Here is a 130,936-nt window from a genome sequence, read left to right as displayed (position 1 = left end):
AGGGTGAGTATGTATTTTAAGATGAATGCATTTGAACATATTTATAAGCGGAAGGAGCAGACAACATAGAGAGGAAGCAGTGAGAGGATTCTTAAAATTAGTGAATTCACTCATTCATCCAATTATTTTTATTTATTTATTTTTTTTTTTAATTTTTTTTTTTTCAACGTTTATTTATTTTTGGGACAGAGAGAGACAGAGCATGAACGGGGGAGGGGCAGAGAGAGAGGGAGACACAGAATCGGAAACAGGCTCCAGGCTCTGAGCCATCAGCCCAGAGCCCGACGCGGGGCTTGAACTCACGGACCGCGAGATCGTGACCTGGCTGAAGTCGGATGCTTAACCGACTGCGCCATCCAGGCGCCCCCCTCATCCAATTATTTTTTTAACAATGTATCCATTCATCAAGTGCTTATCAGGGGTCTGTTTTAAAATACCACCTTCTTACATGCAAACATTTGTTGAATGAATAAATAATTTTGCTATAATTGATGGGTGCCACCTTAATAAGGTGATTCTTTAAAATTATCTTAATGTTTATTTTATTTGTAAGAGAAAGAAAGAGAGACAGAGTGCGAGCAAGGGAGGGGCAGAGAAAGAGGGAGACACAGCATCTGAAACAGATTCTCGAACCCACGAACCATGAGACCATGACCTGAGTTGAAGTTGGATGCTTAACCAATTGAGCCACCCAGGCGCCACCTTCATAAGGTGATTTATATTGCAAACAGCATGTACTACAAATGTTTAATTAAAGCTTCATTGTATGAAATGAAATGAAATGAAATGAAATGAAATGAAATGAAATGAAATGAAATGAAGTGAAGTGAAGTGAAATGAAGTGAAGTGAAATGACATGGAGTGAAGTGAAGCAAAGTGAAGCGAAGTGAAGTGAAGTGAAATAAAATAAAATAAAATAAAATAAAATAAAATAAAATAAAATAAAATAAAATAAAGTAAAATAAAATACTACCTTTTTAAAAACTAGTCACTGAGTCAACAGTGTCACCCTTACTCTACCATGTATATTCCTTTCACTATCAGGGTTGTTGTTTTTGCTTTAGTTTTTGTTTTTAACTCAAATCCATTTTCAAATTCTGTTTCCTTTCTATATGTACTGCTGCCAGTCCATTAGTTTTTTAACACTTCATGCCTGTTTTGTATGTCTTTTTGTAAAAGAATAAAAATCATCTTGTGGTGTACGTTTTTTCTTCCTCTGGCTTTGCTCACCTGGAGGTAAATGTTAGACTCACATTTTAGTTTAAAAAAAAGAGAAAAAGAAAGAATGAAAGTATCCTTTTGGTTGTATTCCCCACTCATTATGTGGGGGAACTTGTCAAACCCCAGGTCTCTCCAGGTCTCTCCACTGGGCAGGAAAGGAACCTGCCACTGAGACCATCAAGGCATGCCACATACCCTCCGTGGGACCCCCTCGTTCTCACTCCTGCCGCTACTGCTAATGGCTCTGTGATTCCCGGGATGCCTCTGAAAAGTTCTGCTGAGCCTTGCTGGGCAGCTGCTGGCAGAATCTTCTATGTTGTTCTACAGGATTGCTGTGTGTCACTGAACTACTCTGAAGCTGCTTCAGTGCAAAGTGGAGAAAACCTTCTGCCTTTGAACCACATTTTGTTAGCTTCACTCCTCTTGTTCCTCATCCTTCTTCTGTCTCGGCAGATAATTTCTTTTTTTTATTTTTTTTATTTTTTTTATTTATTTTTTTTTTAATTTTTTTTTCCAACGTTTTTATTTTTTTTTTTTAATTTTTTTTTTTCAACGTTTATTTATTTTTGGGACAGAGAGAGACAGAGCATGAACGGAGGAGGGGCAGAGTGAGAGGGAGACACAGAATCGGAAACAGTCTCCAGGCTCCGAGCCATCAGCCCAGAGCCTGACGCGGGGCTCGAACTCACGGACCGTGAGATCGTGACCTGGCTGAAGTCGGACGCTTAACCGACTGCGCCACCCAGGCGCCCCCCAACGTTTTTATTTATTTTTGGGACAGAGAGAGACAGAGCATGAACGGGGGAGGGGCAGAGAGAGAGGGAGACACAGAATCGGAAACAGGCTCCAGTCTCCGAGCCATCAGCCCAGAGCCTGACGCGGGGCTCGAACTCACGGACCGCGAGATCGTGACCTGGCTGAAGTCGGACGCTTAACCGACTGCGCCACCTAGGCGCCCCATCGGCAGATAATTTCTATATAAACAATCCTCTCACCCTTTGGACAAGAAAAGGAAACCAAGTTTCCCTTGCCATGTGGTGTCTAGCCAGACTCAAAGACCTGGCTTCCGAAAGATGTGGCAACTTCACGAAAGGGGAGCATGGCAGCCAGGGTTCCCCTAATTAACCACAGGGGACATGGAGTTGCTTTCTCTGGGACCAGAGAGAACCTTTCTGAAGAGAGCCCTTCTCCCACTGGACAATCCCCTGAGACGCCCGGGGCTGTGCTTGCAGTCATAACTCTCCTGTTTGTAGACTGCACAACCATGGAGATGAGGACATTCATCAGACAGAGGTGGCCCCTGGGTTCTGGAAGAGGTGGCTTTGGGATGAGGGGTGGGCTCTGTACTTTGGTGTGTGCATGGGTGGCATTTGGGGCTGTGTGTTGGGGAATTTTATTTTTTCTGTTCATTTTCAGTGCAGACCTGTGGAAGCTTGGTCTAGGCTTAGCAGCATGAGTGAGGTAGGGGGAAAGGCCCATAGCTCAGGGATGAGGGGGTTGGTGGATTTCCCAGGACTACCAATGGTCATAACAAACATCATTGAATTTTGTCTGGGCCACTAGCTGTATGACTCTCTTAGCCTCCATGATTTCTGGGTTAACTTCTGATGCAGGAAGCTTGCGTTTTATTTAGTGGAATCAGAAAATGCCCTCAAGATAAAGCAATGCCGTGGCAGCCAGAGGAGCCTAGTCGTTGAGATTCTAAAAGGGAGCTCCACTCTTCCAGAAAATACACAAGTCCAATTAGATATGATTGGAAGGCTGAATATTGCCTTCCTATATGCATCTCCTTTCCTAAAGACTCAAGTTTCTGAAGACCTGCCAACTTTCCTCTTTTCCACGTTTCGATTTCCTAATTCCAAAATGTACTGGCCACAGAGCAAAATGTTAGTTTCCCTATTGATCTCCCCGCTGCCTCTGAAAGAAGAATCCAGAACATTATAACAGTGTTAACTTCTGTCATGAGGAGTTTATACAGGGAATAACAGAACTGAGAGATCTTGGGATGTCAAAATGATTTAAAAGTCTCATGTACATTCACATTATTTATCATGCTAAGAAGTTTAGGCTTTATTCGGCAGCCTCTACGATTCACCTCCACGTCTGTTTTCAGACACAGTATTGACAGCTTTGCATTGAAGAAAGATTATTCCAGAATCTGAGTGGACGGTAAATTGGGACAAATCAAGTCTGAAAACAATGAGTCTAGATAAGAGTAATTCAGGCAAGACACCATCAGAGCCTACATTACTTTTGCTTGTAAACTTCTGTTTTTTCTTAAGTAGACGTTTTCTTAAAGAAAATCAAAGGGAAATTTTGCCTTTCGTATTTCTCCTGTTTCAACATAGGTTTAATATTCTGCTGTATTTACAAAAAGGAAGAACGAAAAAAATTAAAAAACATTTGGCTGCCATACACCATGCTGACTCTCCGTTTGTTTAAATCCTCTGGAATTCTGCTTTCAGAATAATTTTATTTTTTGTATCTATTGTCAGCTCACAATTGCCTTGACTCTTTGGGATTGATATCAGTTGTTTTCTCCTTCGAGGTATTTATTTTAATTTAAAAGTTTTGAGATATGACTGGCACTTAACATCGTATAAGTTCAAGGTGTGCGTGCCGGCGTGATGCATTTGTAGACTGCGGTGTGATTCCCGCCGCAGCTCGATTAACATCGCTCCCCCGTCATGCGACTGTGGAGTCCCCATCTCTGACAATTTCACCCCGAGGTGGTTTAATACAGCGAAGGCACGTCTCAGAGTTCCGCCACACATACAAGCATTTAAGGGCAAACAGGCGCAGAAAACATTATCACACCTGTTCTTCGAAGTTCATGGAAGTCCCAACTTTATTCTTTTTTTTTCCTTTTTATTATTGAAATATAATCGACATCCAGTCTTAGGTTAGTTTGGGATGTGCGACATCGTGATCTGACACCTGTATGCGTCACGCAGCGTTCACCGCGGTATCTGCAGCTACCTCCTGTCGCCATACACTGTCATTACGACACTGATTGTATTCCCTATGCTCTACTTGTCTTTCCCATGACTTATTTGATAACTGCGTGTTAGTGCCTCTTAATGCCCTTCATGCAAATCTCTGTACGTCAGGCTCTCTGATTATGAGAAGAAAGAAAAAATCAAAGACAAAATTAATCAGACAAAATAAAGACAAAATTATCAGAATTCTCTCTGGCAGAAAAGCTAACCTGGTGAGATCAGGTGATGGACCATCTGTTAAGGGAAGGGCACAGAAATGTATGTGTCACGGTCCTATTGTTATCCCCTCCCCTCCAGCCTCAGAGGCTGCTTGGCTTGTTGTGTTATTTTATCATTTCAGATGAGGGGGTAGGTATATTTCCAGCCAATCTACATATCTTGGTCACCTGTTTTTTTTGCTACCCCCCCCTCCAATTCTAACATTCCGTATGCCATGGATTCTCAACGGGGGCGATTTTAATCCCTCTTCTCCACTGCAGGGACACTTGGCAATGTCTAGAGACATCTTGGTGATCATGACTGGGGGAGGGGTCCATGCCACTGACACCCAGGAGGTAGAGGTCGGCGTTGCTGCCAATCGTCCTACAATGGACAGGGAAGCTTCCAGCCTTTCACCTCCAGCAAAGAACTATCTGGTCCGAAATGTCAGTTGAGGAGATCTGCTCTATGCTAATTAATGAACCCTATAGTGTGGATACAGACATGGATATTTGACGCTCTTACAAAACCTGTGCAGTGTGGACTGCCGATTAGTCTTCTTTTAAAAACATTTTTTTAATGTTTATTTTTCAGAAAGAGAGAGAGAGAGTGAGGGGCGGGGGGGGGGGGGGGCAGAGAGAGAGAGGGAGGCACAGAATCTGAAGCAGGCTCCAGGCTCTGAGCTGTCAGCACAGAGCCCGACGTGGGGCTCAAACCCACAACCCCTGAGATCGTGACATGAGCTGAAGTCAGACGCTCAACTGACTGAGCCACCCAGGTGCCCCTAAGATACCCACTTTAAATGATCTTATTCTTACCCACAGAGGGGATCATTCTGTCACAACTCATTTTGTGTCTCCAACGTTTCATCTCCAGACAATAAAGATGTCTACCGACTTAAGTTGTTTCTAATTTACTAGTATAACAAATACTACAATGAGTCTTCGTATACAATATTTTACTCTTCAGCATATCTTCCTCGTGCTATTTGGGTGAAACGGAGGCTCTAAACAGTCTCAAGAGTCTCAATAAAAATTGCCAAAATGCCATTGAGAAGAGTCTGTACCAACTTAAGTGTCCGAACAGCAAAATCACTTGCCTAGTTAACAGAATAGTTGGTCACATATGGTGTCATAATTACTGCTAAGTATTTGCAAATTAGACAGGATCGCCTTATAGCTTGAAGAGCCACTCACAGACACACATCGGCACTGACTTCGTGACGTCTCTGTCATCTTGTCACCATCAACCCCATTGTGCTTATGGTTCACATTGTCTGAAAAATTCCAGAGTAGGTAGGTACTCTTGGAAGCTTGAAGGTTAAGTAGATGACCTACATAGGTTTGGGACCAAAACAAAAAATGTACACATCATGTAAACACATGTATGTGTCCATTTTTAAAATTAACAGCACTATATTAAAATGCTCTGTGTTGTGTCAGGCTATATTAAAATTTCACACCAGTCTCACCTCAGTGTCTTTTTTCCTTACTGTTTTTCTGCCCCGGCTTGTTTCTCCCTGCCTCTCTCTCTGCCGTGGAATTTATACTCACCATTACAAAGGCCACACACATTCTATCCCCTAGGATAAAGGTCTCTGCCTTCTCCCCAAACGACACTAGTAATTTCAGGGACTGAGGTAAATGTCTCTAGAAAAGTAAGTGTTGGCCCAGCTGCTGTGGGAAACAGATCAAGGACACAGGGTAATTGTCAGGGGTTTCATGAAGAGAAGGAAGGCAGTCAGCAGCTGGGGGAAGAAGAGAGACGTGTCAAGAATGGAAATGTCAGTAGCATAGGACACAAGAAGCAGATCTCAGTCACCTCCATCCAGGTAGCTGGATAAATTCTCGGTCCCATTTGGGGGTGCCGACCTGGAAGAAGAAGAGCTTACCTTAACCCCTCAACCCTTGGAAATACAAATCCTTTCCTATATTATTGTGAGCTTTTTGAAACTCAAGAAAAAAGTTTTCTGTGTGAAGAAAATTGTACAGAAGTTTCTCTGGTTATAAAATCAAACTACATTTATTTGAAGTAAGTATTTAAGAATCTAGTTCTTTGATATTTGAATTACTGCTTAAAAATCTTAGTATTCCAGGGGCGCCTGGGTGGCTCAGTCAGATAAGCATCCGACTTCGGCTCAGGTCATGATCTCTTGGTTTGTGGGTTCAGGCCCCGCGTCAGGCTCTGTGCTGAGAGCTCAGAGCCTGAAGCCTGCTTCAGATCTGTGTCTCCCTTTCGCTCTGCACTCCCCCCCCCCCAACTTGCTCTCTGTCTCTCTCTCTCAAAAATAAACATTAAAAAACATTTTTAAAAATCTTAGCATTCTATTTATAAATCTAATAGATTTTATCCCTCACTATTAAAGATGTTTGACAACTATTTCATCTGATTGATAAGCTTGGCGATTAAATCCTTTTAAACATTTCAATGATATACATTATTTTGTTTTTAAGAACCTCAATATTCTAACTTAAATAACAAAGCCTCTACAGTTTCTAAAAATAACCTTTATAATAAAGAAATAAAAAATATGGCTACTGCGATATCCTTTTTTAAAAATGTTTATTTACTTTTGAGAGAGACACAGAGAGAGAGAGCATGAAGGGGGGGTGGGGGGATAGAGAAAGAGGGAGACACAGAATCCGAAGCAGACTCCAGGCTTTGAGCTGTCAGCACAGAGCCAGACGCGGGGCTCAAATCTGTGAACCTGGAGCTTAACTGACTGAACCACCTAGGCACCCCTAATCCTAAATTCTTTTAAGTGTTTCCATCCTGTGATAAATATGGTGAGATCCCAATTTTAAATAACAAGCGTAATGTTTTGAATTTTATTAACTATAAATTTTACCTCAATAGAGTTGATTTTTAAAAAGTATAAATTACTTACTCTATTACAAATTTAAAATTCGAATTAGAAGTTAGATTTGGTATTCTAATAGGTCAAACTGTTTTAAATAATGCAAATACACAAAATACTAAATGCATAGACTTTTCTTAGGGCAAAAGAGAAATAATAGTTTTGATTCTATTACCTGTTTCTACAGTTGGCTCTAAAATCTTCCTGGGCTTAAAAGATGCTAACCCACTACAGAAATTATTATATGACCCATTTCTTTATTCCTGCAACAATTATTTACTGAGGCTACTATGCCAAGAACTGTTTCAGGTGCTTGGGATACAGTGGAGAACAATTTCCTGCCTTTATATAGCTAACACTGTGGTGAGGGGAGATGTTTTTTAAAATACATATTAATAGTAAACCAGAAAATTGGCAAATTATATGAAACTATGTCCTGTGGGAAAAAGAAAAGAAAATGTTGCAGGACAAGAGGATCTGGTATGGGTAAGGAGATCATAATTTTAAGCAGAGTGGTCACGTTGGACCTCATTTAGTAGGTCACATTTGGACAAGGATTTGGACAAGAAGTTAGTCGTATGGTTATGTGGAGGGAGAATAATCCAGGCAGCAGGTAAACCTGGTGAGAGAGCCCCAAGGTGGGCAAGCACTGGCCTGTTCAAGGGTTCAAGGGGACCACTGTGGTTGGAATGGAGTAGAGGTGGAGGGAGACCACTGCAGGGAGAGTGCAGGGAAATAAAAAAAGATGGAACCTCTAGGGCCTCAAAGGCTATTGTATGTATTTATAATTTCCTAATTTATTCTGAGAATGGGGGCCAGGGAGAGTTTGGAACACAGGAGAGTTATCCTGATTTAGAATTAAAAAAAAAAACAAAAAACATGGCTGCTTCCTGTTGAGAAGACAATGAAGGGAGATACAGAGAAAGCTGGAGTCCTGGGGAGGATATTGCTACAATCCTGTGAGAGATGATGGTGGCCTAGGTCAAGATGGCAGCAATGGAGGTGAAGAAATGTGGCTGAATTCTAGATATAATTTGACAACAGAGCTAACAGAGTTTTCTGATGGATTGAAAATGAAGTGGGAAAGGGAAGAGTCAAGGATGACCAACTGGGATGGCAGAGATGCCATTAACTGAAACCAGAGGGGATGTTGGGAGGAGAGAAATCATAAGTTTAGTTTAAGCATAAGTGGACTTTTGAAAATCTACTAAAAACACTGGGCAGGTGGGCCTTCACACTTGGGAGTGAAGGTCAGGATGAAGACATATGTGGCCATCATTAGCGTATATCATGTATCTAACGCCGTGAGACTGAAGGAAACCACCCAGGGTATGAGTTTTGGGGCACTCCACTGTTACAGATTTGGGGGAAATAGGGACAATCAGAAAATGTGACTCAGAAAGAGTGCCCAATAGGAAGAAAAAAACAAGTGTCCCCAAAGCCAAATGAACAAGATAAAGGAGGAAGAAGTGATTGGCTTTGCCAAATCCTGCAATAGTCAAGTAAAATGAAGATTGAAAATTGGCCATGGACGTAGTCACCTGGAGGCCACTCTTGAACTCAATGAGAGAAGCATGCATGAAATGTTGCAGGGAACAACCCGAACTGAGTAATGCCATAGAAAAGAATCAAAGAGAAATTGGAAACTTCAAGTACAGATCATTCTTTCATGGAGTTTAACTGCTGATGAAAGCAGAGAAGTAAGGTATTAAGGAACAAGTGGGATCACGGAAATATTTTAACTGAGATTCACAATAAAGAACGTATTTTAAGTCACAATATAAGATCCACATACATACATATTCATTTCCATATTTGTAACAAAAACACTTTATAAAACAGTACTTACACTTACTCCATTCAGTGTTTCTTGTCTTTTGTATTCTTTTTTTTCTCCTTATTCTATTCCATTAACATTGGAACTGATTTCACCACCCATTAACGGGTCGCAACCCTTAGTATGAAAACAAGAAGAACTTTAACGTAAGGAGTCTTTAAATCTAATTACACTTGTTTATGTGTGTGTTTCTGTTTATTTGTTTTAATTTTATTTGGTTAACATAGAGTGCAATACTGGTTTCAGGAGTAGAATTGAATGATTCATCACTTACATACAACACTCAGTGCTCATCACAAGTGCCCTCCTTCATGCCCACCACCCATCTAGCCCATCCCCCCTCTTTCCTCTATCAACCCTCCATTTGTTCCCTATCATTAAGAGTCTCTTGTGGTATGCTTCCTTCTCTCCTCTTCCCTCCCTTTCCCATATGTTCATCTGTTTTGTTTCTTAAATTCCATATATTGATGAAATCATATGGTATTTGTCTTTCTCTGATTTACTTATTTCACTTAGCATAATACATTCTAGCTCCATCCACATCATTGCAAATGGCACGATTTCATTATTTTTGATGGTTTAGTAATATTCCTTTGTGTATACACCACATCTTCGTTACTCATTCACCAGTGGATGCATATTTGGACTCTCTCCATAATTTGGCTACTGTTGATAATGCTGCTATACACACTGGGGTGCGCCTGCCCCTTCAAATCTGTATTTTTGTATCTTTTGGGTAAATACCTAATAGTGCAATTGCTGGGTCGTAGGGTAGTTCTCTTTTTAGTTTTTTGAGGAACCTGCATACTGTTCTCCAGAGTGGCTGCATCAGTTTGCATTCCCACCAACAGTGCAAGAAGGCTCCCCTTTCTCTGCATTTTCATCAACACCTGCAAAGCACATTTAATCTACACAGTTAATGCAATCCCTATCAAAATACCACTGGCATTTCACAGAGCTAGAACAAACAATCCTAAAACTGATATAGAGCCACAAAAGACCCCGAATAGCCAAAGCAATCCTGAAAAGGAAAAACAAAACTGGAGAAATCATTTTTGATTTTGAACTGGAGTTCAAGCTATATTACAAAGCTGCAGTCATCAAAACAGTATGGTATTGGCACAAAAACAGACACATAGATCAATGGAACAGAATAGAAAACCCAGAAATGGACCCACAACTATATGGTCAACTGATCTTTGAAAAATCAGGGAAGAGTATCTAATGGGAAAAAAAGATAGTCTTTTCAGCAAATGGTATTGGGGAAACTGGACAGCAACATGCAGAAGAATGGAAGTGGACCACTTTCTTTCACCATAAACAAAAGTAAATTCAAAATGGATGAAAGACTAAATGTGAGACAGGAAACCATCAAAATCTGAGAGGAGAACTCAGGCAACTCTAATTACCTTTGTATACATATTTCACAGGTTGTTTCTATGTTTACTTTTGTATTTAATTATAGTTTCTAATTTATTTATGAGTATTGCATGTTATTAAAAGCCACGTTGTACCTTAAAAAATGATAGTTTAAATGTGATGAAGAAAATATACACTCTCCAACAGTACTGATGCGATGTCAAAATGGCACAGTCTTTTCTAGAGTGATTTAACAAAATGTGTTGAAAGAATTAATAAACATCGACATCTATTCAGAAGTAATGCCAGAGAAGTCTTCTTTGATGAAGTATCATTTAAATTGACACTTGAAGACTGAGAAGGAATAGGCAAGGAAAGTGCATAAGGGAAATCATTTGTGCAAATGCCCTGAGGTGATTAAACAGCTGAGTGCACTATAGGAACCAAATGCAGATGTGCAGATGGGACAGAGGAAGAGTCACGAAATGAAGGCTAGAGGCAAAATATGCAGAACCTTGGAGGTCACGTTGTAAGATACTGGAACGTATCTCAATTGCCAAGTGAGGACCCTGGAAAGATTTAAGTAAGCAATTACATTCTTAGAATCACATTTCTATTGTATTGATAGGCGATCAGAGTGGAGCCAAGGTACAGGTGGAAAGGTTGGTTTAAGAAACCGTATCAATTGTCTTTCACTACAGAAAGGAAACATCCCCAAAATTAGTGACTTAAGACAGAAACTATTTGTCTGTTAATTTATGGGTTGACAATTTGGCCTGGAATCAAATAGGTGGTTCTTCTTGTCCTGGTTCACTCACGTATCCAGGGTCAGCGGCTGGCCAGGAACCCCGGGCTGAACAGGCTGGCATTAGCTAAGACAGTTGTACTCTCTTCCCTGTTTTCTTTCACCTTCCACAGGCTAGTGTGTGTTGTTCATGCAGTGGCTGGTAAAAAACTTCTTATGACATTGCCTATCACATAGTCAACAATGCTACTGCCATGGAAATTGTGTGTTGGGGAAATGCAACAGACCTTGAAAAATGCGACTACTCTTTCAGAGAGTAAAGAGGGGGGAAAAATCCCTAATCCAGTTGAAAGAAATTCTTCATTAAAATGTGGCTTCAGGAGTGACATCACCAAGATGATGACATAGGTTGTCCCTGACTTCACTCCTCTACACAAGAACAAATAACAACTATTCAAAAATAGGACACCCCTGAGAGAACCCTAGAGTTCAGGGGTGGGTCTGAAGCAGCCCTTCACCACAAAGACCGTGACCGACTGCGGTCGAAGGGGAAGAGAAGTGTCTATAAATTGACCCATCGCCCTTCCTTGCAGGCCAGCACATGGAGCAGTTTCCCTGAGCCTCAGGTTCCTCTAGTGGGAAAGGAGAACCAGAAGGGGGTGGCACACAACCATCAAAAGAAGCCATCAACAAAGTGAAAAGACAACCTATGGAATGAGAAAAAAACATTCGCAAACCATATATCTGTAAAGGTGTTAATATCCAAAATCTGTAAAGAATTCATTCAACTAAAAAGCAAAAACTCAACCCAATTAAAAAATGGATAAAGGACCTAAGTAGATATTTCTCCAAAGAAGATAGATGGAAGGGCAACAGGTACATGAAAGGGGGCTCAACATCACTAGTCATTGGGAAAATGCAAACCAAAACCAATGAAATATCACCTCACACCTGGTAGAATGATCATCTCCAGAAAGACCAGAGATACCAAGTGCGGGTGAAGATGTGGAGAAGAGGGAACCCCCCCGCACTGCTGAACCGTTGGTGGGAACGCAAACTGGTGCAGCCACTCTGGAAAACAATATGGAGGGTCCTCAAAAAATTAAAAATGCAACTACCATATGTTCCAACATCTCCATTTCTGAGAATATACCCAAAGGAAATGAAAACACCAACTCGAAAAGATATTTGCACTCTCATGATCATGGAAGCATTATTTACAGTAACCAAGACATGGAAACAACTTAAGTATTCATCAGTGGATGAGTGGATAAAGAAAATGTGATATATATATATATGTATATCACAACCTATGTCATATATATATATCACATTTATAATATATATATACACACACATATATACATATATATATAAGAAATGTCTTATATATGCATATATATAGTGGAATATTACTTAGTCATGAAGAAGGAAATCCTATCACTTGCCACACATGGATGTAACTTAAGGACATTATGCTAAATGATATAAGCCAAACCTAGAAAGACAAGTACCATATGATCTCACTTATATGTGGAAACTTAAAAAGAAAAAACATCTCAGAAAAGAGATCAGACTCTGGTAGAGGGGGAGGGGAGGGGAGAGGTAACTGGAGGAAAGTGGTGAAAAGGTACAAACCTCCAGTTATGACATAGATAAGTCCTAGGCATATAATGTACAGCATGATAACTAGAGCTAACACTGCTCTATGGTATATAGAAAAGTTCTTAAGAGGGGAAATTCTAAGACCTCTCATCACAAGGAGAAAATTTTCTTCCTTTTTTTCTTCTTTTCTTTGCATTGTATCTACATGGGAAGATGGATGTTAGCTGGACATTTCACAGCAGATGTAAATCAAACTGTCATGCTGTGCCTGAAACTTATACAGCAATGGATGTCAATTTTTTCTCAATAAAACTGGAAAAAAATATGTATTTATATAATCTATTAATTCTGAGCAAATCTATCAAAGAAGGCTCATATTTTAAAAAGACTCTTGGAGTTCCTCTTACTCAGGAGAACTAATGAGAAAAGATCAGAGGAGGAGGTCCCACTAATTAATCTGTGGGGAGATGGGGTGGATGTTTTTTCTCTGGTTATCGGGGGGAATCTCCGGGAGAGAAATCTTCCCAAGAGTATTTTAGAAACAGGTTACAACAGTCCACCTGATGAACTGAAGGGACTTCAGCCGCATAAACCCAGGAAAGGACCTCCTTCGTCTATGCCAGAGGGTAAGAGAAAAAAGGCATGTGGGTCCAAGGTGCGGGCTTGTCCTGAGTCAAGGAGAAAGCGAATTGCCTAGTGGGTAGAAGAAAAGGACCCTTAGCCTGTGCTCCTTATGTTGACTTCACTAGCAAAATCTGGGGACATATCTGAGATTGCATGAGTGGCAGAAAGCAATTGGGCTCAGGCAGGAGGAGATACATTTATAGGATTTAAAATTGGTGGTGATGGGGATGCCAGGGTGTTTCAGTCAGTTAAACTTTGGGCGTTGGATTCCACTCAGGTCATGATCTCATGATTTTTGAGTTTGAGCCCCACATCGGGCTCTGCACTTACAGTGTGGATCCTGATTGGGATTCTCTCGCTCTCCCTCTCTCTCTTCCCCACCCCCGTCTCTGCCCCTCCCCCTGCTCATATTTGCTCTCTCTCTTGCTCTCCGTCCCTCAAAAAAGAAAAAAATGGCGATGATGTTATATGTCTGGGGCATGATGGCTGAATAAGACTTTTCCCCTAGTAATGATATTGTTCCTCTCTTTGCACACCCTCAGATTTTTTCAACATTAATTCTGATCCAGGAGGACACCATTTTACATACTGGTCTCTGTTCCCAGTCAGAGGACTATAAAACCAAATAAGGTCATGAACAAAGAGTGCAGACATACCTGAGTTTCAGATTCCTGAAAATCTTGTATCAGGGAAGTGAGTCAGACTGAACACAGTCTGGGCCCCCCCACCCCCTGACTAATGTTTTCTACCCACCTTCCTTTCGCCTGGTGGGATTAGAAGTTTTAGGGACCCTGAGATGGAGAAGATACAGCGTGGACTAAGCCAGCTAAGTCCACTCCTCTCCCTTGTCCCCTGCAGAGGCATCAGTAGAGGTGCCTGAAGAGGACCTTGGTCCAAGGCTGCAGATACAGACGTAGGGGTACGCTTGCTGGGCTGACTGGAAACACACAAAGGGCATGACCGGCCAGAGGAGCCACAGTCCTCACTGCCATCTCCTTAGAGTCTGTGGTGCACAGGCCAGGACCAAGTCTGGTGTCAATGGGGCGGCTTGCCCTGGGCGTCCTGCCTGGGAAAGCCTTTGCAATCGCCTGCAGTTAGGGCTGGAAATCATACAGGTTTTCTGCCAGGGGCCAGACTCCTCAGTGCATATGTAATTTTGAGGCCGAGACGAGAGTGGTAAAGATCTGTTCCCTTATTCTTATCCCTATGCCTTGGACTTTTAAGTCCTTTGTTTGAAACGTTTGCATAACTTAAATCTTTTCCGTTTCTCAAGCAAAGCTGATTCCATCCGCTCGGGTCTTGGGCCAGCCTAACCTTTCTGGGACTTTCAGTTCAGCCCTGTTCTTCCAACCTTTCTGGGTTTCTCCAAGCCCCTCCACTTACCTCTTCTAAGCTTCTCAGAGTCCAGAGGACCGAGAAGGGCAAGTCTGTTCCAATGGACTTCCCCGGGCTCATACCATTCTTCTTCTCTATTTGGCCTTGGCTTTATCAGGAGTGACGAGTCAAAGTTACTGCTGATGATTTCCCTACAGATGTGGGTCACTGCAATGGTCCATCCCCCCGGGACTGAGATTTTCTTAGGCAAAAAATACTTTCTTGTAAACTTTTCTGGCCTCTGCCTGTTGGCCAGCTCCAAGGCTAGTTCCATATTTTCAGGTAGAGGGGATGGTCATTAGAGGACCATCCCTATTTCTCAGTGTCAGTTTCTGTCTTAGTTCATCCAGCCTGCTGTGACAGATGTGTCACAGACTGGAAGGCTTAAACAACACACATTTCTATCGAGCACCTCTGCAGCCTGGAAGACTGAGGCCCAGGTCAGGAAGATTTGGGGTCTGGTTTGTAGATGACTGCTCCTCTCTGAATCTTCACATGGCAGCTGACAGAGAGAAGCTACTTTTCTCGAGACTCTTAGAAGGGTACTAATGCCTCTTGTGCTCATGACCTCATCTAATCCTTATTACGTCCCCAAAGTCCCTCTCCTAACACCATCACATTGGGAGGTAGTTCCAACGTGTGAATCCGAGCGGCAGAGAGCAAAAACATTCGTCCCACAATAGTCTTAGCAATGGAATCATACCACGTGTAGCCTTTGACTTCTTTCCTTTAACACAGTGCGTTTGAGATGAATCCACATTGTGTGTCTGTCATTCATTTTCATGGCTGAATAGTATTATACGGGTGTACCAGGTTCGTTTATCCCTTTACCAGTTGGAGGTCATTTGGGTTGTTTACAGTTTTATAAATAAAGCCACTATCAATATTTGTTTATAGGTTTTGGTGTGGCCATAGACTTTCTTTGGGCTAAATACTTAGGAGCGGGGATGCTAGATGACATACATCCGTGTTTGATTTTACAAGATACTGCTAAACTCTCTTCCACAGTGGCTGCAGCATTCTGTGTTCCCAGCAGCACCTGCAGGAAAAGATAATTACTCCACACCCTCCCAGCACTTGGCATCACCAGCTGTTTTGTTAAAAAAAATAAGTTAATTGTTCTTATAAATGTGTGACGGTGATGTATCTCATTGCGGTTTAAGAGTTTTGAGTTTTCCTGTTTTCTGGAAATGTCTTTAGGCAGATGCATGTCTCACAAATACTTTCTCCCAGGGTGGCTTTTTTTTTTTTTTTTCATTCCTGAGGGCCATCAATTTTGATGAGGTTCAGTTTGTCAGTTTCTTCTTTTACATATTGAGCTTTTGATGTTAGAGCATCCACACTTTTGTTGTGCCAAAGGTCATAAGGATGTTCTCTTCCATTTTCTGGGAGATACTTTATGGTTTTGGTTTTATATTTAGATCTGTGATCCATGTTGTGTTCATTCTTGGGTATGATGCAAGATTTATTTTAGCACACGTATGTCCAATTTTCCCAGTGCCATTTGCCCAAAATACCTTCTTTTCTCTGTTAAATTCTTGACCATAATGTGAGTGTCTATTTTTGTACGCTCCTTGGCTCCATTGATCTGGGTGTCTGTTCTCCTGACAATATTACATTGTCTTGATTTCTTTAGCATTACAGTGAGTCTGGAAATGTATATCAGCAGTTCTGAGTCCTCCAAATTTGTTCTCTTTTATCAAGATGTTTTGCTTTGTCCCTTGATTTTTCATTTAGAGTTTAGAATTGGCTTCTTGATATCTATTTTAAAAACCCACCTGAGTTTTAACGGAGGTTACATTGAATGAATGTATACGTTATATTACATATACAATCATTGTATGTATGTATACATTCTATATGCATATTCATAGGCCAGATGTTCTATAATGGCATATGTTCTATAAATGGCAGAAAAATGAATGGCAATTAATATCTTTAGAATATTATAATCCTCTTATTTTATGAAAATGTGAGGGATTTGCATGTATAAGAATAGTAAACATTTCCTAATTCTCTGTGGGCACTTGATTTTCCAGAATTTGCCGAAGTGATATTTGTCAGATTTAGTCTATATAAATAAAGCAGTTCTTAAAAGAACATTTTCAAGATATATACTTAGTTTTGTAATGAGATCTCTGAAAAATCTCAGAATGAGCCAAGTATTTTCCATTGGCTCCATCTATGTTTCAAATGCTTCATTTTAATTTGGAATTTCAAATGGTATTTTTTAATAAAGTTGTAAGCTTTACATTGATTCTGCTTATAAGTAATTTTTCAAGTAGTGTTAATTCAGGGGAAATATTCTGCTGCCTTCCTAGGGAATATTGGCATACAGCATAATCAAGTGTCCTAATTTCATTGTATGAGGAGTTTGTTTGTTTAACTTATTATTTTTGTGTGAGAGAGAGAGAGCAGAGGAGAAGGGTAGGGGGAGAAAGAGAGAGAATCTTAAAGCACTCTCCATGCTCAGCACAGAGGCTGGATTGGGGTTTGATCTCACAAGCCTGGGATAATGACCCAAGTTGAAATCAAGAGTCAGACGCTCAACTGACTGAGCCACTCAGGCACCCTGTGAGGAGTTCATTTTTAAAAGGCTCTAGGGGCGCCTGGGTGGCTCAGTCGGTTAAGCGTCCGACTTCAGCCCAGGTCACGATCTCACGGTCCGTGAGTTCGAGCCCTGCGTCAGGCTCTGGGCTGATGGCTCAGAGCCTGGAGCCTGCTTCCGATTCTGTGTCTCCCTCTCTCTCTGCCCCTCCCCCGTTCATGCTCTGTCTCTCTCTGTCTCAAAAATAAATAAACGTTAAAAAAATTTTTTTTAAAAATAAAAGGCTCTACACGATCTCAAAAGAGAACTTATCTTTCAAATTCCTTTGTGTTCTCAATATTTCTCTTTGGCTCATTTTCGATTCAGGTTTCTGAATTGCTGGGGAATAGTACCCAGTACACTTGATGAGATTCCTTGAACTACTTTTAGAGATCTCTTCATACTTCATGCAATTTCAAGGGACCCAAATTGTGCTAGAATGTCACATTTTGGCTCTCACCTTCTAATTCCTTGATGGTCTTTGTCAGACTATAAACAATCCATGCAGGGAGACTTAGCTAGCTCAGAAACACTCTCTGCTTCTTTTTAATATCTCTGGTGGACTGACATTTAGAAGCGTGATGGAAAGATTTCAAGAACAGATTTCTCAAGAGACAACTCCCTGTTCACAGAATGGGCCCTCTTTGTTCTTCCAGAACCCTCTAAAGCTCAGTTTCTGGAATTTCTCTTCCCTCTGTGCTGGCCAGTTTCCACTAGCTTTATCTCTTCCGCTGCTGGGAATAGGTTCCTACCATAGCTTCACCTTGAAATGTTTCCCTAAAAACCTCACCCTTTCTCTAACTACACTCAGAATTCCTCTGTGGTCTGATAAAGGAACTGAATACCGAAAACTGGGGATTTTCCAGAAAATGCAGACTACAACTTGACAATAACTGTGTAGACAGGAAAATAACTAAAAGTCTTGATCGTCTAATCTATAGCCAAGAAACATTAGAGAATGTATCCAGTATGTGATTCAAAATGATTTTGGGAATTTGTATAAAAAGTGATTATTAGTAGTCCCCCTAATATCTTACTTTGCTTTAGTTAGCATAGCTTATAAAGATGAAATTATACAATCTTACTTATTTTTATTTGTCTCCTTCACTGGAATATAAGCTCCATGAAAATGGAGTGTTTTCTTCACTACTGAATTCAACAAGCCTACTGTTGTGTTTGGCACATAGTAGATACTAAATGGACATGTTTCATTAACCCAAGAATGATAGGGATAAATCATCTACCTAAAGCATTTCTTCCTTTGAATCTTATTTGAAACAAGAGATCTAACTCTTTATATTTCATCTAGGGAGTGAGCTGTGTCTTTCTACCCAAAACACTTAAGGCTGTTGAGACCATGGTAAGAAATAACCAAACTTTGACAGTGACGGAGTTTCTCTTCTCTGGATTCCCCCAGTTTGAAGATGGCAGCCTCCTCTTCTTCATTCCTTTGTTCATCATCTACATCTTCATTGTGATTGGAAATCTCATTGTATTTTTTGCAGTCAGGATGGACACCCATCTCCACAACCCCATGTACAATTTCATCAGCATCTTCTCCTTCCTGGAGATCTGGTACACGACAGCCACCATCCCCAAGATGCTCTCCAACCTCATCTGCGAGAAGAAGACCATCTCCATTACTGGCTGCCTCCTGCAGATGTACTTCTTCCATTCACTGGGAAATTCCGAGGGGATTTTGTTGACCACCATGGCCATTGACAGGTACATGGCCATCTGCAACCCTCTCCGCTACCCGACCATTATGACCCCCCAGCTGTGTGCTCAGCTCTCTGCAGGCTCCTGCCTCTTTGGCTTTCTTGTGTTGCTCCCAGAGATTGTTTGGATTTCCACCCTGCCTTTCTGCGGGCCCAACCAAATCCATCAGCTATTTTGTGACTTTGAACCTGTACTGCGCTTGGCTTGTACAGACACGTCCGTGATCCTGCTTGAAGATGTGATCCATGCTGCGGCCATCATCTTCTCTGTCCTGGTTATCGCTGTCTCTCATGTCAGAATCATCACTGTGACCCTGAGGATCCCGTCCGCCGAAGGCCGCCGGAAGGCCTTCTCGACCTGTGCGTCTCATCTTGGTGTCTTTCTGATGTTCTATGGCAGCGTGTCCCTCATGTACCTGCGCTTCTCCACCACTTTCCCACCAACTTTGGACACAGTCATTGCACTGATGTTTGCCGTTCTTGCTCCCTTTTTCAACCCTATCATCTATAGCTTGAGAAACAAGGACATGAAGATTGCGATTAAGAAGCTTCTCTGGGGGCGCCTGGGTGGCGCAGTCGGTTAAGCGTCCGACTTCAGCCAGGTCACGATCTCGCGGTCCGTGAGTTCGAGCCCCGCGTCGGGCTCTGGGCTGATGGCTCAGAGCCTGGAGCCTGTTTCCGATTCTGTGTCTCCCTCTCTCTCTGCCCCTCCCCCGTTCATGCTCTGTCTCTCTCTGTCCCAAAAATAAATAAACGTTGAAAAAAAAAAAATTTAAAAAAAAAAAAAAAAAAGAAGCTTCTCTGCCTTCAGAAGGTGTTTAATGCACCTGCAAGTTGATGTTACCTCATAGGCACCTCTCACTTTGGATGTTACTCTAAGATACTAAACCACAAAACTAGCATATAACTCATTCGTTGTCACGCTGATAGTTTCTATTTATTCCATTTCTTCCCATGTTTGTTCTATTTATACATGTCTAATGTATCACAGACTACCTGTTCAGACATGTGTAGGTGGATAGATAATAGGGAGGAAATATGATGTTTAAGCCACTAAAATATATGCTGTAAACATTAATTTTATTTCTATTACATAAGTATTATTCTTATTATTCCGTAAGCATTAGTAACAACTGCAGATTATAAGATACAGTGGTTAAGAGCATAAGATCTATAGAAGAGAGGCTCATATTTTACTGGACTACATACAAGCTTTGTGACCTTAAACATGAAGTACGTCTGAGAGGTGTTGGATACATCTGTTGCCTTGACTGTGGTGCTTATATGTGGTGTTTGCATATGTTCACACTCATCTATTGCACATGTTAAATATTTTCTTTGTATACAAAGTATACCTCAATAAAGTTGTTAAAAATAAAATAGACCATTTCATGCCATGGTAAACCATTAGAAAGGACATTTTTTTCCCATTAACATTTTTTCCAGATCTTCTCATGTGATTTTTTTCTTTAGTTTGCATATAGTTGACCCATAATGCTACATTAGTCCCAGGTGTACAACATAGTGATTCAACACCTCTATACTGTACGTCATGCTCCCCACGACTGTAGTCACCATCTGTCATCATGCAGTGCTATGTTCCCTATGCTGGACCTTTTATTCCAATGGCTTATTATTATTTTGGAATTTCAAGAAAAAATATTATAAGATGTTAGACAAGGAAACTATGTCCCTATGTCACAGGAAGAAATGTTAGACAAAACTCAAGAGAGAAAGAAAGCACATCTTCCCATCCAAAATTTGACACATAATTCCAAATGGGGATTACATGATAAAAGCAACTGGATTTGAAGAAGAAGAAGAAGAAGAAGAAGAAGAAGAAGAAGAAGAAGAAGAAGAAGAGGAGGAGGAGGAGGAGAGGAGGAGGAGGAAGAGGAAAATAACAACAACAACTCAGTTTTCAACAGAGCAGTGGATTGAGCACTTGGAATACAGAATAATCCTGTGAAAAGTGGTGAGACACTAACTGTCACTAGAGAGGTCAGCAGGACCCACGTGGATTGTTTAGGGGAAGAGAGATTCACATGCATTTGTGGCATGAGAAAAAAAAATGACATTTCCCCCTCACTTCACTATTGGCACAAAATCCCAATGACATGTCTGTTGTGAAATGGTCTTCTTTTCTATTAACTATTTTTCAAGGTTTTTTTTCATGTTTGTTTCCTTCAAGACTTTCCACACGTGTGTGTTCATGTAAGAAGAGGAGGACCAACACAAAGTGCTCTTTGCAGGGCACCGGGTAGACTTACGAACACCTGGGGCGATAACCACAGTGGTGGAGAAAGTAGTTTGCCATGTCCAGAGATATGAGTACAATCAGGAAAAAATACTTCATGACGACTTTGATCCCGAAATCTAATGAGACGAGCATACAATGGGGACCTTTCTGCTAGTTAACCCCGTGAGGGAAAGTGATGTTCTGCACTGGGGGGAAGGGAGGGAATCCCCAGTGGAGCCCGCTTACTCTTCTTGCTATTCCCTGGGATGCCTGTGAAAATAACTGTAAGATCCCTTTTGGAGGGGCCGGAGGAGTGTCAAGGATGCAGAGATCCACACAGACAGGGGATCCCCTGCAGTCTTGGGTAGAGGTGAGTGCAGGAGGCTAAGGCTTGAGAAAGAATTCACTCACCATGCACAAGAAAGTCATAGGGGTTCCTGGGTGGATCAGTGGGTTAAGTGTCTAACTCTTGATTTCATCTCAGATCATGATCTCATGGTTCGTGTGTCCAAGCCCCGTATCGGGCTCTTTGTTAACAGAGCGGAGCCTTCTTGGGATTCTCTCTCCCTCTCTCTCTCTAAATAAATAAACAAACATTAAAAAAAAGCCTGAGGACTCAGAAACTTCAAATGTTGGTAGCGCATAAAGGCAAGTATAGCGGGAAACTTACTGGGCACAGGCATAAATAAAACAGGATACTCCATTATGATGTTATCCTTTGAGAGGCCAGTTTTTCCAGACTTGCTTAGGACTCTCATTAAAAGTGAATTGTCGGGGAAAAAAAAGTTAGAGGGGGAGAGAGCCAAACCATAAGAGAGTCTTAAAAGCTGAGAACAAACTGAGGTTGATGGGGGGTGGGAGGGAGGGGAGGGTGGGTGATGGGCATTGAGGAGGGCACCTGTTGGGATGAGCACTGGGTGTTGTATGGAAACCAATTTGACAATAAAGTTCATATATATATATGTGTGTGTGTGTGTGTGTGTGTGTGTGTGTGTGTGAATTGTCATACTTCCCTTTCCAGTCTCCAATTTTCTTTTCTCACTTGTCCATGGCTGTCTTGTGGGTTTAATTCTAATTGCATCAAGAGTATGGCTTCCAAGTTAATTTATTTGACACCAACCATTTTTTTTTACATGCCAACCCTGTTCTAGGTTACTGCCCTGAAGGAAGAGCCCAGTCTAAAGAAGGAAAAACAGGGGCACCTGAGTGGCTCAGTTGGTTAAGAGTCCAACCCTTGGTTTGGGCTCAGGTCATGATCTCAAGGTCATGAGATTGAGCCCTGAGTTGGGCTCGGCGTTGACAGTGTGAACCCTGTTCAGGACTCTCTTTCTCTCTCTCTCTGTCTCTCTGTCTCTCTCTCTGACTCCCTCCCCACTCACCCTTGCTCTCTCTCTCCCAAAATAAACGAATAAACATTTAAAAAAATAAGGAAGGAAAAGCTAGTAGTTGATGATGAAACATGATAAATATAATCCAGAAACCCCAGGGTAACAGTGCCCAATATTCTGGAGTGTTGACTATCTTCCTGACGCTACTCTAAGCCCTGAAAGTGTGTTTACACATATTGGCAGGGGCAGTGGGTTCGAGCGCTTCCTTAGAGATACGGTGCACGGATTTACATTCTGACTTCAGGCGAGAATCCCGCAGAAAAGGGTTTCACCTGTCTGTGTCTAAGTGTTCTCCTCTGTAAAATGAGGATGATCTTGCCTCCCTAGAGCATCTGGAGCATTAGGGAAAAAAATACAGCCTGTGCTTGGGGCGGTGCTTGCCACAGTGACTGACTCCATACCCAGCACACTATGCAATGCGGTTCTTGCTATTGTAAAGTGTTTGGCCATTCTCAAAGCCTTCCGTGCTAGTATTAATATTTTCTCCCGTCCGCCTCCGGGCTTCGGCTTGGGTCATGATCTCACTCACGGTTTCATGGGTCTGAGCCCCCCATTGGGCTCTTCCCTGACAGCGCGGAGCCTGCTTGAGATTCTCCCTTTCTCTCTGCCCGCCCCTGCTCCCACTCTCTGCATCTTTCTCAAAGATAAATAATAAATAAAACACTTAAAAACATTTGGGGACTGCTGTTTCTGTGGTTGTGCCTCTGAAGGAGTGGGGAGAAAAAGCCAAATACTAGTCAATGTGCACAAGAGTGTGAAATTAGAAAAGAATAAAACTTGCAAGTTATTTCCTGTTATTCATCCAAGTTACTTAGCTGTTCACCACCCGTTCTTCTCCGCCTCCTTGTGAGCTGGTGTGTGCCCTCTCCTTCATTCGCAGGGAGCTCTGCTGTGCATATGGAGAGGGAAAACCTGTCAGCCATGACTGAATTCATCTTCACTGGCTTCCCGCAGCTCCAAGATGGCGGCCTCCTGTACTTCTTCCCCCTACTTTTTGTCTACACCTTTATTGTCATTGGGAACCTGATGGTCTTCTTTGCCGTCTGGCTGGACACCCATCCTCACAACCCCATGTACAATTTCATCAGCATCTTCGCCTTCCTGGGGATCCGGTACATGACAGCCACCATCCCCAAGATGCTCTCCAACCTCATCTGTGAGAAGAAGACCATCTCCATTACTGGCTGCCTCCTGCAGATGTACTTCTTCCATTCACTGGGAAATCCCAAGGGGATGCTGTTGACCACCATGGCCATTGACAGGTACATGGCCATCTGCAACCCTCTCCGCTACCCGACCATTATGACCCCCCGGCTGTGTGCTCAGCTCTCTGCAGGCTCCTGCATCTTGGGTCTCCTCATCCTGCTTCCTGAGATTGTGATGATTTCCACACCGTTTCTCTGTGGGCCCGACCAAATCTGTCAAATCTTCTGTGACTTGGTCCCTGTGCTGAGCCTGGCCTGTACAGACACGTCCACGACTCTGGTTGGAGATGTGATCCATGCTGTGGCCATCATCGTTACCGTCCTAATCATTGCCCTGTTCTCTATCAGGATGGTCACTGTGGTCCTGAGGATCCCCTCTGCTGAGGGCCGGCAAAAGGCCTTTTCTACCTGTGCAGGCCATCTCGCTGTGTCCCTGATTTTCTTAGGCCACGTGTCCCTCATGTACTCACGATTCAATGCCACCTACCTCCCAGTCCTGGACACCACAACTGCACTGATGTTTACTATCCTTGCCCCCTTCTTCAATCCCATCATCTATAGTCTGAGAAACAAGGACATGAAGAACATGATTAGAACACTGTTCACCTTCAGAAAACGTTCGACATGTTTGGAGGTTAATTCTGAGCCACAAATCTCCTCCCCCCGTCTTACTGTTTTCTGTAACAGATTTAAAAAAAAAATGAAACCACTCTATACATAGTTCTTTGTCACACTGAACTTTCTGTCTATTCTCCTCATTATTTTCCCTGATATCTAGGAAAACACATTTATACTCTAGGTCATAGCTATTAACACTGATGTACATACGGTCAAGAACCTTATTATGGGGTTGATTTGCTTGCTTTCTTCTGAACGGTTGTAATTAAAGGAAAGCTCGCTCATCACTCCAGAAGCTGGCCGTGTGCTTCAGGCGATAGATCTCGGGAAAGTTCTCTATTTCATTATGGATCATGGATTACCTGATTAGGTTTGTTGGGAGTAGATATCTTTTGTTTTTAAGTTTTTGAAATTAATTTATGTATTTTGAGAGAGAAAGAGAGCACAAGCAGGGGGGAGGCACAGAGAGAGAGAGAGACTGTATCCCAAGCACTCCCTACACTGTTAGCACGGAGCTTGATATGGAGCTCAAACTCACGAATGGCGAGATCATGACCTGAGCCAAAACCAAGAGTCAGATGCTTAACTGAGTGAGCCATCCGGGAGCCCCGGGAGGCAGATATCTTAAAATAATGATAATAATAATAATACTTAAGGAAGTAACGTATACTTTCATTTTTAGTTATGTAATTAGTTCTTCATTAGAATAATAAGCGTATACATTTAGTAAGACTAAATGATTCCTGATGCCAGACATGTTCATAAGAAACCTACCATGTAGGATACTGTTGACACGTATACACTTCAGTACACACAGATACACACAGAGAGGAATGTTAGTTATTGCTGGTCTTCCTGGGGCTAAGCATCTTCATTTTCTTCAACACAAAAGTCTTCTTTGCATCTATGGAATGGCAGCTTCAAATAACATGATTCATTTGACTTTCTAACCGAACAGCTCTAAAGAAACTTTTCCTCTCCTTGCCATATCCAGTGCTGTTGCCTGAAGTTTCTATCATAATTCATGCACAGCTCTTATAATTATCTTCATAAAACACACATACAAAAATTTTGGTATAAAAATAGCAATTTTATCCTATGTACTGCAATTTTCTTCCCCAACAGTCCAATAAAACAGCCCAAACCACGTGGATATTAATTTCTTTAGAGACCCAAAAGGCGCACAAAACACGAAACAACCCCACCTAGCTTACATCACAAGCATCCTTCCGGGGGGGGGGGGGGAGAAAAAAACCTCTGTAAGTCCTGAAAAACAAAGAAAGGTGAAGTCAATAGACAAAATGTAAATAATCTCTTAAAGTCATAGTATATACGACACAAAATTTAAGGGAATTCGGTACAGGCAAGAGAAGGCCCCATCTGGGAAATATTTTGCAGGAATCTTTTTTGATAAAAGTGTTGGAAATTCCAGGGGCGCCTGGGTGGCTCAGTTGGCTAAGCGTCCAGCTTCAGCTCAGGTCATGATCTCGTGGTTTGTGAGTCCAAGCCCCGCATCAGGCTCTGTGCTGACAGCTCAGGAGCCTGGAGCCAGCTTCAGAATCTGTGTCTCCCTCTCTCTCTGCCCCTCCCCTGCTCACGTTCTGTCTCTCTCTGTCTCTCAAAAAATAAACATTAAAAATTTTTTTTTCAAGTGTTGAAAATTCCAAACAGAAGTTGGATTTTGATAGATATGCATTGGGATGGGGGCTCATGAATGGGTATCTGGAATGTTTCTGTTTATCAAGCGGGGACTTTACCTCTTAACTCCTGGGTTTCCTTTGGTGGATGGCACATGAAGTGAAGTTGGGACATCTTTGCCTCAAAAGTCTGAGTTTAGGATTCCACAACCAACAGAGAAGAGGCACATTAGTGGCTGTGTGTCATCGACTTGTTTCAAGTCCCATCAAGGAAACCATTTAAATTAAAGGGCCGCTGACAAAAGCAGCTAGAAATGGAGAGGGGGCCTGGGATGCAGTCACATACAAACTTCAGTCCTACTTGGCCTCCGAAGCCAAACCCCGTGATTTTGAACTTGCGCCACGCTAATCGTAAATAACGAACACAAACAAAAGCAGATAAGGAAACAAGAAATTATCCAACAACACCTGTTCTCGACTTAGGATTGCACTTCACGGCTTCACCGTAGCCTCGCCAGAAAATTTGTATTCCTGTTCCATGGGCAGCCAGAATTCAAACGGTCATATCCGCATTCCTGAGTTTGCAGGAGCAGGCATTGGAAAGACAAATGCACCACGAGGGCAGGAGGATCCACAGAAGTGGAGGACGTGTGACGCATCCCAGCGGCTCTCCCACATACAAACCCTTGCTATTGTCAATTAAGTATCGGATAACTTTCCATCCTGAAGGAAAACAAACAAAAAGGTTTAAAAATGCTTCTGCCAATCTAAAAGTGTACTTATTCCTCCAAGTGTCACAAAGGGCTTCATATACCCAACTGTTTATATTTTTCATGTGGTACATTTGCAAAAGAGCAGGGAGAAGAATTTTATCTTTTTATTTGTTTGCTCCAGAAAGCAACAAATCAGAGAATCAGAGAATAAAGAGACTGTGCAAGTATGTTTCTCCACGTTGCTACCACTGGTGCCTGTTTGCCAACTGGACGTTCACTCGGGTTGCAGTGGGGCAACTCTTGACAATTCAAGTCCACGGTGAAGGCTGGTCTGTTAGGTTTAAAAAGGGGGCACTATGGTCATTCAACTATTTCCATTTCTAGATTTCCTAACACCTGGATAAGGGCAAATACAGACAAATTAAACATTTCTTTCCCTTTATTTAAAAGTTTTATTTATTTATTCTGAGAGAGAGAGAGAGAAAGAGAGAGAGAGAGAGAGAGAGATGGAGAGCATGAGAGGAGATAGGGAGAGAGAGAGAGAATCCCAAGCAGGCTCTGTGCGATCAGCACAGAGACCAACGCGGGCTCAAACTCACAAACTGTGAGATCATGACCTGAGCTGAAACCGAGAGTAAGACTCTTAACCAATTGAGCCACCCAGGCACCCCAACATTTCTTTTTCTTAAAGTAAAGTAAGTCACTTTCCGTTCTTGTTAATTTATGCATTTTCTCATAGAAATAATTTTATTTCTAGAAACAGATGCACCGCAGATTATATCTGTAAAGCAAACTTGCCAAATGTTGCTGATACTAAAAATCAGGTTAGTTTTCAAGGGGGGGGGGGGTGGAATAGACAATCTAGATAAAATTGCATATTCAAGGGAGCATATAAATATTTCTTAGCGATAAGATTTTGGTACTACACTTGAGAGAAACATGAAGGGAAAAAAATCTTCCCTGATAATTTTCAGTGGTTAAAAATAAACGTATCTTACACAGTCGTCGTTAATATGAATTTATTTTTATAAAGTATTCTAAGTCACCAAATTCCATGATTAGAGATGAGAAGTCCTTCTTCCTAACATTGTACATTCTTGAGCCAGGCTCTGTAACCACATTCACATGAAAGACGTGACCCCATCGCTTTGCTACCGTATCAGGAAACTTCTAAGATATTTTCTGTAAGAATGGTGAATAGAAAACGAATTAATATATGTGTTGTTGTATTTGGCGATGTTTGCAACACACTGTGAAAGAAGTGGTATACAAGACCAATCTTTCATACATTTGTGGGGAAAAATAGAAAATTAAAGAATTCATCAGAATCCATAGGAATACTTTGAAGGAGAGCCCCATATATGTTGCTGGAAGGAAAAAGGTGGGGGGGGGGGTTTCCATCATCTTCTTTAGTACTGGCTCACTTTTCCAAACGACATGTTTTCCCAGAAATTGTTTTCTTTTTTCTTCGCTACTTTATCCATGATACTTAACATGCCAGTAAATCACCTTCAATGCTGTTCCTTTTTTAATTTTTTTAAAATGTTTTTATTTATTTTTGAGAGGGAGAGAGATGGAGCGTGAGCAGGGGAGGGGCAGAGAGAGAGGAGACACAGAACCCAAAGCAGGCTCCAGGCTCTGAGCTGTCAGCACAGAGCCCGATGTGGGGCTCGAACTCGTGACCCACAAGATCATGACGTGAGCCAAATTTGGATGCTTAACTGACTGAGCCACCCTAGGCACTCTAACACTGTTCTATTTCTTGTGTGTTTTTGTGAGGGTAGAGTCCTATCAAAGCTGTTCTTTGTATGGAACCCTCTCAATTCCATACCGAGATGGGAACTGACTGGTTAAATCGTAACCAGTAACAAGAAAATGGTGGTAACAATGGTCACCGGGATCTGTGAGTCTTCCTTGGGACACTGATTCTCCTCTGACCTGAAGATCTAATGAGAAGACAGGGCAGGGGTCTCTGATAATTGACCCCATGCGGGAACAGATTGCCTTCTACTTATTACCGAGGGATAAAACCTCAGTGGAGTTCATTTTCCCTTTGGTGTCTTTGGTAGGATGGCTATAACAACACTTCCAGAGACAGTGGAAGAACATTCGGCAATGCAGAGACCCAGGGAAAAGGAAGAGCCCTCTGGCATTTTGCAGAGGTGGGTTTAGGGTCACTGAGGGCTGGGGAGAAATTATCCATTTTCTTTGCTAAGGAAGACTCAGTGAAGATCTGGGGAGGCTTGAATTTGGGCATTGGACTAGGGCTTCTGAGAAAGTTCCATCTCTGGAATTCTGGGCTCTGCATATTTTCAATCAGAAATTATATCCAGTTATTCAGACCATGTGATGGTCCAAGACATGAATGCGCATCCTCTCTTCTCTACCTGCCTTGCTTCTGGATTTTTCTGGCTTTAATGATGTTTGCAAGTCAGATCCAAACCTAGTCATTACAAAAGAAGCTACTTTCAAGTGCTTGATATATACTAGGGGTCGTGAAAGACAAAGGCTCATCCTGCCCGAATGGAAGCTCACAGTCTAGTGAAGTTAAACAGAGAACAAGAATTGCAGTGAAACTTAATCAGGTTAATGGTAGGGGCCCTGCCAAAGACACAGAGATGAGAATAAACCCAGAGGCGTATGTGTACATGTGTGTGTGTGCGTATGTGAATGTGGGGAAGGACATGAGCGCACTTCTGACAGGAGGCAGTGGCTGAGCTGAAACCCAAAGGAAGCCAGAAGCATCCTGGTGAAGAAAAGCGAGTCCGAATGCCTTCCCAAAAGAGTGTTGGCCTTCACAAGGCAATGATCTCGGGGAATTGGAGGTAGACCCTGAAAGCTGCCATCGTGCAGGAGGAGGGAGGGGCGGGTGGGGATATGCTGGGTGTGCGGATCTGAAGTCTGGAAACACACCTGTGCTGGAGACAGAGGCTTGATGCCTATGTATTGTTCATCCACAGACAGTGAGGAAAGACAGGACTTCAGGGGCCACAGCAGAAACTTGCCATACACAGCCATGTACCGAATGGGTAAAGAAGATGGGTCCATAACACATAGAAGGAAACAATGATATAGCGAACACACGAGAAGAAGCCTCCATATAGGAACAGGGCGAACCTGGAGTGGGGTTGCATGAGAGCCAAGGGAGAAAAATCTTCAAGTAGCAGTAATCAGGAGTTTCTGGTGCAAAAGGGTAGTCATAATATAATAACTGAAACGTTTATGTTGCTTTGCAGTTATCATGTCACTGACACATAGGACAAAATGTCTTCTGTAAGTGGCAGTAAAGAAAGAATTCACACAGCAAATGGTTGAGGAGTGAACAAGATCTGAACGAGATACTGTTAATATTACTGTTTCAGAAAGCCGATCTCGGAAAGAAATGAGAACAGATATTGATCATGAATGCCGGGGGCGTTGATACATTAACTCATGTAATACAACTCCGATTGGACAAATAGGTTTTCACCTACAGAAGAAGATGCTGAATCTCAGAGAGATTGTGGGACTTGCCCATTATCGCCCAACTAATAGGCAGCAGGATGAGAATTCAGGCTCAGTATGTTCGATATGTTCGATTTGAACCCTGGCTGTACTAATCATTAGCTATACTGTCTCCCAAATAAAGATTGCAGATACAGGCAACCCACTGGTCATTTTGAACTGAGGAAGTGTCAAAACACATGCAAAAAAACCGCCACGTAACCAAAATACTGTTTATGTTTACACTGCATCGATTTCCTTCTCTGTTAGTTGGGTATAACCTCTCCCTTATCCACAGGAAGCTCTTCTGGAGATAATGGAGAGTGAAAATCTATCAGCCGTGACTGAATTCATCTTCACTGGCTTCCCGCAGCTCCAAGATGGCGGCCTCCTGTACTTCTTCCCCCTCCTTTTCGTCTACACCTTTATTGTCGTTGGGAACCTGATGGTCTTCTTTGCTGTCCGGCTGGACACCCGTCTCCACAACCCCATGTACAATTTCATCAGTATTTTCTCATTTCTGGAGATCTGGTACACCACGGCCACCATCCCCAAGATGCTCTCCAATCTGATCAGCAGCCAAAAGACCATCTCCTTGACTGGCTGCCTCTTGCAAATGTACTTCTTCCATTCACTCGGAAACACTGAAGGAGCCTTGCTGACCATCATGGCCATCGACAGGTACGTTGCCATCTGCAACCCTCTTCACTACCTGACCATCATGACCCCCCGACTATGCGCTCAGCTTTCTGCAGGCTCTTGTGTCTTTGGTTTCCTCATCCTTCTACCTGAGGTTGTATGGATTTCTACCCTCCCTTTCTGTGGCCCCAACCAAATCCATCAGATCTTCTGTGATTTCGGTCCATTATTAAATTTAGCCTGTACGGATGCCTCTGTGATCCTAGTGCAAGACGTGATTCATGCTTCGGCCATTCTGATAACGAGTCTGATTATTTCCCTTTCGTACATCAGAATTGTGGTTGTTATCCTGGGCATCCCTTCAGCGGAGGGTCGTAAAAAGGCCTTCTCCACCTGCGTCGCCCACGTTGCCGTCTTCCTGATGTTTTTTGGCAGTGTGGCCCTCATGTATCTCAGATTCTCTGCCACGTATACGCCGTTCTGGGACACAGCCATTGCTGTAACATTCTCTGTCCTTTCTCCCCTTTTCAATCCCATGATATACAGCCTGAGAAATAATGATATGAAAGATGCTATTAAGAAGCTCCTTTGCCCTCAAAAGGTATTTCGTGTACGTGGTAGGTAACTTAGGAAGCAGTCTTCTGTATGGATGGAACTTCTTCGCAAAATACTGACCCCACAAACACGAGAACTGAAAAGAATTATGCAACTAGTCCAAATTTCTTCTCCATGAGTTGGTGAGAAGACTGACAGAGAAAGTCCTATGAGGACTTACAGAGACGGCAAAAATACCGTTTTCTTTTCTGTATCCCTCATTTTGTGCATTTGATTTTAATTTGCTCTTTTACTTCAAGGTGGTTAATTGTATAAATATTAATAATACTCATAGGTGTTACCTTTCTTTGGTATCGAATCTCTTTACAAAGCTCCCAGTGACCTGATGGAGCCCATGGAGCCCACTCCCCATGACACTAAGGTGACGGGTCCAAGTTCTTTCTGGAAGCTACTGGACATTAAGCAGAAGTAAGAGCTTCTGGCACCCAGACCATAGACTGGGTCCCCCATCTTTGCTTCCTTTCCAGTCAGCCTTGCTGGTATTTTTAAGATCTGCATACTGGGGCGCTCTGTACGTGACGCTGTCGTGAACAGCGGGGGTCACGGATGATGTGCAGTTATGGTAACCCTGTAACTGTGAAAAGCAACTGAGTAGATCAGATCCCTCCCCATGGGAACTTAGCATCTCACGTAGGATCAGTGTGAGAAAATGTTGACATAATAAATGCATATGTTTACATCTATAGGCAATGAAATTTATTGATGATTTAATCCACCCCTCTAAGAAATTGTCTCTTTTCCAATATCAGTGCTAAAATATATATTTCGTGTAGCAGTTTTCCTCTAATACCTATGTGACTTGGTAATAAAAAATGTTTAATTCAAAATTATATACTAAAACTTATTCATGTTTCTACAAAGTACTTAGAGCCATCAGTTTAATTATGGCAAAAATTGGATTGGATATGCAAATTATTTCTCTCTTTTGAAACTTTATATTGTTTCCTGGCTATCACCATTCTTTTTTTTTTTTAATATTTATTTTATTTTTTAAGAGAGAGAGAGAGAGAGAGACAGAATGCGAGCAAGGGAGGGGCAGAGAGAGAGAGGGAGACACAGAATCCGAAGCAGGCTCCAGGCTCCGAACTGTCAGCACAGAGCCTAATGCGGGGCTCGAACCCATGCACCCTCAGATCATGACCTGAGCCAAAGTCGGACGCTCAACCGACTGAGCCACCCAGGTGCCCCTGGCTGTCACCATTCTTATAAATATGGCAATTATCTTTTTTTTTTTTTTTTGCATAAAGTTCTTTCCATTTTCAAAAACTTCTGTCTCAAGATAAATTTCAAGAAGTTGACTCACTAAAGTAACATGCGCTGATATGTTTATAGCTGTTGGTAAAAATATTGTTTTTGCAAATGGTTTCACTAGTGCATCGATGGGGCACTTTCGGTACAACTTTGATTGCATGGATTAAGTAAGAAGTCGAGCTGCTCTGCGAAGCTGCCAATTCTATCACGGACAAGGTGAAATTGTAGCACGACTGTCATAAAGGGTAGTGGTAAGTTGCAGTGATCAACTGAGTTATTGGTCCCGATTCTTCACATCCCCGTAACGGAATTACAAGTTCACAAATCTTCAGGGTGGGTGGCGTATACTTTTCTGCCCCATAACTTTGGATTGCCTTTTTTCTTTTTCTTTTTTTTCTTTCTTTTTCTTTTTCTTTTTTTTTTTTTTTTTTTTTTTGACTATTGGGATGTCAGTGGACATTACGGGGGTTGAATCGATGCCTTTGTGGTTGGGCTCGCTCTGGAAGCTGCTTTTCTGACAGGATTGGACTCGTGAGGCCGTGTGCCTGGGAGCCCCTGGTGCAGAGAATTAGAGACATGGGGGGCTGATCTACCCAAAGCCTGGTGCCTGGAGTCCAGAACCAGAACCCAAAGCCAGGAGTCCAGCCTAAGTCACCTTCTTGCAGCTGACGAGCAGACTCATCAGTAGGAGGCTAAATGATTATTGTTTTAATATCCATGTGTGAAACACTTCATAAGTTACTGCGTTCTGCTGTGCGTGGGCTTTGTCTGGCACCGTACCAGCCCGGAATTGTCGAAATTTAATAACTAGTCCTTACTGTCCGAATCTTAAGATTGTCTTTTGGGTTGTAAATATTTTAGAATCGTATTGTTAATTATTTCTTAATAATTCTATAATTTTCAGAAACATTATCTGCATCAAATGTGTAATTATTGAACCATGCCACCTGGTTGTGTGTGTGCATATGTGTGTGTGTGTGTGTGTGTGTGTGTGTGTGTGTGCATGCGTGGGAAAGATATTTTACACATTAAATGGATTTTTGCGGGGGACGCCTGGGTGGCTCAGTCGGTTAAGCGGCAGACTTCAGTTCAGGTCATGATCTCACGGTGCGTGGGTTCAAGCCCCACATCAGACTGTGCTGACAGCTCAGAGCCTGGAGCCTGCTTCGGATTCTGTCTCTCTCTCTCTCTCTCTCTCTCTCTCTCTCTGTCCCTCCCCTGCTTGCGCTCTGTCTCTCTCTTTCTCTCTCAAAAATAAATAAACATTAAAAAAATTAATAGATTTTTTTTTATCATTCAGAAACAGAGAAGGTGCTGGAGACCTGCAGTGGGGAGTTGGGGGGGATATGCAGGTGAGCCATTCTTTGGAAAGACCATTCTTTTTTCTATACCATTTTCCTCACCGTTTTTGTGGCTTTTAGTCATCTTGCACTTGATCAGTATTTGGAAATAATGTTACAGCATTAAAGATTTTTTAAGGTAGAATAATAGTTAAATACAAAAGCTTTTAAAACAATGTGAAAATAAAAAAACATATGCACGACATATTGAAGAATTGTAGAGATTTTACTTTTGTATTCTTTTTTAAAAAAATATTTTAAACTTTATTTTTGAGGGATAGAGCATGAGCAGGATAGGGGCAGAGAGAGAGAGGGAGACACAGAATCGGAAGCAGGCTGGAGGCTCCGAGCTGTCAGCACGGAGCCCGATGCGGGGCTTGAACTCATGAACCATGAGATCACGACCTGGGTTGAAGTTGGACGCTTAACCGACTAAGCCACCCAGGCACCCCCTACTTTTGTATTCTTATCACTTGTTAAACGTACATAAGCAAAATGTTTTGTGTTTGTCCAAACATAGCATAAAGTTCATATGAATTCTCTATAGTAGTCTCTAATTAGAAACTGCTGTTAGGTAAATTGGTGAGTGTGTCTTTTCCTGAAACCATAATACCATTTCTTGTTGCATATTTGTTTAGTTTATTTGGGGTGAGAAAAAAATCATTTTCCTTAAAGTAAAAGATTTCTTTAAAAGAAGAACAAAGAAAAGAAACTTGGAAGAAAATCAGCATCAAATATAGACAAGTAATTTAAAATAAGATAAATGCAAAAGGCTCATAATCACATAAAGAGATGCTTAAACTCTGGTGCACCTGAAGCTCAGTCAGTTAAGTGCCCTACTCTTTGTTTTGGCTCGAGTCATTATGTCACAGTTCATGGGTTTGAGCCCCGCATCCGGCTCCATGCTGTCAGTGTGGATTCTCTCCCTCTTTCTGCCCCTCCCCTGCTCATGTGCGCTCTCTCTCTCTTTATCTCTCTCTCTCTCAAAAAAAGAAAGAAGAAAGAAAGAAAGAAAGAAAGAAGAAAGAAAGAAAGAAAGAAAGAAAGAAAGAAAGAAAGAAAGAAAGAGACATGATTAAACTCTTTATTAAGGCTCAGTGTTGGAGGGAATGTAGAGACAAAGAAACACACATACCCAGCAGGTAATATAAACTAGTGTAGCCATTCTGGAGAAAATTCTGGTAGAACTTAAACTCGAGTGTATCCTCTCTCCTAGTAATCTTGCTCCTAGGAATGTGTCCCAAACATATTTTCACACATGTTAATAAATCAGCATGCGTGAAGATGTTGGTTGGATGTGGGGAAGTTGGAAGCAATCTGTGACCTATGATGGGGAAGAGTTGCTTTAACTAAGATCAGTGAATATTTCAGAGGATCATATAGGTGCTAGATGGTGTGAACTCAATGAACACAAAGAAACCTAAATAACTAAAAACTAATGCTGAGTGAAAAAAAAATCAGCAATGCAACGAAATCAATCCGATACAATTGATGTGAACAAAAAGCACATGTACACAAAACACAAATGCTTGTTTCGCAAGGAATCATACCTACGGAAGATATCTTATGATTACAGTTAAGTAATTTAAATAGCTGTCTATGGAGAAAATAGGAGGAAGTATGAAAATTAAGGAAAATAAATAAAAACGTATTTCCATATAAATTTCTCTGTCTCTCTCTCTCTCTCTTTTTTTTTTTTTTTTTTTTTTTTTTACAACAGCAGATCATTGAGGCGCCTGGTTGGCTCAGTTGGTTAAGTGTCCGATTCTTGATTTTGGCTCAAGCCATGATCTCACAGTTCGTGAGATCAAGCCTTGCATCAGGCTCTGCGCTGATGGCACGGAGCCCGCTTGGAATTTTCTCTCCCCTGTCTCTCTGCCCCTCCCCACACTGTTTCACTCTCTAAATAAATAAATAAATAAATAAACTCAAAAAAAAAAAAGCAGATCGCATGCCATCAGAGTTAACAACACATTTGTATGTCTTTCCAAGTCACAGCACAGAGGTCTAGTATTTCCATATCAAACCAACTGCAGCATAGTATGTTGTATTATGGTTGTACCCCTTACCCCTATGGCTGCAGATTGAAGTTTATTTCAATCACATCTAAGCATAAACATGTCACGGTGAAATCATGTCACAGTGAAAAACGGCATGTATGTGTGTAGACTGCGATCTTGTTGCAAGATTAATTCCTAGAAATACAGCTGCAATATTCAATAGTATTCAGGATGAAATAGTGCCAAATCACCATTCTCGATATCCTAAGAGTTTGTATAGTCAGCAACATTGAGAGTTTACATTTCAACACATTACCTCGTGTAACATGTATCCCTTGACATATTCTTTGTCAATCTGAAACAAAACAAAAGGGATGCAGACACGTTTATTTGAGAATCACTGGGATAATATCGCATATATTTAATAACCAGCGCAGATCTTTTCTGTTTTTCCTTTTAACTCTTAATTGTTATGTGTCGACAATTTTTCTTTTTCTTTTTTTAAAATATGCTTTTTTTTTTTTAAGTTTGGTGATTTATTTTGATGGGGCGTCTGGGTGGCTCAGTCAGTTAAGCATCCGACTTCGCTCAGGTCATGATCTCACAGTTCATGAGTTTGAGTCCTGTGTGAGGCTCTGTGCTGACAGCTCAGAGTCTGGAGGCTGCTTTGGATTCTGCGTCTCCCTCTCTTATCTGTTCCTCACCCACCCACTTGCATTTACTCTCTCTCTCTCAAAATAAATAAGCGTCTTAATTTAATTTTAAAGTTTATTTTTCGGGGCGCCTGGGTGGCTCAGTGGGTTAAGCGTCTGACTTCAGCTCAGGTCACGATCTCGCAGTCCGTGAGTTCGAGTTCCACAACGGGCTCTGTGCTGACAGCTCAGAGCCTGGAGCCTGTTTCAGATTCTGTGTCTCCCTCTCTCTCTGACCCTCCCCCATTCATGCTCTGTCTCTCTCTGTCTCAAAAATAAATAAACGTTAAAAAAATTTTTTTAAAAATAAATAAAGTTGATTTATTTATTTTTGAAAGAGAGAGAGAGAGAGAGAGAGAATCCCAAGCAGGCTCTACACTGTCAGTGCAGAGTCTGAGACAGGCCTCAAACTCATGAACCGTGAGACTATGACCTGAGTCATGATACCAAAGTAGGAAACCAAGGGTCAGTTACTTAACTGACTGAGCCCCCCAGATTCCCCTACACGTTGACAAATGGCTGCAACTATATAAATTTCTTAGACATGACTTCATGTACTACTTGAAGGGAACCATTGCCTGCGTTTGGAATCGATGATACAGAATTAAATGTCATCACGGGTTGTCAAGTAAATTTGTTTCCATGTAAATAACCAATACCTTTTATAGAGTCTCCTAAAACAAACACAATGCTTAAAATTATACAAAATTTTAAAATTCGACCTAATTTCCAAATTAGTATTTTAAGGTGAACAAGGATATAGCAGATCCTGTTGGCTCGGTTGTCTAATCCAGGACCCACACCTAAACCTATTTTGCCCATGTCTCTGAAGGAGTTCCGAGTATGGAGATGTTGGCAACAATTTGCCAGGATTTCTGGGAGAGCTATTGCTGGTGGAGTCCCAGCAGCACAACTTTTTTGCTGTGAGTGTGGAAACGATGCCTGGCACTTAGAGATCTGTTTTGCAACCTTAAGGAAAAGTCCAAGAGAGTGACTCATCTATTCGGGATCAAATAAGCAAGGAGTGGGGCGCCTGGGTGGCTCAGTCGGTTAAGCGTCCGACTCCAGCTCAGGTCACGATCTCACGGTCCGTGAGTTCGAGCCCCATGTCGGGCTCTGGGCTGATGGCTCAGAGCCTGGAGCCTGTTTCCGATTCTGTGTCTCCCTCTCTCACTGCCCCTCCCCCGTTCATGCTCTGTCTCTCTCTGTCTCAAAAATAAATAAATGTTAAAAATAAATAAATAAATAAGCAAGGAGCATTCCTAACCGATACAAGTATAAAGACTAGTTTAATTATAGAGTAAGAATTAATAAGCAGTCATTTTTTGAAGTACATGTTAGCATCCAGTTGAACTTGTCAATGAGAACACAAAATTTTTAGGAGCATGTGTTATTAACTGTCAATTCCCATGTCAAATATACTAAAAGAAAAATGTCATTTCCTACAATTCAGATTTGGGTTCCTAACAGCTGTTTTTAGTAACGGAACCAGAACTTTTTACAGAGGAGTTTAGCCCATAACACAGAGAAGGAGAAATTCAACGAGAGAATGGAATGTCTTATAGCTTAAAAGCAAATTTGCTTTTTCCTAAATTTGGCTTAATGGCTGGAAATAAGTAATCAGGATGGAAGTCTAGATCTCGCTTTTCATTGTTCCACCAATCCACTCCTCTCTGCTGAATCAACTTCCTTCAAATCCAAGTGTTGGATTTTCAGTAGTTTGATTCATTTAAAAGTCAACCCAACCAGAATGCAAATTGGTGCAGCCGCTCTGGAAAGCAGTGTGGAGGTTCCTCAGAAAATTAAAAATAGACCTACCCTATGACCCAGCAATAGCACTGCTAGGAATTTATCCAAGGGACACAGGAGTACTGATGCATAGGGGCACTTGTACCCCAATGTTCATAGCAGCACTCTCAACAATAGCCAAATTATGGAAAGAGCCTAAATGTCCATCAACTGATGAATGGATAAAGAAATTGTGGTTTATATACACAATGGAATACTACGTGGCAATGAGAAAAAATGAAATATGGCCTTTTGTAGCAACGTGGATGGAACTGGAGAGTGTGATGCTAAGTGAAATAAGCCATACAGAGAAAGACAGATACCATATGGTTTCACTCTTATGTGGATCCTGAGAAACTTAACAGGAACCCATGGGGGAGGGGAAGAAAAAAAAAAAAAAAGAGGTTAGAGTGGGAGAGAGCCAAAGCATAAGAGACTGTTGAGAACTGAGAACACACTAAGGGTTGATGGGGGGTGGGAGGGAGGAGAGGGTGGGTGATGGGTATTGAGGAGGGCACCTTTTGGGATGAGCACTGGGTGTTGTATGGAAACCAATTTGACAATAAATTTCATATATAAAAAAATAAAAATAAAAGTCAACCCAACCAAAAGTACTACAGAAAAGGAAGTTTTTAAAAATACATTCATTCTGGGGCTCCTGTGTGGCTCAGTTGGTTGGGTGTACAACTCTTGATATCAGCACGGGTTGTTACCTCAGGGTTGTGGGATCGAGCCCCAGGTCAGGTTCTGCGCTGAGTGTGGAACCTACTTGGGATTCTCCCTCACCCTCTCTCTCTCCCTTCCCTATTCTCTCTCTAAAACAAACAAACAAACAAACAAACAAACAGACAGACAAACTTAGAAAAATACATTTATTCCAATGCTTCAGGCTTCCAGACTATCTCATTTGTCCTGGACTGGAGTTCTCTGGGAGTTCCCTGCGACTGGGTTCTCCTAATTACCAGGCTGAACTGTTTTTCTTAATTGGAGCTATTATGGGAATGATTGTTTTCTTAGTTATCTTAATTAGCCTATGTAAAATCCCCAGGAGAGTCTGTCTTCCCATGCTGGTTATGCTAAGAAAAAGATACACGCATACATACATATGGGGCTGGGGCAGAGAGAGAGAGTTCTACAGGAAGCATCAGATCTATAAATCCCTACCTGGTGAAGGAAACGAAGTTCAGTTGGAGGACTCAGGGTAGAAACACAGCAGAAGGGCAAAGGCAGTTGGTCTTAGTGACTCTATATGGCTGGCAACATCAGGGTAGAGAAAGATTGAGTCTTCTCAATGTTTGCCCAACTTTGGAGTCCAACAGCAGGAATGTCAGTGAATTAACTAATTTGGGGAAATTGAAGCTACCTAGGAAAAGAATAACCCACCTGCATAAGAATAGATAACCTTAGAGTGCACGCAGATACTGTGAATATCTGTTGAGATTATTTGGAGCAAGGAGAAATTAGGAGAAAACGTTATAAGGCAAGTTCATACAAAGCATAAAATTTTCTCAGAATTAAATATCAAAATATTAAAACTTCCCAGGAAACGTGTGGGATGTAAATGGGGCCAAAGCTTACGTGATTTTCGCTTTAAAACCACAAATGAGCATAATGATTGATTTCTGAAATGTTTCAGGTATCAATGCTTCAGGAATCAAATGAGATTTCCAATTAGCTGTTTGGCATTAACATCATTAACATTTGCACTAGACTTAAGATTACTAACTTTTGGATGAAGATAGATGTGGGTTCAGTGGCTTCAACGTCAGGAATTTATTTTCTTACAATTCTGAGAACTAGAAGTCTGAGATCCAGGTTTGGGCAGAGTTGCTTCCTCATGAGGTCTTTGTGGTTTGTAGATGGCTGTCTTCCCCCTGAGTCTTCCTGTGGTCCTCCCACTGAAACTGTCTGTGTCCACATCTACTCTTCTTGGATGTTCACCAGTCATATTGGATTAGGACCCACCCGAGTGACCTCATTTTGATTTAATTATCTCCTTAAAGACCCATTCTCCAAATAGACTCACATTCTGAGGTCCCAGGGGTTAGAACGTCAACATGTGAACTTTGGGATGACTGAATTCAACCTGTGACAGGTGGAGAGAGCAGGTTTGTGTCCAGGTGAGACCTCTAAGTGAGAGGGTTCTGAAGAAAATGTGGATCACCGGAGAGAGACCCACAAATAAGGAATTCTGGAGCCATTGTAGTGAATGAGAGTAGAAGGCCAAAAGAAGTTGATAAGCAATCTTGAATAAATAAAGTCTCTGTGTGAGAAAAAAATATGGAGTGAGAAATAATAAACAAAGATAGAAAAAATAAACAAGGATAAAAATCTGGGAGGTGGAAGACAGAATAGCCAATGAGGGAAATCAGGATAGCATGATGTCAAAAAGGCCAAAAAGGAAAGACTTTCAAGGATCAGGTGATTGACCTTTGGACATTAGTGGCAATGAGGAGACGGGGGTGGGGGGGGGGCACTGGATTTTTCATCAGAAAGCCACTGATACACTTTAAGAAAAGAGATGTGGAGCATTGAGAGCAGATCATTGATTCAGAGGGTTTCAGGAGCGAATGAAGTCGATAAATACATATTAATGTATTAGGTAAAAATGATGTTGATACAAAGGAAATAAATAGTCTGTGTGGAGATAGCACTTTTCTCCCAGGATAAGATTTGTGCCCATTTGATAGCAGAAAAGAGAGACTCAATGAAGAAAATAAAACAAATGTTTCCAAAAAGGGAATAAATTAATAGGACCATATCCTGCAATGCCTTGAGTTTAAATTGCATTTCACAGAGCCTCCAGCCCCCCTGTCCACCCCCGCTCCCCATACAGTCCCCCTGGAGCAGCTCTGCACTTATGGCTTCAGTTAGCCACTTTCCATGAACTACGTCATTTGACCAAAGCTTTCTGTCACAAAACACACTTGAGATCCATTTTTCTAGAAGAGGGGAAGGGAAGGAATGGGAGATTGTAGAATGACCCATCGTTTCTTAAAAAAAAACATGAACGGTGGTTTTTCTTTTCTGAATATTCTCTGAATAATTGTTAAATACATATTATGTATTTTATGCATATATACATGGAGGGATGAAGAGAGAGAGAGAAAGAGAGAGACAGAGGATGTCTTATTTAGAGGCAGAAAGGGAAGGAAGAGGGTGAAATTCACCAGTGATGGTTTGTCTTTGGCATTAGAATATTCAATGAAATCATATGCCAAGAATTAGATGAGGAATTGGGAGTTTGAGGAAAGAATTTTGAAACTGTTTTGGGGAGATCGTTGGGGAACCAGTAAGACTTGAATACAGAAGAAACATCACCTAGCTGTTCCCTCACTGCCTTGTCTAATTCTTTCTTTGTCTAAACACACCTGACCAGTAGGATTAGCATCACCTAGAAATGTGTTAGGCATGCAAATTCTTTGGCCTTATCCCATATCGACTGAGTTAGAAACCTTCAGGATATAGACCAGCAATCTGTGTTTTAACAAGCCCTCCATATGGCTCTGATGCATGCTAAAATTTGAGAATCACTGGTCTAAAATGTTGACTCTGCTTTCTGCCTGGATATTTTTCCATACTACAACCTTAGTTGTAAGCATATGGACTATTTCTTTCTTCCTTTGTCTTCCTCTGCATCCCCAGTACAGGGATCTACACAGTGCTGGCATTCGGTAGGCATGTTTACTTCCTGGCCAATAATAGTAGGTACCTCCTACAAGGCTTGAGTGAACTGGGAGTTGGAAGTCCTTGTTTTCAACTAGAAAATGGAGAGCCCCAATCAAAGTGCCGCTCAGGAGTTCATCTTCTCTGCTTTCCCTTATTCCTGGGGAAGTTCTGTCACCTGTTTTATTCCACTGCTCTTCATTTACACCTTCATTGTCATTGGAAACCTTGTCATCATCACAGTGGTCCAGCTGAATGCTCCCCTCCACACACCCATGTACTTCTTCATCAGCACCCTTTCCTTTCTGGAGATCTGGTACACCACAGCGACCATTCCAAAGATGCTTGCCAGCCTGCTCGGTGAGAAGACCATTTCCTTAAATGGTTGCCTCCTGCAGATGTATTTCTTCCATTCCACTGGCATCAGCGAGGTTTGTCTCTTGACAGCTATGGCCTTTGACCGCTACCTGGCCATCTGCAGCCCTCTTCATTATCCCACTATCATGACCCCCAGGCTGTGTGCCCAATTGACTTTAGGTTGCTGTGTTTGTGGCTTTATCACACCCCTCCCTGAGATTGCCTGGATCTCGACACTGCCATTTTGTGGCTCTAATCGCCTGGAGCATATCTTCTGTGACTTCCTCCCCGTGCTACGCCTGGCCTGCACAGACACACAAGCCATCGTCATGATTCAGGTGGTGGATACTGTCCACGCAGTGGAGATTATCACAGCCGTAATGCTCATTTTCATGTCCTATGTTGGCATTGTGGCTGTAATTCTACGTATTCAGTCAGCTGAAGGCCGCCGCAAGGCCTTTTCCACATGCGTCTCCCACATCACTGTCTTTTTGCTTTTCTTTGGCAGTGTGGCCCTCATGTACCTACGCTTCTCGGCCACCTACTCCTTATTCTGGGACACAGCCATTGCTCTGGCCTTTGCAGTCTTGTCCCCCTTCTTCAACCCCATAATCTACAGTCTGAGGAACAAAGAGATGAAGGAAGCTATAAAAAAACACTTGGGTCAAGCTAAAATCTTTTTTCATAAGACCGAGGACCTCAAGTAAGATCTAATTATTGGACGTCTATGTGGCCACTGGTGCCTTTTCACTCTCAGCTCTGTGATCTGTCCTTTCCCATCAGCTGTTTACCGAAACTAGTCTTATAGAGGTCACCAAGGAACAGAATTCCCTAATAACTGAATTCAATAGTTTCTTTTGCTCTGTACCCAACTTGACACATTTTTTTAGAGTACGTAATTTATTTATTTAAATTAAAGTTAGGTAGCGCACAGTGTAGTATTGGTCTCAGGGATAGAACCCAGCAATTCATCTCTTACATACAACACCAATCTCATCTCAACAAGCGCCCTCCTTAACAAAGTCAGATAAAAACAAATATGTCAAGTGCATTAAGGAGGGCGCTTGACATATATTTGGATCTGACTATGATAATTAAGCTTTCTGCCACTCACTTTAGTCAAGATAAGTTGATTGTCTGGAAATGATCTGGGTAAACATTTAATTTTAGCATTGTCAAAGTATTTGTTTGTAAGATATGGTAATGGAAAAATTATCTTCATAAGACTAAGTTCTCTCCATGGTACTACCAATGGATACAGTTGAAAAATAACCCTAATTCCTAACTTGAATATTTATTATTGATAAATAGCCATATAGACATATTTCAGCAGGTCCTATTATGACTCCCCTGCTCCTTTTGTACCTTAGCATGTTGTGCACGGTGAGTTCCAGTCTGGGTCAATAATGAGTCAAGGCCATCTTTGTGTGCTTGCGGCCAACTGTAATGTGTGAAGCTAGTGGAGGCCATTGTGGTCAACAGTAAATCAACTTCACGTACATTGGTGACCATGAGAAACTAGGAGAATGGGCAGGCCTCTGTAGAATTGACAGGGGATGAGACCCAAAAAAGTAGTTGGCTGCAGTTGTGTGGTGGTTCAAGACGATGACAAAGAATCTTAGAGCAAGAAGATCACTAAATAATACTTTAAAAGCAAAAACAAAACGAAACAACACAAACAAACAAAACTTGGCCTTCAAAAAAGTGAACAAATATAACTAATCTATTCATTAATGAATCAGTATTTTTTTCATAGTAAATTGAAAAACTTAATCTTTGTTTTCAATGTCATAAAGGGTATTGTATTAATTAAGCAGCAAAAGAAAGAGGAAAAGAAGGCTCATGGGGTGTGTTGACATTCATGTGTTACTTTGTAACACTGCTCTTAGTAAATCTTGGGGTCAAGTGGCTTCTGACTTGGTCAGCACAGGAACAGCCAGCTCATTCTTGTTAATTTTAAATATATTTCTTTTCCCAACAAGTGTGCTGCATTTATTAACCTTACTTTCACTTCTAATAATAAAATAACATTTTATATCTTCACGGTTGTAATTATATTAATAATAACAATATTATATTAATAATAATAATACAATTTTCTACTTATTGGGCGTGCATTATATACAAGACATTGTAATAAATGTCTCCTGTATATACTTATTGAATGGATAAACCAGTATGGCCATGCTGAATGATCCAGCCCACCGATCGCTGGTATTGAGAAACTCTTCCCTTTTCAATCTCTTTTCCCCTGGCTTTGAGGATGGTGGGCTCTTCTTGTCCTCCTTTGTTTGAGGGCTCTGTCTTTCTGACTTTTCTTACACGTTTCATAAAGGGTGATTTTCTCCAAGGCTCACCCCTCAGTTAGAATGTGATGAAGTGCTGCTTGGGTGGCCCAGTTGGTTAAGCGTCTAACTCTTGGTTTCAGCTCAAGTCATGACCTTGCGGTTCATGAGTTCGAGACTCGTGTCAGGCTCTGTGGACAGGAGAAAGGGGAAAGGGCTTCTGAGAAAAGGCTAATACTATCTCATAAAGAGCTTAGATGGAGAAGAAAAGGTAAATGAGACAAAAGCAAAAGCCATAGGTTGTGGGTGGAGACGTCTTTTTTTTTTTTTTTTTTTAATTTTTTTTTTCAACGTTTATTTATTTGTGGGACAGAGAGAAACAGAGCATGAACGGGGGAGGGGCAGAGAGAGAGGGAGACACAGAATCGGAAACAGGCTCCAGGCTCTGAGCCATCAGCCCAGAGCCGGACGCGGGGCTCGAACTCACGGAGCGCGAGATCGTGACCTGGCTGAAGTCGGACGCTTAACCGACTGCGCCACCCAGGCGCCCCATGAGACGTCTTGACAAGGGAAGTCTTCAGGGAATATTTGGCATAAAAAAATGAGGGAAAAGAGAAAAAGGGAGATCATTAGCGTTGCTGGGTTCACGTAATGTATCTATGTCTCACATTCTTCCAGAGAAATCAGGAATGGAATTACTTCACTGACTGACTGACTACTTACTTTAACTGAATTTTCCCAAGTACAATATTGTTTGTTACAGAATTGATCCACATAAATCTCCAGCATGGGAAAGGGTTACACGATTTTCTTATCTGTTTTTTCCACTTTTCAATTTTATATTATATAAACCTTTCCTAGATATTATCAATGTCCTTAAATATTAATATAGCCTAAAACTCTCTCACTTACATCTATACTTTTCCACCCCCAAGCTGCTCTCCAAAGTGAGGCTAAGTTCTTTCTTAAAACTTAGATCTGACCACTTCATTACTTTGTTTGAAATCCTGTGATTAGACCCACCCTACTCCAGATTGTGAGTGGAATTTTACTAAGTAATGTGTGTGTGTGTGTGTGTGTGTGTGTGTGTGTGTGTGTGTGTTGAATAAAGAAAATTCCAAGAGGAGGGAAAAATAAAAGCAAAAGAAACAGGAAAAGAAGGTTCATGGGGTGTGTTGACATTCATGTGTTACTTTGTAACACTGCTCTTAGTAAATCTTGGGGTCAAGTGGCTTCTGACTTGGTCAGCACAGGAACAGCCAGCTCATTCTTGTTAATTTTAAATATATTTCTTTTCCCAACAAGTGTGCTGCATTTATTAACCTTACTTTCACTTCTAATAATAAAATAACATTTTATATCTTCACGGCTGTAATTATATTAATAATAACAATATTATATTAATAGTAATAATACAATTTTCTACTTATTGGGCGTGCATTATATACAAGACATTGTAATAAATGTCTCCTGTATATATGTTACTTGATAACAATCCTAAGCGATGGGTATTACTATCATTCTTAGTATATAAGTGAGAAAACTGTGGCTCATAGGGTTTAAGTGATTCGTCTAAGGACACACATTTAGTAAGAGGCCGGACTGTGATTTGCACCCCATTCTATTATTTCAAAAGCCTTGCTCTAGGGGTGCCTGGGTGGCTCAGTTGGTTAAGCCTCTGACTTCGGCTCAGGTCATCTGACATCTCCCAGTTCATGAGTTCGAGCCCCACATCAGGCTCTGTGCTGACAGCTCGGAGCCCGGAACCTGCTTCAGATTCTGTGTCTCCCTCTCTCTCTGTCCCTCACCCGCTCACACTCTGTCTCTCTCTGTCTCTCAAACATAAATAAACATTAAAAAAAATTTTTTTAAAGCCTTGCTCTTGGGGCGCCTGGGTGGCTCAGTCGGTTGGGCGTCCGACTTCAGCTCAGGTCACGATCTCACGGTCCGTGAGTTCGAGCCCCGCGTCAGGCTCTGGGCTGATGGCTCAGAGCCTGGAGCCTGTTTCCGATTCTGTGTCTCCCTCTCTCTCTGCCCCTCCCCCGTTCATGCTCTGTCTCTCTCTGTCCCAAAAATAAATAAACGTTGAAAAAAAAATTTTTTTTTAAATAATAATAATAAAAAATAAATAAAAAAAATAAAGCCTTGCTCTTAACCACCATGTTATATTCCTAATATTGCATCGATGGTCCTGAGAAAACAGTGACATGCGGAGGACTTGCTTCTCAGAAGCTACTCAGCAGAGACCATCCCTGAGGTTCCCGTAGGTGCTATTGAAATACTTCACCTATTTCCTCAAGAAACGTCTAAAAATTATCTACCATATGCAGGGGAGAGTGATGTGTGTTGGAATAATGCCGGGACGAGGCACATTCTCTGATGTCTGGAAGCTCACGGTCCGGGATCCGAGTTGAACAAATGCAAGGAGCTGAAATATTTACTTTGCTTTTCCTCATCCAGTAAGCAACCATTAAACTTCATCCACATTAAAAAAAAAATCAGCATGCATAGGGTTAGCAAGGGTCTTCCGTAAGTGGTGGGACAGCATAGATTACTGTTATTAATTTACTGTTATTAATTATTACTGTAAATAAATTACTGTTATTAAAATATGGAGCTGGCTTCACATTTGTTCTCATCGTTTGCATGGTGGAGTTCAGCTGTGGGACTACTCCTTAATCACAAAGCAAGGTAAAAATAAAAACCCGTTTGTATTCAGGAAGATATTATTAAGGTGCCGGAGAATAGAACACAGAATGCTAATTCTCAGTAACTTTGTACAATTAGTCGCTACTGCAAATCTAACGACTTGCATCGTTTTGATACTTAACTTCTGCCTGCTCAGCCCATGCACCTTTGACCCGGTGCTGTGTCATTCTTGGAAAGCTGCTACAAGAAATCAGAGATGTTGTGCACACCGAAGAACAACAGAAACTGCTACAACCGATGATGAAAAAGAACCACACAGAGTTAGGGAAGGTCATCAAGAGGACGGGACCCATGAGCTGGATCCCGGGGATGGGAGATCCAAACCCCCTTCCCTGTCCTTGGAATGTGGGCTCCGTTGGCCCTTCCCCCTCTTGGAGGCCAGCCAAGGACCCAGATGCTCACAGCTGCTGGCCAGTATATGCAGCTGAACCCTGTTAATGCCTCACTATAAACTGTTAAGACCCTGGCGAGTGGGTACAGGAAACTGTAGCCGCCCAAGACAAGCCCGGTATGTAAGTTCCCTTTGCTTATTATACCCGCCACCTACCGACCTGGAGTGGCCCACCTCTTTCTGGGTCTGTCCTTGTCCTCCAAATATGGGGACTGGTCTCAGATTACACCTGCAGAACTCCCCGCGGTGGGGTGGGGGCTTGCAAACCAACACAGAGATGCTGTCGACTTTATCCTGAAAAGGTACTTGTCCTCCAACACTTGGAATCTCAGAAGAGGCTGCACTGAGCACAAAGGCCACCTGTCACCTCCCCCATCCTGGGCTGCCCCCAAAGCTTCAAACGGTGGCTGCTACTTCTGGGAATTGATCATACATAATTGCTAACCAACCTACCACCTTGTGGCCCGAGTTGAATGTTGGGATCAAATCCAAAGTATCTCCTGGGGCTTTGCTCCCATCTCGAGTCAGTGCTGGGGGCAAAGGGGAGGGTTACTTAGAGGGGACCTCTGTGCCTCCCTGCAGTGACCCTGCATCCACATTGCGAGGGTGAGCCACGAGCCCTCCTCCTGCTTCCCACCTCATCAGTGTGCTTATTAGAGTTTACTATGTTTATTATATATAATTACATACTGAAAACCCCTCATAAGTAATTCAGCATGTAATTTGAAGGTAATTATGTTCACTGTTAATGTTGTCCCGCATTTTTTTTAATTAAAAAAAATTTTTTTAATGTTTATTTATTGAGACACAGACAGAGACAGAGCGTGAGCAGGGGAGGGGCAGAGAGAGAGGGAGACACAGAAACAGAAGCAGGCTCCAGGCTCCGAGCTGGAAGCCCAAAGCCCCATGCGGGGCTTGAACTCACAAACAGTGAGATCATGACCTGAGCTGAAGTCGGACGCCAACCGACTGAGCCACCCAGAAGCCCCCCTCATTTTTTTTTTAATCTCCGACATCTCATCTGCATGGATTTACTGAACAATTCATTACTGACCAGTTCTTACACATGAGGCATTGATAGTTTCTGGACAAAAGAGTTTCCACTGAAGCCCTGGAGAGAGGCCTGTAAAGGCACAATAAAAAGAAGTAATAACAAAATTCATAGAATCATAGCAGAAGTAGTAACTAGGCGGGGTGCCTGGGTGGCTCAGTCAATTGAGCGTCTGACTTTGGCTCAGGTCATGACCTCACAGTCCATGGTTCGAGTCCCGCTTCGGGCTCTGTGCTGACAGCCTGGAGCCTGCTTCCGATTTTGTGTCTCCCTCTTTCTCTCTCTGCACCTCCCCAGCTCGTGCTCTGTCTCCCTCTGTCTCTCAAAAATAATAAACAAAAATGTTAAAAAAAAGGAAATAGAAACTATGCTTGCAGAATCAAGAAAAACTTCAAAGAGAAATCCTGTTTCTTCTGAGACGTGCAGAACCTTTACTGTTTCTTTATGTTTGTTTATTTACCTTTAGATCTCCATCCACATTCAATTTAGGAAAAGTTCTTGACACAAACCAAGGACAGACAAGGGACTGCTTTTAAGGAATACCTTGCTCTATTTCATCCCCAACAAGGGTGGCATAGAACTTTCTCTGGGAGGGATGGAAGCTGCTTTCTAGGCAGTGTCCTCTCTTATTCCAAGTAAAACCAAGAGCTGACACACCCCGAATGTATTTGGGGTAAATGTGTCTTAAACATTGGTTCCGATTGAACTTTTGACACTTAGATAAAGTTATCTTTACCTATTCATTCATTCATTCATTCATTCATTCTTTCTTTCTTTCTTTCTTTTAGAAAAGATTTATCAAGTGTCTATTGTCTATTAAATAAGGATTGTTTCTTGCACCTCGAAGGTAGATATTTATCGCATGTCTTACCAGGGTGGTGTCCTGTTGGTGGGAACATATGGGCAGTTCAAGAAATCAGAGCACCGCTTTTCTTTTGGAGTCTCTGGCTATCATCGCCTTTCTCTGAATGCCCCAGGTGGCTGACTCTCGCCTCCGTTCACATGACACTGGCAATGAGGAGGCTCATCTCTGGACCAGATTTTGGAAAGACCATAAAGCGGTGCTAAGTTTTCTCCAAAGTCACCTCAAAAGTAGCTCGGACATTCTTTTCACTGAAATTCCTCTGAACCCTTCGACGCCAACTGATCAGAGTGCCGCATTATCTTTTAATTTGTTTCAGAAACGGGGAAGAGAGGCCGTAATGGAAACTTTGACGTAGACATGAAACTTCCCTTTCAGTGACCAATTTACAAACATCCCCGTTTAAGTGGCTTATATGTGCAATTACGAACTGTGCTTACGTCTTTTTGTAGAAAATCCAGTGTTACTGACATCACTTTGCTGTAGCACATGCATTTTGCATGCAGACAGCTCTCAGTGCAGGACCATTAGCACAATCTTACACATGCAGTGTGAAAGTGCGGCCTCTGGTTTGTAAACTCCTCGAGAGCAGGCATCTTGCTTCGGTCACCTGTATGTTCCCTCTGCCTGTTAGAACTCTGTGTCCATGGAAAGGCTCAATAATAGTTTGCTGAAAGTGTAAAGGGTTTTTTTTTTTTTATTTCTTTCAATGTTTATTCATTTTTGAGGGGAGGGGGCAGAGAGACAGGGGGAGACACCGAATCCGAAGCAGATTCCAGGCTCTGAGCTGTCAGCACAGAGCCCGACGCGGGGCTCGAACCCATGAACTGTGAGATCGTGACCTGAGCCGGTCAGATGCTTAACCGACGGGGCCACCCAGGCACCCCTGAAAGTGTAAAGTTTTAGAAGAGAGATAGTCTATGCTTCTTGACAAATTAGACGTTATAAAAAAGTTAAGGTATAGAAAAAACTCAGACGGTTCCCACACTCTCCAGGGTACGGCAGGGGAGGGCAAGTAATGGGTAAAGGCAAGGTATGTGATATATACACATATAGCAGTTTTTAAAGAATGAAATGAAGCCATGTCACAGATAGTCCACTAAAATTTCTATGACTGGCATATATTTAGATGCTAAATAGAACTTTCGCTGATATCATGGGGGCTCTAGTCTGTTAAATATAAGAACTAAACTTCATAGTTTAATCAGGGCTGTGAAGGAAATAATATGTTCAGTCTTGGCACTTGGCTCCTACTTCCCTTTATTTTAATGAGAAATAATATTTTTTAGTTGAGCTCTTCTTTGCCCCGAGTGGGGCCATGGCACTGAACCTGCTATCTTTACAAGGTTTATGAGGACTTAGCTTTATACAGTTTCCTTTAGTGCTGCTGTACTCAAAGAAAATTATTAGTGGCTGGGAACATCAACCAGTTTTATGCAAGACTTTTAAATGATGCATCGCAAATCATCCTTGAAAAGATAAGCCCTTAGCTTTATGAGGGATTATCCCACAGCCGATCCCTGCCCTTTATATTCTGATTTTCAGAATTAATGATTCAGAATAAAATGTATGACCTGTAACTGAAACATAAAGTGAGTCATATAACAACACCCTGAAGTAGGTAGGTTAGTCATGACTGTCCCCATTATATACTTAACAAAATTTAAGCGAATTTCCTATGCTCGTCAGGTTATTAAGTGGAAGAATCAAGCTTTCAAGTTAGATGTTTCAGTTTGAGATCCAAGGGTTTTGCCATTATCCCAAAGTTTCCTTCCTGCCTCAATCACATGGTTCATTGCAGAAAGAGCATGTCATGGGTTTTATTTTTCCTTATTCCATGCAGGAATACCAAGTAAAAAAAAATAATAATAAAATACACAAGGGAGGGAGAGAGAAGACTGTAGTAGGGGGAAAAGAATTATATTTCTTTTATTGTAGGATTGCAAACTTGAATAACGTATATCCCAAATAACTTTAGAGGATAGGCAGTGATAACAATTAGCATGGGGACAGTTAACTGCAAAGAGATCGTTTTATGTTTTTGAATTATACTATCTAATATTCTAACCCCTAGAAGAGACAAAAAAAAAAAAAAAGTAGAGACGTTTTAAAATGAGAACTAATTCTGGAAAAACAAAAAAATAATAATAAAAATGTTTAAAAAATAAACTAATAATGACCTTTATCCCATGGAAGAAAAGATTAGTCTTACACTAAAAGTAACATAGTTTTCCTTGTTGGTAGATGAGCTGAGAAAGTGGGACTCCAGAAAATCCACAGTCAACACGATAGGGGTGTTCGTGCTGTGGCTTGGGGCTGCTTCAGACTTTGGGGCGTGGAGTTCAGGGAGTGGAACTCTGGGAGTTCAGGGCCCAGGAAAGGATCTGATAGCCAAAGGGGGCCCCGGGGAAGCTGGGCAGGGCTGATTAACCGCCGTGTGGAGTACAGATCTGCCCAGAGCCGATACCCACGACCCATGCAAGGGCCCTGCCAGTCACCCCCGCCCTTGTACCACTGAACGTGAGACTCGTCTCTGATGAAGCTGTCGGGGACGCCCTCCACCTTCGTCTGCAGCCGCTCAGCCCTCGCTCACATACAGAGCAACACGCAATTTTAAAGACAGTACACGATTCTAAACCTCCACTCTATTCGCGTTCTTTACCTGAGTGTCTGGAATCAGAGTCTGTCTATCATCAGAGCCGACGAGCATTCTTGGAAAACTATGAAAGTGGCAAGAGGGCTCAGGGCTCCAAGGGTGAAGCCACCAGGATCTGAGATTTTCTTGTCATGACTCTCCATCCATCCCAAGGGCACCCAACAAGGGTGGTGCTCTGGGACAGCAGTGGCTCCGTCAACCTGGAGGGCCTGAGAAGATGGGCTGGGGAGGGACGTAGCTGGTAGCTGCCACATGGGCAGCCAGCCTGCTGACAGAGAAGCTTGCACCAGGAGCCCTCCTGGCTGCCATGGTGGAAAAGTCACACAACACTGGGTTTTGATGCATAAAACCTCTTTCCTGACCCTTGTGCGTTTGCACATCTCTACCTGCTCTCAAGGCTATTGTTCTCACCCACTGTTATTTCATTATTTCATGGTGACCAGTCGTGCTGATGGGGCCCTGTTGTTTCCTTGGTCCCAAGGTTTTCACGTGGTTGTCGCCGGGAAGATTCTGGAATGGGACAACCAGCAATGTTGATGGATTAAGAGGAGCTTGGCTAGAACAGATGGAGGGCAGGGTGGCATAACGGTGTTCCTCATGGGGACTTGACTCTTTGTTTACACGCACCCAAACTGAAAGCCATGGGATGGGATCCCTCTCAGACACCACCTCTGTTCTCATATAAAAATGGGGATGATAATCCCTGCTTCCCAGAATCCTCTAAAGATTGGAAGTCAATGTGAATTGATCATGCCAACATATAAATTATATGTACCTGAAGATAGGATAATTGATGGTGGTCCTTACATCTTAGATAAAAGTTTTTAAATATCCTGTCCACCTCAACTCCAGTCACAGATTCCTTGGCGCATGCGATATAACACATCCACTAAGATTTGTGTTGCTGCCTTGAGTACCCTGTTTGATTTGAATAGAATGAAACTGTACGGAAAAGTAAAGTAAGACTAGACGTTCAAGAAGAGAATTTGAAGCTCTCTCAGTTGTTTTGGGTGAAGAAGAGGGAAGAGGGAAATCAGAGGTATAGAATCTTGTTCTACCTTATAGACTATGAATGCTTGGTTATTCAAGGTGGATCCAACCTGGAATGAAGTGTGGGTCACATACTTGGCTTGGGCAGTCCCCTTCTTTGTAAGAGGACCTGAAACCATCCCGGTATTTTCTCTTTGTTTGTTTCATTTTTGTAACGTGGCCAAAAAGGACTATGCCTTTGGAGAACTGTTTCTGCTTCCTTTACACTCCATTAAAAACAATTCATAGGGGCGCCTGGGTGGCACAGTCGGTTATGCGTCCGACTTCAGCCAGGTCACGATCTTGCGGTCTGTGAGTTCAAGCCCCGCGTCAGGCTCTGGGCTGATGGCTCAGAGCCTGGAGCCTGTTTCTGATTCTGTGTCTCCCTCTCTCTCTGCCCCTCCCCCGTTCATGCTCTGTCTCTCTCTGTCCCAAAAATAAGTAAACGTTGAAAAAAAAAATTAAAAAAAAAAAAAACAATTCATAAAACACGATGACTTTTATCCCATATTTTAGAACTCTGTCCCATTCTCAGATATTTCATTCGTTTGTCAAATGAGGTATGCTCATTTTTGCTTCATGAAATACGAATAAACACACACATGTCTTCCTTCCTCCATCCCTTCCATTTAAATGGTTAAGGGAACGGCTGAATGAGATTTTTAAAAACCCAGCCTGGAAGACCAGGAATACAATTTTCTTCCTATTTTCACAAAGCCTCTACGGCAAGAATTAGCGTATCTTACTGATTTCAGGGTTGTGAAAAATCTGCTTCTGTGTTTTCATGAAGTGGTTGAGTTGTATTTCCTAGACATGGGTTGGAACAAGAACCTATGTGTGCCCCCAAGTTCTTGTAATTCTGCAGAGTCCAGAGAGCGGATGACCCAGAATTCCTTCATGATTTGCCATTCGCAGACATAGCATCTAAGACGAGTCAAAGAAACAACACAGAATTATAACACGGCTTCTTTATCTTACGTCTATCTGTAATGGCTTTTGCTTTCTAACTTTTCATTTAAAGAAAAAACCCTCCTTTTATTTCCTATGAAATAGGAAATAGTTCCTCCTGAGAAACTTTTAGAGCTACATACAGTCTCTGAACCGCTGAGTCACCCAGCGACTGCCCAAGTTAACAGCTGCCTCTGCTGAACGTGTCTCCTGCCTTCTGAAGATAACAGAGACTCTAGCTGGCGGGAGTCTGGGCCCAGGGCTTTTCTTTTCTTTCTTTTTTTTCTTTTTGACTCTTCCACATGTGTACCATTGCTTTCATTTTTATCGGAGGAAGACTAAACAATTCCATGTGAATTCTCTCTCTCTTTCTCTCTATTCCTCTCTCTTCCGGAAACATTTTGTCTTGCCAGGTTCTTGACCTTTAGGAAAAGTGAAACGCTTTCCAAAGGAAACCGTGAGTATGGAATTCTTTATGGCACAGTTTGTCATTGATATAATGAGGAAAGCGGTCTCGTTTGACCTTTCTGTACCGTCTTGGACAGAATCTGTAAGCATTGTTTCTTGGCTTTTAAGAAGTAGAGAAGATTGATTTTGACTCTCTTCTTGTGAGTATCCCGTCTTAAACCACGACCTTAAGCTTGTGGCTTTATAGCATGAAAATCTAGCGATGACCCATTTACACGGGTCCGTATATGGAAAAAGTAGAGAACTTGGAGCAAAATAGTACACAAGAAAGATCTGGGTCTGTAGAGAATGAGTTGATTCTGTAGCCCAAGTAGTAAAAGCGATATACAGAGTAGCAATTATATTTCAGAGGAAGATTAAAATTTGAACTTGATATTCAGTGTCCTGGCGGAGGTAAGCTAGGGGAGACTGTGCCCACATCCAGATGAATGAAGGTAATCCTATGGAGATTTTTCAAGTTATTGCCCTAAACAGGTTGGTCCCACTTATGGTGTTTAACAGTATAATCTTTTATGTTGTGGAAGCCAATTACTGAGATGCTAATAATTTGAAATGTATGATAATTGGATAAAAGATGTGCTGAACTTTTTGTTTGTAGTGTTTGTAAATATAAAGCAAATAAAAAAGTGGAGAAGATTAATTTTGACTTAATTTGTATACAGAATGTATATGTTATATATCCTAATTAATTTATATATATATTTATATTTATATATATCTTAATTTATAGAATGTAATAGATGTTGGCACACATTTATGTGAAAAGTTGGAAGAATGTCCTGAGTGTTAAAGAATTATTAGCCAAAAGGATAGCTAGATAAGGTTGAAATTATGTAGATACACTGGACCCCTAATAACAACAGGCTTCAAGACATCTGAATCTAAGTCCCACAAGAGTGAAGGCCTGGGTACATACAAAAGGGACATCACAGAGATTTGAGCACCAGTAAGAGAAGATTTTTAACTTTCAGGCTATGGAGACTAGTGGCCCAAAGGTGCTGGAAACTGCAGAGGCGATCCAGGAGAGACGTCGGGAGGTGCTGACTCGGTACCAGAGGTTCAAGGAGCTGGTTGCGGAGAGGGGTCAGAAGCTCGAAGAGTCCTATCATTACCAGGTTTTCAGACGGGATGCAGATGACCTAGAGAAGTGGGTCTTGGAGAAACTCAAGATTGCCGATGATAAGAGCTACGAAGATCTAACTAACATACAGGTACTCAGTCGTTTGACTTCCCCAGAGCAGACCCTGAGATCTCCAGGGAGGGTAACATTCTTGTAACGTAAGTGCCTAGTTAGTTAACTGTCAGGAGATAATGTCACAGAAAGATCAGACTACCCATTAGGGACCATAATTCTGTTTCCAAATGGCCCGTGTCTTTCACTTCTCAAGCCTCAGTGCCTTATTTACAAGCGAAACTCGCTCTATGAATGTATTCTTTTTTTTTTTAAGTTCATTTATTTATTTTTGAGAGAGAGACAGAGAGAGAGAGAATGGGAGGGTCAGAGACAGAGGGAGAGAGAGAGAAGCCCAAGCGGGCTCTGCCCTGTCAGCTCAGAGCCCAATGTAGGGCTCGAACTCACAAACCATGAGATCATGACCTGAGCTGAAACCAGGAGTTGGGCACTTAACTGATGAGCCACCCAGGCGCCCTTCTATGAATGTATTCTGAATCTGAAATTAAGCCATGAGCGAAACAGTGACTGAGAGTTCAAAGAATTTATGACACACTCTGTGATTTTAATATTTTGAGGTGAAGAAACGTCAGTGCCTCAGAATCAGTTGCCCTCCACCCTGCTCAGAAGGATAGGAATAAAGTGGAATTTTTCCTGGGTTTCTCCCAAGGGGCTCTCCATGCCCTTCATAAGTCCACATGACAGGTGTCAGGAGGAGAGCTTTGGTGGAAGCTCCTCTCCTCCTTGTCCTACAGCATGCGACAGAGTCACGACCAGGAGAAAAGGTAACCTGCCTAAAAAGGGTACTTGATGTTGGAGAGGAAGCACTGGGTCAAGAACAAAGTGATATGGATTAAGTGCATCCATTTATACAGGCCAATAACAGCATAATCTGAGAAGCAAAAACATCTCAATCACAAAAAAGCCATTATTGTAATAATCACTTTCCTCATTGCGTTCAACTTTCCATAGCACTTACTTCCTCTTTTCTGAAGAGGAACAAATGTGGGGCATCTTCTCATTCCCACCGATGGCGATGGAGGGTATTTACTGGAAACTCCCCAAAGGCGATGGGAACAGGACAAAACATTTCTCTGTGGCCCTTGACTTTGAGCCTGGGGGGGCCAGGAGTGACCATTTCTTGTAGGACGTGACTCCTCCAGCCCTGAGCACGGGTTACCACTTAATCTAGGTTGTGAAGCAAGTAGTTCCGCCCGAAAGTAAAAAAAGGAACAGAAGAACATTTTTAGGACCCAGGGACGCTAGGCTTCATTAGCCATGTCCTCTGATTTCTTTTTTTTTTTTTTAAGTATATCCATACTTTATTTGTTTTATTTTTACTTTTAAAGTTTTAATTCACTTTTTATTTTTTACACGTTTTTATTTTATTTTATTTTTTTTAATATGAAATTTACTGTCAAATTGGTTTCCAGACAACACCCAGTGCTCATCCCCACAGGTGCCCTCCTCCATGCCCCTCCCCCACTTTCCCCTCCCCCCACCCCCCCCATCAACCTCCAGTTTATTCTCAGGTTTCAAGAGTCTCTTACTGTTTGCCTCCTTCTGTCTCTGTAACCTTGTCCTCTGATTTCTAAACTTCAGGGCAAGTATCGGAAGCATGAATCCTTGGAAGCAGAAGTGCAAGCAAAGTCCAGGGTCATTCCTGAACTGGAAGAGATCAGGGAAACCCGGTTTGCCGAGGGGCATTTTGCCCATGAGGACACCAAGGTAACTATACGACATGACTCTGGAAGAGATGAGTCCAACTTTTTATTACGTTATCAGAGTTTTCATTGATTATGCCAGGTATGCAGCTAGATGCAGCTGGCTTGGAACCGGGGTTCCTGCCTCTGATCTTCTAGTGGGGTGGGGCAGGAAAAATGACGGGACGTCCTCCTGTTCCTGGGGTGGGAAATGAGCTATGACACAAAAGCTATCCTGGGATAGCATCACACTCCTCCTTGACTACCGCAGGATAACTTTGCTGAAGATCAAGTCCTTTTCAACCCAGTTCCACGTGTCCCAGATGACTTGGCCTTCCCAAATGTCATTTCATTTTTTTTTTTAATTTTTTTTTTAATTTTTCTTTTTTTACAGAGACAGGGTGTGAGTGGGGGAGGGACAAAGGGAGAGAGAGAGAATCCCAAGCAGGCTCCATGCTCATTGTGGAGCCCGATGCGGGGCTTGATCCCATGACCCTGGGATCATGACCTGAGCCAAAATCAAGAGTCAGACGTTCAACCAACTGAGCCACCCGGGGGCCCCTCCCAAATGTCATTTCTGATTATTTCTTCTGACCTCAGGGTCCATGTTCCTTAGACTCTTCAAACAAGGGATGTTCTGCCATTTGAATCTTCTCTGAAATGCCTGTCTGTCTGTGATGCCTCCTTCTCTTCACAGCCCACGTGCTGTGACTACTATCGTAGTTCTGTAATCTGCTCCCCAAATCCTGTCTTCAGAAAGTCCTCCCTGAACACTGAGGACTGAAGACCATCACCCCTTTGGAATCCATTACTAACAGATCAACTCTTTTCTGACTTCATTCACACACTCTTCCAACATGCTTGTGTTGATAAAGTCACTTCAGGATCTCTTCTGCATGAGTGAGATCTTTCTTTCTTTCTTTCTTTCTTTCTTTCTTTTTTCTTTTTTTCACTGAGTTTTTTTGTTTTGTTTTGTTTTGGAAGCGTCAGCCCAGATTTACGTTACATATTTAAAAATTGGGTCTAGTCTTTCCACATTTGGCATACAAATTCTGGTCCATTTTACTGTCAACAAAATATGGTCAGAGAACACAGACTTTAACCAGAAGAGAACCTTATTGGAAAGGAGTCTGTAACGAGAAAAATCTCAAAACGTACCTATTGGTGTACGATTGAAATCGTTTTTGTGTTATTCCCAGCTTTGTGTGCCACAGATCCCCTACATCAATTACAATATCTGAGCCACGTTTGAAACCTTTTCACAACTATCGGACTCACTGTGCTCCATCAGACTGCACCACTATAGGATTCGGAGAGAAGTGTGGTCTGTGTGCTACCTTATGCCATGGACCAGTTGGAAAATATAAGATTCTTGTGGACATAACACAGACGATACCTTCAGTTTTTCAAGTTATGTAATACATGATCTTCTAAGCTAACCTGGCATCAAAGCCTTCGACTGCATAGTCCAAAAATTCTCTTATGGTTTTGGTGCCACAAATCTCCACTACAAGTTAGCAAAACTGTAACTCTCACTCCTTCTGGCAAACAGTTCGTGCTAAGTTTCTTCTACGACTTGGCCAGTACTTAGAACGCCCTCTGCCTATCATGGACCCTTCCAAATCCTATCTGTTCCTCAAGGTTCAGTTCACATGAGCACTCTTCCATGAATCTTTGTGGCCTCCTGTCTTATGGTCGGCAATCGTTTCATCCTGTAAAACCTCAAAGCACGTTTACATTTTTTTCTCTCATGGCAGATCACATCCAGCCTGGTTTAGCAGCTACTCCCATGCACGTCGATTTCCTCCTGTAAATGTTTGTGGAGCCATTAATGCACGAGCGGATGACATTTTTATCCAGCCCCCCTGCCCCCCGGTGGAGCGTGCACCTGCCCCAGCTGCCCTAGGCAGGTGCGGTGTCTGAGCGGTTTTGCTTCTCTTCCCAAAGGCCCATCTGGAACAGCTGCGCACGCTGTGGGACCTCCTTCTGGAGCTGACCCGGGAGAGGGGCGCCCTGTTGCTGCGGGCCCTGCGTCTACACCAATACCTGCAGGAGTGCGCCGACACCTTGGAGTGGATCGGAGACAAGGTGGGGACCACGCAGGACACAGAGGACTTCCCGTTCGTGTCCCAGGCACCCCGCGGCCGTTGAACGCAGGCTGTTCGTAAACCAGCCTGGGTACCTGTTCCTGGACCCTGTTCCCGGAAAGTAGGAATTTTGGCAGAGATGTGGGGGTATCCTGGAGACCACTGACATTGCAATGTGGGGGGAAAGTGCTCCCGGCCTGTCCCCGGCTACTTTCCGTGCCCCTCAGCTCCTCCTGAATTTTTGCTCTGACTCTGGGTCCAGGCTGGCGGTGTTGCCTGCTCCTTCCCTAAGGGCTGCCTCTCAGTACCTGTAACTATTTTTCTAGACACTGAAAGAATGATCCCGTAGTTAGGGCTGAAGATAACAAGTAAGCAAGTAAGTGCATAGTGCAGCCCTTTTGCAGATACTCAGTGTGTTGACCTGAGTAGAACCAGGATGAATTTATTTCTCATGTTCCAAAGTACAAAGGGTGCTTCCGGGAGCCTTGGCCAACCATGTCCCTGGTCTTTCTGGAAGATTACCTCAAAGAGTGCCATGCCCTGGGCCAGAGTGCTCCCTCCAGACACCCGCTCCTGCTTCTGGCTCTTTCCTCAAGGTCTCTCCCAGGCCCCACCAGCCCCTCCTTCTGAGATTTCCGGGGACTGTGGGCAATGGTTTGGGGCATTTGAACTGCAGGAATTCTGAAACGTTTGCCGGTGACTCAACAGACTTTCCTGGTCCACAGGAGGCTATAGTGACGTCAGCAGAGCTGGGTGAGGACTGGGAACGCACAGAGGTCCTGCATAAGAAGTTTGAGGAGTTCCAGGCGGACCTGGAAACTCAGAAAAGAAAACTGGATGGAATGAACCAGTATGCCAACCAGTGTGCCGAGGTGAGATTGGGAGCAGAGGGTCAATGCAGGGAAGGGCTCCTGATGGCCAAAACCTTCCACCATCAGCAGGTGGGACGTGAGGGACACGGGCATCGGGAGAAAACAAGGCTGCGTGTCTTTGTCGTAACAGGTCCGGGGCAACTTCCTCTCCTGTCCGGGTCATCCCTTGCCAGTCTGTGCAAATAGAGGCGTGACTGGGAGGGAGAGCGTATGTGTTCACACCTGTGGGTGTGCCTGTGCACATGCGCGGAGGAATGAGACCCGCAACCGGGTAACTCCTGTGCGGAACACCAATCGGTCAACCACTCAGTTTTATGCAGCACCCTTTTCATGGAGAAGAACCCGAATAAAGCAGCAAAGAATGTGAAATAATGGTGGGCTATTGTAATATGGACGATGTCATTATACATGATGTTTGTGAGTGGGGGAAGGAGAAGGGAGGCAGATTTACCTTCCTTTACTTAAGAAAATGTTTAAATAAGCTTTCAATATCTGAGTGAACAATTCAGTGTGGAGCTACATAACTGTAGGATGTGCCAAGAAAACCAGGAAGCCAGCCTGGTTTTATTTGTACATAAAGGAAATTTTATGTGGATGTAAAGGAAATTTTATGTGGATATAAAGGAATTCGAAACTCCAAGCGTTGGCTATTGTGCTTTTCCACGTGGTCTCATCCTCACTGCATCTCCAGAATGGCCACGATCTTCCTGTACTAACAGAACCGAGATTTCAGGACGAATGGCTACCTGAGGGGGGAAAGTAACTGACTCTCCGTTTTTTTCCAGGCCACGTTTCCAACAGTCTCTAAATTTTCTCTTTCCGCCACCTTTGTCTTGTTGTGGAAGCTGTTTAGTTATTTGGTGCTATCTCAGAAACCATCACAAAACTGAAAACAACAAACGTGTTACTTCTTCTGGATTCAGCGGTTCAGCTGTTCCGCTAGACAATGCTCCTGGTCCCACCTGGGTTTCTTAAGTGGCTGCAGTTTATTTGGTGGCTCAGTCGGGGCAGAGGGTCTAAAACGGCCTTGCCCCCACGTCTGCGGCCTTGGCGAGGATAACGAGGGGTTTCTCCACACGGTCTTTCATGTTTGTTTATGTGTCAGCATTCCAAAGGTTAGAACAGAAGCTGAAAGTACAGGAACTCGTATCATTTCTGGCACATTCTATGGTAAGCGAGTCATAGGCCAACCCAGATCCAAAGCGTGAGGAAATGGACTTCACGTCTCGAAAGGAAGGCTTCCTGGTAAAATAGCATGGCCATTTAACCTACCACGGGAAGGATCAACACAGCTTAGAGAGCGTCCTCTGCTCTTTTGGACCGGGACCCACACAGCGCCAAACAGAAAGGACCATCTAGCCAGGAAGGAGAGTCTCGAAAATCCCATCTGGAGCAGCTTCAGAATTGGGAATGGAAATGTGAAGAGACAGGGATGGGAGGAGCAGAAAGACAGACACGTGGGAACTACTCAAAAGTGCCAAGTGTCAACATAGGCTGATGCTGTTAACTTAACCTAGTATTCATTAATCTCAGTGCTTTAGATGCTTTGCAGCAATCCATGAAGTTTTTCTCCAAAATTAAATGTGGATACATGTGTGTATAATTCTCTATAATCTGTCAGTAGATTCTCAAAGGCGTCAGGACCCCAGAGGAGTTAAGAACCACAGTAGCAGAGTTTTGGAAAATAAAGTCATATTTCACAGACGGGACTTTTTCTTCCTTGGTTTTCAGGATTTTCAGGGGATTAGCAGGCACCAACAAGGTGGAATTCTGAAAATAACACCATGGCTGGGCAATGTGTGTTGATAGGGTGCCCCAGGGCTGCGAGTGAAAGAGACCGTATCTGGGTGCTTGGCCTCTGGATTTTGGCAATGTGGATCGGGTTAAAGCTAGGGCGCAGGGCTAAGGTGAAGATTGGGATCTGGCCAAAAGGTCGTTCTCCATGCCTGGCAAAGTACAAACTAGCGTGAAATGAGAAATGTCAAATGATTTTTGGAATAATCTCAGCTTTGCCTCACTCCCGCACTGGTCCCCTCCCACAGGAGAAACATCCTGACCTGCCCTTGATTAAGCTAAAGCAGGATGAGGTGAACACCGCCTGGAAGCGTCTCCTCAGCCTGGCTGGGCAGCGACAGGAGACACTGGCCAATGCTGCAGACCTCCAGCGATTCAAAAGGTACGAATCTGGCCCGCACGTTATGGGAAAGTCTACGACAGCGCCACATCTAATTGTGCCAGCCTCTGTCCGCTGCTGGCAATTACCGGCCAATCCCTCAAACCAAGGGAAATCATGTGCTTGCATTTAAGGCAGCAAGGGAGAGCGTAGTTAAGACAGCTGTGACCCACCCCGTGGCCAAGCGTGCGATGACTGGAGCCTAAAGCTATAAAAGTAGCTCAGGTGAATTAGCGATAGAAAGGCTGCAGAGGCAAGGAAAGCATATTACGAACTGGATGGGAGTGGAAGGTTGAGTCGGGAAGAAGAAAGACTCATGAAGAGCTGACCCAGTTATGGGAAGTATATGCAGAGGCCCAATGACCAGGGAGATGCCCAGGCCCCTACATGTCAATGGAAGCCATTAAAAGCAAGAACTCTTTGCATTACTCTTCGATAGTGAGTAGGAATTCCAGGTAATTGCTAGCCGAGTGGACCAGGGCGGTCTTTGCCGTGTGTGTTGTTTGCCCTGTAATTCCTGACATCTTCTTTGTTGGAGCTCATGTGGCTGTCTGGCAGGGATGTGACGGAGGCCGTCCAGTGGATCAAAGAGAAGGAGCCTCAACTCACCTCTGAGGACTATGGCAAAGATCTCATTAGCTCTGAGGCGCTGTTCCACAGTCACAAAGGTCTTGAGAGGAACCTTGCAGTCATGCAGGACAAGGTAAGCCACTGCTGGAAGAACGGCCAGCCTCCTGGGCTAGAAGAGGTATTTGCTGGCCATCTTGCCTCCAGAGGACACAGTAAGTTCATTATTTCAATGAGGGAGAAATTCCTCGGCCCTGAATATTCTTCTTGTTCTAGTTCGTGACTTATACATGGCCATTGGATATCCTTTAGTTTTCTTTAAAGATACACAGATTTTTATATAGTCTTGTGTTTTTTTGCAATGAATTTCGTGATTTTAAAAACAAAAAAAAAGCTACCTCCCAGAATGGCCTCCTAATCTCACTCTGTACCTGCAGCCAGGGAATCTTTTTTTTGGTCAAAACACACTCATCAGTTCCAGCTCAATCTTGCTTGGTTTTTTTCCTGCACTCGGTAGATAAGGGAAGACATTTCTTCTTGCTCTTCTATAAGAAACTCAGAGACACCTAGGGCACGTTACTAGGTCCACCTTTGGGTTTTCTTCTCCTTTTTAAAAATTTTTATTTATTTAAATTCAAGTTAGTTAACATACAGTATAGTCTTGGTTTTAGGAGTAGAATCCACTGATTCATCACTTACATAGAACACCCGGTGCTCTTCCCAACAGGTGCCTTCCTCAATGTTCATCCCCCATTTAGCCCATCCCCCCACCCACCTCCCCTCCAGCAACCCTCAGGTTGTTCTCTGTATCGAAGCATCTCTTATGGTTTGCCTCCCTCCCTGTTTTTCTTATTTTTCCTTCTTTTCCTCCACATTCATCTGTTTTGTTTCTTAACTTCCATATGTGAGTGAAATCATATGATATTTGTCTTTCTCTAGCGGACTTGTTTTGTTTAGCACAGTATACTAGCCCCATCCACATTGCAAATGGCAAGCTTTCCTTCTTTTTGATTGCCGAGTAATACTCCATTGTTTATATAGACCACATCTTCTTGATCCATTCGTCAGTCGATGTTTGGGAGCTTTCCATACTTCGGCTATTGTCAATAGCACTGCTGTAAACATTGGGATGCATGTACCCCTTCAAATCAGCACCCTTGTATCCTTTGGATAAGTACCTAGTAGTGCAATTTCTGGGTTGCAAGGTAGTTCTACTCTTAACTTTTTGAGGAACCTCCATACCGTTTTCCAGAGTGGCTTCACCAGGTCGCATTCTCACCAACAGTGCAAAAGTGTTCCTCTTTCTCCACATCCTCTCCAACATCTATTGTTTCCCGCATTGTTAATGTTAGTCATTCTGACAGGTGGGAGGTGGTATCTCATTGGGGTTTTGATTTGTGTCTCCCTGATGATGAGTGATGTGGAGCATTTTTTCGTGTGTCGGTTGGCCATCTGGATGTCTTCTTTGGAGAAGTGTCCATTCATGTCTTCCGCCCCTTTCTTCGCTGGATTCTTTGTTTTTTGATAAGTTCTTTATAAATTTTGGGTACTAACCCTTTACCTGAAAGCTGGAAGACGCGGGTCCCTATCCCTAGAGGAATAGACATAGGCATGCCGGAACTTAGTACAAGCCCCTACTCCAGACTGACTTCCATCTTTGCTTCTTCCCCCTCACAACATCACCCATAAGTTCAACCAACTCCATGGAGTATGCACAGCAGTCAGCCCACTGAAGGGCCCCGTGTGCTGTGCCCTGACCGTAGCTCTGTCCCTGGAGCAGTTTTGTATTTTGTCTTACTTTTTTCTCCCGATAACAAAATCTCAAATCCTAGACGACATCTGATGATAGTTGAATATAATGATTCCCACAACAATATTTATGGAAACAGTGTAGAGGGTGGTGAGTGACAGCCTGAGGTCTAAACCTTGCTCCTGGTACTTAGTCACTAAATGCCCTTGCACTAATAAATACCATCCCAGCTTTTGCAAAAAAGGGGAATAAGAATAGTTTCTACCTCTGAGTACTATTTTCAAAAGACTGGAAAACAAGCAAACACATGTGAAATGCTAAGCACCATAAGAAACAAACACGGTCAGTAAATTATTAATGCTGAAATAGCACGTCCGCATATTAACATAAAAGCCTCCGTGTACGTGTATTAAGTTATTAGCATTCATACGGCTGCTTTCTCGGATCTCTCCCGCCAAACTTTGTCAGGGAGAATCAGAGTGCTTGGATTTCCCACCGCATTTCTTTCTCATCCCCTTTCTCTCTTTCTCTTTACCCAAAGGTAAAGGAGTTGAGTGCCAAAGCAGACAGGCTGATGCTTTCCCACCCTTCAGATGCATCTCAGATCCAACAAATGAAGGAGGAGCTGGTCTCCAACTGGGAGCACATCCGCGCCTTGGCGACCAGCAGATATGAGAAGCTGCAGGCTTCTTATTGGTGGGAACCCCCTCTTCCCTCTTGCTCTCTCTCTATAGGGTTCGGGTATAACGTCAAAAGCAGAAATTAAGAGTGAAAGCGAAGACATGAGGAGGGACCCAGCCCTCCCGCCTCCTCAATGGTCGAGGCAGAAAGAAGCTTCATTTGTTAAGAGGAGCCCTCTGCAGGTTGATGTGACGGTCAGAATGGCACCTCCACTCACTGCACCCCGTCTGTCTTCTTCCACTTGCGCAGTTGTAGGATGCTAGGAAGCTGCCCGGGGACCCAGAAAAGCAGCTAAAGAAACACCAAAATCCTGGCCCCAGTATAGGCACCGAAATAAACTTCCAGGCTGAAGGGCATAAAAATAAATCTGGAATTATTTCCTGAATGCCGTGTGGGCTGGCTTGCCAAAAAGCCGGGTGCCATTTCAGTAAATGTTTATGATTAATCATTAAAACCCCAGAAGACAGTGTTTATCCTACTTTTACGATCCCAAAGTAACTGGTGAGCATTTAAATGTTTGACTAAGTAACCCTTTTCCTGGTTTTGTTTTTGTGAATAGGGTCAAGGGTGAGCTAAGGTGCAGGAGGGCTCCTAACCCCAGCTCTGGTCCCCTTTCCTACCGGCTGTTTCCTGTTATTTACGTGTCAGGGCTTATACTTTGGCCTCGTTGGCCAAAGTGCTTTACTCCAGTTCAAGTGCTTCCGGGGTAGGTGCGACGTTGTGATGTTGGAGAAGTAGGGCCCCTGCGCCTCATCACACGACAATGCACCCGTCCGGGGAGTCTGCAGCCTGGAGTGAGGGACAGCCTGCACCATTAAAGGAACAGGCAGTGCATCAGGGCAGTGGGAGGGGGGCGGGGATAAGGATGAGGAGCACATTGGACATCTCAGCTCAACCCAACCCTAACTCCAGGCTCCCAAGTCCGCTCACACCTACCTGGTTTCTCCTTCCGGCCCTTTACCTTAACTTCCCTGCAGGTATCAGCGCTTCTTATCTGACTACGAGGAGCTCTCAGGGTGGATGAAAGAGAAGTCTGCTCTGATCAATGCTGATGAGCTGCCCACAGATGTGGCTGGTGGAGAGGCCCTGCTGGACAGGCATGGGCAGCACAAGGTAGAGAAGAAGAGCCTCCCCAGGAGGAGGAAGAGGGAGGCGCCAAGCCCCCCAGAAGGTTTCTTGCTGAATTTTAAGACATTCCGTCTTGTGACCCTAGCACGAGATTGACTCTTATGATGACCGATTCCAATCTGCTGAGGAGACTGGTCGGGAACTGCTGGACGTCGGTCATGAAGCCTCTGATGAAGTTCTGGAAAAGGTAATCCAGTTTAACAGTGTGCGAAATTATGATACACATTTAGCCCCACTGAATCTCATGATAATATGATCATCTCCGAACAGGACGAGGGTAGAAGTCGTATCAACCTCTCAAGAAATGAGTCATCCGAAATTCTCAGGACGTGAGGCGTGCTTCCTCACCTCTGAGCCTTTATTTCCTGAACCTACCAAGTTTCATCGACCCGCCTTCTACCTAATTCAAAACCTCCATACCATCTTGCCTTGTCATACTTGTGCTGTTTTATCGCTTTTCCATACTCGCCTCTAGGCTGTAAATTCTTTGAGGACACTACCTACGCATCTTTGGATTCCCTAAGGTGCCTGGCCAACGGCTGGCTTTCTTCTCCCCTCTCGACAACCTCAAATCGCACTGATTTTTCTATACCTGTGTTTCTCAAATCTACATTAAATAACAGGAAAGCTTTACACAGTCTGAATCCCACCCACTGAATAATCAGGTTTGCCATGATCGTCTCCTCCTGAATCGCAAGGACTCACCTCATCCCCCTGACCCCTGAGAGATTTTGCTTCAGACGCAGAGTCACCGAAACTCCTTGGGATGATAAATAAAATAAGATTTGCAGCCTCTTTGCCTTTCATCCGATTCCAATCACAGCCTCCAGTGCTGGGGGTGGGTGAGGTTGAGATGGCCATAGTTTGAATTCACCCCAAACTCTCTGGGAAAAATAAAAAATAGGGATTTTCATTTTTTTAACAATTCTCTGCCAAAGGAAACCGAGATCCTTGCAAATGCATCTGTTATCCTGGGAGCCTGAGAAATCTGTGCTGCCTTTTTCCTGGACTTAGCACGGCAGCATTGCCAATAGACTGGGATTCCTTGGGCAGACGTGTGAGCAGGAGGAAAAGGCTCGTATGGGTTTGAGAATGTCACCTTTCTCTTTCCTTGGGGGTTCTTATTGGCTTTCAGAAGGGAATGCAAACTTCTCAGAACGATCATTTACGTGCTGTATAAACGTCACCTTCCTCCAGCATCCACCTTTTTTAGACACTGCACTTGGCTCTGGGGCACTTATATTATCTAACGATCATTTGGAGTGATGATGCTGTCATGGTGTGCCCTCCTATGATCCCCGTCCCCATCCCCACCCTTTAAATCCCTGTTCGGTGCAACACCTGCCACACTCTACTCCCCGCTTCTTCCCATCGGAATTCATCTCCTCTCCTTCATTTCCACGTATCAAGCGTATCGTTGTGCCTCTGCTGTGGCCTTTACCCTCGTCTCCCTGCCACGTGGTTCACCTAGACATTGACGTCTTCAGAGGAAAGCCCGCTTCTTGTTCATTTGTGTGTCCTTCCGAAGGCCTGGCATTGACTGGGCCCTCACGCTGTCTCCCCCTTTCCGAAGATGACCATACTCGCCAACGACTGGGCTGCCCTGCGAGGGCTGTGGAACCAGCGGAAGCATCAGTACGAACAGTGCCTGTACTTGCACCTCTTCTACCGTGACAGTGAGCAGGTGGACAGCTGGATGAGCAGACAGGAGGTAACGGGAGGGGACCCTTTACCGTGGGACTGCCATCGGCACCCTCACAGCTGCTGCTGAGGGCTGGGGCCTCTCCTAGGACCTGGAGGGTGATCCGTGGGGAGAAGAAGAGAGCAGCCCTGTCCATGAGGCTCCTGGAATTCCCTCATGAACAGAAGCCTAGAAAAATACCGAAATACACAGCAGAGAGGCTTTAACCGCAAGCCAACAGGAGGCCAAATGGGTATCGAATTGCTAAGGGATCAGGGATAGAAAGTTGTGATGAGTCACGGTCAAGCAGAGATGTCCTGAAGGAGGTGAGGGGTCCTCTTGAGGCAGCGCTGGGGGCTCAGAATGGTGCCTGGATTGGCCGGGCGGATTCTGTGTGGACAGACCCAGAGACAGAGGTGGTAAAGGTGTGCGGGAGGATTAGGAAGGCATCTGAAGTTCCTGCTGTTCGAGGTTGGTCCCCACACACCATCCCGCCATGTGCTAATCCCACCTTGCTCTCCCACCACCTCCCTTCCATCCTTAGTCCTTGTGTCAGAGGTGTTCCAAAAGCAATGATTCTCACCAGTGAGGAGAACGGAGTTGTGTCTCTCTGTCTCCTACAGGCCTTCCTGGAAGATGAGGACCTGGGGAACTCCCTGGGCAGCGTGGAAGCCCTTCTGCAGAAGCATGATGACTTTGAGGAGGCCTTCAATGCCCAGGAGGAGAAGATCACAGTAAGAAGCGCCCCCGGTGTGGGTGCCGCATCCATGTCTGTTTGCGTCATCAGACAACTCCCGTCCTCAGAGAGGACCACGTGTCACTGCCAGACATAACGTGAGGATTACTTTTAAAAGAGGAAACATCCAGAAAAGTATTCATACCCATCTTGCCGTCACATTTCTTGTTCCACAAAGCGTTATTTAGAAAGTTTTTAAAGATTTTGGCCATTCGCATTTTCCGATGAATTGCAGGACTGCCTTATTTTTTCTACAGTGTGAATGGTTATTATTGGATCCACATCTGATAGAGAACCATTACTTAGAAGTTTGAAAGGTATTTTACTTATAACGTATTATTTATTTAGCTTTATCTTCTCCAGGAATGTCTCCATTTAGTTTTCTCTGGTATAATCTAGATGCCTAAGTACCACCTATGCATTCCTGTATATCCTCAGCTTTGTGTCTCCCATCTAATGCAACCATGGTCTTCCTGTCAAGCCTATGTTACAATGTCCCAGAAACTGGTCAACATATAAGCAGGGCTCAGACAAGTGCAGGAAGATTTTATTGGTCCGGTAGACTCTATGTCTTTGGCTGTCTCCTAGGCTGGTGCTGGCTTTTAACTCACACACGTCTGCATATAGGACCACAACCAGCAGCAACAACCCTATCAATAAAATTCCAAGCCCTGTCTGTCAATCTTCAGTCAACATGGAGATTACTATGGTCTCTTATCAATCCATGTGATCACTCTGTTGATTGTCACGGGTAAAAGCTAAAATAATTTGTTCTTTTAAAAATAATATCATTTGGGGCGCCTGGGTGGCGCAGTCGGTTAAGCGGCCGACTTCAGCCAGGTCACGACCTCGCGGTCCGTGAGTTCGAGCCCCGCGTCGGGCTCTGGGCTGATGGCTCGGAGCCTGGAGCCTGTTTCCGATTCTGTGTCTCCCTCTCTCTCTGCCCCTCCCCCGTTCATGCTCTGTCTCTCTCTGTCCCAAAAATAAATAAAACGTTGAAAAAAAAAATAATATCATTTATAAATGTTTATTGATTTATTTTTGGGTGAGAGAGAGAGAATCCCAAGCAGGCTCTGAGCTGCCAGTGCAGAGCCTGACGCAGGGCTTGAACCCACACACCGTGAGATCATGATCAGAGCTGAAGTTGGACGCTTAACCGAGGGAGCCACTCAGCTGCCCCCATGCTTCATTTAGTTTATGATTACTTTCCTATTCCTGATCCCTTAACCCATTCTGAGCTCTAAAAATCTGAGGAGTTGGGGGCGCCTGGGTGGCGCAGTCGGTTAAGCGTCCGACTTCAGCCAGGTCACGATCTCGCGGTCCGTGAGTTCGAGCCCCGCGTCGGGCTCTGGGCTGATGGCTCAGAGCCTGGAGCCTGTTTCCGATTCTGTGTCTCCCTCTCTCTCTGCCCCTCCCTCGTTCATGCTCTGTCTCTCTCTGTCCCAAAAATAAATAAAAAAAAAAAAAACGTTGAAGAAAAAAAAATTTTTAAAAATCTGAGGAGTTGATGAATGAATATGAGTAAACGTTTTGGATACTTGTTCCCATGCAGCTAGAGATACAGATGTATAACAGATAGGGGGAGAGGAGAGAGAGAGAGAGAGAGAGAGAGAGAGAGAGAGAGAAGGTGCTGGCTACCGGACATGACTATATCCACAGTGCATCCTCCTGAAAACTTCAGAATAGATCAACTATTCACCTTCAAGTGACACCAAAATGCATATACTATAAACTAGATTTTATTTTATTTTACTTTTTTTAATTTTTTTAACGTTTATTTATTTTTGAGACAGAGAGACAGAGCATGAACGGGGGAGGGTCAGAGAGAGAGGGAGACACAGAATCTGAAACAGGCTCCAGGCTCTGAGCTGTCAGCCCAGAGCTTGACGCGGGGCTCGAACTCACGGACCGTGAGATCATGACCTGAGCCGAAGTCGGCCGCTTAACCAACTGAGCCACCCAGGTGCCCCTATAAACTAGATTTTATTTTATTTTTTTATTATTTTTTTTTAATTTTTTTTTTCAACGTTTATTTATTTTTGGGACAGAGAGAGACAGAGCATGAACGGGGGAGGGGCAGAGAGAGAGGGAGACACAGAATCGGAAACAGGCTCCAGGCTCTGAGCCATCAGCCCAGAGCCCGACGCGGGGCTCGAACCCACAGACCGCGAGATCGTGACCTGGCTGAAGTCGGCCGCTTAACCGACTGCGCCACCCAGGCGCCCCTAGATTTTAAAAATATTATGGAATAAATGGGTAATTAATTTGTCAGGTATACGTTTTTGAAACAGAAGTTGTGACAGAGGTCGGAACTAGTACCCAGATCTCCGATCCCAAAACTTGTACTCTTCTCACACTTCCGGGCTTCCTGTCTACAGTTGGCCAAATGCTGGCCACTGACTCAGGGGCTCCAGTAGAAAAACCACTCCAGTTTTTATCGTTTCTGTTTTTCAGACCTTAGACAACAATGCCACCAAGCTGATCGATAACGACCATTATGACTCCGAGAAGATCGCTGCTCTCCGGGATAGCGTACGTCCGAGGCCGCAGACGCACGTCTGCCTGCTTGTGCCGAGGGGCCAGGGGAGGCGCTGGGGGCATGGGCACTGAGGTGGGCAGTGAATCTCAGGTGTCCACATTTGGCTGTGCTGACCATGAGTGTGGTCACGGCTTTTGCAGCTCTTGTCCCGGCGGGATGCCCTACGTGCCCGGGCTGCCATGCGGCGCAGACTTCTGGAGGATTCGTGGCTTCTGCAGAAACTGTATGAGGACTCAGATGACCTAAAGAACTGGGTCAACAAGAAGAAAAAGTTGGCCGATGATGAAGACTACAAGGTAAGCGGGGTTTTCAGACCCTGGGCACACTCAGCAGGACTGAGTTTCGGGGGACAAAAGTCTTAGCGTGGAAAGGACAGTAGTGTTCAGCAGGTGAGCCTCCTTTACAGAGGAGCGTCATGAATCCCTCAAGACGCAATATCAAGCTGAAAGCCAAGAATCTGGCTTCTGGATTTCCCGTGCCCTGCTGCCTCTCACCTCTTCCCTGGCACAACTTCTAATGTCCTGTAACGTAACGGGGAAAGGGAGGGACTGTTTTTTATTCGGCTGCTTCTAGTCTGTCGGCCCCCTCTGCTGCTCTCCTGGGCACCTTTAGAATAGGAACACTCTGTGTCCGATCCCGGTGGATGTTCACGTTTACTGAAAGCTACTAGGAACCTAAATGTAACCTCAAGGTTTGACGTAATACAGAGTTACACAGTTTTCTATCTAGAAGGGAATGGCTCCTTATTTTTACTGATGAGAAACCAATAAAATTTGAATTGGAAAGGGAATTTGGATTTGAATTGGAAATTGCCCAAAGTTATACAGTTATTTAAAAGGCAGTTTAACAGAAGCATTTGAAGCATGAATTCTGGAGAAGGTGAACCGGGGCTTGAATTCTCTCCCTGTTCTGTCTCAGGTTATGTGACTTAGGCAAATTCTTGAGTTACCTCTGACCCATAGATTTCTCTACCTTGGGGTTGTGTAACATGCGTATTTTTCACTCATCGGTGTTATGTAATATAAACTATTACATACACATATACATACTCATAAACTTCCACATTTACAGTCAAGGCTGGAATTAGTCTCTTAATTTCTAGGCCAATATCTATTCACAATATTTACTTTTCTTGACTTCATTCGGTCTTCAGTGTATACCTTGATCCTGAGCATCTTATCTGTACCTTTCATTTTGTGAAACTCCATAACCTGTGTTTGCATTCTTCAGAGGAGCTGTGCCTCCAGGGAACGGAGGGTAAACAGATCTTCTCCAGATGGGGCAAAGGGGTGAATGGTTCAAGTATCAGGACAGGAATGAGAAAAACTTGCCACTTTTCATGACGGTTCTCTGATTGTTTATACTTGCATGGCCTTATTCAAAATTCATCTTCAGGAGTTATCTAGGCTCTGTAGAAATACGTGTAAGAATCGATTAGCCACATGTGCTGTGTGGATAGATGGAGGGGATGGCCATGTGAGTTTGCTAACCTTCTCTGGCTCAGTACTCGGACCACGACTGTTGCCTTGTTTCCTTTCCTTAATGCCGTTGTGTTTACAGGGACAAGTGACCCCTATCCTCAAAATTCCTGCTCCCCATTCTTTAGATTAAGAGTTTCCTTGTCTTTGGTCTTGTCTCAGGATACTCAGAACTTGAAGAGCCGGGTTAAAAAGCAAGAAGACTTCAAAAAGGAGTTGCAAGATAATCAACGCCTGCTCAACACGCTGGAGAAAACTGGCCAGGAAATGATTGAGGCTAATCACTATGCCGCGGACAAGGTGACTGCTCGTGTGGCTGAGGTTGTCAGTCTCTGGAAGGAGCTGCTGGCAGCCATGGAGCAGAAAGGTGAGGAGCAAGGGTTTTGGTCAAAGGCTACTTCCTAAATTCTGAAACCTACCCTTTTCATCTCTGCTACCTTGAATGACCAACGTGAAAAGGAATGCCGTTTGTTGATCAAGGGGTTTTTACAATCCAACCCGAATTTATCACAGCATTAGATATGGACAGTTTTATGTTCTCTTCACGTATGTAGGTTTAAGCGAAATTACTTTTGTTTTCTTCACTTTGCTCCCACTTTTTTTTCTTTCTCCCGAATAAATATTCTGGAGCCATGAATCCAACATTGGCTACGCACCTAGAACTAGACTCCTTACCTCAAGTTTCACATATTTGGGTTCTATAGATGAGACCAGATATTATGACCCGGGTTATTAACTTAGACATTAAGGCTGTCAGCACCACATGTGATGCTCCTGCTAAATTTATTCTTATGAATAGGGCTTGACGACTTGTTTTTTTCGCCTCCTTGAGAGTGTTCAGGCTCTGCCGTAAGCTCTTTTTTTTTTTTTTTTTTTTTTTTTAAATTTTTTTTTTTCAACGTTTATTTATTTTTTGGGACAGAGAGAGACAGAGCATGAATGGGGGAGGGGCAGAGAGAGAGGGAGACACAGAATCGGAAACAGGCTCCAGGCTCTGAGCCATCCGCCCAGAGCCTGACGCGGGGCTCGAACTCACGGACCGCGAGATCGTGACCTGGCTGAAGTCGGACGCTTAACCGACTGCGCCACCCAGGCGCCCCATCTGCCGTAAGCTCTTAAAAACAAATCGCCACGTGTCTACTTGAATAATCTCTAGGCACCTTTAACTTCCTTTCTCTAGAAAATCAGTTGTGAGCACTGGGTGTTGTATGGAAACCAATTTGACAATAAACTTCATATATTGGAAAAAAAAAAAAGAAAATCAGTTGTAGTAAATTGACACAAACAAAGAGGTTTTCCCATCAATAATCTCCTTGTTAGATGCAGACTCCATCTATAGACATGACTCTGCCCTAGTTATAGGAGAGATGTATCATGCTCATTCTGTTGGATAACATTCTAATTTTGGGTTTAGGGGAAAATCTAACCTGACAGTAACAGTAAGACGTCACTGCTACTCCACCCCATCAGGAGACACATAAATTTCCTCACAGATATAATGCAAATAATTGCTGGAAGGTCAAAGAATGAAGAGTTTGGTTGAGAACAGTGTGGATAATCAAGGCATTTTCTGGAAGAGATAATCGTGAGGCGTGGCAAGGACTGGCAATGTTCTGAGAAAGACATTTTATAAAAAAGACACCTCGAAATTTCAAATGGAACCAATCCCGACTTTATCCTTCCCTGGAGAAACGCAGTACTTGGGTTTGGATTCCTTTGAAAAGGAGGCCTCATTAGAGAGTAACAAACGTCGTAGGAAAATACCCAGGATGGTTAAAAATTTAATACAGGGGAACTGTAAGTCACCAGGGAATAAACTGATTGTGTACCTTTGTTTCGAGAATGAACGCTACCCTATTTAAAAACAAATGCCATCCGAGTTCTACAAATTCAAGGTGATTTTTTTTTTTTTTTTTTTTTTTTTGTATAACCACATCCGGGATGGTTATCTATATTTTTTTCTCATCAGAACATCAACATACTGTATTCCTCCTTACGTTGATGGAAGGCGTGCCATTGTGTAACGAAAAAGCGATGGCCCCTGTCTCAATCCGAACGCCTTCTTCCAGGGACGCAGTTGCATGACGCTAACCAGGAACTACAGTTCAAGAACAACGCGGAGGACCTAGAACACTGGCTGGACAAGGCAGAAGAGCAGGCTGCCTCCGAGGACTATGGGAAAGGCCTGGCAGACATCCAAAGCCTGCTCCGGAAACACGGCCTCCTGGAGTCCGCTGTGGCCACCCGCCAGGTGGGTCGCCAGCCCTTTGGCCGCGGTAGGCCGGGGCACCCCTACGAGCTCCGAGCACACTCGTGATAAGTAACTCTCGAAAGAAAAAGAGAGCGAGACACCAAAGGTAAAACTGCCCGAGTTTTAGCTGGTCAGCTGCCCCTTCCTCAGATCTTCTCTAACGTGGCCATGGAGCTGGGTGCCCGTGGCCTCTGTCAGAACCCCGTGGCTCGTGGGGCTTTGTGGGCTCTCCTACCTTTGGCATCACACCCTCCCTGCCAGAAACTTGGGCTTCGTATTCCAGCTCGTCACTCACTAGTTAGGTCACCTCCGGTGTGTGTTTTCACCCGATTCTCACCTGTACGACAAGGTTTGGACAACATTGCCTCCTCCTGTTCCGGCACCCCGGGATGCAAAGCTTGGAAATATCTCGAATCCCACTTCTTTTATGTTTTAGTTAAGAACACTGAAGCCCACAGTGGTGACGCGACTTCCACGAGGTCACAGAGAACGTTGCCAGCAGGGCGAGGACTATGATGCAGATACGTTAGGCTCTTAGTTTCGGGGTTATCCCCCTGACATCCCACCAGACTGTGACTTAAGCTCATCCACGGAGTGGTTAGAGTGTAGACACTGTGTGTGATGTTCCGGAGAACCCGCTTCTAGTTGACTCACTTTCTCATCCCCTGGGGTCCTGACACCTATTCCGTCTCTCCCTCAGGATCAGGTGGACAGCCTCACAGACCTGGCAGCATATTTTGAAGAAATAGGCCATCCCAATGCTGGTGACATACAAGCAAGGCGGGAGTCCCTGGTGTCCCGGTTTGAAGCCCTGAAGGAGCCACTGGCCACCCGGAAAAAGAAGCTCATTGACTTTCTGCACCTGCTGCAGCTGTTCAGGGACACAGAGGATGAGGAAGCCTGGATAGAAGAGACAGAGCCTTCGGTGGCTTCCACCTACCTTGGTGAGTCCTTGACCATGAGTGGGCAGAGCCATGGGGGAGGTCCAGGTGTGCAGACCGTTTGAGAGAGCTGGGACGCAATGGTGGGGGTGCTTTCAGGGTTTACTCTCAGCTTTCTCCCCGCACACTCGGGAAAATATTTTCCAGTCTTCCATAGGAGGTTTTTTAAAAAATTCATACTGAAAAGTTTACCTCCTAGAATAAGTCACAAACAGTGTCGTGAATGGAAGACCTCTGGGAAGAGCTGGAGTGCTCAGCTTTTCGCTACTTACTCTAACGTATTGCCAAGGTCATCGGCTGAGCACCCATGGTTAGTGTTTAAGGTACCAAGTGATTTTGTCCGTAGCGTCAGTGCCTCCCTTTTGTAATGATCTGCGCTTCTGAAAGGGTAAAAGAGGGCGGAACAGCAGAGAAAGTACAGACTTCCTGTCTTTAAGGAGCTGTCAGTTCATCAGTGGGAGGCCACAGGTGGAAGGAGAACTCAGTGTCCACGTCTATGAGAAGCCGATGATGACGACAGTCTGGGAAAACTTCTAGAAGAGAAAAGACCTCTTTGAAGAGTCCCTGGGCACAGTTTCTGGAAAGTCATTTAGTGGGAAGTATAAGGAAGGGACGTTGAAGGAAGAGGGAGGAACCCATGGACAGGAGACAGGGGACGGTAAAGTCAACACCTGGAACTCGGGAGCCAAGAAGGTGGAGGAAAATTAACCATGCATACCACTTAGGAGGTGCTTGTGAATGTTAACAGCAAGGGAGGCATTTATATGTCATTTCTAATCTTAACAAAGAAAACTTCAAGACAGATAACACACCATTTTCTTGGTGAAACAACCTAAGTTGGAAGATTTAATAACTTTCTGACACCCGTGGGTATTAGTCAGTACAAGAGCCTACCTTTTAGAAAGTAATCTGATGAAAGACAATTGGTTGCAAGATATTGGAAGTTTTAGCTGAGGAGTTACTTGCCTCTCTACCTATCTTCCCAAGAGAACAGTGATTTATTTATTGTCTTTTGTAAAATGAGGAATTGAATCTTCTTAGCACAAAGAGGCAAGGGGAAAACAACGCTGAGCAGAGTTAATTCAGAAAAATAATATAAATTTCGGGAAATGCACTCAGAGATCACAACCTCAAAAGAAGAACTTGTAGGTCGAAGAGTTACAAACAAGTAGACTTAGCGTCTTCTTATTCTCTACACTAGAACCACACCAGGCCCTGAAATTATTTTTCTTTGTAGGCAAGGACCTGATTGCCTCCAAGAAACTTCTGAACAGACACCAGGTCATCCAGGATGACATCGCCAATCATGAGCCACACGTCCGAACAATAACGGAGAGGGGAAACAAAATGGTAGAGGAAGGTACGATCGGTTCCGGTTGAACTGGCCAATCATCACTATGTTAAACTTAAGGGAAGAAGTTTGTTCCATTTTAGGGTTTCATGGGAATTGAAAGGTACAAATGATCCACCTTCCCCCTCAATGCAGAAATTCCCGTTGGGCATTTCTGACAGGTGCAATGATGACACAATGTTGCTTATATATTCCAATAATAGGAACCCTCCTACCTCACAAACCAGTCATTTCTATTTTCCAATTAAGCCAATAAAGAAAATATTTTATGCCAATAACCGATATATTCTCTAGCAGTTGCAGAATTTAGAATTGAAGTTCTAAAGCCCCATAAAACAGATCACACCCTTTCCCCACTTGGGAGCTTCCAGATCTGTGAAGACTTGCCTTAGGTTCCCAATGTCTTATAGTCTTGATGGCAAATAGCACCATTTATTTAAATCCCTTACTTTATATAGTCTTGATATGTCCCTTCCCTCCTGGCCTCCCATCTTCAGAAACCCCTACTGCTTAAATATGATGCTCAAAACCAAGCATCCAATTCCAAGCAACAGTAGATCACACTGGGATTGTTTCTCCCTTGATTCAAGAATAAATTGGGGCCAGAAAAAGAATAAATTGTTGCCAGCCAGGATCCAGTTATCAAAAGTACAGTTTAAAATTCACATGGCTCTGCAAAAATTCAGACCTCAATGGTGATTCATTTGTGGTTGCTATGTTATTATAGTGATTCACCTTATTTTTTCTTCCCTTGAAATCTCCAATTGTAATTGTGGATTTTGTCTATTTCTTTCAGTTCTATCAGTTTCCGTTTCATGTATTTTGAAGCTATGTTAATTGTGCGCGGATATATTTAGGCTTGTTGTGTCTTCTGGATGAATTTAAATCCTTAACATTATGGTATAGCTCTCCGTATCCCTGGTCATACCCTGAAGCCTACTTAGCACGACTCTAACACAGTCACACCAGCTGTCTTTGATTCATCTTTGCACAATATATATTTCTCTATCTCTGCTCGTACTCTGTTTCTTTATGCTTAAAGCAGATTTCTTGTAGACAGCATGCAGTTAAGCTTTGATTTTATGTTACACAATCTGATAATCTCTCCTTTTTATTGGGATAGTTTAGACCATTTGCAGCTAATGCAATTATCAACATGGTTGCAATTAAATCTAGCATCTTGTTATTTATTTCTCTTTACCAGTTTCCACGGTCTTTGGGTTAATCGTGTATTTTTTTTGTGATTCCATTTTTCTCTCCATATGTGTTTAGTAGCTATAGTTCTGTGGGGTATGTGTCTAGGGGAGTTGTGTGTATGTGTGTTTAGTTTAGAGTAGTGATTCTCCACTTGTGGTTTTGTGGGTTTCATAATAATGCTAACACATTACTTGCCTTTTTCATAGGCTTTCTTTCGTAAATGCACAGTGAGGTTCCCTGCATGATGTGTGATAATGCCCTTTTGTTCTAACAGTGAATAGAATATACATTTGTCTATTCTTTTGTTTTAAAATTTTCCGTTTCCGTATCTGAAAGGGTGACTGTTAAATAATGTTTTAAGTTTATTTATTTATTTTGAGACAGAGAGAGAGAGAGCAGGAGAGGGGCAGAGAGAGAGAGAATCCCATGCAGGCTCTGCATGGTCAGAGCAAAGCCCACGTGGGGCTCAAACTCACGAAACTTGAGATCGTGACCTGAGCCAAAACCAAGAGTCAGACGCTTAACCAGACTGAGCCACCCAGGCGCCCCTTGCCTTCTTTTTGAAACCCATTTTCAGGAGACATAAAATTCTTGAGAGACAGCCTCTGTCTTTCCGTACGTTAAAGACACTGCTGAATTGTCTTCTGACTTTGCGGGGTTTCTGATGTAAAGTCCGCTCTCGCCACAATCTCTGCTCCCCCGTGTGGAATGTGTCCCTTTTCTCTCTTACCCTTTTATGCTTTTCATCGCTGATTTTCAGAAATTTGATTACAGTATAACCTGGTGTGCTGTTCTTCGTTTGTTGGGTATGGCAATCACTGAGACTCTCGGAACCCCCAAGGAAGACTGCATCCTGGAGCTGGTTTAGAGACGGGGCCACTACTGGGGTGCAAGTCTGCCAGAACTCAGCTCATGTGTTGTAAGCCCAGTGCACTTTGCTGGGCGCTGACTTTATCTGCAGCCCTGTGTGGGCCCCAGGGATGTGGGGCCTCCTGCTGTGCAGCCACCTTGTCCTCACCTGGAGGGGTCTCCTTAGACACATGTGCAAGGGGGCACCAGTCTAACCCGCGAGGGGACCTTGGCACACACCTCCGAAGCCCCATCTCTGTGTGGCACCCTTCTTCGGCCCTCTGCTCCATGGGCTCCGGCTGTCCCTCCTGCCCCAGCTCTGGTCCGCCTGCTCGGCCCGGTGTGACAGCCAGCTTCACCCTCCAGCACAGCCTAGAGACTGCCCCGTGCTTGGGGGGGCACATGTCATTTCTGCCCCTTCTCTCATGAGTCACGATCCTCTGCCTGTTGCCTGAACATCATCGGATCTTGCGATCTGCCCAGTTTTCTAGTTGTTCCTATGTACTAAGCACCTTCCAGGCATAAGCAACGATCGGTTGGATTTTCTGTTTACTCTAGACGGTATATGTTTTTGGAACTCTGAGCAGGACCCACACCTGGGTATTCTGTTTCAGGTCTGTGTGTTACAGACCACACCACCCCCCTCACCGCCACGCACATCCACCCATCCTCTATCATCGCCACACGGACTGCCCACGGTAGCGTCCTCCTACCTCCCTCTCTGTCTCTCCCAGGTCACCAAAAGGAGTGAGGTATGGTGATGTTAAGGAGGGGAGTACTCACCCTTCTTTTAACTAACTACTCCACAGGGCACTTTGCTGCAGAAGACGTGGCCTCCAGGGTCAAGGCTTTGAATGACAACATGGAGTCTCTCCAGGCTCGAGCAGCTAGACGGCAGAACGATCTTGAGGCCAATGTCCAGTTCCAGCAGTACCTGGCTGACCTGCATGAAGCCGAAGCGTGGATCCAAGAGAAGGCACCTATTGTAGACAATACTAACTATGGGGCCGATGAAGAAGCAGCTGGGGTAAGAGGTGCATGGGGGTGGACATCATCTAGTACGTACCAAATGGCACGAGACTGTGGGACAGCCGCACGCTCTGTTAGATTCTTTGGGGCTTCCAGAGTAAACACATTTGGCCTTCACCAGCTGGGATAACCTTGGAGTGGACACAGGTCCTAAGAGGTACACTACATTTTCCCGATCCCACAGAGATCTGTAGATTCCTTAAAGATTATCTAAACCCAAAAAGGCATGACCAGAGAGCCATCCCTGTCTTGGTCCCATCCTAACCTTCTAAGGCTAGCCTTGGAATTTCGCAAACCAACCATGGTTCTAACATATATGTGCTGCAATTACTTTATTGAAATAAAACCGGGCAGACATGTACCCTAAGGGTCATAATTATCTTCTAGGTCTTGCTCATTGCCTTATGGTAAGCCAGTATCATATTTAGCAAGGCTTCAGCGCTGGGGATAATTGCAGTGGGCATCTAAAGCATGCTAATGTTGAATCCTACACAGTAACGTCACTAGCTGTGATGTGTGTTGATAAAACACTTGTGCTATTTTGAGTTCGTTTTGATTAAGCAAAAAATCGAAATTGTTGACCTTCTAACTCCTGTTTTCCTACTCCTTGTCAATTTAGAGTTAGCAAAAGACCTCTTTATTATAGATGGAAAGTGTCTCTTACCAAGAATGAGGACAACCGATATAACCCGAGACTATAGCCCCACCACCCCCAGGAATGCATAGCGTTCTTCGTGTTCTTCCTGTATTCCATTCTAACGATCCCTCCTCAACAAATCCAGGCTCTTCTAAAGAAGCACGAGGCCTTCCTCGTGGACCTGAGTGCCTTTGGGAACAGTATGCAAGCCCTGAGGGACCAGGCGGAGGCCTGCCAGGTGAGAATTCTGGCTTTGAGATGCCAGAAGCCACAATCCCCACCAGAGGACACAGGACTCGCTTTATGACTGGCTTTTACTTCCAATAACTGGGAAACAATTGCAAAGAAAATGCTAAATTCTAGGGTCCTTATCAGCAGAAATTGTAGCCTCTTCATAGCGTTTGCAGAGATTTAATCCGGAAGGGGTTCTCCTCATAAGAGCGATCACGTTCTCATTGATGCACTCTTGTTTTCTGTTTTCCTTCCTTTTATATTCCCACTCCTATCCTTTATTTATATCTCATTCTTACAGACCTTCCTGATTCCTTGTCTTCCTTCTTCGTTGTCTTTATACATTTATTAGATGTCTACCCGATGCGAACCGGAATAAAAAATAATCCCGACAGCAGGACAGTTCCAGTCTATTAGGAGACCAGAGATTTCAGCAAATAAGTGCATATGATAGATACATGAACAGGAGAAAGGGTCTCAAAGAAAAGAGTGTTCCCCTCTCCTGAAATAAGAGTGCTGGAGGCTAGGAAGATCCTCACAGCTGAGGCGAACCGCTTTATCTGAGTTATTTTTTTAAGGTGGTTCACTGTGCCCACGAGGACAGGAAGGGCTTCTCTAGGCAAGAAGCACCGGGGCACAGAATGGCCAGGTGCACTTGGGATATGGCGCATGTGAATGGTGGAGAATGTGAGGCTGGCCCGGAGCCAGAGCCAGCAGTGGAGGCTTCTTCCGAAGAGGATGGGGGCGCCTCCTTGGGGTAGTGGAAGGAACAACAGAAACACCAGGAACAGCCTTTCTAAGGAGAGGCTGTGGACTCACATGCTAGGAGTAGACAACAGACAGGCGGTGTATGCCCAGTAACCATGTGTGCACAGAGCCTGCGTGCCCGCCGTCCTCGGCTGGCGCGGTGGAGCCTAAACGAGCAGACGGGTGTGCGTCTGTGTGTGTGGAGGACACGCGGTACTCGAGGGATAGAAAACCCGAGGGGCCTGTGAGGGGAGGTATACACCCTCCGCTCTGATCTGAAGAAGGGGTGAGTCATTGCTTACAAATGGGGGATCGTAATTTGTTCCTTCTCTCAGAGGTGTGATATTGGCAGAAAGTATATTGGTGGAAAATCAAATACCTTGGAGAGCAGGTTGCTTGCTCAAGAGAGATACAAGGTCTTTGATCTCAGTTTATGGTCTCAATTTATGAAATTTTGTGGCCTTTCCTGTGCTGTAAGTCACCCATCTCTAAAAACAAAGGCCAGGGGACACCTGCGTGGCTCAGTCAGTTGAGTGTCCGACTTCGGCTCAGGTCATGATCTTGCGGTCCGTGGGTTTGAGCCCCGCTCAGAGCTGTGCTGACAGCTCAGAGCCTGGAGCCTATTTCGGATTCTGTGTCTCCCTCTCTCTCTTTGCCCCTCCCCTGCTCGTGCTCTGTCTCTCTTGCTCTCAAAAATAAATAAAACATAAAAACAAAGGCCCACATTTCCTTGACATGATAATTTAAGGGTTAAGAAGTTGGAAGGATTGGGGCACCTGGATGGCTCAGTCGGTTAAGCATCCGACTTCGGCTCAGGTCATGATCTCACGGTCCGTGAGATTGAGCCCCACATCAGGCTCTGTGCTGACAGCTCGGAGCCTGCAACCTGCTTCGGATTCTGTGTCTCCCTCTCTCTCTGCCCCTCCCCCACTCATGCTCTGTCTCTCTCTCTCTCTCTCTCTCTCTCAAAAATAAATAAATGTTAAAAAAGTTTTTTTTAAAAAGAGGTTGGAAGGATTGTCAGTGGAGGCCCAGGAAATGGAGAAGGTGATGAGAGATAGTGGGTCTTTCATTTTCTCAAACAATCTTCTGAAATGTTGGTGCATTTAATCCCTTATTACCTGCTTTACGAACTGGTGCTTAGAGCATTTGCCATGTTTCTGACAAACTACAAACTCACTTGCTCACTCTGTGTTCATATTCCCCAGCCTGCCTGTCCCCTCTTGTATCAGGGTGGAGAATATCTCTGGGAGCGACATGTTGCAGTCTGTCTCTTACGGCAACCATGCGGGAGGTTCCAGCCCGAGGCTCTCCCCTCCATTCAGCCCAGGGCAGCCCACCACCCTTGGGTCCGACAGGTGCCTGACATGATCTGCTTCCTGCTTTTGTCCAGCAACAACAGGCTGCACCAGTGGAGGGAGCTGCCCGAGAACAGAGGGTGGTGGCTTTGTATGACTTCGAGGCCCGTAGCAATCGAGAAGTCACCATGAAGAAAGATGACGTCTTAACTCTGCTCAGTTCCATCAACAAGGTGAGTCTCCCTTCCGACCTTCTTCCTGTCAGCAAGATGGCCCTTCCATGGTCAACTCGCCCAACCTTGCCAGATACCCATGTTTTGGCCTCCAACACCTTTCTACTGCGGTCTCTCTTAAATCGCCGTAATCTATTAAATCGTAACTTTCTTCCAGATATCGTGTAAGATCCTGTAGCTATCTTTTGGGGTTACAACGCCAATTACAGTGAACCAAATGAAGACCCAAAAAGCTTCAGTAATTAGCCCAAAGACATATAAACTATGAATGGCAGTTCTGCGATACTAAACTGTCCCTTTCTTCTCGTCTCCTTGCTTGTCTCCCTTCCATGCCAATGGCCCTAGTGATGGGACGCCAATGGCCGGGGCTAGGGGGACCCTGAAAAAAGAGAAGTCTTTTGTCCACTCGGTTTTCTTCAATGTGGCAGAGACGGGTCTGTGAGAAAAGTAACCAAATATTGGCTCTTTTCAAAAGAGCTCAAACAACTTTTTTGAAAAAGGAGGTTTTTGAAAACCTCCACCGTAGTTAAAGGTCTAATGTCACACGTCAAGATCCTTGATTTCGGAGGCTGACTTGAACAATCCCTGCAAGTCCTTATTTACCTCCTCCAACATCTGTGAAAATCACACGCCAGTCGTAAGCAGTGGTTTGCTTCTCTTGCCCTCAGCCTGTGCCTGTGCCTACAGGCTTCGTTTTGAGAGTGGAAGCCTCTCCTACCTGTGTTTTTCCGAGACCTAAGGAAGGAGTGGGGATCTCTCTCTCCGCAGGACTGGTGGAAGGTGGAAGCTGGTGACCACCAAGGCTTTGTGCCCGCTGTCTACGTCAAGAAACTGGCTCACGATGAGTTTCCCACGCTCCAGCAGCGGCGACGAGAAGAACCAGGCAGCATCACTGAGCGCCAGGAACAGATTGAGAAGCAGTAAGTTCTGGAGGCTGCCAACCCAGACAGTACTTGGCTAATCATTTCTTATTGGCAAAGACGCGTCTCATGTTTCGTGTTTCACGACGCCTTCCCCTTCTCCCTGGTTCCGCGCAGGTACCGCTCACTCCTCGATAGGGCCGAGGAACGCAGATGTCGCCTGCTGCAACGCTACAACGAGTTCTTGCTGGCCTATGAGGCGGGCGACATGCTGGAGTGGATCCAAGAGAAAAAGGCAGAGAACACCGGGGTGGAACTGGATGATGTCTGGGAGCTGCAGAAGAAGTTTGACGAGTTCCAAACGGTGAGAACGAGCGACTTTCTCCTCTAGACGGCTTTCTGGAAGTGACTATTGTTTCCATTTATTCCACGCCTGCCCCTAAGTGGTTGTTCAACTTCGCATTTGCTAAATATCCGTCCCAGAGCTGCTGAGGGTCCCACATTTCAAATCCCTGTCTGGGTACTGGAGCTAGAAGGAAAACACAGAGGAGACTAGTCCCTGACTCAGCAGCCTGTGGTCCTTGCTGCTCCTAGACCCTTCTGGGACTGCTGGTCTCCCTGAGTTCTTCAGTGCTTGCCCCACACTGCGCTGTGTTCTGGGAGCTCAGGTTGAGGGGGGAAGCTGGGGTAGGAAGGTGGGAAAACAACCTGACTTTACACTTACGCAGTTTCTTTTTTTTTAAGTTTTTATTTATTTATTTTGAGAGAGAGAGAGACAGATGGAGAGACAATCCCAAACAGTCTCCAGAGCTCTCATCCCGGAGCCTGACATGGGGCTCAGTCCCACAAACCATGAGATCACGACCTGAGCCAAAATCAAGAGTTGGACATTTAACTGACTGAGCCACCCAGGTGCCCCTACAGCTAGACAGTTTCTAAGGTTCTGCCTGCCTAAAACCCTCTGTCCTCTGTTCTCACAGATTTATTCTATACGTTATCTAGTGGCGAATATAAACCTCTCCTTTCCTTTCTTTTTCTTATGATGCCTTCTACATAGAATTCAAGGTGACATATAGATAGATGATAGATAGATAGAGGATAGATAGATGACAGATAGGTAGAAATCTGGGTAAATAGATGGATAGATACACAGGCATATGGATGGATAGATAGATGATAGATATAGATATCAATAGATAGATAGATAGATAGATAGATAGATAGATAGATAGATAGATGATAGATAGGTAGACATGGGTAGATAGATGATAGATAAATAGAGAGATGGTAGATAGATAGATAGATAGATAGATAGATAGATAATAGGAATTATATGGATTGTATATACATACACAGAATACATAAGGAAAGAGAAAAGAGGACAGTGAAAGGAAGGGAGGCAAGGACAAAATTATAAAAGAACACCAAGAATGACACTCCCACGAGGAAGCTCGTGGCCTCCCACGAGGAGGCCTTTGTACAATGTAATGGACAATATCGTCCCCATAGGCATGGTGCTAAGCTCCTCAGAGCGGTTTCTTACAACATGACCTAAAGCAAGCAGGTCACAGCTTAGTCTGTGAGATTCTATAGAAAGCAAAGGAATTTGTACTGGTTGGAAACCACAGTAGGCGGCTCAGGGAGAGACTCCTTTAATGGCGTCACTTAATCCAGGAGAGAATTTTAAGGAATCTAGGAAATTAGATGTGCTCCACACTCCAGAAAAATAGAAGCTCTCTTGCCAAGTTCTTGATAGCCACAGAGGGTCAGGGAGTTTAAAGGTAACTCTTCTTAGAGGCAGATCGGAGGGCATCTTCTTGTGCTTCGCAGGCGAGGTTAGCAGTATGTTTAATGTCTAGTCAAGTTGGGGCAGAGGTGAGTCGGAAGGTATGAAGATTCCTGAGAAGGGGATTTATACCACTTTGGACAAATGTTCCCACCCAGGATCTGAAGGCCAATGAGCCTCGGCTGAGGGATATCAACAAGGTGGCAGATGATCTTCTGTTTGAAAAGCTTCTAACGCCAGAAGGAGCTCAGCTACGTCAGGTAAGTGAAGCTCCTTCCATTTCTCCTCACCGCCAGGCTGAGGTCTGGGGGTCTACATCTCACTTAAATACATTCAGCGTCCTATTCCACAGATCAGCTAGAACGGGCAGAAGGTCTAAAGCTGGCTTCAGATAAGGTCAGAGACAATAGTTCAAACAGTCTAACCATGTATATATTTAAACTGATCTGAAATCTATAGATCGCAGCACATGCCTCCATCTTTTCTTACAAACACGGAAAATTCATGCCCAAACCCATGAATACAAAGAAAATGCAGTTAAGAAGCTCTGACAGTGGAAAAGGGTTAGTCAGGAAAGCTTAGTGGAAGGGACAAGCGCTGATGAGATCTGATGAAGGAAGGAGAAAACTATAGGTCAGTAGAGATGGGAGGTGGGGGCCTTCTAGACCTGATTTAGATCGGGACCTAAAATCATAAAGATTTTATAAAAGATCTGATGAACATGAGTGGGAGGTCCGCTCAAGCTCTCTGGGTTGTCATAAACCAGGGAAGATGTGTCCTCTGCCTCTTTTATGGCGGTCGACATGGAGTGAGAGGGAGAAGGCGTGTGCATAGGAATAACTTGTTTTCTCTTTATAAAGAAGTACAGCTCTAAGTGGTTGTTTAGCTTAGTCAATCTAGGATGCAGAAATATGGCAAAAACTTCTAACTACCAAGGTGACGTATTCCATTCACCTTTTGGAGACTGTAATTAGTCTCTGCAGCAGCAAACATCGGTTGCTGGCCTAGGGTTGATGGTTCCACCCTGGAACGTCATTTGGGGAAGGAAAATGATCCCTTGCTTAACAGCATGAATGAGGGCCAAGCTCAAACTATCCAGGAAAGAAAGAAACCTGTGCAGTTTCGGAAGAGATCACGTGGAAACAGCCATGATGCAAGCCTCGTCTGGTCTTTGGACAGCGCTGAGCGACCTGCGTTAGCTTTCCAGCGGACTCCTGTGTGTCTGCTTCTTTCAGGAGTTGAATAATCGCTGGGACTCCTTGCAGAGGCTTGCAGAAGAGCAGCGACAGCTGCTGGGCAGCGCCCATGCCGTCCAGATGTTTCACAGGTGAGGAGGTACCCCAGAAAAGCCCCCAAGGCTGACGGCTGCAGGGGACGCACAGCGGTCAGCACAGCACCCCTGAGACAGAGATAAGAGGGAGTTGGGTGTCTCAGTACTGGATTCCTTTCTTGGCACGCGGGGTCCTCCCAGACAAGGAACTCTAATTTTCTAGTTCGTGGATCCTGGTGCATAATTTGCAGGTTGCATGATAGTTAATGCAACGGGGAGTAGACACAAGAGGTTTAAGTCATTATATTTCTGAACTAGCAGTAGGCACCAGGTTCTCACATTGGCTCTTGACTATCGATTCGACCATTTTTTACATCTGATTCCAAATCTTTGTCCACACATCCATAGGCAAGTAAGCAAACAAACAAACAAAATGGTGACTGAATGCCTTGACCATGTGTACGTGTATTTTTGAGCATGCAGAGGAGAGAAAGGAAAAATGCAGACGGGTCCGGCTGCTTAGAAGGACTGAAGGAGGAAAGCCAGGAAGCAGTCAAGTGTGCACTCTGCAGCCAGGCCAGCTGGTGCAGACAGGCTCCACCAGGTGGCGGTGGAATAACCTTGAGAAAATGGCCCCCGTGGGGTTCAGTTTTGCCTATAGAGAATGAGAATGGTAATTGTCCCTATGCCTCAGGTATTGGTGGGACAATTCAATGAGCCTACATTCTAGCACATCAGAAAGGGTGACGGGGATGATGGTAGAAATGACTTCCTTGGAGCCAGCTGGTCTGCCTGTGGAATCCACTGTCACTCTAGTCTTTTCCTCTCGTGAACCAGAGAAGCGGATGACACGAAGGAGCAGATTGAGAAGAAGCTCCAGGCCCTCAGGGCTGCTGATCCCGGCTCAGACCTGTTCAGCGTTCAGGCCCTTCAGCGGCAGCATGAGGTCTTTGAGAGAGACCTTATGCCTCTGGAAGAGAAGGTGAGGTGTGCGCTCCCAAGCTGTCCCAACGTCCCCCCCCCCCATTTACACCTGTCCGTGCCCTCATTATTGCTTTCATTCCCCAGTCCCACACTCTTCTACTTCTCCTTATCTTACTCCATCCTTGCTTTTAGATCTGTCCCTACAGCAGGTGCACCAAAAGGACATGCCCAGGACCATGAACACAGAGGGAAAAGCATATTGCAATGACCTCTGGCCAACTACCTCTGTAGTGGGTTCCAGGTGCCTAGACCATACAGAAGGCCCAGCCAGAGGGGGAACTGGCCACACCCAGGATGGCCTGGGCTAATCATATTCCCATTCCCTTTGTGAGGAACTGACAACACATAATCCCCCTCCACTCTAAAAAAAGCCCTGGAACTTGCCAGATGCACACTGGAATAACACAGGGCATCATGTGGTTTGGTATTATCGTGCAGAGCAAAAAGAGCACAGAAAATGTCCGTATTAAAAAGACCTTCACATTAAAAGTCAGGACCCTTGGGGGCTCCTAACTGATGTTGCCACTGACCAGCAGAGTCACTTAACTGACACCTTCTTATCTTAAAAAGAAGGGTGATAATGTCAACTTTGACTGCTTCTGGGAGTTATTGTGTGTACCCAAAGGGTTGGCATTATTTTATGAAGTAGTAAGATGTTCTTGTACCTCACTGACGTCTATTTGAGGAGTGGACATGGCCAGGGCTCAGAAGTGTTATTTTGCTGAGATTCAGTCCTTGCACCTCCTCAGGTGACCATGTTGAGGGAGACGGCAGAGCGGCTCAGTGAGTCCCACCCAGATGCCGCTGGTGATCTGCAGAACCAGGGAATGGAGCTGAAGGAGACATGGGATGACCTTCTAGGGTGCACGGAGGACCGTAAGCATGACTTAAATGAGGCCCGGCAATTCTACACGTTCCTCAACAGAGCCAGGTAAAGCTCCAGAGGCAGATTATGCCAAGTGGGGTGGGTGGTTTCCGTGTTTGGTCTCTACATAGACCTTCCAGGAGCAGTCTGAGTATAGGTGTTCTTCACGGCTGGTTTGGAGGGTATGTCCACATCCAGATCACACCTCTGGCAAGACAAAAAGCTCCAGCTCGGTAGTTCAAGCCATAGGATACCAAAGTTGGAAGGAATGTGACGCCATCTAGGTAAATCAAGTAAGCCTAGAGCATGGACGGTATACAGGGAGCTATGTCAGCAGCTGTAGAATATGGATGTTTTCTTTCTACTAGAAAGGACAGAGGAGCACAGATAACCATGGTAGAACACAACACAGCCCAAACACGCATCCTAACGAATGCGTGGAACTAGCAAACAAAGGCACAAGGATAGGAAAGGTGTACCATGTTCATGAAGCAGGGGCAGCTGGTGCAGCGGATCACATGTCAGAGGGGTCAAGACAAGTATCAAGACATAAGCTTAGACGTGTTGAGATAGAATCTTAGAGAATTTCCATCGCCTTGCTAGAGAGTCTAGACGTTAGCATAATTGAGCAAATATACACTCTATCTGTGAAACAGTTTCCACATTCTGCCCCATCTCATCAGTCTCCTGGGAGGAGTGTTGGGAATTGAGGATCCAGAAAGTAGTAGCTCACAATGTAATACTTTTGGAAAAAAAAAAAAAGGAGGCAAGTTTTGGCAAATAGTTGCAGTTGCACTTGGCAATCCCCTCTCCAATTCAGGTTCTCTGGAAAGCTATCATTTTTCATACAATATAAATAAATAGCATCCACAGATGCCCCCCACAATCATATATGTACTCATAGCTCTGTGTATATACAGATTCTGCTCTGACTTCAGATTCCAAGTCAAATGCTGCCTCCTTCTCTTTACGAAATCTTACTCTTCAATAAGCAGAAATAATATCCCCCCTGTCCAAACAACTCTGACCTGATTCTACTTCTTTATGACCCTTTTGCTTTTCAGGCTGTTTTTAAAAAGATAGGTATTAGCCTCTGTGTTTTGTTTGTTTGTTTGTTTGTTTGTTTGTTTGTTTTCTTTCAGTCTACAGTGTGAGCTCCTTGGAGACACAAATATGTCTCTTCTGCAATGTTTGGTACTTAATAAGCACCCAGTGAACCCTAGTTGTTTGACTAAGTGAATACATGAGTTTACAAGAGAAAAGACCCTTCTGCCTCAGAGTGGATGTGTGCTGTTTCTCCCACAAGAGGAAGGACGCTCTCTATGTGATGCTTAATTTGGGCATCACGCAGGGTTGCTAGTCAGGACGTTATTACTTGACATTACTCTCTGGGGTGATGGACTTTAGCTCTCCTTGTGATACCTTTTGACTGCTATTGGAGTAAGAAATGGGCCCTGGTCTCATCGACAGCATGGAGTGTGTGTGTGTGTGTGTGTGTGTGTGTGTGTGTGCGCGCGCGCGTGCATGCTGGCAGAGCACGTACTAGATTCTTTTAGGAATAAAGTAAAAGCGAAGACATGCCTTCCTCGAGATTCCATAAAAGATCGATCTTTAAACTGAAGAATCCACTTTTTAGGGACAAGAATCATTACGAGTAATGGAATATGTGTCGGTCCAGGATTCGAGTGTCTGGGTTCCAGTCCAGATGTCTGTTTCGACTCATACTGCATAAGAACATCACTTACATTCTCTAGGCTGACCTCCTCATCTCCAAACTGAGAACAAAACAGTTCCCAGAATTCCGTACAGGATTATTGCAAGACCTGAAAGAGATAATACATGCAAAGACGTTTTCAAACATGGGGGATTGCCATTATTAAGTCAAACAGTGAAAGGGCTGTTTGCAGAGGGCCTACGAAGCAGAGAAAGACAGATGGGAAGTGTTACTCTAGAAATGTTTTCTAGAGAGGAAAAAGCCAAGGACAGATAGCCCTGTAACAAGCTGCGTGGTCGTCCTGTCAATCCCAATATGTCTGTTTCTCTAGGGACCTAGAGAACTGGATGAGTGGCATTGGTGGCATGGTATCATCAGAGGAGCTGGCTGAGGATTTAACTGGCACAGAGATCCTGCTGGAGCGGCACTCGGTAGGGCCTACAAAAGCCATGGCCGCCGATCACATGACCTCCCGACCTTCCCTCATCTTACGACTTTGATGAGATGTCACTGGCGTCACCAGTCTCTTCCCTTTTCCAACACAGGGGCATTATGCTGACATGGAGGCTGAGGCTCCCACCTTCCAGGCCTTAGAGGAATTCGGCGGAGAACTTGTGAGAAGTGGGCACCGTGACAGCCCTGAAATTCAAGAAAAGCTTGAAGCGGTCAGGCAAGAGAAAGGGGACTTAGAGAAAGCTTGGGATCAACGCAAGAAGATGCTGCATCAATGTCTGGAGTTGCAGGTAAAGCAAACTTCACACCGTTTAGCAGGATAGCCTCAGACCATCCCTTCTATGCCAGTGTGCACGGTTACTCCAGACGCTCATTTCACTGGACGTACCACCCCCTAAGCACAAGGACATTCCTTGACTATCTGCCCTGTATTCTCATCATTGTGGTGTTCTCTGCTCTAATCCCTGTTAGAGGAGCCAAACAAAATGGGGGTCAGCTCTTGGCATGGGATGGGGTGATTATTATTATAACGTATTCGTTGATTGAGAGTTTGGTTGATGATTCTTACTCTCACGCTGCTGTGTGCGAAGCCCCGGAAACAGAAAGATGAGTAAGATAACGTCCCTTTTCTTAAATAGTGAAATTAGACATGTAGACAGCCAATTCTAGCACGGTAAGATGATTCTTAATAAAACAAAAGGTATGAATATTTTGAGGCTGAAGAAGAGGGAGTGATTATAGCCAGTGAGGGAAGGTACGAGCAGGTCATTGACGACCGTGAGGGTAGTGTTTATGACAGTCCGAAAGAAATAACCAGCCAGCATCCACCAGGCACAGCGTATGGGAAACCTCACCCTGAGAATGGAGCCTATATAAATATACACTATAGCTTATTTGAAAACATAAGATGTGGTTTCAGGGAAGAGGGAAAGGTCCAGTATAGGCAAGATTCATGGTATGAATGTTTCTCGGGAGAATATAAGCACCCCTTACGGCATCTCTTATATCAGTATCGTAGGAGAGGGATAGATTCTGTCCTTGGTGCCCTGGATTGAATGTAACCTCTACTTTAATTCCCCGTAGTTGTTCCATGGGAGCTGTGATCAGGCCGAGAGCTGGATGATGGCACGAGAGAATTTCCTGAGGTCAGAGAGAGCGGGCCCCTTAGACAGTCTGGAGGCCTTGATGAAGAAACGGGATGATTTGGAGAAAGCAATCAATGCCCAGGTAATAACAACCGATCTAAGAGTTCCAATAATAAATGTTAGTAATAATAACAGAAATACCGATACATACATGTCGTTTCATGCTTTGGAAATATTTTTTTTTACGAAATTTATTGCCCAATTGGTTTCCATACAACAGCCAGTGCTCATCCCAGCAGGTGCCTTCCTCAATGCCCATCCCCTCCCCTCCCCTCCCTCCCACCCCTCCCCCATCAACCCTCAGTTTATTCAGTTTTTAAGAGTCTCTTATGATTTGACTCCCTCCCTCTCTAACTTTTCTTTTCCTTCCCCTCCCCCGTGGTCTTCTGTTAAGTTTCTCGGGATCCACATAAGAGTGAAACGTATGGTATCTGTCTTTCTCTGTATGACTTATTTCTTTAGAAATATTTTAATTCCCGTTTGCTTCTTACAGAAACCTCTGAGGTAGATAGGGCAACTTGACACCGTGGCTTAGTCTCACCCAGGTCACACATGACATCGGAACGTCTTACTGCCAGCCCGGCCTTTTAAAACCTAACTTTTAGCATTGGAAGTGACTTTAAGTATTGCTTACGCCAACATCCCACCCAATGCAGGACTCACCCTCTATGATGGCCATGGGAGGAGTCTGTTCTTTAAGGGAGCTCAGTACTAAAGAGCCCATCTTAGTGTCATTCTTAATGTTTGTCTTCCTGTTGAGTTTAAATCCACCTTCGTGGCAGTCATGTACCCTCTGGCTCTTGTCCCCCCCCCCCCCCCCCCTGTCGTGTGAAGCCACAGAGGGTATCTCTGTTCTTTTCTAGGAAGGAGTCTGGGATTGCCCTGGAGGTCTAATCTCTAGGCATCTGGGCTTTTTTCTTCTCCTCTGTCCAGGACAAGAAGATCACGGAGCTAGGTAATGTTGCGGAGCGACTCATTGCTGATGACCACTATGCCAAGGAGGAGATTGCTGCTCGGTTACAACGGGTGCTGGACAGGTCAGGCCTGAGCAAGTGTTTTGTGAGCTAAGGAAAATGGAATGAAGGGACCTCTTGGCTAGCATGGAGGATGGGGGTCATGCTCTGAATCCTTCTCGTTTCTAAATGCCTGAAACTGTCTTGACACTTGGAAGCCTTTCTGATCGAGAGTCACAGAATTAAAGTCATGGAAGGTAACTTAAAACAAAAAAAAAATACCTGATTTAACCACTGTATCTCATATTTGAAAATAATGAGATTCTGTGACGACTAAGCCTATCAATATAATAAAACGGGTAATATATAATAATAATATATGACCTTTGAAAATGAGGTCAATGGCCGAGCTGAGCAGGTGGAGGGAGTCCTCAACTTGGGGAACTCTTCTGATGGAGTGGCAGGCATGTGATGGCAGTGAAGAAACCATGAAGGTAAGGGTTCTGCTCACGATGGTGGGGGCCGAAAGGCACCTGAGGAGAAGTCTCTTCCTCCTTCAGTCTATAAATAATGAAAGGAGAAGGCACAGTTTGGCAAATGGCAAGATTAGTGGCTATGGAATCAAAGCTTGATATCACTTGGGCATTTGCCCTCGAGGGTCGAGGGCAGAGAGCGACCTAGCCTCCTCCTCCAGATGGAAGGCTCTCAAAGAATTACTGGTTGCTGAGCAGACAAAACTTGGTGACTATGCTGACCTCAAACAATTCTACCGTGACCTCGAGGATCTGGAGGAATGGATCGGTGAGATGCTGCCCACGGCCTGTGATGAATCCTACAAAGATCCCACCAACATTCAGGCAAGTTCGAAATGGGAATCTTGGAAAACTCTGGCATCCCCAGATTTCTGGATGCAGGGTATCTCCCTAACACTCAACTCTTCTTAATGGTTGACATCCCTGCCCTGCCCTCAGGGGCTTCTGAGTCTAACGTGAAGGGGTGAGTCCTTCAGAAGTCACCACCTTAGTTATGACGGCGCATTCAGTCTTTTCTTTTACCCAGAATGTATCTATCTCACTTCCCTAGATTCCAGGGTGATTTAGTTTCTGATTTCCTTTCAGAGGAAATACCTGAAGCACAAGGCCTTTGAAAATGAGGTCAACGGCCGAACTGAGCAGGTGAAGGGAGTCCTCACCTTGGGGAACTCTTTGATTGAGCGGCAGGCATGTGATGGCAATGAAGAAACCGTGAGGGTAAGGGTTCTGCTCAGGATGGTTTGGGCTAAAAGGCACATGAGGAGAAGGCTCTTCCCGCTTCAGAGTTTCTGTGGGTAGGGATGTGGAGCGTGTTCTGTGGTTACCGGTCTCCCCTCTGCTGCCACACAAAAGAAGTGAGAAAACCGTGAGGCTCAGACCTTACCACTTTCGTCAAACCCAGGACCTAGGGCTCCGAGAAAGCCTCAGACTTAATGCCCAAGGGATATCGTGCTGGCTTGGCGTCTTCTATCCTTCCTGCCGAGGGTTTTGCCACTTAGGCATCAGTCTGTAGAAGCAACCCAGGGCCCTTTCTTCAGACTTCCTCCCAGCACCTGCTGTTCTTTACCCAGATTGAGCACGACTGGCTTAAAATGGCCCTCAAGTGCTGGCCGACTTTGGCTAAGCCCTAACTCCTGGCCCCCTACTGAAGACTTTCATATTGTCACAGGACTCGGGATCCTAAAGACCATAGTAACCCCCAGGTTTCTTTGGGTCAGAAACAACTGCAGGAACTGCAGAGACAGTGGGACTACCTGCTTGAGAAAACAGCTGACAAAGGAGAAAAGCTCGATGAGGCGAGTCGCCAACAGAGGTTCAACACAAGCATCCAGGACTTTAAGTTCTGGCTCTCAGAGGTAATTGCACCTGGAAGGGCGGGGACACGGGAGCTTAGTAAATGTTGCCAGTTAAATGGATTTAACTTGACTCTCTTGGGGAAAGTTGGGGGACATGGTTGCTAATGTTGTTCTCCCTAAGGACAGGCTTCATCTGGAAGCTTCGCTGCATATCCCTTTATTTCCAGGCAGAGACACTGCTGGCCATGAAAGATCAGGCCAGGGATTTGGCTTCGGCCGGAAACTTGCTCAAGAAACATCAGCTGTTGGAAACGGAGATGTCGGCCCGAGAGGTAGGTGGTGTTGGAATCTCAGTCCTGTTGGCTGAATGCAAATGCTTCTGGCTTTCTTCCCTCATCTCAGGAGGCCGTTGGGGAACGCTTTCTTGGCAAACCTGACCAAAACTGACTGGTGTCCTCAGCCAGCAGTCGTTACCGTCAGGTCAAATTCATGAGCTGCAGAGCTGTGGCAATGATCACTGCTAACCAATGATCATGCAACTGTAGACTCTAAGGCTCCAGAAAGAGGGGCCTAAAGTTATCGTGTCTACCTTTGAACGATGCACGCATATAAACTCACTATCTTCCAAAGCTCATATCCGATCTGTCTTGGAAAGAAACTGCAAGTTTATTTTACATAATTATGGAGGGCAAAAAGATGAGAAGGAGACATCAGGTGCAATGAAGTTGAATTAAATATGCGCTCTGGAATTTCCATGGAGAATTCCAGTGCATTCCAGTATCAAGCAGATACATGTCTTGGGAGCAATGATAAACAGGTTGGCAGGTATTAATTTCATACTGAAGAATTTAAAAAATTTTAATGTTTATTTTTGAAGGAGAGAGAGACAGGGCGTGGAGGGGGAGGGGCAGAGAGAGAGAGAGAGAGAGAGAGAGAGAGATTGAATCCGAAAGGGGCTTCAGGCTCTGAGTTGTCAGCACAGAGCCCAACGTGGGGCTCAAACCCACGGACTGTGAGATCAGGACCTGAGCCGATGTCGGAAGCTTGGCCGACTGAGCCACCAGGACACTGCTCATACTGAAGAATTTTATATTATCGATTTTATTTCGCGGCAGAGATATGCACAGGAAGGGCAAGAAGTCAAATGCTTTCTAAGTCCAGATCTTTAGGACCCGATGATATTCCCCCACGACATCGACATCGCTAGAAGGGCAGAAAAACAGGCAGAACAGGCTGGGTGTATTCCCGATGTGGCCAGCCTAGGAACGTTATGGTCGCGTAGCTGTTCTTGAATACTCCTATGGATACATCTGCCAAATCCAGGACTACCGTGAAGAGGACAGTCCTCTTTGGAGACACACTCACTCACACTCATTTTCCAGTTGGGGAGAGGAGGAAAATGCAAGGCAGAACACCACCAGGCAAAATGTGAGGTTTAAGGAATATAGTCTTGTTACTGTCTTTACCCTTATCCCATCCGAGTTAAAAGGGCGTATCATCAAATTATCTTCAAAAGCAATCTGTTCCACCCAGTCCTCGAACACGAACCAGTGGTAGTTGAAATCCAGAATGTACTCAAAGCCTGTGGGGTTCCGTTCACTGAGCACCCCTGCACTTTCTAGGATGCTCTCAAGGACCTGAATGAATCAGCAACGCATCTGCTCTCCAGTGGGACTTTCAACGTTGACCAGATTGTGGAGCAAAGGGATAATGTCAACGAACGCTTCCTGAATGTCCGGAACTTAGCGGCTGCACACCACGAGACGCTGAAAGAGGCCTATGCCTTGTTCCAGTTCTTCCAGGATCTAGACGATGAGGAATCGTGGATAGAGTATGTACTACCAACTCACACTGTGTGAATGATCCAGGAGAATAGATGATCTGTTAAACAGGTTCCTATTTGCTGCTGAAACGAAACGCGTCATTGTTTCTCAAAGTTGATAGTACTTCTTAATCATGTCTGCCTTAGCCTAAATTTAACACTGGTTTTCTTTTTCTCAAATTCCCTCACTGGATGCAGGCTGAAGGAGACAGGCTTGGAGAAGTAGGGAGCAATTCACGTACACTCTGGGAACAAAATTAAGAAACCTTGTGTGTTTGTTCTAGAGGGCTCACAGTGTGTGCGATGTCAGAATGAGACAGCTGGGCCTTTACAGCTTACTCAGCTGGCGACATCCTTGTCCTTATTCCCCATTTATCCTGTGACTCGAAGATGCCACTGAACTGGACACAGGACCTGCCATGGGTTCGTTACTAACTCTGCTTTCATTGTAAAAGGTACACTTGGGGAAATCTTAGTAAATCAAATTATTTTCCCGACTTCCCATTTAACCTGCCTCCTCGTGCTCCTCTCGTACAAACCTGCTGATTCTCGCTGGTAATCAATGACTTAGAGGGAAGTGTTGTATATAGGGCAGCATGGAGGACATCTTAGAAAACTTTAGAAGCAATGAGATAATATGATCTTGTCTACGTAGCCCTGTCTTGTGCTTTGCGGCGATGTTCAAACATTGTTCACTTGGAAGCAATCCAACTGCCATGACTCCTGTAGTATCAACTTTTTGCACCCATTCTACCTAAGTCACTATTGATATTAGTAGACAAAAATAATAAAGCCATGAAAGTCAGGTATGTGCATGGCTTCATTGATATGTGTGTATTAATGTTTTTGAAAACCAATCATTAGTGTATGTTCTTGAGCAAAGAAGAAAAGGTGTGCCAGTAGGCAGGCAAGGGAATGAAAGGGAAGGCTCTTACAGCTGTGGGTACGGTGGGGATCAGTACGTTATTTTTTTAATGTTTATTTACTTCTTTTGAGAGACAGCACACAAGCGGGGAGAGGGGAGAGAGAGAGAGAGAGAGAGAGAGAGAGGATCCCAAGCAGACTCTGCCCTGTCAGCACAGAGTCAGATGCTTGATCTCACGAACCATGAGATCATGACCTGAGCCGAAATCAAGAGAGTCGGACACTTAACCAACCGAGCCCCCCAGGCGCCCCCAGTATGTTACTTTCCTTGGTGTTTGGATTAAGCCAGGAGCTTGGCAGAAAGCCTCTGGCACCAAATACCTTTGTGGTTACCGGAATTTACCGCCTCCTCACCCCCCAGCCACACGCCCACTCGTAGAAAACCCTCGCTCTCGGATGGCCTCACACGTCCAAACTGCATTTGGGGTTTCCTTCCTTGGTCCCAGGGAGAAGCTGTTACGAGTGAGCTCCCAGGACTACGGCAGGGACCTGCAGGGCGTTCAGAACCTGCTGAGGAAGCACAAGCGCCTGGCAGGGGAGCTGCAGGCACACGAACCCACCGTCCAGGTAGGAAGAGTGGAGGCGATCTCAAGCCCTCCCTCGTGCCGCAGACAAGCGGGATGAGGCTGCCTCACGCGGAGGTGGCCTGCGGGCGCACGGAGAGCTGGGCATGGAGTTCACACGTGTTCTTCCCTCCTCTGCCTGTTGCCCCCTGGGGACAGAAGGGGTCTGTGCGGAGACCCATGTTTTCCCCTGGAAGGGGCACTTTCAACACCCCACGCACTGTTGCTGGTGTTAGGATGCAGGCTGGGACCTCTGGGAAAACTGTACTTGAGCCGAGCCATAAGGGAAGGAGACAAGTCTGGGTCCGGCTCGGCAGCAGGGTCACCCTGCGACCGTGAATAATCCAGAAAGCAGGTCATGGAGTGTAGCCTGGTGCGAGCACTGGAGATTGTAAATGATGTGGAGGGTTGGAAGGGCTGGGTACCTCGTTGGGGGGAACGATGACTAAATGGAGACAGAGGGAGAGAGAGACCGTGGAGGAGTGTGACATGGGGGTGTGTCCTTCAGAACATTCTGGATGCGGCAGAGAGGCTGGGAGACAAGGCTGCTGTGGGGCGAGAGGAGATCCAGGAGCGCCTGACTCATCTTTTTCAACAATGGGAGAAGCTCAAAGAGTTGGCCAGCACTCGGTGAGTTGGGGATCGGACGGAGGCCGTTGTCTTCCTGGATTGTTGGTATTGGGCTTAGCATTGGCTGCTCTCCCCAGCTCCCCGTCTCTGTTGATCTTCAAAGTCCCTGTCCAGATGTCAGTGTTCCACTCAGCTTGCCCCCTTTTGCCCCGGGGAAGAGGCCAGGCGGCTGCCACCGCCACGGCCTCGCCACCCGCCGGCTCCTGCGCTCACGGCTATCGTGGTTGTCCCCGCATGCCAGCCATCCTTCTCACCGGGCCGTGGCCCCCGGGTCTGTTTTACTTTGTATGACCCACCCCGCTCCCAGGCTTGGCCCTATGTGCAGCCCCTAGGAAGCAAAGAACGAGGGGTAGATTTCCTCCCTTGTAGCCAGATGGCCAAAGCAAATAATTTCTGCCTATAATTCCATACCTGTTGGCGGTAGGAAGATGTGTCTTGCTGGGGAGTAGAAGGAAACATCTAGCTTTTTGTGGTGCCTTCACTATATAAGAGGCAGCACACAGAATAGAAAGAGACCTTAGCTCACTGACGCTGTTCTCCAGCTGGGCACTCATGTGTGGACGAGGCTCTCTGCCAGCAGCAAAGACTCCCAGGGAGCAGGAGATGCCACAGAACAGGACTTCTGGGGTCAGGGCCTCCCCCTGTTCACAGGAGCTCAGATCAGATTGTCCTGTGCGTCTGCCTCGTGCGGCTGTGCTGCTCAGTATAGTCCCCCGCGTGCTGGCTTCTCCCCATCCTCACTGGGGTTCACTGCCCTGTTGCAGAGGGCTCCGACTGGAAGAATCCCTAGAATACCTGAAGTTCATGGAGAATGCTGAGGAGGAAGAAGCTTGGATCAGTGAAAAGGAAGCTATGGTTGCCCGAGGGGGTTCTGGGGACACACTGGCCGCTACTCAGGTGAGTAACAGGCTGAACGATCGATTTTCTTCCCTTGGATTTGAATATTTTCTTTCTTTTTTAGAAAGCATATTTATTTATTTTGAGAGAGACAGAGACAGAGTCCCAAGCAGGCTCTATGCTGTCAGCACAAAGCCCAACGCAGGGCTCAATCTCATGAACTGTGAGATCATGAGCCGAGCAGAAAATCCAGTCGGACGCTCAACCGACTGAGCCACCCAGATGCCCCTGATTTAAATCTTTTCTTAAGTAGTCAACATTTTCATCCATGAAAAGAATCGTTCTCCTGGTGGGAGGAAACGATGACGGAAATATGGGTACTCCTGCCAATTTTAAATATGAAAAATCAAGGTCTGAGGATGCAAGCAACTTGCCCAAGATCACAGAATCAATCGGGTGTGAAGACAGGACTCAAGTCTCAATCCCATGATTCATGAGTTCAGTCCTTCATGCTTACAGGCCTTCCCTCACAGAGGTAGGTTTCCTAAAGATTCTCCCAAATACTAATGTTACGCTTAATTGGAAACATTCTCATGCCTGGCCACTGGTTGCATTTTCCAGAAAATCAAATTTTAGAAGGGCGACCTGGCAGGTAGACTAGTTCTACAACTTAGAGACACCCTTGTGAATACAGTATTGAGTTTTCCAATAAAGAAATGACCAAGTGGTCCATGTGATCTTGAGTTAAGGTGGAGTTTTAGAGCTTTTGAGAAGGTGATCATAAGATAATGATATTCTTGGGACCTTGAGGTCTCCGCCTAGTAGCCTTAAAACTTAGGGATTTACCAAGAAGTCTCTGTGGAGATTCATTCACTCTTATGTGATGACATAAGGGAAGGCTCACACTGGCGATGGAAAACTTAAAACCTGCACGTGGCATGAAATCCCCACCACTAACTCCTCTCATTTGAAACGTCTTCTGGGACATGTGCACACACTGCACATGTATGAGTGGTTTAAGCTTTCGTATCAAACATTCCCAAGGCTTTGCTTTTCAAAATCAAACCTTACGTTTTGAGAACTGTAGGTACCCATGCAGTTGTAAGAAGTAATACAGAGAGGTCCTATGTGCACTTTACTCAGTTTCCTCCCGTGGTAACACCTGCCAGCACTTCGACACTGACAGAGTCAAGAGGCAGCAGTCACCATCACCATCTTGCAGAACACCCTCCTCCCTCTGCCCCCCCTTAACCCCAGGCAACCCCTAATCTACTCTACACCTCTGTAATTTTGGACGTATGAAGAATGTTGTATAGATGAACTCATACAGTCCGTAACTTTGGGCAGTTGGCCTCTCGCACAGCGTTGTTCCCTGGTGACTCGCTCAGGCTGTGTGTGACAACAGTTCATTCAGTGCTATTGCCGGGTGGTATGTCATGGTGTGGATGTCACCTGTTGAAGGGTGTCTGGGTCATTTCCACTTTGGAGCTGTTATGAGTAAAGCTGCTATTGATATCCATGCAGGGGCTTCCATGTAAACGTGAGTCTTCCTTCCTTGGGCATAAATGTCCAGGAATCCAATTGCTGTAGGATCACTGCATATTTGGTTCTGTAAAAAAAAGTATGTATGCATAAAAATATAAAAGTGTTCAACTGTTTCCAGAGCGGCCGTACCGTCTTACCCACTCGCTGGCAGCACGTGAGTGATGGCGCCTTCTAGCACATTCTTGCCAAGAGTTGGTACTGTCACCATTTTTTTAATTTTACACAATCTGATAGGAGTGTGGTGTATCTCCTTGTGGTTTCAATATTCATTTCCCTAATGGCTAATTTTTTGTGTGCTTATTTGCTGCCTTATTTTCTTCAGCGTAATGTTTGTTTCCTTTAACTGTTGACCTTCTGTGCTTCTGTGTCAAAAATGCAAACTTTTGGCCTCGCCCAAGATCATGAAAAGCCGCTATGTCTTTTTCTAGAACTTTAGAGATTTACGTGTTCATTTTAGGTCCATTAGCTGTTTTGAGTTCACTGTCGTCTGAGATGAGGCATCGGGTGCGGTTCATCTTTGTGCCTGTGACTGTCCAGTGGCTCTTTGTTCTGCAGGTGTCCCTCCCGGCCAGCCTGTCACTTTCACGCCCACTCATGCTGTTCTATTTGAAGTGCGGCTTTTGTAGACCACATATAGCTGGGTCACATTTTTAAAGCCATTCAGCCAATCTTGATCTTTCGATAGGTACACTTAGACCATCACATTCAAAGACTCGTTTTAATGAAAAGTCTTTGCAGTAACATACAAATTCCAGGAATAGATCTTTATGAGGATTTATTGCTAATAATCTTCACCATTACCTTAAGATACCTATCCACCTAGCCATTCTGTGTCATCTTGTATCAAGAAAACAATTGGTCCTCTGAGTTTGGGGGTTCTTGGACCCGTATAGATTGGCAAATATAAGAAAAGAGAGTTGCCTACCTGTCGTTGGATTTAGATTTCCTGACCCCAATCTCATATTCTCTCTTTGTTTAACATGTGAGGAGAAGAGAAGATATTTCTGATCAACTTCTTACAACTACAAGAACCATAAAAGATATATTTAAAGTGAAGTTTTAAGCTTTGGCCTTATCAACTTTTAACACAACATTGAGGAGGCTACTTAGGACTTAGGAATAAATTTGAAGGAGGGGACACCTAGACTTTATTTAAAGAAGCATGAATTAGATGTGAGGCACCCGAGCTGTCCAGAGTGTCCAAGGGGAAGCACAGAAAAGAGATTGGAAACAGAAGGAGATGGGGTTAAAGAGACTTTATTTCATATATTGTGTGTACGTAAAACACGGCTAAATCAGTCTATCTTATATTGTGGATCAGTATCCAATCTCCATGTACAGTTTCTGCATAAAGATGAAATATATAGTCATCCAATATCATGTAGTGCATCTTGTATTTAAAGAAATAACCATGCCTAAGAACACCTTGTATCCTGAAATTCTTTTGTTTGCAAAATGTGGCAGTTAAAAAGCGTGTTAGTCACACAAAATCCATTTCTTCCTGTGGCCCAGGCTAGTGTGTGGTATAGAAGGAGAAGTGGGCAGGGTGCTTTGGGGACAGGACCAGGAGGAGGCAGCCGAGTCAGCCCAGGCCCTCGTGGATGGAGGGTGGTGGTGGGCAGGGCTGCCTTGTCTGGAAAACACTCGGGAGAATACAAAGAAGGAGGAGACTCACTGCTTCTGGGCTTTGTCCACACTCCTTTCCCCATCCTACCAGCAGCAGTTAGACCCAGAGAAGTTCGAGACTGAGATTCAAAACAGCTCAGCGCCTTCTTTACCTGCCTTTATGCCCACTCTTAATATAGGATGATACTTATTCTTTTTCTGTGAGATACAGCATTTCATGGAATTATGTACATTTCAAAATGGAGGAATCCGTGTGTATTCCCTTGACCAACACTCTCATTCCAAAGTCCAGAAAAGCTTACGTTCACCCTAGTAAGTTAGAAACAGTGTCACTGTATTCTTTTACTTCTTTCTTTTCTGGTAGGATTGCCCTTTTTGGCAAGTGGAGAGCTTTAGGGGAGGCATTTAGTGGCACTGTGCAGGAAAAAGTGGACGCCCCCCTAGCGTAGCCAAATCGTTCCTGTGAGTTGCATCATCGGGAGTCAGAATATGGGTGGGTTAGATTGTCCAGGCTTGGATGTGTCGATTCTCACGGACTCATTTCCACAGAGCTTGCTAAAGAAGCACGAAGCATTGGAAAATGACTTTGCTGTCCATGAGACCCGAGTGCAAGATGTGTGTGCTCAAGGAGAAGATATTTTAAATAAGGTGAATACTTCAGGGATTCCAGGCCAAGATCATTTTCCAAAAGGGATTGGTCCAAATACAGAATCACGAGCTGTGCTAAAACCATACGCTGAATTTTATTTTATTTTATGTTTTTAATATTTTTACGTTTATTTATTTTTGATAGAGAGAGACAGAGCACAAGTGGGGGAGGGGCAGAGAGAGAGGGAGACACAGAACCCAGAGCAGGCTCCAGGCTCCAAGCTGTCAGCACAGAGCCTGACGTGGGGCTCAGACTCCCAAACGGTGAGATCATGACCTGAGCCGAAGTCGGACGCCCAACCGACTGAGCCACCCAGGTGCCCCCATACATTGAATTTTAATAATCTCTTCCTAGCTATCTTATTTTTGTTCTGAGCACATAATTATCTCTTCAGTCGCTGTTTTTTGGAAATTCTTGTTTCTAGTTCTTACAGGCATATCTCTCAGATTTCCTTAAATCCCCTGTTGACCCTCTTACTCACTGTAAGACATTTATAAACATCTTATCGCATGCTTTGGTTATAGAGTATTGTAAAAACATAAAGAAGTTCTTTGTGCGCCTTTAGCAAAGAGGACCACAGTGAAACCCCTTTGTAATTTGAGAATCATTCTTTGGTACAAATGCTTGTTTTTATAAACTCTCACTGATCTAAGTACTATACAAAGATCCTTAAACAGAGGGGACTCCAGCTAAGAAAGTCACACTCATGTGGCCCCACACAAGAAGATCTCCTTAATGCTAGAGTGGAAGTAACCATCCCAGCACGGATGAAAAATACAATTAATACGATAACTGCAGTCGACCCAGAGGAGAATAGTTACGTATTTGTAATGAGAGAGATGCCACCTTTTTATCATACTAAAGAATTCAACTTCTAGCCATGGACATCCGCCAATGTGTATCTGTTCCTTCTCTTCTCCATCTTGGTGTCTCAGGAGAAAAGTCAGCACACGGAGAAGGTAGCCACCAAGATTCAGTCTCTGACCGAAAAGATCCCTTCTCTGGCTAAGGCGATGGCTGTTTGGAAGTTGCAATTGGAAGATGATTATGACTTTCAGCAGTTCAACTGGAAGGCTGATGTGGTGGAGGCCTGGATAGGTATGGCATGTGAAGGCCAAGGTCCTTGGGTGTGAGAAATGCTGGTAAATTCCATCGGTAGAAAGATTCTGCAGTTTTCTCACTTCCGGTGAGAAAAGAGATGCTCCCTCATCACTCACTCCTACCCTTTCTGGACATAGTTACACTCACATGTGCATGCATGTGTGCATACACACACACACACACACACACACACACACACACACACACATATGCACATTCATCCCTCCCCCCCCCCCCCACACACACACACACAAAAACATGCTGAGGGGTGACTGAGGACCAGAATTCCATAAAACACATTTTTGGGGAATTGGTGATTTCGCATGTGATATTCAGAAGGGCAGAGCTATAGCAGAACATTCTAAAAAAAAATAGCGTGTTTGATTGTTTTTAACTCATGCCTGATCTGCAATTTTCCTTTGTCTTCCAAACAACCCAGAAGTGTTGGTCCCAGCTCAGCTTCAGTCAGGGCTGCACTGCATAAGTCCAGACAAACCACCCATCAGCCCCCCACTGCTCCCATATTCCAATAAATGACTCACTCCCGGAGTCAGGAGGCTCTCTAATGGCTTGTAGGGAATATTCCTTTTCTCCTTACCAAAGCTGACTCAAGAGCAACCGTGTTTCCCCTCTAATTAATCGTCTTTGCTCTCTAGCTGAGAAGGAAGCAAGTCTGAAGACCAATGGCAATGATACAGACCTCACTGCATCACTTGCTCTCCTGGCAAAGCAGGTAAGGACAGGGCTGCTCGTGGGCAGGTGCCCATGGTGACCACAGCCCACGTGCACGGAAGCTGAACACTAGGATTATTCCATTCCCCAATTCTGTGGTTTTACTGTCTGTGGGACCTGCAATATTGTTCCTCTTTTTCTTCCCCATATGCATAATTTGCTAGTTTTTTTCTCTCTCTCCCTCCCCTCAGTCTTGCTGCTGCTGGGTGTGCATCATTTTTATCAGAGAACCAGCTTTAGGGGGTTTTTTTTATTGTTCTCTGTTATATCTTTGGATATTATCCCACTCATACCTTTTTATATCTTTCTCATTTTCTTTTTCTTTCCTTGGGATTAACTTCTTTCTTAAAAAATTCTCAAGGTGGATATTTATTTAGATTATCAAATATTTAGCCACTCCTTTTCTAATATTTTGATATAAGGATATGAATTTCCCTGTAAGTAAAGTTTTAGCAGCACCTCACAATTTCATATGTTACTTTTGTTATTTTCACTCAGTTAAAATGCTTCTGTCATTTCTAATTTCTTATTTAACCCATTGGTTATCCCATATTGTATTTTGCTGAATTTCCCAACACTTGGAAATGTTCTTACTATCTTTTTTGACATTTATATCTTGTCTAATTCTACTTTGTTTTAAAAACACACCCTCTATTATTTTAGAAGCTTGGTTTACATCCAGAAAGTAGTCTGTTTTGGTGAATAGTCTATGTCCAGTTGAAAAGAATGTGTACTTTGCAGTGTTTTTTGTTACCTGTCAGGTTTTGGTTGTGAATCGTGTTGCTTAAATGCTCCATTATTTCTATATATTCTGAAGCTAAGTTAAAGGTTGTGTTGACATTTAGAATTATGAGTCATCTTGATGAACTGAATCCTTTTTATTATGAAATGTTCTTTCTAATAACATTTCTTGATTTAAAGTCTACTTTTTCACAATCTAGAGTACCAGTGTTTTTTTGTTTGTTTGTTTAGTGTTTGCAGTCCATATTTCTATCCTTTGGTTGTTTTCTTTTTTACATTTATGTGTGTATATTTTATAATTTTTGTTGTTTAATTGATACATGTATAGAATGCAAAATGATTAGCCTTGTAGCTGACACCTGCCTCCCATCACATAATTGCCTCTTCTGAGAACATTTCAGATCTACTCTCTTAACAAGTTTTAGGTGTATAATACAGGAGTATTAGCTGTAATCATCGTGTTCTACGTGAGATGCCCAGAACTAGTCAATCATTTAGTTGGAAGTTTGTATCCTATGTCCAGTATCTCCCATCTTCCCCACCCTCCAGCCCATGGCAACTACCTGTCTGCTCTGTTTCTCTAAGTCCAGCTCTTCTGTATTCTACTTGTGAGTGATATCAAGTGGTATTTGTCTTTGTCTGTCTAGCTTATTTCACTTAACGTATGCTCTCAAGTTTCATCCAAATTGTCACAAATGGCGGGATTCCCTTCCATCTGGCGGCTGAATAATATTCCATTTTATTTATACACACATCATTTATCTAATTTATAATTTATACACACATTTATCTAATTTGATCATTTTGTTGGAAGGGGTGAGTCTATTTACATTTGAAATTTTTGTAATGTTTATTTATTGTTGAGAAAGAGACAGAGACAGAGCGTGAGCGAGGGAGGGGAAGAGAGAGAGGGAGACACAGGATCCGAAGCAGGCTCCGGGCTCCGAGCTGGCAGCACAGGGTCTGATGGGGGGCTTGAGTCCACGAGCCATGAGATCATGACCTGAGCCGAAATCAGACGCCCAACCGACTGAGCCACCCAGGCACCCCGAGTCTATATACATTTAAAGTAATGTAACTGATGAATATTTACTTATGTTTATGATTTAACTCTTCCATCCCCCATCTAACCCCTACTTTTTGGTCAGGGACTGAAATGATACGAGACATAATTTTGTTTTGGGGGGTGGGGACTTGCCTTTTTTTCATTGGCTCTTACTCAGGCCTTTCAAGGGTTTAACTAAACGCCTTTCAGGGGGGCTTCCCTCTTTGTGTTTTCAACTCAGCGCTGTGAGATTAGCAAGGAGCCTACTTAGCATCTTTGACTTTTTGCTACTGTTTCTGCTGGGCTTCTAGGACTCCTGGCCTGTGCAGTTTCGGAATCTGTAGACGCCTGGAGGAGAAAACAGACAGAATATCGAACCTATTTTTCTGTAGTTCTTTTTCCACCCTGGCTGCCCAATTCCCCAGAAACTGTCTCTTTAGCCTCCTGAGATTATCAAGAGCTCGGAGCAGCTGCATTGCCCTCAACCTCTTGGCCTGTGCGGCCTGCACGTCATAGGGAAAGGTGACAGAGAATATTACTCTGACCTTAATACTGTTTCCTCTGCTCTAGAATTTTGATCCTTTGAGGTGTCGTTACCTGAGTTGCATTCTGCTCTCTTTCAAACAGCTGATGTTTTGTGCTTTTATCCAGCAGTTATAGTTATTCTCAAAGGGAGAATTAATCATATGCAAGCCACCCTATTAAATCTGGAAGTTCAGTATCCAGAACTTTGTGATGTTGATTTCAACACCACGCACACACACACACACACACACACACACACACACACACACACACACCATGAATCGTGATCTAACTGAGCCCCACAAGAGGTCTGTTGTCGGTGTGTATACCTCCAAGATCTCTGATAGTGTGCTGTGTGCTACCAATCAGAGCACAAAACCTAACAGAGGATGCAAAAGAGTCTTAGAAAGGATGCGAGCTGGAGGAAGCATTTAGTTTTGACTCAAAAAATGCAGAAGATCGTCCCATGCTCCCGTATTCCCTTAATGTTAATATTACACCTACCCTAAGGTCTGGTTATAAAACATACATCCACTCAAACTCAGCCATACTTCCAACCACAGACATTCACCTAAGTCTCGAAGTTACGTCTCCTTCTGCTTGGTCATCACTCTAATCCTTTCCTAGACCTTGTCTTGTCCATGATAAAAGATCTGGTAGAACCCAGGTGTGACTGGCCCCAGGAATCTGGGTTGTATCTCCACTCACAGCTTCTGTCTGGGTCTTTCCCAGGACACGCTGGACGCCAGCCTTCAGAGCTTCCAGCAAGACAGGCTGTCGGAGATAACTGACCTGAAGGACCAGCTGGTGGCCGCTCAGCACAGCCAGACCAAAGCCATTGAGGAGCGCCATGCTGCCCTGCTGAGGCGCTGGGGGGAGCTGCTGGAAGCCTCTGCAGCCCACAGACAGAACTTGCTGGAGAAGCAGCTTCCCCTAAAGAAGGTAAAAAAAAAAAAAAGAGAGAGAGAGAGAGAGATGAGCCATAATCAGTCGTCCACTATCTGTATATTCTATTAGCCATGGAATCCAGAAATAGATACTGGAAACCCTGTTTGGGTAATCTAGAGACATTTGAGTGACTGCATGGAAAGGATCAGAAAGGCGTTCTTATTTTTTTAATTTTTTGTTAGTTTTTTTAATGTTTATTTAAGAGACGGAGAGACAGAGTATGAGCAGGGAAGGGACAGAGAGAGAGAGAGAGAGAGAGGGAGGTACAGAATCCAAAGCAGGCTCCAGGCTCCGAGCCATCAGCACAGAGCCCGATGCAGGGCTCGAACCCACCAGCCATGAGATCATGACCTGAGCCGAAGTCGGACACTTAACCGACTGAGCCACCTGGGCGCCCTGGCATTCTTACTGAACAAGAAGTTATTGGGTTTTTTTTTTAGATTGATAGGTTGTGTTTTTTGTTTGTTTGTTTGTTTGTTTCTTTTAAAACTGACTTGTCAGTTGTCCAGCTGACTTGAGAGAGAAGCCAGGCACATGTAGTGGAAGAAGTAGGTGGGTCAAAGGGTGAAAGGTCCTAGTGTTTGAAAGAACTAAAGTGACAGGCGGGAGGTAAGGCTGTCCTTGGGCTTTTCTCTAGCCCAGACACAAGGAGCACTCAACCAGTAAAACCTGAGTTCCCACCTTGTGTTGATCTTTCTTGGCTGGGAGACCTTGTATATGTCCCTTAACGTCTCTGAGCCTTGATTCCTCCATTTATGAAATTGGATCATGTTACGACTGTTTCCTGCTGGTCTGTTATGACTATTAAGAGATAATGGATCTGAAAATGCAGTGCAAACCACTAAGTTCTATGTAGGTATAAGTGATGAGAATGTCCTTTCTAGTGGTGGCTGCTAAGGTATTGGATGTTGATCATAAAAAATACCAATAATAAAAGGAAGTCAGGATGGTCAGTGACATTACTGAGCACTCCTAGGCCATAAGTATTATACCGGGCAGCAAGTTAAGGCAGGCAGGGGAATTAGGAAACAGACGCATGGACAAAAATCAGTCAGTCTGGATGCTTAGCTAACTACTCTGTTGGTATGGAACCTACAGAAATAAATCTTAAGTGAAAAATTAAATCAATTTGGGGGCAACTTTACACACATATATGCATTCTAGATAGAAAGATGCTTTACCTTCTGATTCTATTTAGCTTAATTTTTGAACTGCAAAGAGATTTGCTATTTTATTTTCTGATTATAAAATCTTTGTAAAATACTCAGGTGATCCATAATATTACAAAAATAATACGAAATACTTCATAGGTTTTTTTTTATTTCCTGTATAGGAACCAAGTCAATTTCTCTGTACTGGTCTATTTTTAGCATATACATTGCCCAAATGAGTACAGTTTAAGATGTAATGGTGTAGTACCTTCGTAATCTCCCTTCCATTTAGGCCAATTTTTTCCTCTTTAAACCAACATATTTGGGGATGAAAACTCATTTTCATATTTGCTTAAGATAAATCTCTTGGGAAGTATAAACTGCTGAGTATGTATGTATGTATGTGGGTATTTTAGAGGAAGGAGAGAGAGAGAGAGAGCATGCAGGAGGGGCAGAGGGAGTGAGAGAAAATCCCAAGCAGGCTCCACTCTGTCAGCACAGAGCTGGACATGGGGCTTGATCCCACAATGCGAGATCATGATCTGAGCCGAAATCAAGGGTTGGATGGCCAACTGAATGAGCCACCCAGGTGCCCCAAATCTATGATACATTTTAAATCCAAAACTAGTTTTGATCACCAGTGTTTGGAACAATCCATGCTATTTCTGTTGTTCAGAAATTCGGAGAATTCAGAGTCATTGAGAGCATATGGAGAACGCCAGACAGTAACCTAGGAGTAAGGGTACAGACCAGAGGGTGGGAGCTGGGTTTAAGCAGGGGCTTCAAGCACGAGCTGAGCCCTGAACAAGTTCTAGAAGGAAGGCAGGAAAAGAACTCAGTACAGACAAAGAGACATCAGAGAGGTGTGGATAGACTGGCCTAGCCCATAAATGATTTGCTTATTCAAACGTTCATCCATGCATTCATGTAACACTGATGTTTGCACGTTCCCTGTGTGACAGGCAGAACTGGAGCACAGACTTCAGAATAACAAACTGTGAAATTGTATGGCTGAAAATGGCCCTCGCTTCTTTCGGACTCTCGGAGTTAAAACAATGCTAAGAGTCCTTCCGCCTCCTTACGTGCAGACGGTGGAGGCCTCGGCTACTCTCAACCAGGGCGCCAGGCCTCGAACTCGCCTGCCCACCTGCTGAGCACATGGTGCTCGGTGGTTTCCGTTCTGCCCTCCTACAGTTGCTGACCCGCCTAATATTTGAAGATGGGCGTTCTTCTTTTTTATATCCTCAGTCTTCTCTTTTGCTGAAGGGTTTTATCGGGCAAGATGGAGGTGACTTTTTCTTCTGCAGGCTGAGGAGCTGTTCATGGAATTTGCACACAAGGCTTCCGCTTTCAACCACTGGTGTGAGAATGCCAAGGAGGACCTGTCAGAGCCTGTGCACTGTGTTTCCCTGAATGAGATACGGAAACTGCAGAAGGACCAGGAGGCCTTCCTGGCCTCCTTGGTGGGGGCCCAGTCGGACTTCAACTATTTGCTGGAGCTGGACCAGCAGATTAAGGCCTTAGACGTGCCTTCCAGCCCTTACACCTGGTTGACGATGGAGGTGCTGGAGAAGGTCTGGAAGCACCTACATGACATCATCAAGGTAACGGCACACGGCAGAGACATTCTTTCGCTGTGGCGAGCGTGACCACCTAATTTAGTATACAAGTTGGGGGGCCTTTTGAGAAGGAAAGGACGCTATTAATAAACACGTTGGGACAGCAATGGAATCTATCTAAGAAAATGTTGGAAATATATCCACAGTAAGGTATAGCCCTACGCCCCAGAGCTCAGACACTCTCATGCCTCCGGGTGGTGAGCAGTGATTCAGGGAGGCGAACACAAGTTCCAGGAGGTGGCTGTAAAAATGGGCCATGGAGGGGCACCTGGGCGGCTCTGTCGGTTAAGCGTCCGACTTCAGCTCAGGGCTCACGGTCCGTGAGTTCGAGCCCCGCGTCGGGCTCTGTTCAGACAGCTCAGAGCCTGGAGCCTGCTTCGGATTCTGTGTCTCCCTCTCTCTCTGCCCCTCCCCTGCTCATGTTCTGTCTCTCTTTGTCTCAAAAATAAATAAAAACGTTTAAAAAAAATGGGCTATGGAAAGTTCACGAGGTTCGTATATATGTCCACAGTCTTTAGAATTCCCCCATCCAAGGCACGCATTTTATACATACCTCCAAAGTGCCTTTTTTTTATGTGTTTGTGTTTGTCTGTCTATAATGACATTTATCATAGAAACTGGAGAAGATATTAAAAAGCTTAGCAGAAAATTTTCATGAAAATATCACCAATTTTAGATGGCAACTCTCGTTACTACCTTTCCCTAAAGGAAGGCTGCTTTCCCTTAAAAGGCTCCTTTTATGTTCATTTAAATGAAAATTTCACCCAGAAAACAAATGAGAAGAAAGATGATTTGCCTTTATTACTAGCTTATTTGTCACGGGGCTTGGTCTTACAGATGCATGATGGGAGCTTCCTTCTCCTTCGGGGGCGAGGAAAGGGCGGGATGACATAGGAGCACGTACTACATGCTTCTGGAAGACAGGTTAGATCAGGGGAAGATGTGCAGCTGAGAATAGCAACAAAGCAGCTATTTTACTTCAAAGAGAGGTCTTCAGCGTTCACTCTTCTCTCTGTGATTCGGGGTTTAGGAACGGGAGCAGGAGCTACAAAAAGAGGAGGAGAGACAGGTCAAGAACTTTGAGATGTGCCAGGAGTTTGAGCAGAATGCCAGTGCCTTCCTTCAGTGGATCTTGGAGACCAGGTGCGTGGTGCTGTCCCCAAACCCATGATCCCTGTGTCACCACGGGGGTGAAATGCATGTCTGAGGAGAGTAGGGGAGGGGGGGGGTCCTACAGGATTTATGGTGTTCTAAAATCACCAGATCCTGTCTGTGTTTTTCATCTGGAATTGATGGTTTTCTAAGTCAGTCCATGCAAAAGCAAGAAACGAGAATTTCGTGCCACTGCCCGTCGTGTTGCCTTCCATGTTCTCTCCTTGATGCTCTCATTTTCCCCCATTGCCTGTGATTAAAGTCTAAAAACCATAGCAGTCCCTTATGTTGGCACTTTACAAAGTGCTTCTATACCCGCCACCCCCCTTAACTCTCAGAGAGACCTTGAAATGTGCACAGAGCCGATTCGATTATCTCTGTCCCCAAGTGTGGGAAGAAGATCAGTAGGCGAGTTGACTTGCTCCAGGTCACGTGTGTATTTATGGGCATGACCAAAGGTGGAGCCTACTGTGAACACCTGCTATGAAGCTCTCAGGCTGCCCCATCGCTAAAAAGAAGCCGTGGTGAAAATCAGTGAGATAATAGGTGTGGGCTGCTTTTATTAAATGCAGAATGTCCTATACATGACAATAACATTTGTCACATCTTCCGGGGCAAATGACCTGGAAAAGAAGAGACTCGGAAGTTGTAATACGTTAGCATAAATGTCAAGGTTTGTAGGCCGTCTCCAGCAGGTGGGTCAGAAATGTGGTCAAAGTGGTGGTTTCGACAGTCCGTGATATATACCGACTGCTCCCACAAACCCAGCAAGGAAAAACCAGACAATGAGCAGAAAGCAATCCTGTGTCATGGCCGAAACTCAGGTGACAGAGGACAGAGAAAGCAAAGTGCATCATCCTCTGCCTCTGGTGTGGTCCCTCCCACCCACCCCCACCCCCACCCCCAGCAGTGTGTCCCCGACACTTCGCATGGTCACCTGACACCTGAGCTCTTCTCCATCCCAGGACAGGAGGAGCCGCACAGAGGCTCCTCTGAGGGGGCGAGACTCTGGGGACAGTGCAAAACAGGTTCCTCTTTTCTGGTTACAGAAGATTTAGAATATTTCTTAGATCTGAGGAAAGAAGATCATTGAAGTCATCCATGTTAACACGTGGTTTCTCTTTTCTCTCTTCTGATCGCTGCTCCCGACCTCCACGCCCAGGGCTTATTTTCTGGATGGGTCAGTATTTTGTGTTACCGGGTTTGTTTTGTCATAGATGTGTCTGTTATATTCTGGAGGCAAACGGAGGACTCAGCATGGGGCATCTTTGCCATCGTCACCATCAGATTGAGATGGCACCTAAGTGGAAGCTTGGGGTGGAAAGGAAGTACAGGGTATATCATCCTGCCCTGTACCCCCCGAGGGGGAGACTTGCCCTTGTTAGGTTAAGGGTATGTCCCAGAGTAAGAATCAGGGGGACTACGGCAGCCTTCTCACAGGCACAGAAGAATGAGGACAGACCTTCCTTCCCTTCTCATCTGTCCAGCAACTTGCTAGCTGACAGAAGGGTTTGGTTTCATGAAAATCTGGTGTGAAAATTCATTCTGAAGAGGCCATTATAATAAGATAAGGAGGTGGAGAAACGTAGGCTGTCAGAATCAGTCCGTCTGGGTGAAACCTTGACCTCTGATTTTATGAGTAACATTTTCCTCTGCTTCTTAACTAGGTCTTTGCTCAAAGAGACGGGAACCCTGGAATCCCAGTTGGAAGCAAATAAAGTAAGTAATGTTGAGCATCAGCTGAGGATGTTGCCAGAACTACAAGGAGTGCCAGGAAAACCAGGAGAACTTTTACGTGAACCTAAAGGCAACCCTAGTAGTACTTTTAGGTAAATTTCCGGGCCTGAAGGTCAAGAGCTTAAGGTTCTAGTCCCAACCCTGCCCTCCATTTGCATTCTAACCATTGACTGACACTTCACGGACAAGGACATCAGTTCACTTCAATGTCTGAACCTGAGTTTTTGTATCTGTACAATGGAGCTCATAATGCCTACATCATTATGATTCAGATGATGATTACGAATGAGAGCCGGGGTGCCCGGATGGCTCAGTCGGTTAAGTGTGTGACTTCAGCTCAGGTCATGATCTCAGGGTTCAGGGTTCGTGGGTCTGAGCCCTGTGTGGGGCTGTCTGCTCTCGGCATGGAGCCCATTTCGGATCCTCTGTCCCCATCAGATCTTTCAGATCCTCTCTGCTCCTCTCCGGTGCCTGTGCACATGCATGTTCTTTGTCTTTCTTTTTCCTCTCTCTCTATTTTTGAGAGAGGTATAAACTTAAAATAAACTTAACAAAAAGGAGAACAGATACAGAAGCTCCAGGCCTACGATCTGGAGCATTCCCCAATTTCTGTTGTCATTTGACATGGGAAAATAATACGATTGAATGCAGAGGATCTCTCGAGGCGTCCTGGAAGTGTTACTCCTCTCTCCTGCAGCACGTAACTGCTAACTCTTAGACTTCTATATGGCAGATGTCCAGAATGACAGACGTCCCATCACTTAACCTTCCCACCATCGCATAAATGAGGAATACAGAAGTGGACCTCTTGAGCAGTTCATTTTTCACAGAGGACAGGAAGGTGCCTGAAAATCATTCAGGAGCAGGCCGGGGAAACCCAAACCCATCAGCTTCTTAATCTTCTCTACCATCGCCTGGTTCGGAGCTACCCTGTGTGACCGCTCTTTCCTTTTGTTGGTCTTCTCTAGCGGAAACAGAAGGAGATTCAGGCCATGAAGCGCCAGCTGACCAAGATTGAGGATCTGGGAGACAACTTAGAAGAGGCTCTGGTCCTGGACATCAAGTACAGCACCATCGGGCTGGCCCAGCAGTGGGACCAGCTCCACCAGCTGGGAATGCGGATGCAGCACAACCTGGAACAACAGATCCAAGCCAAGTACTGTGGACTCGTGACCAGGGCTGGGCAGGGTGTGGGTGGTTCTGGGTGTCAGGAACTTAGTGAGCCCCAAGGGCTAGAGTTTGGGGTACTGTTTATAAAAGAGCTGCTTCAGAGGTAGTAGGCACACCATCTCCAGACTAATCAATATTCTCTTTCTCTCCCTCTCTCTCTGCTGCCCCACAGGATGACGATTTCTTTTTATATGGGAATCTATTTTGAGACAGGAGACAGAGCCCCATCCCCCTGAAGCTATTCGTCATTCAGTTCTCAGAGTCCCTTGTTCTTATGCGATCTCTTCAGGAAACAGTCCCTTTTGTAAAAGCCTGTCTCAGATGTCTAGAATGCAAGAAATAGTCAAGGTGGAGAGCCAGAAGAGCAAAATTCGCTTGTTTTTCTAAATAAATTAATTACGTCAAAGCAGCTTGAGGTGTCGATAACAATGACAGCATTATTATCTAGACAAGGGATTGGCAAACTTTCCCTGTAAACAGACCAATTGTAAATGCGTCAGCCTTGGAGAGCCATGTCGTTTCTGTTGCAACTACTCACTCTGCTGTTGTAGAGACAAAGGGCTATTAATAACCCACAAATTCATGAGCCTGTACGTGTTTCAATAAGATTCCATTTATGGACACTGAAATTTGAATTTCGTGCAACTTTAATGTTGAATGAAACACTTCTTCTTTTAATTATTTCCAACCACGTAAAGAGGTAAAGAACCCTCCATAGCCCATTAAACTGTGCGAAAGCAAATGGCAGGCTAGATTTGGCCCACGGGTCATAGTTTGCCAAGCCCTGAACTAGATGATCTGAATAGCATATTATCCACCGACATCCCTCTCTTCCACATGGCAAGCCTTCTGATGTTTTTCCGTTTCGTTTCATGGGCCACTTCATGCTTTTCCTTTCAGAGACACCATAGGTGTGAGTGAGGAGACATTGAAGGAGTTCAGCACAACCTATAAGTGAGTAGATCTTCATAGTTGACCCGTTCTTTGCTTTCCAACACATTCAGAATGAATCTCCAAATAACTAAATTTGTCCCCTCAGTGTGGCTTGGTAAGATCTTAAATGAAGATCTAGACGTGTTAATGAGCCTCAAGTCACGGCTTTGAATGTGTCTATGAGAATTCCTGGACTTGAGAAAATGCAATTTCTCTCATGCTCCCCATTTGACTGTCTTTACTCCATCCACCGGGTTAAAAATAGTGCAGAAACACAGGCAAGCTCTCCACTCAGCCCTCTGATGACCTGTGGCACGTTAAAGCCTCAGCCAGTCCCACAAGAACTGTCCGTTTCTGTTCTTATCTGGTTCTCCATGGAACTTGATAAAATGGTTTTCTTCTTCAGACATTTTGATGAGAATCTGACGGGGCGCTTGAGTCACAGAGATTTCCGGTCCTGCCTCAGAGGACTCAACTACTACCTGCCCATGGTGGAGGACGATGAACCGGAGCCCAAGTTTGAGAAGTTCCTGGATGTCGTCGATCCAGGGAGGTAGGAAGGAGACCGAGGGAATGGGGCTTGGAGACCAGGGCAGAGAGTGAAATGATCCATAAAACATGACTCTGTTAACTCATCTCGGGAATAGGAAGACACAGACTGTATAGACATGAGTTGGGCAGCCTTTTCTGCCTCGGTAGGATCAGCTCCAAAGTGCATGGCACTGATTCTAGCTCAGGCACAGCCCCTGCAATTTGCTTGATTCCTGCTTTTCACTTTTCATCTATGAATTTCAGCTGGTTCTTGAGAGAAGCATCTTTCCCTGTAAGGTCCTAGGATACCCAACTGGCGGGGGTGGGGTTGTGTGCATGGGGGGTGGGGGTGGGGTGGAGACAGTCATGAAGGTGCTAGTTCTTTCCAATGCCAAGGATGCCACAAGACCAGAAATTGAGGCCTTCGATTCAACTTGAAAAGCTTGAAGCGCCTGGGGACTGGGGCTGGTGGAGACTTGCAGACTGTGAGGGACATCCGGCCAGAGGGCTCCCCCGGGAGCAGAGGCTGGGGCCACGGAAGCTGCATTGGCTTAGCTGCAAGGGTGTGGGAAGCAGGGTCAAAACAGAGATCGCAGCCCACGTTCTCAGAGAGCTGAGCCCATTTGTCCCCCAGGAAGGGCTACATCACTCTGGAGGACTACACCTCATTCCTGATCGACAAGGAGTCAGAGAACATCAAGTCCAGCGATGAAATAGAGAATGGCTTCCAGGCCCTGGCAGAGGGCAAGGCCTATATTACCAAAGACGACATGAAGCAGGTCAGATTGCAGTTGCGTCCACGGTCGCTGTGCTCCCATCGTATTCCAGAGCTTGGTTACTTGGGGCCAGGGCAGCCTCCCATTGGCAGCTACCCTCCCCCACCCACCTTTTGTCCTCTTGGCTCAGACACTCTACTGCACAACTTGTCATTTGCTTTACTCACCTTTCATTTTGTCTCGTCTCGGCCTAAAAATGTAGAGTCATCCTCTAATGACTGTAGCAGTCAATTCCAAACCTGAAACTCAATTTGGAAAACTGTTTCCTATCCCAAAGTTTATGGAATGGGATAAAGTGTGTGGTCAAAGTGAGAGGGGAGCCTCTGGGTCGGGGCTGGTTGAAAAGATGGGCTGGTCTTACTCCTGGGAAATTACAGATTTCGGAGAAGGTGTGCGGTGGGAACAGGGCTGGCTGCTGCTTCTAAGTCTCTGTGGTCCCTAAGGTTCAAGGCCTATCGCCAGCTCCAAGGAGTCAGCTGTTTTTCATCCCTGGGACTGTATCTCTGTTTTGTTTCAGGCCCTAACCCCAGAACAAGTGCAGTTCTGTGCATCACATATGCAAGAATACGTGGACCCGCGAGGCCAAAGACACCTTGCTGGTTATGACTACGTGGGCTTCACCAGTTCCTACTTTGGCAACTGATAAACAGCTTTCCCGGGGTCATAGAAAATCTTGGTGTGGTGGGAAGTACTGGGGGAGGAAGGAGACAGGCAAGTATGGGGGGGAGGGAGATAGTCGTGTGTGTGTGTGTGTGTGTGTGTGTGTGTGTGTGTGTGTGTTACACTTATTAGAGGACCCGGAAAAATCTCAAGCTGGAGGATATAAGGCATTAACAGAGTTGGAGGAGAGGAAGCATCACGGGCTTATTTCTTATGCAACCAGTGACTACTCAGGGGTCAAGTTCTTTATTTTTTCTTGTTGGAGTCTACACATTCTTTATTACTTTGTTTTGTTCTGATTGCGGAATAAAATATTTCCTTTTGTAAAAAAAAAAACACCCTCATATTTAAGTATTTCTTTTTAATAGGGCAATATGAAGTAACATGTTACACACGTGAGCTTCTGTATTTCTGAGAATCACACAGCCATCTAAACATGGGCAGGTAATTACACTGCGAACAAGGGCCAGGGTGGAACGGATAAAGTCCAAGACGAGTTACAAAGAGCTTCTCTTGAGTTTTGGACATGTCTAAATTCTTACCTTTGACGGGTGCCCGGGTGGCTCCGTCCGTTAAGCGTCCGACTCTTGGTTTCGGCTCAGGTCACGATCTCGCGGTTTCGTGAGTTCGAGCCCGGAGTCGGGCTCTGCAGTGACAGCACGGAGCCTTCTTGGGATTCTCTCTGCCCCTCCCCCGCTCACTCTGTCTCTTTCTCAAAACAAATAAATAAATAAAACTCCTACATTTGGAAATGAAGATATTTGACATCCTGAAGAACCCCAATACTTGTGTCTGTAGAAGAAGAAGAAAAATGCCAGCACCTGTTTTCCTCTTGATCTGTCCCTTTTCCATACTTCTCCATGAGAAAGGATGTCATTAGTCTCAGAATGGTGAGATTCTGGCCAAACAGGGCTTCCTTTTGTACTCTGTGTCCTCACGTTTGCCCTTACATTTTAATGCAATGACGAGATTATTGGTTTTGATTTCCTTCTGCCTCCCATTAGAGAATTCTAATTCTCTAAGAAGAGAATTAGTAAGAAGTAGTAGAACTGTTTCCAAAATGAAGAATTAAGGAAGAAAAACAAGAAGAGGGTGGTGCTGTCTCCAAAAGTGTTCAGGCCAAAGCTGACGTTCTGTCCAGACTTGTAAAAGCCGATGGTGTCGTTTGCTGGAGAGAATTCTTAGGTCAGTCTGCCTTGTACCTTGTGCTAGTATCCCGCACGGTGTCCGCGGCCAGCCCCTGGATATTGCTACCTGATTATCGCCTTGTCCCAACTCATCCTTCACACAACAGTCAGTCCTTCCTCAGCCAGGGACAAATTCTGTCCCTGGAGCCACTTAAGCGAATCTTTGGTTAAAACCAAAAAGCTATCTTTGCTGCTAATAATGTATAAAGCTTTTTACTAAGTTTTGCTTAAACATTTGGAGACTACTGAACATGAAAATCAAAAAGGATTTGAAGAAAAAAACCACTTGATTATGAGTTACCAAGAATGGTTGCAGTTGACAAAAAGCTAGCCCAATGGACCATCACAAACGGTATCATTAATATCACACTTACCAAGAAGTAGGGAGACTCTAACAAACACGTGCTCGTGATGAACAAAGGCAAAGGTTAAGTATGGTTCCATTCTCGTCCCGAGCCTCCCCCTCCCCCAAGTATCTGCAAGGCCTAAATCAGATTATTAGGCATGATGGATGATGGGTCAAGAAATGCTCTTTAAGGCAAAGGACTATTAGCATTTCATGAAAGATATTGGGTCATATTGAGGCCAGAGGAGATAATATTTATCTGATGAATCAACAAAAGACCACAAGAAGATGATGATGTCAGAGTCACATACAGCTCCCTCTGAAGTCAGATTCTGACCACCTAGGCACACAAGTACAAATGGAAATGCAGGGAGCAGCATACATAATTTTGTTGGGTCTGTAAATATTCAACTTTTAACAATTAGAACTCATATCAAATGTCCCTCGGGATTTGGGTTTAAGTTCCACCTAACTGATACTCTACTTTTTTTCAATGTTTTTAACATTTTATTTATTTTGGGGAGGGAGAGAGAGAGACAGAGCTGTCAGCACAGAGCCTGATGCGGGGCTCGACCTCACAAACTACAAGATCATGACCTGAGCCGAAGTCAGATGCTTAACCAACTGAGCCACCCAGGCACCCCAATACTCATCTTTTACTAACTTTCTGTTCACTTACTTTAAACTGGAGCCCTTGACTTAGTCCTATTAACTCTTTTCTTTACAACATAGATTGAAGCCTGTTTCCGAGCCCCAGCCCTACAGCTACATCCGTGGGTGTTTTCATGATCCCTACTGCTCAGTTGTGTCTCTATAACCCTTCCACTCCTAAAAGAATGCTCCCCTTTACTTTTAATGCACCTCTCTGACACCAGGCATTTGCCTGGAAGCTGTCAGATTTCTGTTTCCTGTATCCAGGCCGGTTTCCCAATCTGCAATCCTCTCAAGGCCCAGGATCCGGATTCCTGCTTTCTCCAGTCAGATGCTGTGCCAGGCAACAGCCCTGTACTCCTGCTTGTCCAGTTAAATCATGGAATGCAAGATGCAGGGCACTGCTGGTCCCAGCTTCCACCAACATGAACAGGCGGCTTCAAGTGATGCTGTCTGGAAGCTCCAAACAATAACAGATGGCTGTAAGAAGTGCTCTGTGCGTGGCAGGCTCTGTTCTGAAAACTTTATAACAATCTTCTCCAAAAGAGCCCTAGAAATCAGATGCCACCAGGGGTGCTGGGTGGCTCCGTGGGTGAAGCAGTCAATTTCGTTCCATGTCATGGTCTCATGGTTTGTGAGTTTGAGCCCCGCGTCGGGCTCTGTGCTGACAGCTCGGAGCCCGGATCCTGTTTCAGATTCTGTGTCTCCTTCTCTCTCTGCCCCTCCCCTGCTCTCTCTCTCTCTCTCTCTCTCTCTGTCAAAAATAAATAAACATTTAAGAAAAAGAAAGCAGATCCTACTATCATCCCATTCTATGGCTGGGAAACAGAGGCACAGAAAGGCGAAGAAGCTTGCCCTAGGTCACGTGTGCAAAACGTGACAGATCAGGGCTTTAACCTCAGGAAGTCAGATTCCAGACCCTCATCACTTAATGGGCTCCTTAAGGACCATGAGTTGGGCACATGTGGTTGTGTTCACATCGGAGGGGCCTCTGTTTTGCTGTGTGTGTGTGTGTGTGTGTGTGTGTGTGTGTGTGCGCGCGCGTGCATGTGCCTGGAAGGATGATTTATTCTTTGTAAGAAGCACATGGTCACTTATTTAACCAAAGGAGGGAATTTGAATCACCTAGAGTGATTTCATAAACTCTTTCTGCCTGGCCCCACCCCAGGTCAGTTGTAGGCTCTGTCTGTAAGGATGGCTCCCAGGGACACCTATTCTGAACAATCGTTCCACCCCCATGTGATTTTTACGTCCTTCCAAACTTAAGACTACTACATTTGGAAGTCAGTAGGACCTTTGAGTATTACTTACTAATTCTTGGAACATCTTTTCCCACCACTGCTAGGTGTGCATTTAGGGAATGCTGTGCTAGATGGACTGAATCGATTTGGGAAATGAATTTGCTCAGGCAGCCTCAGTGCAATGGGGAGATTACTCCCAGCCCGGAGTGAAAAGGATGCGAGAGTACCCAACTTCTCTCCAATGACCCAGGCCCTTCCTGCCATCTGACTAACTCTCCTACCTCTCCCCAACCTGTTCTCTTCTCTGGGATCTGGCTCCCTTCTTCCCAAATTTAATTCCCACAAAGTTCTAACTGGAGTCTGTGTTTCTTCCCTGAGAACATAGAAAAGTATGAATTCTCATTTGAAAAAAAAATCCCCCAATATGAGTTTCTCTCAACTCTTGCCCCCCACTGCTCATTCATTGCTGAATTATGTGAATTTGGCATTTTCAAAACCTCTTATGTTTCATAATTTTCTTCAGCTTCCAGCCCCACTATCCATGTTCTGGTCTCCATGCCTTTCTTTATGATGATGATGATGGATTTCTTACTGATCTCTTTGCCTCTTTTTTCTCTCTGCTGAGATCTGTCATCCTCTCTGCTGCTGGATTAATCTTCCTGAATCAGTTTCCAGACGCCACTCAGCTCTCTGCTCAGAGGTTTTACGGTGTCCTCTCTCCCACTGCCGAAGGCATCAAGCCTGAAGCAAGGTATTGAAGCTGCTCTCCGCGAAAAAATGCCTTCACCCAAGCCAACTTCTCAGCACCACTGGTGACGCATTTTCAGCGTCTCTGGACAATTCACCAAACTCTGACACAGGCCTAGATTGCCTTGCCATTGAGACTTTAGTTACCCAATTTTCTCTTTTAGCAGATTCTTCCTTCCCACTGACTGCATTAAAACTTACCCATCTGTGAAGAACAAGTTCAAGTATCACCTTAGACACAAAACCTCTGAAATCCACCGATGTTAACCTTGAAGTCTCTGATTCTCCACGGAAATTAACCTCTCCCCAAACTAAAAGCTGATATTACGTTGCTTAGCTCGTTATCAATAATAGCAGCCGACATTTATGGGAAGATGACTATGATCCAAGTACTGTGCTAAATTCTTTACATGCATGGTTCCATTTAGTTAGCCATGCAAAACCACCAAGTTACAACCATTTTACAGATGAAGACGTTGAGGCTGAGAAAGGTAATGTAACTTACCCAGCATCACACAGTTAGTTACAGGGCCTGCATTCAAACTCCTACCTGACAACCGTGCGAATTCATGATACCTTTACTTACCCCTAAGAATGTCTGTGCACGAGATATTACAGGTGGAAAGTGTAATACACAGGACAGTGTATCCACCACAGATTCTACAGGACAGTGTCCGTGCTAGGGAGTGAGCCAAGCAAGGGGGTCCTTAACACCAGAGATCATGAGGCCAACACAGGGCACAAAGAAACAATGAGCCAGAGATAGATGGGACAATAATATAAAAAAAGATGAAAGGCACCCTCTGGGGGAGAGAAAAAAAAAACCTACCTTTTCATTTAACAGAACATTCAAACGAATCTGTCAAATAGATTCTCAATGAATTTCGATCTTGGAAGAGCATTTTAGGTAAGATAGTCTAATTATACAGTGATTTTACGAATATCTACAGTATCCCTGATAGGGCCTCAGCCAGCCCTGCTTTGAACTTGAAGTGCCAAGCTGCTCTCTGTTCAGCCGAGCTGGAAAATTCTTAACGAATGGGGTTTCCGTGGTGGCGGCTCTTAGGCCGAAAGTGGAAATTCAGATTCTGAGCTCAGTGGGAGTTAAGCACCATGGACAGAGCAGGAAGCCCTGCTCCGCTCCCCCAGCAGCCCTCCCCCCGCTCCCCACCCCGGGACTGTAGGCTGCAGGATTGGGCTCTCCCAGAGGGTTGGGGATGGGACAGCTTTGACCTGAGACGCAGAGTATGTGGCCGGTTGGCCTGGGTTCCTGTTCTCAGTCCAGCCTACTCAAAGGAGGCTGAGCCACGAGAGAGCCTTCATCCTGCACCCAACAACCTCCCTCGGAAGGCACTTCTCAGGGCTGTTTGCACAGCCCGATTCCTTAAACTATAAACAATAGGGTTGAGGAGAGGGGTCACCACAGTATAGGTGACTGCAATCAGCTGATCCCGCTCAAGAGAGTAACTGGCTTTGGGCCTCAAGTACATGAAGGAGGCACAGCCATAGTGGATGATGACCACTGTGAGATGTGAGGCACAGGTGGAGAAGGCCTTCTTCTGCCCCTCAGTGGAGGGGATCCTCAGGATAGCTGCCAGAATGTAGGCGTAGGAGACGGTGATGAAGGAGAAAGAGACCAGGAGGACCAGCAGGCTAAGGATGAGGATGCCCAGCTCACTCGGGCCTGTGTCCCCACAGGCCAGGCTCAGCACTGGCGGCGTGTCACAGAAAAAGTGCTGGATCTCGTGGGAGCCGCAGAATGGGAGGTGGAAAATGACCAGTGTCATTCCCAGCCCAAAGAGGTACCCACTCAGGAAGGAGGTGCCAACCAGCCGGGCGCAGAAAGGAGGATCCATGCGGCTGGCATAGTGCAATGGGGCACAGATGGCCACATACCTGTCAAAGCCCATGACGGCCAGGAGGAAGCAGTTGGTACAGGCCCACGAGGCAGAGAAGAACATCTGGGCCGCACAGCCCTCATAGGAGATGGCCTGGCCCCCCATGACCAGGCTGGAGAGCATCTTAGGGATGATGCCCAAGGTGTAGCAGGTCTCAGAGAAAGACAGGAAGGAAAGGAGGAGGTACATGGGGGTGTGCAGATGGCTGTCCAGCCTGATGACCACAATAATGAAGACATTGCTGGTCAGGGTGACCAGATACAGAGAGAAGAAGAGTGCAAAGAGCAGGAGCTGAAGCTCCCCGAAGCCGGAGAAGCCCAGGAAGACAAAGCCCCTCCAGGCGGTTGCATTGGTCTGCCCCATCCTCGGTGGTACCCTCATAGATGTGTGGATCCCTTCCCCCTTGTCTGTAGATGCCCCGCTTCTTTACAAGGCAGGATGAGGTGGGTTCTCATTCCTTTGTGCCTGTTGGAACTCAAAAAGATGGCTGTAATTTAGACAGCCATCAAACCTCAGAAAGGTATTTATCTCATTAGAGGCACAGATATGTGGATCCATTTCACATGCATGTATATGCATGCACAGGCATGCACAAAGGCACACAATGTGCACACATGTGCACACACATAGACACACACGTGTACATGCACACCAGGTGCAAAGCCCTCACACATAATCATGCATATCTCCTCAGTACACCGCACGTTCGCCATTAATGACCATATCCACCAATCACAAATACATCAGGCATGCTATAAATGCACATCTATTGAGATAGCACATAAATAAGTAGATGTGTGCACCACACATATATTCATACCAACATCATATATACACCCGCATAAGAATATTCACGTGGACACATACGCATCGCCTGTTAGAACGTGATGGGGGGTGGCTTAATGGACATTGTTTTATGAGTCAGGCAGCAGAACCGAGACTAGAGGAAAAGTGTCTGTGTCCTAATCTAACAATCCTTCCCCTAGTAAACAACTCTTCTCAGACACCGTGGGATATGCACTCCCATGAACACGGAGCTCAGCAAGAATCCCTTGTCTGTGTCGCTCTCCCAAAGTCTTTTCCATATAAGTCCACGCCTAGCACTGGAGGAAGCATGAGAACTCAGGGAAAGGGCGGGTCCCCAGCACACCGATCAGCTGCCAGGGGCTGCTGCTGGGAGACTGGGCAGGGGGGGCTCTCTACTCACCCTCACCCGAAGAGGCTCATGGGGAGGCAAGCCCTCCTTCTCAGCGACCATGCTCTACGTGCCGCCCCGCCACCCTGCCTGCAGGAGAAGAGACCTGAGATCCATCTCAAAACTCCTGCTGTGGGCAAAAGGCGATGTTCCCAGGTTATACCAGGACAGCTTCCACACCTGTGGACCCAGGAGGTGAGTCATCACTGCTTCCATGGAAACAGCTTCTCTCTCTGAGGGTCCCCTGTCCCCATGGGTGTGATGTCAGGAAGCACCTCTAATGGCGCTTGCCATTAGCTGTGAGTATTCTTTTGGGGAACGCATAAGAGGAACCGTGAACAAACAGATGCTAGCATCGTTATTCAAACAACAACTCGATATGTGCTAAATATTATATTTATTATTTTCACCTGTCAAATCTCTTTTAACGCTTCAAATGCCCTGGTGAAAGAGAGTTGACAGTCGCATTTTATGGAAGAGGAAACCAAGCCCAATAGAGTCTAAGTGACCCATCCAAGATCGCAGAACTCAGATTCAACCTCTTAGAGTCTCCCTGTAAGATGTATACTAAGAATACAGGAATTCACCTTCCCCTGCTGTTGTCTCAAGAGCTGGAGATGACTGTTTCTGACCTGTGTCCAGTTTCACAGGTCATACTGCGTGCTCACAGTATGAGAGCACCCTCATTTCCCAGGTTTACCCCCTTCACCTATCCTCATCTGTCCACTCCACTTTTTCACATGCATCTTTTTAAAGCTTATCTATTTTTTGAGAGAGAGACAGAGAGCAGAGGATGGGCAAAGAGAGAGGGAGAGAGGGGATCTCAGGTAGGCTCCACACTCTGAGTGCGGAGCCCGACGCGGGGCTCCACCCCGCGAAACGTGAGATCATGACCCAGGCTGAAATCAAGAGTCAGGTGCTTAACCAACTGAGCCACCCAGGTGCCACCAGACACATCTTTTCAAAAGGAACCTTACTTTGTTTCCATCTTTCTGCAATACTGCAATAACTGTACCCAGATTTTTAATCCATCCGTCAGACCATCCTGAAACCTGAAAATATCCAGAAATTCCAGGATTCGTCATCTTATCTAACTCTTCGCTCAATGCGCATTGTTCTCGAGTACACCAGCAGTGTGAACCCACCCCTCCAATACACATTTTTGCCCATTTGCTGGCTCAGGAGAAATGGTAATGATGATTGTTAAAATGCATTCAGTGCCAGACATCTTGCTGACTCCATTAGACGAATTGAACACTCAAAATATTTAAAGATTATTCTGATTACCCTCCCTTTTTGGATAAGAAGACTGAAGCATAGAAAACGTAAATAACTTACTGAAGAGAAGGTGACAAGGGCCAACACGACAACAAGTGGCCTCAGGAACACTTCTCTTAACTACTGTGTCATTTATGGTAACCTGCATCAGTCAGAAGGGTCCACAGGGCACCTGAGTGGATCAGTCGGTTAAGCATCCAACTCTTGATCTCAGGTCATGATTTCAGGGTTCTGAAGTTCAAGCCCTGCATCGGGCTCCTCACTGGCAGCATGGAACCTGCTTGGGATTCTCTCTCTCCCTCTCTCTCTCTGCCTCTCCCTGCTCTCTCTCAAAATAAACGAATAAACTTAAAAACAGGAGTTAAGGGTCCAAAAGATGAGCAAGACATGGACATCAGTACAAGAGTACAACTGTTGGCTTTCTAGCAATTTCCCTAGCACTTGGTATTATTTTGTCTGTCGACCTAGAGACTGTAGCATGCATTTTTCATTTAAAACATTCTACATAAACTTAATATTGAATGATTTCCAATAAAATATGGAAAAGTTGCAATGACATGACTCTATTTACTTAAATCCACCAACACATTCCTATAATTTTTAAACAGCCATATGCCTTTTTAAAGAAATTAAGATAGTACTTAACACGTGCGTATATAAACTTTTATATTTAACCTCACATTCAATTTCAGGGTTCTTCGTTCTCCCCTGTGTATCCAGGTTACGGTGGGCTTCATGTTCCTTCAGCCTTCTCTTAGTATATCTTACACTGCATGCTGGCTAGCAACTCTCCTCATTTTTGTTTATCTGAGGATTTTTTTCATTTTGCCTTCATTTGTGAAATACAGTTTTGCTGGATAAAAAATTCCTAGTCCATGGAGTACCTTTCTTCATCTTCCCCTATGTCATTTTCAGTGTCTCTGTCCTCCCTAATTTCTAATGCACACACTGCCCTTAATGACATTGTCATTTTATTCTATGCAAATTCTCCTGTTGTTTCAACATTTTCTCTTTAACTTTGGCTTTCATCTATTTGTGTCTGGTGTGTTTACATATGCTTTTGTGTTTTTCTTACTTGTGATTTATGGAACATCATGACGTTCTACCTCATTGTGTTCTACCAAATTTGGGCAGTTTTCAGCTATTATTTCTTGAAATATTCTCATCCCCTGTATCTTTTCATTTCCTTCTAATCTTCCCATTACACAAATGTTGGACTACTTGATATCGTCTCAAAAAATCTCGCAGAGTGGATTCATTTTAACCTTTTTTTTCCATCTTCAGATCAACTTATTTGTATTGTTTTATTTTTCAGTTCATCAGTCCTTTCTTCTCTCATCTCCAAAATTGAGCCTATTTAATGAAAAATAATGTATTCCATCAATATGTAAAAAGATTAATGTTTAATGACAAAAGGGGATTTATTCCAAGGATGCAGGACTGATTTACTATTTGAAAATATGTTGAAATCATTCACTAAATCAGTCAAATTAATGGAAAAAAGATAAGCTACTCATCTCAATATTTGTACAAAGATTATTTGGAAAAATAAATATCTATTATTATATGTAAAAAAAAAACAACAACAACTCTGTTCCTACTTAAAACTAAAGCACATCCTTCCACATTGTAAAATATTGAATTCTTTTCCCTTGGATAAGCAATCTGACCACTCTACACAACATCGTGCCAGAAGACCAGACCAGTGTAGTAATATCAGTAAAAGATAGAAAAGATGTAATAATTTGAAAGAGATGATAAAACCCTTCATTTGCAGATAACGTGACTGAGTACCTAAAAAATCTTACTAAACCCATAGAAGGACTACAAATACAATAAGTACACTTAGAAAGTTCTCAAATCAATTGCTTTTCTTCATATTAGTCACCAAAAATAAGAAATTCCCTTTTTTCTTAAAGAGAGAGAGTGTGCAAGGAGGAGAGAGGGGCAAAGAAAGAGATAGGCAATCTTAAGCAAGCTCCAAGCTCATTGCGGACCCACAGCTAATATTATCCTCAACAAGACTGGGATGTCCATTCTCACCATTACTATTTAACATAGTACTGGAAACCTCAGCAATAAGATGACAAAAAGAAAGGGCATATAAATCAGTGAGGAAGATGTCAAATTTTCACTATTTGCCGATTACATAACACTCCATGTGGAAAACCTGCAAGACTCCACCAAATAATTGCTAGAACTGATACATGAATTGAGCAAAGTCACAGGATATAAAATGAACATACAGAACTCTTTGCTTTTCTGTATACCAATAATGAAGCAACAGAAAGAGAATTCAAGAAATCTATCCCATTTATGATTAATCAAAAACCATAAGATACCTAGGAATAAACCTAACCAAAGAGATAAAAAGATCTATATGCTGAAAACTAAAGAAAGCTTATGAAAGAAATTGAAGAAGACACCAAGAGATGGAAAAACATTGATGTAATGGATTAGAAGAAGAAACATTGTGGAAATGTCTATACTACCCAAAGAAATCTAAACATTCAATAAAATCCCCATCACAATAATACCAGCATTCTTCACCAAGCTAAAACAAACAAGTCTAACATTTGTATGGAACCAGAAAAGATCCCAAGCAGCCAAAGCAAACTTGAAAAAAAAAATCAA

At 44.3% G+C, this 130,936-nt stretch overlaps 6 protein-coding genes across 7 annotated transcripts; 5 read left to right on the top strand and 1 right to left on the bottom strand.

Moving 5' to 3' along the window:
• Positions 1-18,748: 18,748 nt before the first annotated feature.
• LOC112851660 (olfactory receptor 6K3-like) lies at positions 18,749-19,708 on the top strand. Its single transcript, XM_086694578.1, has one exon. It carries the CDS (start codon positions 18,764-18,766, stop codon positions 19,706-19,708), a length of 945 nt encoding a protein of 314 aa, XP_086550704.1. The 5' UTR covers positions 18,749-18,763.
• A 3,895-nt stretch (positions 19,709-23,603) lies between these two features.
• On the top strand, positions 23,604-27,228 carry LOC112851662 (olfactory receptor 6K3-like). The gene is made up of 2 exons (XM_086694577.1): positions 23,604-24,590; positions 27,214-27,228. The coding sequence occupies exons 1-2, from the start codon at positions 23,649-23,651 to the stop codon at positions 27,226-27,228; spliced, it is 957 nt and encodes a 318-aa protein (XP_086550703.1). The 5' UTR covers positions 23,604-23,648.
• A 3,489-nt stretch (positions 27,229-30,717) lies between these two features.
• On the top strand, positions 30,718-31,671 carry LOC112851663 (olfactory receptor 6K3-like). The gene has a single exon (XM_025915146.2). The coding sequence runs from the start codon at positions 30,724-30,726 to the stop codon at positions 31,669-31,671; it is 948 nt and encodes a 315-aa protein (XP_025770931.2). The 5' UTR covers positions 30,718-30,723.
• Positions 31,672-42,499: 10,828 nt separating this feature from the next.
• Positions 42,500-43,462, top strand: OR6K2 (olfactory receptor family 6 subfamily K member 2). The gene has a single exon (XM_025915255.1). It carries the CDS (start codon positions 42,500-42,502, stop codon positions 43,460-43,462), a length of 963 nt encoding a protein of 320 aa, XP_025771040.1.
• An 11,374-nt stretch (positions 43,463-54,836) lies between these two features.
• SPTA1 (spectrin alpha, erythrocytic 1) lies at positions 54,837-119,847 on the top strand. Of its 2 annotated transcripts, XM_086694277.1 has the most exons (52): positions 54,837-55,143; positions 56,126-56,365; positions 57,928-58,053; positions 59,976-60,116; positions 60,841-60,987; positions 63,030-63,163; positions 63,719-63,863; positions 66,019-66,173; positions 67,136-67,271; positions 67,372-67,473; positions 68,860-68,997; positions 69,591-69,701; positions 72,158-72,235; positions 72,383-72,538; positions 73,883-74,087; positions 75,790-75,971; positions 76,672-76,915; positions 78,150-78,272; positions 81,119-81,336; positions 82,121-82,213; positions 84,347-84,484; positions 85,253-85,404; positions 85,522-85,708; positions 87,289-87,390; positions 88,366-88,457; positions 89,238-89,382; positions 90,134-90,315; positions 92,295-92,394; positions 92,509-92,706; positions 93,500-93,643; positions 94,495-94,598; positions 95,209-95,371; positions 95,633-95,764; positions 96,265-96,402; positions 96,570-96,674; positions 97,965-98,173; positions 99,535-99,655; positions 100,160-100,281; positions 101,046-101,178; positions 104,839-104,937; positions 105,874-106,036; positions 106,696-106,772; positions 109,815-110,024; positions 112,489-112,785; positions 113,831-113,943; positions 115,115-115,132; positions 115,620-115,671; positions 116,658-116,845; positions 117,760-117,813; positions 118,199-118,345; positions 118,958-119,102; positions 119,617-119,847. In XM_086694277.1, the coding sequence occupies exons 2-52, from the start codon at positions 56,129-56,131 to the stop codon at positions 119,740-119,742; spliced, it is 7,227 nt and encodes a 2,408-aa protein (XP_086550403.1). In that variant the 5' UTR covers positions 54,837-55,143; positions 56,126-56,128; the 3' UTR covers positions 119,743-119,847. The 2 variants fall into 2 exon arrangements, with proteins under 2 accessions (XP_086550403.1, XP_086550404.1); XM_086694278.1 differs by lacking the exon at positions 112,489-112,785.
• A 5,403-nt stretch (positions 119,848-125,250) lies between these two features.
• On the bottom strand, positions 125,251-126,192 carry LOC112851821 (olfactory receptor 10Z1). Its single transcript, XM_025915292.2, has one exon. The coding sequence runs from the start codon at positions 126,190-126,192 to the stop codon at positions 125,251-125,253; it is 942 nt and encodes a 313-aa protein (XP_025771077.2).
• Positions 126,193-130,936: the final 4,744 nt, after the last annotated feature.

The sequence above is a fragment of the Puma concolor genome, chromosome E4, assembly GCF_028749965.1.
Source record: "Puma concolor isolate L17-30 chromosome E4, mPumCon1.1.hap2, whole genome shotgun sequence".
NCBI classification, from domain to species: domain Eukaryota; kingdom Metazoa; phylum Chordata; class Mammalia; order Carnivora; family Felidae; genus Puma; species Puma concolor.
The sequence above is the reverse complement of the archived record's forward strand: the minus strand, read 5'-3'. Positions and strand labels throughout refer to the sequence as shown.

What these genes read in the sequence shown, in the direction of transcription:
- LOC112851663 (XM_025915146.2), top strand. Translation starts at nt 30,724, where the DNA reads ATGGAGAGTGAAAATCTATCAGCCGTGACTGAATTCATCTTCACTGGC.
- LOC112851821 (XM_025915292.2), bottom strand. Translation starts at nt 126,192, where the DNA reads ATGGGGCAGACCAATGCAACCGCCTGGAGGGGCTTTGTCTTCCTGGGC.
- SPTA1 (XM_086694277.1), top strand. Translation starts at nt 56,129, where the DNA reads ATGGAGACTAGTGGCCCAAAGGTGCTGGAAACTGCAGAGGCGATCCAG. An exon ending in AAGGAGCTCAGCTACGTCAG is followed by an intron (nt 87,391 to 88,365) that starts GTAAGTGAAGCT and finishes TGCTTCTTTCAG; the next exon opens with GAGTTGAATAATCGCTGGGA. An exon ending in GAACAACAGATCCAAGCCAA is followed by an intron (nt 116,846 to 117,759) that starts GTACTGTGGACT and finishes TTTTCCTTTCAG; the next exon opens with AGACACCATAGGTGTGAGTG.
- LOC112851660 (XM_086694578.1), top strand. Translation starts at nt 18,764, where the DNA reads ATGGTAAGAAATAACCAAACTTTGACAGTGACGGAGTTTCTCTTCTCT.
- OR6K2 (XM_025915255.1), top strand. Translation starts at nt 42,500, where the DNA reads ATGGAGAGCCCCAATCAAAGTGCCGCTCAGGAGTTCATCTTCTCTGCT.
- LOC112851662 (XM_086694577.1), top strand. Translation starts at nt 23,649, where the DNA reads ATGGAGAGGGAAAACCTGTCAGCCATGACTGAATTCATCTTCACTGGC.